General features: G+C 45.4%; 1 protein-coding gene and 1 pseudogene across 4 annotated transcripts; one reads left to right on the top strand and one right to left on the bottom strand.

Moving 5' to 3' along the window:
• The first annotated feature begins 76,111 nt into the window (after nt 1-76,111).
• On the top strand, nt 76,112-139,701 carry Cry1 (cryptochrome circadian regulator 1). 4 transcript variants are annotated; one of them, XM_021258364.2, is made up of 14 exons: nt 76,114-76,694; nt 121,984-122,148; nt 122,716-122,824; nt 126,834-126,976; nt 127,711-127,895; nt 128,467-128,555; nt 129,923-130,063; nt 130,244-130,555; nt 131,687-131,838; nt 132,066-132,268; nt 132,361-132,456; nt 138,215-138,286; nt 138,359-138,466; nt 139,073-139,701. In XM_021258364.2, exons 1-13 carry the CDS (start codon nt 76,537-76,539, stop codon nt 138,460-138,462), a joined length of 1,929 nt encoding a protein of 642 aa, XP_021114023.1. In that variant the 5' UTR covers nt 76,114-76,536; the 3' UTR covers nt 138,463-138,466; nt 139,073-139,701. The 4 variants fall into 4 exon arrangements, with proteins under 4 accessions (XP_021114022.1, XP_021114023.1, XP_004844852.1 ...); XM_021258363.2 differs by having other exon boundaries at nt 76,112-76,694; nt 138,215-138,466; XM_004844795.3 differs by lacking the exon at nt 121,984-122,148 and having other exon boundaries at nt 76,121-76,694.
• On the bottom strand, nt 114,843-117,679 carry LOC106009389 (cold shock domain-containing protein E1 pseudogene; annotated as a pseudogene).
• Nucleotides 139,702-144,179: the final 4,478 nt, after the last annotated feature.

Genomic DNA, 144,179 nt, shown 5'->3' with positions numbered 1-144,179 from the left:
AAAATAAAAATAAAAATAAAAAAGCCGAGCATGGCAGCACACACCAGTAATCCCACCACTTGGGAAGCTGAGGCAGGAAGATCACCATGAGTTTGAGACCAGCTTGGGCTACATAGTGAGACCTTGTCTCAAAAAACAAAGGGGGGGGGTGAAGGAGAAAAGAAATTAAGGAAGAAATAAAATAATAAAAAAGAAATTATATAGATTATAAAACATGACCCCAATAGAGAAGTGCAAATCAAAGTTGCAATGAAATACACTTCATATCCACCAGAAAAGTTGTAGAAAGGTTTAAAAAACAGAAAATAATAAGTTTTAGCAAAGATGTAGAGAGAAATTGGACTCCCTCATACACTGTTGGTAAGAATTCAAAATGATGCTGATGCTGATTCTATGTTAAGCATAGAATTACTATGGAACTTGAAAATTCATCTATGGGCTTTCTATTCAAAAGAAATAAAAATAAGTCTTCAAAGAGATACTTGTACACAAATGCTTCATAGCACAGTTTGTAGTAGTCAAAAGACAGGCATAGCCCAAATACACACCAATTTAAGAACAAACAAAATGTGATCAATACCTACTATGGTATATTATTCAGCCTTTAACAGGGTATAAAATACAGGTACATACTACAGCATGGATGAAACTCAAAAGCATACTAAGTGAAAGAAGTCAGATACAAGGGCACAGATTGTATGATTTCATTTATATGAAATATACAGAACAGGTAAATCCAAAGATACCTGAGACAAATTGCTGCAAGGGGCTGGGGGTTTTGAGGAGGAACAGAGGGTGACCACATCTTAGCCATCTTCTTGCCACTGTACACAAGTACCTGACACCTACAACTAAAGGAGGAGAGGTTTATTTGACTCAGTTTCCAGTGGATTCAGTCCAAGGTTGGCTGGTTCCAAAGCAGAGATTCACGGTGAAAGAGCTCGGTGGAAGAAAGCTGCTCATCCATGGCAGCCAAGAATGAGATGGGGTGGGGGAGGGACAAGGAAGAGAGAAAAAAGGAGGAGGAGGAAGAGGAGCAGAGGAGGAGCAGGGAGAGGAGAGGGAGAGGAAGGAGGAACAGGTGAGGGCAAGAACACACTTCCGTGCCACACCCCAGTGGCCACCTCCAGCCAGCCCCATCTGCTATCAGCACATTCAGCTATGAACTCATCCATGGACGAGTCCACTGATGAATGCAGAGCCCCATGATACCATTACCTTTCAAACACGTGAGACTTTGGGGGACATTTCAGATCTAGACCATAACATTCCATCTCTGGCCCCCAAAAGACACATGTCCATCTCATCATGCAAATTCATTTAGTTCATCTCCATGAGTCACCAGCTTTAACAGTCCTGGCCTTGCTGAACAGTGCAAGTCCAAAGTCTCCTCTGAGACTCAAGGCCAATTCTTGGCTGTGAGAACCCGTAAAACTTTAAAAAAACAGTTAAATACTTCAAACATACAATGACACAGGGCGAATAGTCTTATTCCAAAAGGGAGAAATAGTGCAATAGAAAGGAATCGGACCAAAGTAAGACCAAAACCCAGCAGGACACACATTAAATCTTGTAGTTCTATGTTGAGAACCCGGGTGAGGTGTGGTGAGATGTGAGATCCAAGGGCTTTGGGGGCCCCACCCTACAGCATTGCAGGTTGCCACTCACTGGGCCTCTCTCTTCGGCTGGCTCTGCCCAGTGCCTGTGGCTTTCATCAGCAGATATTCCACATTCCTCGCATCTCTAACTTTCTCGGGTTTCAACTGCACCCTTGGCTTTGCTGGCACAGCTTCACACACTGCCCTCTCAGGGCACACTGCCTGGCCTCCCAGACCTTCTTTGAAATTTGGGTGGAAGCCTTCATGACCCCACAACTCTTGCATTCTGCAAGCCTGTAAAGCCAGCACCACATGAATGGCACCAAGGTCTGCTGTCAGCCTGAGCAGTAGCTGGGCACCATTGGACCATGGCTCCAGTGGCCTCTGAATGCCTGGATGGGTGAGTATGGGGAAATGAATCCCCGGAAACCAATTCCCTAGGTGGCCCTTCTCAAGCTGGAGCCTAGCAGCTGTCTTCTCAAATGAAAGATTTACGCTTTTGCACCTTTGAGCCTGTGATAAGCAAGGTCTTACTGATTTCTGAGATGCCTTCAAGCCATCTTTCTTATTTGTCCTGATGCAAACTGCTTGCCTTCCTTTCAATGTAATCTTTTCAATGTCAATCTTGCTTTTCCTGGACCCAACTTTACAGGTGCTTCCTTTCTGATAAAACTTCAAACTTTTTTTTTTTTGATACAGGGCATCGAACTTGGATCCTTTCATTTGCAAGGCAAGCAGCGGAACCACTGAGCTAAATCCCTGGCCCAAAATTGCCAACTTTTGATATCATTTAGCTCTGCTTTTTTCTCCAGATTCTCACTATAGATCTGGCAAAAAGCAGCCAGCAGTATCCATGGCACAACCTGAACATTGGGCCACCTTAAAATTTGCTCTGCCGGATTAATTAATGCACTGCCCTTAATCTCAGTTTCATGCCAAAAAAAAAAAAAGGGCAAACATAGACAAATTATTTGCTACAATGAAACTAGTATGCCCTGTAGTTCATTTTCCAGTACAGTCCTCATTCCCATCTGAAACCACATGAGCCTAGCTTTCACTGTCCACATTCCTATCAACATTCTGGTCTTCTGAGCTCTGACCAGAATACCCTGAAGCTCTGTTTACAGCATTCTAGGGTTTCTCTAGCCTGCATCTCCAAAGCTTTCCAAAAGCTTCTAAACCACACCATCAGGCATAGACACAGCAATGATCCTACGTCTCCAGTACCAATTTTCAGTATTAGTCACTTTCCCATTTCTGGGACAAAATACCCAATGCCCACAGCTTAAAGAAGAAGAAGAGGTTTATTTTTGTTCATAGTTTTCAGAGCATTCAGTTTGCGGTTGGTTGGCTCCACAACAGAACAGCATGGCAAAGGACAGCAGCTTACCTCATGGCGCCCTGGTGACCACCTCTTATAACCAGGCCCCACCTCCTAACAACACATTCAGCTATGCTCACCAATGGATGAGTCAATCCACTGATGATTATAGCACCCCTATGACTCGATCATCTTCCAATATGTGAGGTTTGGGGAAACATTTTAAGTCTAAACCAAAGCAGAATACTTAATTAATATGAAGTTTCCCTTTAGATTGTTGTTTTGGAAGTAGATACAAATGATGGTTCCACAATAATATGAATGCATTGAATTGGTTAACTTTACATTATGTAACTTTCACCTTAATTAAAGAGAATTGAATATGATTGTACATGTTGAAAATACTAAGGAACCTACCAAAAAATGTAAACCCTAAGCGGTGGATTAAGTAATGGTCAACTTAAGTGGGAAGGCCCAGCTGAACTGAGTCAGCGCGGTTCTGGGAAAGGAAGACTCACCTGAGGATCGTTACCAACTGCATAAAAGGAGAACTGGAGGGGAAGATTGGATGCTGTTGGTTTTCCTGGGGAGGCTTTGCTGCAGCTGGTTTTCCTGATATGAATTTTGCTGTTCTCCTCTTCAGAGGAGCTTGGGTCCTCACTGTCACCTGGGATGGCTGCTGTTCTACTCAGGGGAGCTCTGGTCTTTGCCTGCGTCACTTCCGGGCTCCGGTACCATCCCTCAGCCTCTAGCACAGACCCTTCCCCCACTGGCGCAGGCTCTCTGGCTTCCACCGCTGGCCTTGGGCCTTCCTGGAGCAGATCCTCCATGAGGACTTGCACGAGACATTGCCGTGGGCTCTGGGCCTCCAGCTGGAGTTGTCCGGGACATGGCCATGGGATCCAGGTCCTCACGTGCATTCTTGCATCTCTATCATGTGGACAGATCAATGCACTCTTCTGCATTTAACTTTTGGTGTGAATATTATAAGATACCCTTATAAATTTACAGTTCCTGTATCAAATCTATTCCCTTACAAACCAGACTACAACACCCTACTAGAACTAATATGTGATTTTAGCAAGGATTTGGGAAACAGAATTAACATAAAAAATCAATTGTATTCCTTTAAACTAGCAACAATTTCAAAATAAAATTAAGAAAACAACTCCATTCACAGTAGCATCAAAAAGAAAATATTTGACTATGAAAAGAGAAGTTGTATCTTTAACATGTTTTAAATTGCTTATTTGATAAAAGACATAGAATATGTAAAGAACTCTTTAAAAACTCCAACTTTAAAAATGTCAAAATATTTGAGTAGACTTTTTGCCAAAGAAGATATACAAGTGGCTAATATTCATGTGAAAAACTGCTCAACAACATTAATCATTATGAAAACTCAAATTATGTACATTGGCAGGGATGCGGAGAAGCTGGCCCGCCCACACACTGCTGATGAGAGTGTAAAATGCTATAGTCATTTAGAAAACAGTGTACATATTCTTATGAAGTTAGAAATAAGCTTTCTGTACAGTAACCCAGCAATGTTAGGCATAAAAATGTAAAAGCGTAAGGTTCTCCGTTTGGAGTCCAAAAGCTCCAGACGTTGCAATACCTGTCTTCCCCTTGTGCTCCCTTTTAGGGACAAGGTTCGATAGATACACGTGACTGTGAGCAGCAGGGGAAGTAACAAAAAGCCAGTTGTTGATGAATCCAGTGTTGTTTTTACAGCTGTCAAACTCCTCTTAGTGAGTGCTTACTGTGTGCTGGGGCTTAGTACTTTGTATACAAGATCTTATGAAATCCTCTGTCCGAGGACCATTTTTGTCCCCTTCTTACAGATAAGGAAACTAAGGCCTATGGATCCAGCCATGGCCTCAGATCACAGGGCTAGCACTCGGCATGAACAGAATTCAAACTCAGATCTGCAGGACATCTATGCTGAACCATACCCTAGAGCAGACTCTCTGGACTGCGTTCCACCCACCCCACCCCAAGAATTGTGGTCATAGACATCTCTGCCTCTTTGAAGGCTTAACGACATCAACTAAGTATATTTTCACAATACTTTCAAAGACCTCTAATGTAATAAGAAAATCTACATCTGTGTATCATATTAGTCTTAATTAAAGTCTCTAAACATGATGGAAGCACCGGTTGCTGAAGGTGGAAGTTAACAGGAATCACAGGTGTTTAAGCCCATAAATTCATTCAACTCAGCTTTCTAGGTCATTACGGGGCTGCCAGGCCTTTTACTAAACCCCGGGACTCTGAATTCAACTGGACAAGCTCCCCACCTCAAGGAATTCATGATCTAATAGCAGAGACCACGCAGAAAATTAACTGTAACACAGTATCCCACGGGTTACAGAGACAGCAGGTGATGTTTAACAGTGTCAACTACAGCCTGGGCACTGACAAACCAAGCAGGGTGAGTGGGCCCGACTGTGAACTACTGGGGAGACTGGATTCCTGCTGGTGAGTGGCAGTTTGGAGAGCAATACTGGAAACAGAAGGAAAGCTTCAAGGCAGGATAGCGCCCGATGATTCAAATTCAAAAACTTCACTGGGTAGAGAAGTGCAAAAGAACAGCAAGGAGGCTGGAAGGTGCCTGATAAATGGACCTCCTTCCCCCAGGGACCAGGAAGTGGGAGCCTAATGTGGACCCCCAGGAAGCCAACCAGAGGACCGTTCTTAAGGGCTCTGGATATCACCAGAATATCATGACCTTCCTTCATACTATTGGTAGTTTGGAGCCTTCCTGGTAATGTTTATTAGCAGAAATACAGTGTGATTCCAAACTGGTAGAATCATCAGACAGTCGGTAGTCCATTCTCCTTAAAAGTGCAGGTTTTCATCCTAGACTTGGCTAGCCAGCTTTCCTTGGGTATGCTCAAGCACAAGTAGCTTATCCACCAAAGCTAGTCTAATTCTTCCTTAGAGGTCCTGCTTTCTTGGCGCCTTGAGGAAGATACATTTTGTTCATGGTTGGTCAAATGGACAAATGAATAAATTTCCACATATGAGCTCCACAGACTGACATAGAAGATAACTCCCTAGTTTGCGCATGGAGCGTCCCAAACCATGAAATTAGCTAACGTTCTTCAAAACCCTCTCTGTGACCTAATCCTCCACACACATTTTGATCTCTCTCCTGTTAGGCAAAGTGCTTTGACTTGTTGACATCCTTTTGTTGCTCACAGATAGACAGTAGATGCCCTGCAAGTTTATTCCTGCTCTTCATCTGAACACCCTCCTACAACTTCAGTTTTTGTTAATTACTACTTTTTAAAGTTTTTGAGTTTGCTTATTACCAGCTGAAGTGCTCATTGTAAAGTGAGTCATGTACTAAAGCATGCATAAAGTAAATAATCTTCTCTCCCACCTAGTTCCACTGCCCAGCAATGTGGCACTTCCATTAACAGTTTTGTGTGTCCTTCCAGACTCTGTCCCTATGCTGGCACAATGTGGCTGTGCTATGATTAGAACTTAATTGGGCTCTTAACCATCTGGCTGCCACGGTCACTGCAGAACCACATGGATATTGCAGTCAGCCAAACCCCCAGCCTGGCTCCAAGCTGTTAAAGGCTCTCTAGCTAGGAGCAGTGCTTCACTGTTTCTCATTGCTGGGTTCCATCTGGTGGGCTTGGTCACACTGACCCAACCGGTGATGGTCTCTCAGAGACATTGCTTCTATGAGCCATAGATTTGCTATGTGAATTCAATAGCAGAGGGCCGAGGATGGTTCTCTTGGGCCGTCCCTGTTTAAAATCCTTCAATGGCTTCCCATGAGCACCCTGAGCTTCCTTCTCCTCATCTGTAAAATTAAGGAGTATGATTGGATGGTCTTTGGGATCCCTTTCTGATTCAAAAGTCTCAAAAGCTACCAAGGTGGGACCTCTTTGAGCAGCAGCTAATGCTCCATAAGCTAAGACAGTTCACATTTCTCAGACACACTGCAGAAGACAGAGGTGATTATTCTGAAAAGCCCATCAAGAGCAAAGCAAACTGTTCTGATTAAATTTTCTAGGCTTTGCTTTAAAACGTGGGACCTGGTAAGGCCGATTGGATATGAAGATATTTGCAGCACTTCTAAAGACAGAAACCTCACTTAGGACTGTTTCCAAGGTCCAAGCCCAGGATGCCCTTTTCCCTGGAGGAGGAGTTTGATCTCAAACAAATGAACACCCACCCCAAAGTAATAGCCAAGGCTCCAGCTTCCGCTCAAGTCAGCTGAAAGTGAGGGACTTCAGAAGGTGACTTAATTGCTTGGCTGGGCCATTCTTTTGGATGGGAGTCAGGCTAACCAGCCTTGGGAGACTCCTAGAAGTGGAGCTCAGGCAACTTCGGTGAGCTGTCCTCACTTAACCCCGGCAAAGGAGAGCCCTGCTTCACAGAGCAGGGTGCGAAGCAGGGTGTGAAGTATGACTAGATGGGTGCACTTTGACTGTTTGGCGGAAATACATTATAGGACTCTTTCATTCTTAAAAGATTTAATTTTGTCCCTTTCCAGTGCAAAGGATATCTAGCAGTTCTGAGTGTTTTTCTCAAGGGCATATTTTCAGGCTTCAGTTTTGGCCAGAATCCCGGGCCTTCCGCTTCCCACACAGGGAACATGGCAGCACCCGGCTGGGACCGAGTTGAGGAATGGAAGCACAAAAGGACTTTTAGGGGCGGGGGAGGTGATGGGAAAATGCATGGGGAAACCAAGTGCCTGTTTTTCCTCTGCTGTCACACCACAGCCTGTGACTTCACAGGGTGTACGGATTTCTCCCTACCAGCAAGAAGCAGTTTTGCAGTGGAGGCTGACTGGACGTCCCGATATGATTCAGTTCTGACTCTGCCTCCCTGAGGGAAAGAGAGCCCAGCCCTGCAGGTTGAGACTGAAGTCCCCGAGCTTGTCCTAGAACTTCTGAATGACCAGCTACAAACTGGGTTCCCTGACCTCTTCCTCAGGTTTGATTAATTTTACACAGGAGCTCACAGAACTCAGAGAAACATACACATTTCCTGGTTTATTGTCAAGGTATTTTTAAAAATAAAAAAGCAACCAAATGAAGAGCTCCAGAAGGTGAGGTCTGGAAGGGTCCTGGGTTATCAGTTTTACAGAGCTGTGCAAAGTACCTGAGAAAACCAACTTCAAGGAGGAAGGGTTTATTTTGGCTTATGGTTTCAGACGGTTCAGTCCATGGTTGACTGGCTTCATTGTTTCTGGGTCTGAGTGAGACAGAACATCATGGCAGAAAGGTGTGGAGGGGCAAAGCTGCTCACCTCACAGCAGCCAGGAAGCAGAGTGAGAACCCAGAAGGAGTGAGAGACAGCACAGACCCTTCAAAGCCACGCTCAGTGACATGCTTCATCCAGTCAGATCTCCTAACAAGCTCATTAGGATTTGAACTTACCAGTAGATTAATCCATTGATAAAATTAGAGCCCTCATGGTCCAGTTACTTCCTAAAAACCCTTTGACTATAAACCAAGCCATTAGCGCATGGCTTTTGGGGACATTTTAGAAAAGAGGTCAGGAGAAAGAGAGAGAGAGAGAGGGAGAGGGAGAGAAACTGCTTCCTGGGGCCTAATATGCCCCAACATTATTCTAGTTTCTTAGGAAATGACAGAAGCCATCAGTAATGAGCTGTAAATGTGGATGAAAACAGGGGAGAAAAAGCAAAAAAGGAAAAATCCTGGGCATACACTCTCACCAAAATGGTGATAATTGGGTGATGTATTAGAACGGGGGACTTGAGCATCATTTGGTAAAAGGAAGGATTCTGGAACCAGAGTGGTGACTGAGATCAAACCATCCCCTACTGGAAGTGTGATCTCAGGCAAGAGTTACTGATGCTCTGGTGACAGTTTTCTCATTGGGAAGTTGGGGGCCACAGTGACGCCTGCTTTATGGGGCTATTGTGCGAATCATGAGTTAAGACTTCTAAAGAGCTTGGGGCAATGTCTGGCTCACAGAAAGTCTCACAAAAGCCTATGTACAGTATGTATATGTGATATATTTATGACACATTTGAATATTAATGAGAGAGATCGCCACACCCATTGGGATGGCTATTGGGTTGAGTGGGGTTCCCCAGAGAAATCGGACCTGTATCTAGCTATCATGGCCATCCATCCATCCATCCATCCACCCATCATCTATAGATCTACGAGGAAGGGAAAAAAACTTACAGAACATAGCTGTGTGAGGTGGGACAGTGAGGTGCCAAGGAGAGGGAGAGAGTGAGCGATTAGTTGGACCCAAATTTGGGAGCATTTTGCTAAGAGCAACTCCTGAAGCCTGTCAACCAGTATCTCACAGTGTGGCCAAGGGAGTCCTGGTTTCCAAGGTGAAGGATGTTTCAGAGGCCACAGACATTGTTATGGGAAGTCTCGGGTATTTGGATGCCACAGCAAGAGCACCCTGAGTTTCCCGGGGAGATGCAAGGCCTCTTGGGACATCATCCCCCTCGGGTCCTGTGGAGCCTGCTGTGGTTTGAGTGCCTCCTCCCAGGGTCATGTGCTGGCAGCTCCATCCCCATCCATGTGGCACTGGCTCTCTGAGGTGGGCACTTGGGAGTCGTGTGGGTCCCCATGACAGCATGGGGTCCCCATGTGACCTGTCCTGCTGATGTTGCCACCTCCGCAGGACACCCTCCCCACATGCCAGGGCCCTTGGGCTTCCCATTCTGCAGAAGCATGAGATAAAATAAACTTCCCTTCCTTATAAAGCACCAGTCTGTGGCATTTTGTTACAGGAACAGAAAAGGGCCTGAGACGGATCCACACACGAGGCCGACAGTCAATACACAGCTGCTGCTCACTGTGCAGCAGGCCCCTCAGGGGCCCCTTATCCTCTCCAAGAGGCCTGGCTGGCTTTGAAAGCAGGTGTTCAGGACTCCAGTTCATTCCTGAGAAAGCCTGAGCAAGCCCCAAGGGGTGACGTATGGGGACCACACTGCAGTACGGATGGAGAGCACCGTTTCTGTTCGCCGTGATGGTAGGGAATTTTCATTCTTGAGGCTTCAGCCCCAGGCATAACATGGGGCCCAAGTACCCACTTCAAAAGTCTGTGACCCAAAGACCTTGCTGTGATGTCCTGTGGTTCCTGACAGTGTCCACGGGAGACACCCCACTTTGCAGAGCAGTTTGCCAGAAAGAATCCAATAAGACATTGCTTTTCAGAAAATAAGATGGCCCCCAAACCATCTGTGCCCCAACCCTGCTCCCATTAGGAGCAGAGCAGCTGCCAGCCTTGGACTTGCAGGCCCTGTGCTGCACATAGTAACAGTAATAAGAACAGCTAACGCTTTTGCTAACCTGCCCAATTACTGTGTGACAGAAGCTTGCAGTTCTGTGTGACTCATATATATCAACTTGTCTTAATACCCACAAAAATCCTATGAAGTAGATACTATTCTACTGCTCCTTTTTATAGGTGCCAACAGTATAACACCAAAGACAATGGCAGCATCTGGGATTCCAACCCAGGCAGTCTGGGCCCCAGGTCTCAGCTCTTCAGTACTGTGCGTGCTTCCCTAAGGGGCTCTAGACAAGTGGTCCCAGCCATGGAATTGTGGCACAGTGCCTCTGCATCCCTATGGCAGGCACATGTAATCCACAAACAAATATGTAATGCCAGACATTTATGTGCAAATGTTTTCCAAATGTATACAGATGCTGTTGTGGAAAATAAAAGCATCAAATATTGAACACACTGTGGCTTTGACTCAGGGTTTCTTGGTCACAGATCCAGGGGAGAAATCAAAGCCCATGGTGATTTATCCAATTACTGTCCTCCTTTGCCTTCTGTTGAGACATTGATAGATTTTCTTCTTGCTAATATTTTAGAGAAACATAAATCAAAAGAGTGAACAAATCCTAAACAAAAGTGACTTTAAAAAAAAACCTTTTATTGAAGCATAACACACATATAGAAAAACACACATGCCCTAAGAGGATAGCTGGATCAATTCCATAAATTCAATTCCATAAATTGAAACAACAGCACAGTGACCATTTGGATGAAGAAACAGAGCATCAGCGGCATCTCAAGCCTCCTTGGGCGTCCTGCGATCGCTCAGCAACCACCCCAGGGCAGCCATTCCTAGTAAAGAGAATTGGGTCCCCAAGATCTGCGTTCATGTCTTAACTCCCGGTGCCTGTGAATGAATCCAAACGTCTCTGAATACATAGGATCTTTGCAAATGCAATGAAGTTAAAATGGGATGCTTACTGGGGAAGAGGAGCCCCAATCCAGTGACTTGCATCTTCATAAGGAGAGGAAAGACACAGACAGCACCTGGAAGGGAGAATGTCGAGTGAGGGAGGGACCCAGGGGGCCAGAGCAGAGGCTGGTGCGGTGCTGAGACCCCAAAGAGCACCCGGGACTCAGAAGCCACCAGGAGATGGGAGGGGCCAGGGAGGGGCCCACAGCCTTGAGAGGAGCCGGCCTGCTGACCCCTTGATTTGGGGCTTCTGAGTAAGTTTCTGTTGTTTTGAGTCCCCAGGATGTGGGCTGTGTCACAGCAGCCCCAGCAGGTGCAGGCCCTGTTGTTCTGCCTCTAGGGTGTCACACTTCCTCTAAAAGGAACCACACAGAGTGCGTTTGTTTCTGCTCCTCTCTGTGCAGTTAGCATCATAGTAAGGATTCACTCACATTGTTCGGAGTGTCCTGGTAAATCTCATTCTTTTGTTCTTAGTTTCTACCCAAACAGAAGGCTTTTAACAGGAGCTCTGCCAGCACCAGAGCTCTGCCCTCCTGCCTTGAACAGCTCACCTTTGCTTGCCCAGGCTGCAGGCCCTGGCATCCGCGTCTGAGGACCACAGCTGCAGCCTATGGTCCTTGACCCCGGTGGGAAGAGAACAACGGTGAGGAGGTCTTGAGTTCCAGGTATGAGGGCCTGTGAGGTCGCCCATCGAGACTCCAAATATTTCAAGGAGTCCTCCGGAGGCCATCGACTGTGCAGGCAATGGTATTTGGAACCGAGGAGGAAAATTCTGTACTGGAAAAACTGGCAAGAAAAAATTTAGTGAAAGACTCTCTGTCTGTCCAGGCCTTCTTTCTGGGGCTCCCTGATAAAATTCTTAAAGCATTAAATTTTCTGCACGTTCCTGTTGCTGATTCAAGAGGTAAATTTAAATGCAGTAATAAACTAAACAAAATTGAAGGTCTTATACTCAAAAGGGTAGGAAGTCATCAGAGATAGTGGCCATATTTGTTTGCCGGGGCCACAGAATGGGGCTGTTAACCACAGAAGCACATTGTCTGACCCTAGGCGGCGGGGCCCATCGGCAGGGCAGCAACGGCTGAGGGTCCTGGACGGCCGCCATCTTTCTGCGTCCTCACGTGGCCTTTCTTCTTGTGTGCGCTTGGTGTGTCCCAGTTTCCTCTTGAGGACACAGTCAGAGTGGATGGGGACCGACCTGAGTGGGCCCATTTTAACTTGAGCACCCAGTAAAGAAGCCATCTCTAAATGCAGTTGCCTTCTCAGTCCTGGGGCTGAGGGCTTCTGCCTAGCAGTTTGGGGAGGTGACAGGATTCGGCGCCTGGCAGTTAACAATGTTTTCACTCTAATTCGTGCGACAGTTGTCACCACAGTGGACTTTCAAATGAAAGCCTGAGCCCAGGAAGCTGAGGTCCGTGAGGATGTCACCTCCTGCTGGACTGCAGTTCTGTGGACTTGGAATGTGAAGACTCCGACTTTGGAAGGCGGAAGGAAACAGCAGACGGAGTGTTGCGTGTCTTCTGAGAGGAGACGAGCACGCTCACCCTGCTCTTCCCTGTGTGCAGCTGTCCCACCCGAGACCGACAGCGGCGGCTTCAGCAGGGACATCTCCGCTCCCAGTAACTTTCAGCAAGCTCTCCTCGGGTCTGTTTGGTTTGTTTTCTCCTTTCGGTGAGAGCATGCCCTTTCCAAGGCGATGCCTCAAGGCACTCGGGAGTTAGCTTTCTCTTCTCTTTTAGCTTTTATTTTTTATACATACCGTGCTTTGTTTTCTGGCTTGGTGGAGAGGTTTGTAAACACAGGTCTTCGCTCTCACTGAGTGTGAAGGCCTCAGACAAAGCTCGGTCCCCACCACGAGTCTGCTGAGTGTCCACACTGCCTGACCCCACAGAGGGTCCCAAGGACTCGGGACCCAGAGGACGAGATTGGTACCTGGCCAGTGACTTCCAGAAAGCCTGCTCGACACCATGGTGTGGGATGTTCAATCCGGGCCCTAAGAAGTTCCCCTCTGGCCGGGAGCAGGGCCTGGCCATGACGCGGGCTGTGGTGCTGCCATTGGGCACTACAGCCAGCCAGGAGGCAGCACTGCCGGCTCTGGAATCACTGCCCATCCTTTGCAGTCACACCCGGGCTGCATGCTGTTCTCTGCTCATCACTTGGTCTGCAGGACCCAGACTCCAGGGCAGCCTGGTCACCTGCAGACTGCTGGTCTGTACCCGGGGAAAATTGCACTCAGCCTGGGGTGGGGGCAAAAGCTCTGTCGCTGCAGCCCCAGAGAGGGCACCTGCTGGGGGCCGGACCCTTCTAGAAGACACCAAATGGAGAGAAGCTCGGCTGCTGCAGTCAGATGCTCCTAGAGGGAGACTAACACATCATGTGACAAGCATTCTCAGCATTTGCGGTATTAAAGGTGGCCATATCCTTTTATCTTCCTAAATTAAGTTTAAAGGAGCTGAAACCTTTATCTGCCACAGTAGCCGGGTTACCCATTCTTTCCAGCCCCCTTTTGACTCCATTACCTGAAATAAGCAAGCTCTGGGGCTTAGGGAGCCACACAGGGAGTCGGTTCTACTTTTAACCCCCAAAGAAGGAGAGCATTGCTTCTAAGGCAGGGATCTTGAAAGTTTAATGAGCATTAATTTCTATCAGTAAAATCTTTAGAGACTGTCTGCCCAATGTATGAATGTGCGCATTTACTTAGTTATAAACCACAGATGAGTACTTTTCTGCTAATATATTATATACTAACACAGGATGTCATAAAACACAAGAAAATCAACATTTTAAGTGATTAAAGGATGAATGAGTGAATAGACAAAACGTAGTACACCCAAATACAGAATATTACCTGGCTATAAAAAGGAGCAAGACATGGATATATTCTATATGTGTACATAGATATGTATATATATGGATGTGGATATATTCTGCGATGTGGAGGAGCCTGGAGAACAAGAATGCTAAATGAAAGAAACCAGTTAGCACATGCACGCCGCATGTGACTCTGCATACAAAACTCCCACCTGGGGCTCCAAAGAGACAGAAGGATTAGGGGTCCTTCAGGCTGCGTTGGGAACTCCTGGAAGATGGGAGGGCTGCAGCTGGGGTACAGGGCTGCTTTTAGAGGTGAAGAAAATGTTCTAAAATGGACGATGATAGTGGTTGTGTGATTTCCTAACCATACCAAAAGCCATTGAAATCTCACACAGTGAATGAGTAAATTATATAGCTTGTGGATTCTGCCTCAAGAAAGCTATTTAAAATATAAGTATAAATACACACATGTCTCTCCCCTCTCTTGTTTTGTGCTGGACCTCCCTGGGGAATGCCACCTCATTCAGAGGACCACAGAAGCAGTGGGCCAGCCGTCTTTGGCACTGCCATCCACGGCCACATCGAGGCACCATCAAAGGCTGTGCACCCCACTCCTGCCCGGCAGCTCCGCCAACAGGAAGTCTTGAACACCACGCATCTGCAATGATGTAAGTAGATGCCATGAAACCAATGCACTCGTGCACTCTTGGGGAGTGTAAATTGGCATAATCACTTTATATTAAAACTGAATCTGTGCATATGATAAATCCCAGCGATTTAATTTCTGGGTATTTGCCCAAGAGAAATGCAAACAGGCACAGGGAGGAGGGGAGACAAAGGGAAGGTGAATAACAGGGCACCAGCCCCGGCTGGGTAAAGGAAGGCGGCCTGGGGTCCCACCGCGGCACGGAGGGGACTGGAGCTCACGGCAACCCAGTACGTACTTCATGAAGGCCTGGGAGGAAGCACTCCAAGAATCCAAACACGAAGCGGGGATGAGAGAGAAAGGCTGATTTCCCTGGCTTAATCAGGGATGCTGCGTGTGTGTTGGAGCATCACTGAACCTTACTAATATGTACAATTAACACACATAACCCAAAACTGTCTTAATTTAAAATGCATATCTATGGACATCAAAAGACTGGCTTGAGAATGCTCAGAGCAGCCTTATTCCTAAGGACACTGCTTTCCCCAAACTGGAATGGCCCAAGCGTCCGACCACAGGAGAGCTGGCAGTTAAATTATGGTACAGTCCTATGGTGAAGTTGTACTCAGCAGAGTAGTAACGAGGTAATCCTACAGGCAGTAAATGAGCATCATGAAGATAACTGGAGCAAAAGCAGAGTGCGAATTCCATTTAGATGAGATAGAATGAAAACGCACAGTGAGAGGACAGGCTGCAGGGTGGGAGGGGCCTGGGGGACCCTTCTGGGTCACTGGTCTTGCTCCATTGCTGGACCTCAGTGGCAGTTGTGTGGACAGGATCACTTACAGATGCAGAGGGCATTACATTTTAATTTTTGTCCTTTCTTTTTTTAAACTTTTGTTCTTATCAGCACCTGCTTGCAGTCCGTGATGACCGCATTCCTGGTAGGGAGTTGCTCAGTCAGTGCACATCACACATCTTCACTCTTTTTATGTTCCCATCTCCCTCACCCCATCTCTCAGTCCCTTTCCCATTTGCAAAAGATCTGTCTGGGGCCTGGGGATTGACCTCAGTGGTTTCGACGCCCGCTGCGCAAGCACAGGACCCGAATTCAATCCCTGGTACCAAAAAAAAAAAAAAAAAGATCTGTCTGCCTGTGTCCTATTATCTGCTTTTATTTTACTCCTTAATTTATTTATATTTGGGTTTCTCATTTAAGAGAAACCGTGAGATGTTTAAGCTTGTGGGTCTGATTTATTTCACTTAACATTATGGTCTCGAGATGCATCCATTTTCCTACAAATGACTCCAGTTTATTTTTCTTTGTGGCAGAGCAGTACGCCATTGTGTGAAAACATTAAGTTGCCTCTATCCACTCATCTCTTGGTGGGCAGATAGCATACTGATGCATTTATTAAAATAAATCAAATGGAAACTACACACACAGAGTGGAGGAGGGAGTCTGTGTGCATCCTCACGCAAGCTAAGCTGGACCAAGGAGCCTCGGGCTCCAATCCCGGGCACGCAGCCCTCAGCCCTAGCCCCAAGCCCACTGCCCGAGGCCAAGGAGGGCTTAGGGGGACACTGGGGCTGCACCTCTCACACACAGATCCCCCTGTGCCCTCCCAGGAAGTGCAGGGGGCAGGCGAGGCCCTGGGCAGCCTCCGCAGAGGCTGTGTTCCCTGTGTCCAGGCCTCTTCCAGGCTGCTGTGCTGCGTCCGCTCCACCCACAGCATCTCCTCTGCCGTGGCAGCAAGGAGGGGCCTCGAGGCCCTCGCATCCACACAAGGAAGCAGGAGTGGCAGAGGATCTGCAGTGATCCGATCCTGCTCAACGTCATGTGGGGTCCACGGTCCCGGTGCAGCCAGGTGCGCTCCTGGACCGTGTGCCCAGAGATGGGGCAGGAGGGGCTGTCTCTCTACCCATGTCACTTCGACTGTAAACATAGTTGTGGCCATACTCGGAGTGTGTGCTGAATGCCCAGGAGAGCCCAGAGCAGAGGGGGACACAGGGGAGGAGAGAGGACCTCACCACAGCGACAGCAGGACACGCTGTGTCTCTGAGCTTCCCCAGGGACCCGGGGGACTTGGGCCTGCAAAGACAGTATGGGGACCCGTCTGGACCAGGGCAGGGAGACAGGAAGTGCTGACAGACGGCCTAGGCTGGCCAGGTGGAGCTCAACCCTGTCACCCCCCGAGACACCCACCACCGAGAGTGACATCTGGGGCCACGAGCAGAGCCTGTCTCCGGGAAGGAAGCCCACTCCGCTGCTGCCACCTGGCAAAGCCCTCCCTCCTTCCCCATGTTGACCAGGCTCGGGCTGGCTCCTCTCCTGCCTGGCTTAGGGTTAGGGTGTGCAGGGAGGCAGGAGAGGAGAGAGGGAGGAGGAGAGGAGAGGAGATGACAGATGCCATGGGTGGGCAGTGTGGGGTCAACCTCACATGTCTCCTTGGTCAGAGCAGGGAGTGCCCAGATACTGGCGAAATATTTCTTTGTTTTCTGTGAAGATCTTGCGGGTAATATTAACATTTCACCTGAAGGACTGGGTAAAGCAGGTTGCCTTAACATGGGTGGGCCTTGTCCAATCAGCTGAAGGTGAAAGAGAGAACTCTTTCCTGGCCGCCTTTCCCTGCCTTTGGATTTGAAATAAAACATCAGCCCCTCCTGGATCCCAAGCCCAATAGCCTTCCTTCCACCCAGACCCCGTCATCAGCTTTCCCGGCGGCCAGCCCTTTGGACTGGGAGTGGAAAGCCACCATCCACTCCTGTGAGTCTCCAGATGCTGACTCCCCCTGCAGGTTTGGGGACTCCGCCTCTGTGATCGCTCTCAGTGCCTTATAAGATCGGTTATCGTCTACCTGCCTGACCTGCCTGTCACCTGCCAGCCATCTCTCCCCTCTGCAGCTTACTGCTCACCTTCTCTGACCACCCCGGACTGACCCAAGCAGGAGGGAGCCGGCCCTGAGCCTGGTGAACAGGGGGCCAAAGGGCTTGACAGGCAGAAGCAGCAGAGTGGGCTTCCTTCCTGAATTGCTCAGCTGCTGACCCTGGGTGTTGCCCTCAGTGGCTGGGGGTTCTCGGGTAACAGGGGCACTCTGACACTGCTGTGGTCTCCTGGTACTACAGGAACTCTGTGCTCACATCGGGTCACGCACGCTGCCCACAGACGAGGGGCCCCGTCTGGTGGCTCACAGGAAGTGCACTAGAAAAGTCCCCTCCCCTTTATAACTCATCACTCACCACAGGCTTCTTCCCTCATCCATTCCTCCAAATATTTTGAGCACATACATGCATATCTCTTGCCTCACTTTTTTACAAACAGGTAGGACCACAGACATGCTATTTGAGACTTGTTTCATTTTAGCTGACAATATATGAAATCATTCCTCACCAGTATGTCAGGGTCATCTCCACCCTTTTCATGGCTGTATAATAGTCCCTGGCAAGGCAGTGCCATAGTTTTACTTAACCAGTTCCCTAGGGATAAGCATTTAGAAAGAATGTCTCCATTCTTCTGCTCTTACAAACAATGTTGCAATTAAAAACAACAACAACAGGGCCGGTGATGTAGCTCAGTGGCCCTGCACCTGCCTGGCAAGTACAAGGTCCTGAGTTCAATCCCCAGTACCAAAAATAAATAAATAAGATAAAAACAACAACCACGAAACGCTTGTACATGTCACTGAGCTCACATGCAAGGATTTAGGTGACAGAATTCAGGCTCCATCATGTCCCTGCTCATGACTCTACACAGCTTCCTGCCACACAGGATCCACACCTAAGTCCCCACAGCCTTCAGCGCTTCTCAGGAGCTGGCTTCGGGCCATGCAGTTCGCTCTCCCAGCCTCCCCTTCTCCGGACACCCTGTGGCCTCTGCTTTCCACACAGCACAGTCTCCTTCTCCCCAGGGCTTGTGCTTGCTGTTTGCGCAGCCTGAGAGATCCGCACAGCCGCTGCCTGGCTGGCCCAGGCCTCTGCTCAGAGGTCTCCCCAGAGAGGCCCACTCTCCCTGCCACAACCTGAAGCTGTGATTCTTTCCTTATTTTCTGTCTCCCCAGTAGCATAGACTGAAACACTCTCTCCACGAGAGCAGGGCCTCTGCTGTGCTCAAGAGCAGCAGCTGGTATTGAGCACACGGTAGATGCTCAGTAGATCGACCAGCATCTGCGGGAGGGAAGGACTTTCACCAGCTGCCTCCCCCGCCTCATGGGGCTCTGGCTCCGTGCGGGCCTGGCTCAGCGTCACACGGTCTCAGCCGAGTGGCCCAGGGAAGGAGCCCCCCGCCGCCCGCCCATGCCTGTGCCCTGGTTGTCTCCGTGATTGTTTCTTTTCCACTAGAGATGAGAAACTCCTCACCGCCTGTGCCCCTCCCACCCATCCCAGAGCACAGCCAGGTGCACGGCCAGCCAGGCATCTGTCCCAGGCTGCGTCCCCAGAGTGCTGGTGACTTCAGTGCACCGATGTAGTCACTACTGCACATCTCCACTTACACTTTCCATCGCCGGCCCTTCCGGGAGGGAGCTCACAGACTAAGCAGGAGAAGGACCACACGTGGAAGCTCTGACCCTCATTTTGATTCCCTGGAGGATTTTATGTCGGCAGCTTTAGCAACCTGCTATTTGACTGTGGCCACAATGATTCTGTTGAATACAGAATTAGATCGACTTAGAACATGATGGGGTTCTTTTCAAAGTTTCACTTTTGCCATTTTGATGAGCTGCATCTTTGAGGTAGCGTTTGGGGACATCTTGTTGCAGAAAGCTGCATCTTCAGTGAACCACAATAGCTGCGATGAAGCATTTTTTGGAATGAGCAAGTGAATGGGAGAAGACACATTTCCTTTTTGATCCAAGGGTCACAAGAGGATGAGATTGTCAAACACTTCTGCCCTCGGGAGAGGCAAAGGGTGGAGCGCAAGCCGCTCCTTTATGAAGGGAAGTGGAGAGTGGAGAGGAGGCACCAGGAGGGAGCAGCCTCTTTGTGCTTTGGTTAATTTCCCATGGAAAACTCCCAGCGAGCTGCTCCTGGGGCTTACTGGCCACGTCCAGGTGGAGCCAGGCTCCTTCCCATGGAATCGGGCCTCGCAGGGCATGATGTGGCCTCTCTTGCTCCACCCAGGCACTTGCCTGTTCTACACAAAGCTCTGGAGGATTTATATTCTTTCTGATTCTGGGGAAATCAAATTTAGAATCAGGACACAGAGAGAGAAATTTCTAGAATCTAATGATTCCCATTATATGCCAATGGCAAAATGTCAAGTCAGGGTGGCAGGATAATGAAGTTGGTCATTAGCAGCTGGGAAATACCATCCGCAGACCCTGCTCTGGTGAGCCCTGGGAACCTGACTGAGGATTACAGATGGTTGGTGTCTCCTGGACACGCTGGCTGGCCTGTGCCAGGGTAAAAGCTAGGTGGCGTCGTCCGCTGCCTGTTTGGATGAAAACAAAAGAAGCTGAACAAAGCCAAGCAGAATCCGTTATGTGGAAGGGTGAATGTTTTCAAAGGTGATTGGATTCTAAGGGGTGGAGAGGGTTTCCATCCAGGAGGAGTGTATGCACCCCTGCTAAAGGGGAAAACATTATGCCTAAACCGAAGGAGTCACTGATGACCAGAAACACGCGCCTTTCTGCTCAGTGATTGTGAATTGCAAATCATCATGCTCAAAGAGAAGTTTTGTCTTTGTAACTGATCTTTTTTAAGATTACCATGGAAAATAGGCACTGTATTTTAAAATTCCAGTAGAATATGCAATCCCAGTTTAAGGAATATGGTGTTGAAGAAGATCTGCCTTCTCTCATATGGTCACTGGCTTAAAACTGACATTTATGGAATAAGCCTAAAAGTATGTTAACTATTACTTAGAGGTAAACGAAGAAAATGCATATAAATTTGGTGCATTTCTTTAATATGACATTGCTTCTATTTCTGTGAGCCAGGATACATTAGGTTTTATAGAGGGGCATATTTTCCCAAAAAAATGGTTGTTGAGTTAGTTAGTTAATAACAGGTTAAAGCCCTCAATTAAGCAGAACACTTGAGGACTCGTGTCTTGCTAATTAGAGCTTCCATAGTCGGCCTTAAGGACCAAGAGCAAAGGCTACAAAAGTCCAAGGCACTGAAGCAGCTTGTACTGGAGTTAGGGTTACTGGTTCCTGAAAGCTAATGGTCACAATTTCAGGAATTTTGTGAGCTGGCCGATAGTGCAGTAGCAGCTTCAGATCTGCAGTGGTGGGAATAGTTGCGCACGGACACTGGCACACTCGACATAGCAGCCCCACACTCCCTCCGAGTCAGCTCACCACGGCGCAGAGGGTCTCCAGAGGCCTGCAAGCCAGTCCTCGGGAGCCACAGTGAGCCCAGAGTGAGTCCAGGCTAACTGAGAGGCATGCAGTGGCCAAGATCATGGGCCTCAGAGTGGGCGGACAAGGTTCCTGATCTCAGATTACCACTTAGTCTCGGGACCCTAGCGGTCGTTTAGGTGAGAATGAGGTGGCTCTTCTGTACCAGGAGTTGATGGCTACTTCACATGTTTGTGATGATCGGGTGAAACAGGGTGTGTGTAATCAGAACCTCACCTAACAACAACACGCGGAGGCTTGGGTGAGCTGAACACAGAGTGAGCCGGTTCCCAGCACCTGGACCTCTGGTCCCGCCCTGCCCAAGTCCTGAGGTCCTGAGGTCTCTAACCTGATGACTGCCCCTCCCTTAACTCCCCTCTGCCTGCTCACACTCCTGCAGAGCTTGACTCCCAGTCTTCCTCTCCCTTCCGCTCTCCCCCTCCTAACTCCCTCCCACCAGCCCTGTCTGCCTCTCTCTTCCCTCTGCAGACTCTGGGCCTGGCACAGAGGGAAGCCATCAGGCCAGGCACTTGTGTCCCTCTGGAACTCAGTGAACTCAGCTCGTGCATTGAACTTGTGATACAATAAAAACACAACTTTGTATTTGTCTCCTGTTATCCCGGTGAAGAGTCTGGTAGTTCCCCAAAAGGTTAAACACCCCTCCGAAGTACAGATCGGAAGGAAATGAAACTATGTGTGCAGACATAACTTTGTATAGCAATGCAGAGAGTACCATTCATAATGGCCACAAAGTATGGGCAGTCCAGAATATTACCTGGCTAGAAAACGGAATGGAGGCCTGATTCGTAATGTAACATGCATGAGCCCTGAAAACATCATTACCATTGTACTAAGCAAAACGCTGGTTACAAAGCACCACACAGTGAATGGTTCCGAGCACATGAAATGCCCCGAACAGGGCAACAGAAACAGGAAATCCATCTTGGTCACTCGGGGTGGTGAGACCGGAGGGAAGTGAGGGGACAGCTAATGGGTGTGGGGCTTCCCCTGAGGATGAGGAGGACGCGTGAACTGGCCTGTGACCTGCTGGGCTGGGCTGGTCCCACGCCGGCGCGGGCGGGTGAGTGCGGTACCACGCCTGGCACCTGCCAGCTTCCAGTAGCCGTGCTCTCAGACCTGGAGAGAGGTGGGAGAGGGCACTTTCCTGAAGGGCTGCTCCCCAGAGCCACAGGGAGACATAGAAGACACAGGGCAGCTGGTCAACGCCACCACCTTTGCTCGACTGTGAACGGCTGCCTTCAGAAGTTTAGGCAAAATCGAGTGCGAGTCCAGGAATGCAGCGTGTGTCGTGACCCTGTATTTCCCAAAGCCCAGTGTGATCTGCTCCCAGCCCTCCAGCTTCTCCTGGCTGGTGGAAGGCATTCAGTAACCGGGGGCACAAAAGGCTGCTCGCTGATTGGTGCAGTCTGGAACTGGGGAGGCCAGGGAACTGGGCTCGGCAGCCACTCACACACCCTGGTGGGCAGCAGCGGTCCTGCTGCCCCTGTCAGCCCCCAGCTGCCTCCCTGGGGCGCTCTGCCCACTCAGTCTCTAGCACCCCATCCTCACACTCCTCGCTGACCAAAAGCTCTTCCTGCAATGGCTCCCCGGCAGATCTTTGCGAATCTAGCCTTGGGCTCATTCCCTGAAGCATGCACCAGAAAAGCAGCAGTTAACTTAGCTGGTCTTTTGTGGTGTTTCTTTCGTGATTTTCCGTGTCATCCAATCTCAGCACACCATGAGCTCAGCACACATTTGTTCCAGACATGTGGACGCCTTCCAGGAGGTCCCCACTGTTGGATCTAGAGCACGGATACAGGGAAGCAGGTGAAGGGACACCGTGAGGTCCCTTGGAGCACCCAGCAGAGCTCCCTGGGCACCGAGGGCCTACACAGACAACAGCTGGCCTGGCTCTGTGGACACCTCTGCCCCTGCCCCGGCTGGCCCGGGGTGTTCGGAAGTCACCAGCCACTGGGAGGCAGGTGTCTTTTGCCTTCAAGCCACATCTGCCAAGACCCCTGACCTGGCTGGCTCTTTTCTGCAGTAAATTTCAGATTTGGGAGTCTGTGTGGAGAGAGAACAATGACTATTGATTTGTACTGGCTGAGAAAGAAACTAGACAGGCCCTTGCCCCACTTATATTTTATTAAAAACCCTCTGCGCCATCAAAGTCTCCGGTGCACTGACATCGGAAAGCCCACCCAATCCCGCCCGGACCTCGCAGTACTTCCTGCTGTCCACTCCTCTTCCAGCACCTCGGGAACGTCTCCGGTGAGCGCGAGGCTCTGCAGAGTGCTCTCCCCTGAACCCTGACCCTGCTGCTCTGGCAGCACCCTGGCATCCGTGAGCTCAGCTTTTCCCCCCTTAGTGATTTAATCGTTTCACCCCCTTGAAGTGGGGACAATGTCCCCGGCCTCGAGCCTCCCAGCCATCCCTGTCCTGTCCCTGCGCAATGCTATGGTGATCTTTATTGTTGCTACTCTTCTAATTAACTCTTGCCCCTTGTGTACTACGTGTCCAGTACGAGCTGAGCACTCACGTGCACGCCTGCGGGAACCCTCGTGGACAGGGTGATCACCACCGTGTTACGGGAGCACGAGGGCCTTAGCTCAGTCCATCAGACTCGCACATCCGCACTCAGTGTCCAGGAGCCGCCTCAGGAAGATCACAGAGCAGAGCGTGGATGGCAGGGCGGCCTCTGACACACTCCTGTCCAGAGCAGCAAGAATCCGGAAAGGCCTCATCCTGACGAGACGCCTGACCAGGACGCAGACGGTAAGAGCAGGATTCTTTCTTCCATGCCCTGGCTCTCTACTGTATGACAAAAATACTCCTTTTGAAAACTTAGTCTCTTTGTCCTTCTCCACTGCAGAACAAACCACCCTTTAGCAAAAACCAAAATAGTCATTTTCTGTGAAGTGGATAATCACTCACTCCAGGAAGCTAAGACAACACAGAGGTCAGAGCTGGAGATGTGAAGAGCCTTTGCCTTTGTTTCTGTCTGTACATAAAAATGTGCCCCATGGGTGTGTGTGCGTGTGCATGTGCGTGCGTGTGCATGTTCATGTGCGTGTGTCCCTACTTTCCAGGTCACCGGCTGATGAACAAGGGCTGCTTCCAGCCTGGCGCCCACTGCCATCATGCGCAATTCTCACCAGCTTGAGCGGCGAAGGCAGGGCCCTTTCGGAATGCTCCAGAGCAGCGTGGCACTGCTGAGATGGGGGAGGCTGACTGGGAGAAGGGGCGAGAGAGAGGCCTGAGGCCGCCAGGGCTGTGTTGGCCACTGCGCCCAGCTCGGGTGGGTTTTAGCGGAGGTCAGCGCAGCAGAATCACTGCAGGCTTCCTCCATGGCCCAGGGCAGAGGGGGCACAAAGCAGGATTCAGTGTGGCCTGGATGCAGAGCCAGTGAGGACTCTGACAAGGACTTCGTCTCCAGCTCCCAGGGCCTGGATGATGGGGTAAACAGGCGAGTCACAACGAGCACGCCGAGATAGGAAGATTAAAAGAAAATGTAAAAGCCTTCAAGGGGGCTGGGGATTTAGCTCAGTGGTTTCGCTGCCTGCTGCGCAAGCACAAGGACCCAAGTTCAATCCCCAGTACCAAAAAACAAAACAAAACAAAAGCCTTCAAGGACCAAAAGAGAATTTTCTGGGGATGGCGGAGCACAGAAAGCGGTCAGATATCAAACAGCTGGGGTTCACATCGCAGCTCCGTCACCAACCTGCTCTCCATCTTGATTTCTATATCTGAAAATCAGGGAGTCTATCCATGTTTCCATGCCGCAGTTGTTGTCAGGGCTAGAAAGACTCATTGCAGTTCTGGTGTGTAGTAGGTGCTCCGCAAATCCGAGTACCATGAGGCAGGACAAGAGGGGAGCGCAAAGTGCCCACAGCCTGATCAGTGTCATGAGTCAGCTGCACTCTTACACTCGCAAGACAAACGGACGAGACAATGATAGGTAGAGGATCGCTAGCTAGCTAGCTAGATAGCTGATAGACGGACAGATGCACTCACACACATACACATATGCACACATAGAGGCGTAGATCTCCATCCAAGAATCATAGCACACGGCCTTGAGAGGTCACCTAATGCAGACCCAGCCCTCCAGTGAGTACAGTCTTACTCCTTTTGACTTCTGAAGCCAACTGAGGACCAGAGAGCGAAGTGCCTTACCTAACGCAGTTACATGTGATGAGAATAATAAATTCACTCATTTTGCTTTTACTGTTGCAAAGTACTTTACAATTCTCATAGTTCTTCAAGTAGGAACTGTTGGTGTTCCCATTTTACAGGCAAGGAAAATGTGACCCCACAAGGCCAGCTGGCCAGGTGATAAAGGAGCCAGGACACAAATCCAGGTCTAGTTTGATGCTCATACCCCAGGCTCACACAGTTTCTGAAGTCACATAACTGATTGTGCAGTCAGCGGCCTCGGCAGATTCTCATGGACTTGGCGGTCCTCTGTCCTTTGAACTTGGCTCCTACTAAGCCAATCGAGGGTCCATCTAGTATCATTCTCTGCCCCTGGTTCTAATCTCCCAGACAGATCACCTTCAATGAAATGTGCAGCAGCTAAGTTTGAGATGTAATATTGTATGTTGTTGGAACAAATTGTAAGGACCTAAGGAATTGATTTCTAGTGCACATTCAAAAGATCCAGAAGCTTTTATAGTTTATCTTCCTTTTATGTTTAAATGGCCTAGAAATAGGGTGATCTTTCCATATACTGCATAGGTGGCTGGTTATCTTTTCAATGTTTCTATGCATTTTAATGACACATTATCGAAAGACTGTACTCAATTTCCAGTGCTTACATAGGAAATGTTTTCTGTATAGTCACTAGCTAAAAGTGAACCGCCAGCTCAGAAAAGGTATGCATCAGCTGGAGAGAAGTAAAAATTCCACACAGCTCCTGGCACCTAACAGTTGCAAAGGCTAACAAGTTGTTTGTGCTTCAACCTTACAAGAAAAAAAATATTAGAAATATTAGATCCTCTTAGGGCTGACTTGATACTTTTGAATAACAGAGCATATAAAAGAATCATAAAACCAAATGTCTCTGATTAAATTGTGTGTGTCCATGCATGTGTGTGTGTGTGTGCACGTGTGTGTGTGTGTATGATATCAGGAAAAGCAGGCAAAGATTTTTAATCTAATTTTAATCAATTTGATTGACTATGGACCTATTGTTTAAACCAAGCACTGGACAGAGTTATGAGATACAACAATAAGTTGCACATAGAAGACCAGGACAGAGACTTTCCATTTCCTAACATGGGAAGTTCACAAGGTCCAGTGCCACTTCTGCACTGAGTCATGATGGCTACTTAGGGCCACATTGTCTCAATGGAAAAAAGATATAATAAGGCAGGGGACCTCAAAACCACCACACCAGCAGCTAGCATGTGGGATGTTTATCCCCAGTGCTACTTTGAGCATTTAAGATGCATTAACTCAGTCCTCGCCACACTTTATGAAGCAGAAGATGTCACTATTGTCATTCTACAGATGAGGACATTGTGCAGTGTGAAACTGAATGACTTATACAAGAAATGTGACAAGTAATGACTGAACAGGGAATTTAAAAGCAGGCAGTCTGGCTCCAATATCCAGATTCTTAACCACCAGGCTTGTCGTAGTTACTGTTCTTGCTGCTGAGACAAAATACACAACATCCAAAGTTAAAGGAGAAAGGGTTTATTCCAGCTCACAGTTTATAAAGGTTTCAGTCCATAGCTGGCTGGCTCTAAGGCAGGGTGGCATGGCAGAGGGCATTGCAGAGGTGAAACAGTCCATGGCAGGGTAGGTAGGGAGGAGCAGCAAGCAGCAGCAGCAGCAAACAGCCTGTCTTTCCTCTTTCCTTTTCATTCCATTCAGGCTTCAAGCCTAATGATTGGTGCCACCCACACTCAGGGTGGGGCTTCCCACCCAGAACAAAACTAAACTACTCAGTAGACTAATCCAATTATCACACCCTTAACCCACACTCACACACCAGCCACCTCTAAAAAGCCCCACCCATGACCACATGAGGCTTTGAGGGAACATCTAGACATAAATCACAGTAGCACTCTAGTGCCTCTCAACAACCACATGGTAATACATTAAACAATGTCATTTTCAAGCTGTAAGAATGTGCTAACCTTATTGCTGAGCCATCTTACCTTTTATCTCATTGAATCCTTCCAACGACCCAATGAAAGAGAAGTGTCTAAAGCTTTAAAAAGCTTTATCTTACTTGTTTCTACTTTCTTCTCCCCATTGAAATATAGGTGCTAGGATGCAGAAATAAGATGAACACTTGAGAAAACAGACTCTCACAACTGGAGGGGAATTAAAACAACTAAGTCCACTGAAGTTTAACCTCTGCCTCCATTTTCTCTGCCTGAGTGTGAACCTCCACAAACTAGGGTGATACTTCCCAGTCTTCCCCTCTGGGATGGAAAAGCTGAATCCTGTTTCAGATTTAAAAAGGAAAACCTGTCCTTATTTCAAAGAGGCAAAGGTAAAACAAGATGAAACCATTTGTTAGAAGGAACCCATGGGAAATAGTTAAAAAGAATTCAAGACCACCTCCAAAGCTATTCCTTTTCTAAATCTTAACAAACTGGAGGAGAAAAAAGATGGAGATACTGTTTGACAATCCAAACTACAGGGAAAATGACTAATAGAGATGGCCCTAGTCCTCTGTCAAGACCATAAAAGGTTTTACAGCCAGAAAGAAATAGTGCACAGCTCTTCTGCCCACATTCCATTGGCCAGATCCTAGTCACATGGCTCAACCTAACTGCAAGGGAGGCTGGGAATTGTAGTCTTCCTATGTGACTAGGAAGAAGAAAATAAAACAGGCTTTGAGAAATATATGTTATTTGTCTCAGGTTATAATATTTTTAGAATTCTACCCCCAGATTTCCACTTCATGTTTGAGAGGGCAATTCCATAAATGAACCAAATGAACTTATCTCTAGACACCTAATACTATTCTTAATATATTGTCAGGAGGGCAGTAAATATTTGCTGAATGAGTAGATAAATTAACCTTACAAGTTTGGACGAGACAAGTGCACTACCCTGTAAGTTCAGGACATGAAAACAGGAAAAGAAATTCCCCTTGCCCTCCAGGCTCCCTAATTGACTTCTGTTTTTTCCCCAGAAATTTTATGGTTAGAATTTACTCTGAAGAGCATAGGATGGTGAGATAAATTCTAGAATATAAGACCAAGGACGTGGTGTGACTTTAACACTCTGTACATTTGTGGTCTTTAACAAAGCTCTTAACCTCCGTGGAGCTCAGACTCCTCCTCTCTGATGGTGGTGGGATATGTAACAGTCTGCCTGGCCTCCAACAGCAGGCTTTTTTCTTCTCGGATAACAGAACCCCAGTTGTTGGTAGGGAGCTGTGTGTTCAACCCAGGGGGATTAATTATGATGATTTAAGCCAACCCTGGCAGTTATTTTCTTTTTGACACTAATTAGTCTAAGTTAGGCTTGGTGAATAGGTTATGGTCAATGAGGGGAAAATCTCCTGGGGGCCTCTGAGGAAAGTTTGTCCTTCTTGACAATAAAGAAACCTGCGCAAGTGCAAGGACCTGAGTTCGATCCCCGGTACCAAAAAAAAAAAAAAAAAAAAGGAAAGAAAGCTGCAGGAGGTAAAGGCCCTTTCCATTTCCTTGTTCTTGGGCTGTTAGGGCTGATTCTTGGAGCAGTCTGCAACCTGCCTAGGGCTTGAGAGGAGATACTATAAGTGTACCCATGACCCAGCTCAAGAAGACATAGGAGCCTGGCTCCCCACCGCTGTTGCTGGGAGCCTGAAACAGTCCTAGCATGACCCCCTGCCAGTCTTGGGGTTCCATGGAAAATGTGCACCTTTACTGTTTATTTGCATATCCTATACCTTGCAGCCAAGAATATTCCAAACCAAAACAAAGCCAGTGTCTGTAGAGGTCTTTCCACTCCACAATGTTCAGTTTTAAATAATACCTCAAAAGAAAAGGAGAAAAAAGAGCCAGCTCTCCAGAATATATAATAAGATAGGGCAAGTTTAAATGGGGAAAGAGACAACTGAAGGTAGCTAATGCTAGATCTATCAAGCAAGTGACAGGCAAATGGAATGCCCACAGACACAGGAAACTGGGCCAGGTCCCTGTGGAGGAGGGAAGAGCACTACAATATGTGGGTACCAAATTAGAGAGTAAATATAATCTGAATGAATGTGCAGCCTTATCAGGAAACAAATGATCATAAAAAGGCCTTTTGAAATTACATTCATTCAAAGCAAGTGCTGCCTTTTGATAAGTTAAAAAAAAAAAAGCCAACCAACTATGGACTGAAACTTCTACAAACTGTGAGCTAAAATAAACCTTTCCTCCTTCAAAAAAAAAAAGTTGACTTAAAAATGATCCCTTCCCATCTAAATGTTATGTGTCTATTCTTCCTTTTCTGGTAGCTGTCATCTTTCCAGAAAAGGCCACTTATGGTCAGTGGATTAAAACAAATTGAAAGTCAAACTAGAATAGGGAAAAAAAGAGCTGAAGACTGTCTACAGCCCTTATGTGAAATAAAGCTATTCACTGCTTCACTGCTTGTGTCTGATTCCAGCATTGGTATTAACCTTTTTTCTTTGCAGGAAATCTTTGAACATCATTAGGCACTGTATCTGGTATTTATAAGGTACTCCATAAATACTAGCTGAATCCGATTTTCTCTACGTATTTTAAGAGTCTCCACTTACAGCAATAACCAAACAAAGGGGATCTGCTGGCAATGAATGAACGAGAAAATTCTGAGGTCTTTCAGAAGCGACATAAAGACCTCAGGTCCCACCGTAAACAAAAGATCAAATCTAGAACCCTGATATTTGGGTAAGGCTCTGCCTTAGTTATTTCCCCATCCCTGACACACAATTTCCAACACCCACAACTCAAAGGAGGAAAGGCTTGTTTTGGCTTACAGTTTGTAGAAGTCTCAGTCCATAGTTGGCTGACTCCAAGGCAGAGTGGCATGGCAGAGGGGCATCAAAGAGAAGAAACAGCTCATGACATGGAAACAGAAAGCAGAGAGTGATCAAGGGAGGAGGAGGGAGACAGACTCTTCCAGGCCACGCCCCTAGTGACCCCCTCCTCCCACCAGGCTTTGCCCCCAGCATCACATTTGGCTGTCAGCTCATCAGTGGACTCATCCCGTCATGAGTATCCTGCCCGGTGATCCAAGCTCCTCCCAAAAGCCCCACCTATGAGTGCATGAGACTGGGGTGGGGGGGTCTAGACATCAGCCATAACAAGTGCAGAGAGCGATATAATACACTGATCAGTGCTGACTACGTGCTCACGGTGTGCCCCACTTGGCACACTCGTCTCCTTGTGTACAGCAGTCTGAACTCAGAGCCTTTCCCTTCTCCATTGTACAAATGAAGGAGCTGAGAAGTTGGTTCTGTAACCTCACCAAGGTCGGTCTAGAAAACAGCAGAGCTGGGACTTGAGTCCAATTCAATCTAACTCAAAAACCCATTGTTTATCCCTGCTTTCCACTGCCTCTCAGGAGGGAAAAAGAAGAGGTAGATGAAAAGGAAGAGTGAGCTCCATAACCGGCAAGGTGAGAAAAAAGCTGCTTCTCAGATGGCCAGGATCAAAGTGTAGGCAGGAGAAGGGAGTGGAAATCGAACAGAATTTCCTTGGAGAGTCCAGAGAATTAAGGAAGAGGGATGACTCAGCATACAGCTGGAATAGAAACAGGTAAAACTAAGGAAATAAACTACAGACTTCTAGCATAATCAGGGAGGCAGAAAGTCAGGCAAAGAACAGTTGAATTGGGTATCAATGCATCTGGGTTTCTCTGGTAACAGAAAACCTCAAAACACGTTTTCACCTCCTGTATTGGATTCTTCCTAATTCAGCTTTTTTGATATCTGATGGAAGTCTCATTCGGCAAAAAGCAAAACATTTGATAAATCTTCCACTTGCCTTGTTAGCAATTTCCTCTTTTAGAAGATTCAGGAGTGGTGACGAGGGGCATGTGATGGCAGGCTGTGGTGATGAGATCAGATCCCCAAAGGGCCACAGAATCAAGGGCAAATGCACAGAGCCCAGCAAAGCCCTGGGAGAACAACCTGTGAGAGGCTAAAGCCCCAAATCTCAAAAGCTGGTAAAAAACGCTAAGAACGGTAAAGGATTCGTTTAGTTTATACAAAGAATAAACCTGCTGCTTAGGTTGAAAACAATGCTAACAGACTTTAAAAAAAAAAAGCAGTAAGTGGAAACAAGTGACAAAATCAAATTAGAATAAATTTTTTATACTAAGAAACTAAGCACAGACACGTGAATGGGACCCTAGACGGATTGTAGGAGACAGGGCCGAGACCTGGCTGGGCAACAGCAGAACCCTTTCCACCTGCACTGGTCCGCTTCCCCTTGCTGAGATAAAACAAAATAGCAACACCCACAATTTAAAGGAGGAGGAGAGGCTGATTTTGACTCATAGTTTTTAAAGGATTCAGTTCATAGTCAGCTGGCTCCAAGGCAGCAAAGGCAGGGCAGAAGGGCCTGGTGTAAGACAGCTACTCACCCCACAGCAGCCAGGATGGAGAAAGAGAGAGAGAGAGAGAGAGAGAGAGAGAGAGAGAGAGAGAGAGAGAGAGAGAGAGAGAGATTAATTCAGGGAAAGAATACACCTGTGCACCTCCAGGTCTCATCCCCAGGGACCACCTCCAACCAGGCCCCACCCCCAGCAGCACATGCAGCAGCTGAACTCATCAAGGATGAATCCGCTGGTAAGTACAGGGCCCCGTGTGTGATCCAATCACCTTCCAAACACATGAGACTTTGGGGGACATTTAAGACCTAAACCGTAACACCATCCCTTGGCTAAACAGGACCCAGGGAAAGGGAATCTAGAAGGATGGAAAGTTGTGCAAACCACAGAAGCTCAAAGGCAGCAGTCACCTCTCATAGAAGAACACAGCACACCAAAGGCTACCGTGCAAGAACAGAGCCAGGGCCACAAATCCTTGACCTTCTCGCTGCCCTTGTTCCCCTCTCACCAGGGCGCCCCTGGGGCTGCACTGCAATGCCGAAGGTTGGCAGCTTTTTCATTAGAGCAGACAGAGCAGCCTCCAGGGCAGAGAGCAGAGACCATGTGGTAAGAGTGAATCTAAGGGATCCACAGAAGACAGCTGGCAATGACCGTAACGCCCACCCCGAAAGTAGGCATGAATAACAAACAGGACATGCCTTGAAACAGTCTTCCCTGGCTCTAATCACTTCTGTTTCCTTTAGCTATACTTATATCTGAGCCAGCACTGAAGGCACAGCCCTTCTCCAGTTCTGTAAATATTCTTGGTACAAAATGCCTTCTTTCTAGATTCCTGCATTGGGACAAGTTTTGTAGGACTCTTTAGGTTTTGTGCAGTGAGAAGAACCACATGTCCAATTACTTTGAGACCTACAGCATAGATAGCTGATGTCAAAGGTTCATTCTTCCCTTCTATTATTTAGCCTTGATTCCAGGAAGCAGCTGCCCAGTGAAGGACCACATTTCCCAGCCTCCCTTTCTTCTAGATGAGGGTCAGGTGGTCAGCTCTGGCCAATGGGATGAGAGCAAGTGATGTGACCCTCCACGGTGCCAATGTGATGACTAAGCATGTGGCGTGACTTCATGCTGGCCGTCCCCTGCTTTGCAACGTGTCTTATGTAAAGATGGCAGTGTCACTAGGTGGAAAGACCCTTGTCCCTAGATTACCACTTGCACAGAAACCACTATGGAGGGCCGGGCATTTAGCTCAGGGATTCCTCCGCCTGCTTTGCAAGCGCAAGGTCCTGAGTTCCATCCCCAGTACCAAAAAATGATAAATAAATGAAGCAAGCCACTATGGAGAGACATCTGACAAGGAAAATTCACACTTTGAAAGTGAGAAAAAAGCTTTTTTGTGGGAAGAGTGGCAGGTTTTGTATCACAGCAGTCAGCCTGTCCTGACCAACATAAGGCCCTTAACTCTGTAGCTCCTCCCACCCTGAAATTCCCCACCCTTGCCTTCACATTACAGTAACTGGAATCAAAGTCCAGAAGAAAACTGTCCCCTGGCTGCCTCGCTGACCTTCTCCTGCTCCGCCATTTTGTGGAGGTCACATGTGCACAAGTGCTTCTGTTGTGGTGGGGCCTCCACACTATTTTCTTCTGGTGAAGGTACAGGTGGAGGTATTTCTAGAGTCAGAAAACACGTGGTATCTGTGATACTGGAATCCATGTTTATTTTTGAAAACTTACTTACGCTGCCCGACCTTGAGCAGATCCCTAGAGCTCTTCTCTGTCAGTCAAGGGTATAAACAAAGCTGCCCTGTCAGGCTACCGTGAGGGTCAGTGAAGGACATGGGAGCATCGTGCTCACTTAAAGCCTTCCACAGAACTCATTCTTGTCTCTGAGAAAGGGAATCGAGCTGCGCTCTCCTTGTGCAGTCGCTCTCCCTGTTGTCCAGTTGATTCCCAACCCTCCTTTTCTCTGAGAGTCAAGCTCACTCTTTTCCCTTTTCACCTCCGTGAACAGGACAGTGGTTCTCTTTATTGCTTAGAATTTTTGCAATTTGAGTTTTGCCCAAGGAAGAATGATTTTTTTGAAAATTTTTTTAAATAGTCGTAAAATTTATTTGAAAAAGTAAAAGTGAAGAGTGAGGGGAAAACTGGCCCTGCAGAGCAAACTTGGGCCGAGTAGAAGAGAAAAAAGCAAGATAAAAGGACACCTTGGAGGACACAGGGCAGGCCTATGGGGAGGAAAGCCGTGACAGCCAAGAATGTGTCTAAAAACGAACAGAAATGAGATCTCAACACTTTGGGGCCATTGTTTACAGTAAAGCTCGTTCTTGGCCCTGAGCTGTAGTTTCTCACTGAAATTTCTGAACTTCTCACAGGCACACAAACACACAAAAAATCATATGCTAATGCCCTGTTTTTAAAATTCCGAACAGAATATGCCTTTATAAGTAAGGTTTTTTTTCATTGCTGGTTTTTTTTAACTCAAGACATAAAGAGTGGGTCTAGTTCAATCTTCTCATTTTATAAATGAGAAAAAGAAGCACAGAGATATTTCACGACCTGACTGAAGCTTCACCTCCTCAATGGATTTTCTGTTTTCTCTTCCTCACTTCCTCCAGCATAGCACTTGCTGGTGACAGAGCCGGATCCTGAATTACTTATAGGCGGGAGGCAAGTGCCCCCTGCATCTAGGGACCACTGACCACTGTGTAAACCCCCAGCCTTGCTTCTGCCTCATTGGCCAAAACTGCATCACGTGGCCACATCTGGCTTGGAGGGAGAGTACAAAAGACACTTCCTTGGGATCTGGGGGTTGGTTCCAGGCCCACCTTTGAATATCAAAGTCTGCAAGTGACCAGGTCCCTTCTACAAAATGACCTAGTATTTGAATAACCTACATGCATCTCTCTGTGTGCCTTACATCATCACTGGATTGCTTTGATTGCTGATACCACAGAAGTGCTATATAAATCACGCTGCCATACAGCCCAGGGAAGAATGACAAGGAAAAGCCTGTACCTGTTCATCTCAGGCATAGCAACTGTGGGTCTCATTCATGGCACATGGATAAGACAGGAAGTGGATGGTCAAACACTGCATCCTGGGGTGAGCCTGGGAATCTGGGGAATGGTGAGGGCTACAGTAGGGACTCCACGTATCACAGCCTTTGTGTGGAGGCATGGTAGATTTCACTATACAGAAAGCCCAAGTTTTGGTTTTGAGAATGTTTGGGAATTTTTTTCAGATATTTTAAACCTGCAGTGGATTGAATCCCGTGGTAGGGAAACTATGGATACAGAGTGCTGCCTGCATGGAGCTGAGCACATTGTTCCCCCAAACAAATCAGGATCCTATGAGCAAGGGAGGGATACTGAGTTGGTTTCTTATCATGGATGCAGCCTGTGACATAGTAGGAATTCCATGAATTTTGTAGACTAAATTTCAAAGCTAGACATTCAAGGTTGGGCGAGTAAACTAAGTCTACCCATGAGGTAAACCAGGGCTAGGACTAGGTATCCAGCGATCTGACCTACAGCTCTTTCTTCTGCCTGGTCCACCCTCAGGACCCTAAGTCCACTTAACAAGAGTATCCGGGTCTGCGTCCTTTTCAAGAGCTGCCGTTCTCTCTCTGAGGCACACAAATCTCCCTGAGAAATATTGGGCCAGTGCTATGGGGCTCTGCCCTCCAGTCCACTGTAGCCACTTCCCAAATGCCTCAGTAATAGGAGTGACACTGATGGGAATCTAATAAATATAAATCTTTGGGGGTTTTGTGAGGCTTTCCCAGTTTTTGACTTTACTTATTTCCAGACTCAAATTTAGTATGACAGGTCACTCTCTCTCACCCAACACCACAAGAGTTATTAATAACTTGCCCTGCTGAATAAATCAGAGACCCTGAGAAGTGCGGAGTAAGCATTTGTATGCATATATGGGATTTACCCAGCTTCCTCATCTGAAGGTCTAATATTAGGATTCACATGTCGTGTGTAGCTTTGCAGAAATACATTCCCACGCCTCCTTGACTTTGAAAACAGGGTCCGCTGTGCATGCAAACAAGTCTGTGTGAGCACGGTGGTTTGGAGCAAATCACCAAGAAACACGGTTTCGGTAAACTATAGAAAGTATATTTCCAGGATAATTTAAAATGCAGGGGAAAAACTTCAGTGGCAGGGTTTCTACGCACTGTACCTAAGGACAGGCTCTGCTCGTGATTGGCAGTGTGGCCTTATGGGTCCCTTAACGTTTGGGGGCTGGAGTTGAGTCGCCCGGGAAGGGAGGCCACTGCACCCACCAAGCCCGTGCCTCACGCTCGCCTGCTCCAGGGTCGCTCTGGATTTAAAGCTGACCGTCTTAAATGTTTATTAGATGGCACTGTTGCTATTTTGGCATATTTTTGTTTGCAATCTATAGACTTGTGATCACCGGGGACATACTATTTTGCATTCTATTCTTCCCACTTCGTACTTCACGGTAAATGTTTCCCGGGATTTCCACGTGCTCGTCATTACGGCTTGGGGGGGGGCAGTGTTCCGGCTGAGTGGCGTAGGACTTGGGGCTGTCCTCTTCTCCCGCTCCATGCCCAGTGCCTCGGCCAACTCTGTCTGTGCTGTCCTCCGATGACATCCAGAGCCCAGAGTCTCACCACCACCGCCACCACTGTCCTCATCCGAGCCGCACTCCCTGCTGCCGGGGTCATCTCGCTCTCTTCCAGCTGGAATCTTCACTTCCATGCTTGCCTGCTGCAGCGCTGTGTCCCGCCAACATGGCATGGGGAGAGCTCTGTGAAAAACATGAAGTTCCATCTTGGTCCTCCTGCTCTCGAAGCTGCCCTGAAACTTTCCATGGCTGAGCGATGCTCGTCCTTCCCATGGCTGTCAGAGTCTCCGTGGCTGAGTTTCCCTTCTCTCCCCTCTCCAATCTTCCCTCCTCTTCCCAGCTGTTCTGGGTCTCTGCGGCTCTGACAGGCTCAGTCCTGTTCCCAAGCATTGCAATGTCTGCTTCCTCTGCTCCCAGGGCCATCCCACCCCACACTCTTTCCCATTATTTTCAGGTCTCTACTCAAAAGCCATCTCATTGGAGACCTTCTCTATCGCTCTATTTCAAATGGCAACTCCCCCTAGAATTCATTGTGCCTTTCAATATCTGTTCATCACCACCCGAAATAGTATTTGTTTATAGTATAGACTCCCCCTACACCACCCACATCTGCCAAATGGAAAATCCACGAGAACAAGGACTTTGTTTTGCTCACTGCAAGCCCCATGCCCAGGGCAGTAGTGGTCGGTCCACTTCGCTTAGTGGATTAATTAAACCATGTGACATGGGGTGTAAGTTTGGTGACAGGACACCCAGGAGACAGGCAGCAGAAGAGGGAAGGCTACGAAGGGTTTCTGTCACGAAGATCCCTGGGTGCTGAGCTACAGCTCTGACTTTCATCACCACCTAATCAGGAGCCATAGAATGGCTTTAATCACAGAAATGACAGAATCAGATTTGCATTTAAAAACTAAGTGTTGCCAACAGAGTAGAGAATACATTTGACACAAAAGAGATAGAAGGCAGCAAGGGAGCTGCTGCAAAAGTCCATGAGAGACAAAAATCAAAAAATAGAATGACCCCGCAGGGATGTGGTGCAGTGCTACAGCACGTGTGGAGCTCAGGGTTCAACTCCCAGCACCAAAACCAAGCAAACAAACCAAAAATAGAGTTCTCATGAGATCCAGTGCTGCTGAGGATGTAATCAAAAGTACTGTGAGCAGGGGAGGGGGAGATGTCTGCACACCGTGTTCACAGCAGCAATGCCTCAACAGCCACAGGCAGGACAGCCCATGTCCATCAGCGGGTGGCCGGACACACAAAGGTGGGGTGTACAGACCATGGGAGGTCACTTGGCCGGAAGAAGGAAGGAGATTCTGAGCAGTGCTACCACGAGGACAAACCTTGAAAACATCATGCCAAGGGCAATGAGCCTGCCACCAATGACACGTTCTGTGTGATTTCTCTCTTGGAAGGTCCTAGCGTAGATCCACAGTCAGTGGAATCGTGGTTGACAGGGACAAAGACAGGTGGGGAAAGGAGAGTATTTAATTGGTACAGAGATGGGTTTTGTGAGATTCCTGTACATTCTGTGGAGGGATGGTGGTGATGGCTGCACAACTATGGGCTTGTACTTAATCCCATCATGCTGTCCGCTTAAAAATGATACAAATAATAAGGTATATTTTACCACAACTGTGAAAGAAAATTCTCTGAGAAAGCCAATGCAAGCTAGAATTGAGTAGTGGAAGGGAAAGTAAGGAGAGATTCAAGAGCTATCGAGGAACTTGAGTCGGCAGGATTTGGAGATGAAATGGAAGGAAGAGATGGAAAAGGAAGATTTCCAAGTTTCCAATTGTGCACCCAGAATGGGTGGGCACGCTTCTGAAGAGAGAGGAGGAGGAGTTCAGTTTTGGACATGATTTGTGGGAGTCTTCCCAATGGAACTGCACCCCTGGCTTTTTAGAGCTAATGCTGGATCTCAAGGGAGAGGTGGGGACTGGAAGTGGAGAGGTGGTGTTCCTAGCACATGGTCATGGAGTGGCCAGTGTCCCTCTGAAAGGGTGTTGGGGAAAGAAGAGAAGAGGGCTTGGGGTAGAGGCCTGGGACTGGAAAAGGAAGAAGGGTACACCAAAAGAGACAAGAAGAAAGAGTTGAAAGAGAATCAGGGAAGAACAAGGGGTCCCTGGTTTTAAGATTGCAGGGGTGGGCACTGGTGTTCAAAGCTGCAGCAGGTTTGAGGGAGGCAGGCACTGAAGTGGTCCCTGGATTCTCACCATGGGAAGATCCCTGGAGACACGATAGGAGTCACTAGAGGAGTGTGGTAGGTTTTGCAAACAAATTGCAGTGAAACTATCAAGAAGGAAGAAGATAAGTCATGGATACGAATGAGGGGAAAATAACAAATATGTGTACTATGGAGTACACCCGTATGTAAGTGCGTGCGTGTACATATACACACATACGTACATAAAATCTGCTATCACGCAGACCCTCAATCTTGCTGAAGAAAAGAAGTAATCAGCTGATGGAAGCACCATTAATCCTTAGGTTGTGACTTAACTCCGCCAAGTGACTTAGCATATGTCCACTCACCTAGCCCTGAACAGAGCAGAACCCAACAAAGTACCTCACCGGACAGACGCACTCACATCTCTTGTGGACATGGCAGTGTTCTGCCCTCTCTGCTTGCACAGCAGTTACAGAACTCTGACTTCATCCAGGGCAGCGAAGGCTACCTTGCCTGCCTCCCTTGCAGCTAGGGAGACAGGAGCGGAAATCTTTTAGTAGGGGACTCAGAAGAGCTCTGCAAAGGAAACTAATGAAGCAGGGTGGTGACTCCTTTTTGTCTCAAGCCCTTTCTCTTCTCTCTTTCAGGAAAGAAAATGTGATGGCTGGACCTGCAGGAGCCAGACTGGGCCCACGGAGCGACTTCAAGGATGAAAGTCATGTGCTAAGATGGCAGAGGTTCCTGATGTGCCACCAGGTGCAGTGCTGACCAGCAAGGTTGCCACACATGAGGAAACAGACCCTGCTTGATTGGAGTTGGGTCTCTGCTGACCACAGCTGAGCACAAGGCCTAAAGGACTGTCATTGTATACACCTGACTTTGAGTTACTAACACTGCCCAGGCCCAGCCTTCTCCAAGACCAGCCACTGAATTACTGCAATATCAGCAGCTCTGAAAAGCCAGCTGGTTGCCAATGCCTGAAATTCCGAGGGTAGAGGCCTGAGCCTTTTTTATCACTCAAGAGAAGGCTTAAACTGCAAACATCCTGAAAGAGAGGTCCGGGGGACTGAGTTTGTCCTCAGAGTCTGTCCTGGGTTTTGATGGGGCTGAGGAGGAGCAGGGTATGGGTGGACACCTGGGGAGAACAGGATAGCAGACAGAGGGGCTGGTGGAGCCAGGAGGCCGGGCGTGAGGTGCAGTCACCGGGTCCAAAGTTTGCCTTAGGGTCACCCCAGGTGAGGGCCAATCTTGAAATAACTTCTTTCAGAGTGCTCCCCACAAAGCACCATGCGTTTGACTGGCATTGTTTCATTTAAGTTTTCTGACAGCCTCGTGAGGTTGGGTGATATTGTCCTCCTCTCGTTTTCCAGATGCATAAACTGAGGCACAGCAATGTTAAACAGGAGACTTGAGATACAAACCAAGATCCAAGGCGGAGCCTCGGCCCTCACTAGTGACGATTTTACTAGTAACAGTCAGCCCCAAGCAAGCGCTTTTCCTGTGGCAACGGATTCACACGTACTAGATTGGTCAACCAAACTCCTGGGGTTTGAGAAAAGAAACTGAGCCAAAGGGGGCTTAGGAAACTCACTCAATGGGAGACCTGGAATGCGAACCAGGCTTGTTGCACTGCAGAGCCAGTGAACACTGAGGGGAGACTTTCATCTTCTCTAAATGGTTTCAAGGCCCTTCACTTTTTTCCTTTTTTTTTTGAGACAGGGTCTCACTATGTAGCTCAGGCTGACCTTGAACATGCAGTGATCCTCCAGCCTCAGCCTTCCGAGTGCTGTGATTACAGATGTGTGCCAGTCCACCCGGCATAAGGCTTCTCAATTTTTAACCCATTAGAAAGGTAGAAGACAAAGGAGACTGTGCAGTGACCTTAGCTTTCCAGTGCTGTCCGCTGTTAAGTGGGACGCTTGCATAAATCCACCCGCATGGGCATTGGTGACACCCCAGAGGCCTGTCATTCTCCTTCCTTATTTCACAAATTTGGAAGCATGCCGGGCACGTGACTTGCTCAAATGTAATAAAGGATCCAAATAAGAGCCTGGGGGGAACAGACTGCCCCGGGTTTGGGTGGGCTTTCCCGGTGAGCGAGCGGCCAGCTCCTCTGCAGAGCCCAGAGCCTCGAAGGGCCGAGACCTTGGGCTTGGAGGCTCTCTGAGGATGAAGCCAGCTCCCCTCCTCCTGGTGGGTGGAGCAAAGGTTCATTTTCACCAGTGGGGAGCTCAGTCACTGCAGTGGAAAGCCAGACACAATGGCCATGCTTTACACTGCGGGAGCCAGGGCCCGGTCACCCTGTCCCTGGAATTGCATGGGCCGCCCGTGGACCGGCGGAGTCACAGCGCAGCTGCAGCACACAACACCAGCCAGGGCGGAAAGGCATCTGGGTGTGTGGGGACAGGCTCCCCGGACGTCCCGGCCTCTGCAGAGGCCTGAGGCAGATGGACAGAGTCTGCTTTCTGTGCTCACCCCCAGATCCTCCCAGCCGCTTGGACTCCAAGGCCGTGTCTGGAAACACCCCAGACAAGCTTTCCGGCGGGAGCAGGGCTACCCTGTGAGTGCCCCGTGGGAAATCAACCCAGGCCTGGGCTTCAACTGTGTCTGTTAACGTTAGTTTTCCCTTGGATTTGAGCTTGCTGTTCTTTAAAAAAAATTAAAACCACAATGAGAAACCATTTTCCTCTTATCAAACCCTTGAATTTTCTTATAGTAATAAATGCTCAGAAGGCATGCAATGATTTTTAATACTCAGTAGATGGAAATAAAGATTGGTGAGAGCCTTAAAAGTATTCCTATTACCTGGAATTACCCTAAGAAATGAGCAGAGATGCAAACCATGATTGGTGTAGCAGCAAACACCTCTTCTGAAGTCAGTCCAGAACACTCACTCACACACACACTCACACTCACACTCACCTTTGTAGGAATTTCCATCCCCCAGGGTTCAAACGATGTGTTCAGACCCATCAAAGACCCCGGGCACCGAGCAGGCTGGGCCTGTGTTGGTCCCACGCCTGCGTCCATCACTGTTTATCGGGACAGAAACACTTACTTTCCACGGCGGGTTTGCGCTGAGCAGTGCTCCTTGCAGCATCATTCACCACGCACACGTCTGAGGTGTCAGCTGGGTGAATAAACTCGCTGTCCCTGCCCGTGGGGTGTGCTGTCTCGCTCGGCATCACCAGCACCCGACGACAGCTTCCCTCACCTGCCCGGGGCTCCTCCCCATGCCCGCTTCTCTCCTTCCTTCTGAAAAACTGGGACGATTTCTCTAGACTCGCTGTGAGCACCACACCCCTCGCACCCCCAGCACAGTCCCCGAACCCATCCTCTTCCACCAGAATGGCCCTCGTCAAAGTCACGGGTGACCTTCAAGCGGCCGAGTCCATTAGCCGGTTGTCCTTCACCTGTCCAGACCTTGGCAGCAGCATTTGACGCTGCTGACGGCTCACGTGTTCTTGAAACCTTCTGCATTTTGCTGCCAAAACTCAACTCTTTCTTGCTCTCCTGTCCCCCTGCTTGCTGTTTCTTCTGGTTCCTCTTCATCTTCCCTCCTTCTGAACACTGTGGTGCCCCAGAACCAAGCCCTTGGGTTTCAGATCCTTAAATCTTATACATCTTTGGAGCCCTCGCCCTACGGACTTTCGTGGTTGTATCTCCAGCCTGGCTTTCTCTCCCCTGGACTTCAGATTCCTACATCAAACTGCTTACCCTACGTTTGCATTTGGATGTCCAATTGGCATCTCACAATTGTCCAAAAGTGAAATCTTAGTTTCCCCTACACTCCAACACCCATCCCTGGGACTTACTCTTCCCACAATCTCCCAGTCTAGGGCAGTGGCTCAGCCTTTTGCTCTGCAGCTTGAGCCTGTACATCGAAGCGTCTGCCCCAGATAGCAGAAGGATGGGAGGCTCCTGCCTGTCTTCGTATGCTGGATGAGCAGCGCTAATCAGAGGAAGAAGGAATTTCCACACTGCAGAAAGGAAAGAATTCGGGAATACGGGCTAAGCACACTCTGAGTGACTTTAAGCGATCAGTACAAGACACAAAGATCTTTTTCAAAAAGGCAAAACTAGGGAGTGGAAATTGGAAGCTGCAGATTGTTTGTGCCTGCTAGAGGCCTGAATCTGGGCCCCGACTGTCTGGATTCATTTGCTCACCTGTCATCGAGAATAGGAGAAAAGCCTATAAAAATGGAAAAATTAGTTTCCTCACAATTTGGCCAAATTGGGAGGCAGCTAGTGTGCCCCACCCAGAGCAGGTGGAAGAACTTCCACTCACAGAAGGAGTAGAAAAAAATCTGGGAAATGCACAGGTGTAGATCCAGACTGGGTTTGGGCCAACCTGGGCCTAGAAAAAAATGCTGCAAGTCCAGTTGTGTGGAATGCTCCTTGGTGCCAGGGCTGGGGAGGCCGTGTCTGCCCTTAGCTAAGGAAGCTGGAGAATGAGCTTATTTTTACAAATAAAAAATTCAAATGTTTAAAGGTCTGCTTTAACCTCTCAGTTACATCCTTCTAACCAGAAGGCCAAGTGGCCAAGAGCTCCAAGCTGACCCAATGGAGTGGCAGGTCTCTAGGTTAGGGTGGTCACCGCTGCTGCAGGCTAAATTATCACATTGCTTGGTCAGACCTTAAGTCTGGCCTGGGCTCCAGGCTGGTGACAATGACACAAATATCCCTGCTCTTCAGAGCAATGCCCCAAGGAGCACAGAGAGTACTGCAGGGCAGAGGACTGGGCCCCACTCTACGTACACATTAGCCGGCCTGAGGGACAGCAAAGGGGGAAAAGGGCTCAGAGTAGCATGCAGTGCCAGTTAGGTACAGAAACAAAGATGCCAGTGTGTGATATGATTATAATCACTTGTCAGTTCTCAGGCCTAGAGCAACCCCACAGACCACAAGGACATCTGAAGGTCACACGTCATGCATGGTCTTGATGTCAGGAAAAGAAATGTTCCATAAAGACCCTCTGGCCTTGGCTGGGACCTGGCTTAAATGAAGAACTTATCCTTTTTGAGTTTCTTACATGAAGAAAGCCCCTGAGAAAGCATTGACAGTCTAAAAGGGACAGGAAGACATTTTGCAATTCCTAAGTAACTTCCAAGTAAGACAGTGATATGCACCACAATTACCCCAGCTCCCCTGACCCCAAGAGATCTCTCGGGTCCCTAAAAAGGGATTAAACTCACACTCAGTGCAGACACCTTTGAGGCCCTGCCTGCCTTCTCGCTGGAAGGTGCAACTCTCTCTCCATCCCCTTTATAACATCTTCTGCCTAGAGTTCCGCACGGTCGCCTGTGAGTCTTGATTGAATCTTTTCATCAAGGGCACCGAGAACTGAGGACCAAGGAAGTAAGGACCAGCTCCTTGCTGCTTCAGGACCTGGCTTCCCGGTACCTGTCCTCTCCCATCTCAGAGAGAGGCAGCGGGACACGGCCCAGGAGCAGGAAGTGTCTGCCAGGTCAGAGGCGGCTGGAAGCAACTAATGTGACCACAGAAGGCAGCCGTCCACCTCAGCCAGCTGGGTCATCGGCACCGAGGTTCCAGTTCCCAGCCCGGAAGTCTGCATCAGATCCTCCCTCATCTGCAGGTGCACTTCACAGCCAGGCAAGGCTGGCCATGGAAACCTGTGTCCATCAAGGCTTCCCAGAGAATGAGACCCAGCAAGATCTGTTCACAGGGCAGGGCAGGAAGAGGAAACGGACTCAGCTGGCTGGCGTTTGGTCTTAAGCCACCAATTTAAATCCAAAAAACACCTTTCCGGAAGCATCCAGGAGAAGCCGTCACCGAACGTCTGGACACTGTGGCCCAGCCAGGTCCACAGATAAAACTGATCATCGCAGCCCTCCTGCTGGCTCCGAGGACACCCTCCACGCCTGGAGACCTGCAGGAGGGTCCACCCTGGGAGACTGGCCGCGGTCTGGGAAGCGCTTCTGTGGTGTGGGGGACACGTGGGAGTCACTGCAAGCGGCTGACATTGAGCCTGAGCCCTCAGAGCTTCTAGATCCCACGTGGTGTTCTCCTCTCCTGCGGACTTCAGATGGACCCCAGGAGATAATACATCGCGCAGCTGCCTAGTCGCGCTGTCCCACGGACACCACTGCCAAGAGGAAGCTTGGGGTAGAGCTAATGCCTGTCACCATTGCGGTGTAGACCTTGTCCCGGACCACAACAGCTGCAGCGACCTGCGGGTGAGATTGCTGTTGCCCAAGAGAGAAGAAAAAGCCTGAACGTGGCTAAGGGAGAATGAGAAAACAACGCACCGGTTGGTATAATATGGATTTCCTGCAAAGCAACATTTTGATAGAATAAAATGCTTCAAAATAACAAATATTTTAAAATACACTTGACAGAGAGGAGAAGGAAATCGGAGAAAACGGGTCAGGACACCGAGAAGAGCAGAGCCAGGAAAGACACAAAACCAATTTTCACCCTGTGCTTCCCCAGGACCCCGGCTGAACTTGACTCCTTTGTTCTTGAACTCGCGCCATTAGCCTGACCCCGAATCCCTTATTCCTGGCATTCCCCAGGATTTGGCTCTTGTCATCTATTTTTCTGAGCTCGACCTCAGAGACTGAATCTGATTAACTTTATAATAAATGTTTACAGAGAAAGTCTGAGCTTTTCCCCCCGATAGATGAGTGAGGTCACCCTGGGAATATTGATTTTTTTAAAGTTATTTTGCCATTTATTGTTCATAGTAGCATAAGTTATGGGGGTGGATGATATTTTGGGGTTCAACTCTTTGGGGATTCAGAAGCTGAGGTCCAAGGAGTTCGGGGGCTTCAGGTGTGTGTGGAGACCACGCGCCTCACCTGTGTTCCTGCCCTCTGCCACCTCCTGGGCAGGGGGGTTCACAGGTCACAGATCCGAGCTGGGGGCGGCTCTTCCCACGGCGCACATGTCTGTCTCCCTGGGAATTAATGACTCAGTTAGGAATTAAACAAAACGGCGCAGCAGGCCGATCTGGCCCAAGTGAAAGACTCGCGTCTCTGGATGGTCACCAGGGCCGGCCCGAAGGGCTCCGACGGGCTGTCGTGCCCTTCTGCAATCAGTTTGGGGCAGTGGTCTGATTGCTGGATCAATCACACCAGGAAGCTGAAATAGTGTGAGGAAGGCATGGGCGGGGTGCATTGCCGAGCAGAAAACAGCTCTCCGCGCCATGCAGAAAGCACCAGTCAGCGGCGACGAGGAATCCCACGGAGTCGGGAAATAAGGAGGGACCAGAAAGAAGACAGGGTCGTCTATGAGATGTGTGAATCAAAAGGCTAAGTTGATGGCAGAGGCAAAATTAGAAGAAAGTAAGAAACAGAAGCTGAAGACGGAGCTGAAGGAGACAGAACTTCAGGGAAGCAACCTGAGCGTGCATCCCTCTCAGTGTTCCTCAGCCTGGAGATTTACTCACTGTGCATCCTTCACACCAGGCGGCTGACGAGGCCCCAGCACAGAGCTCTGTCCTCCCTCCCTGCTGGCCTTGCTCAGAGGGAGGCGAGGGGCAACATATGCAGGAGGGCGGGCAAGTCCTCACTCTCGGGTATTTACTGACTTATTCCTGGTTCTAAGGCCGTTTCCTGGGTATCTAGATGGCACTGTGCTATGCTACAGCAATGCCGTCCTGGCTAAGCCAGCGCCTAACCGGGAAGCAGTGCTGCGCCACAAAGCCACAAAAGGCACGGAGGCCTTGACTGGCTAGGCTACAGCGTGGGTATCAGGTCTCTGCCCACAAGCCTGCACATGCGAGGTTTGAGTGAATAGAGGCCCATTTCACTCGTGTAATAAATACAAGCAAACAGAGGCCTGTTCTCATACATATAAGACACATACAGGCAGTGAAGTCGCAACTCCCCTGAAAGGAAACTGCCTAGGCAGGCAGTGTGGCTCAGTGGTCAAGCGTGGGGTTTCAGCACCAGGCTACCGGCAGCGGTGCCCTCACTAGCACTTATTCCATCTTAGCATTAAGCCTTGGCCCTGCTGCTTGTGAGTTGTGTGAAGTGGCAAAGGGCCTAACCTCTGCCCAGCTCCCAGCTTTCTCAGCTGCAGAGTGGAGGCACAAATGGCAGCCTGGCCCCTGGTCCCCCAGAGGCCGAGGCTGCAGTGGGCAGGGTGTGTTATTGCAGTTGGTGATGTTAGTGCCCTGCCAGCCTTATCAGGGCACTTTGGCCTCGTGCTGGGCCCCTCGCGGTCTGTCACAAGAAAGCTATGCAAAGTGTTCTGGACTGGAAGAAAGGGAAGGGGCTGAGTGGCAGGCCACGCAACCCTGGCCTTTCACCAGCTGAAACACAGAAGTTTCCAGACTGGGCCCTCCCAGCGCTGTCATCTCCTTGGACAAAGTGTGTCACGTGGCCACATCTGGCTAGAGGGGAAGACCGGGCGGTTGGTGAGGTGAAATCATGGCTGGGGGTTGGGGATCGGGATGTGGGCAGAGGATCAGCCAGTCAGTGTAGTCTGAGTGACTTCCACCGGGAGCCAGCCCCTGTCCACACTTGCTAGACTTCCATCTGGATGTGTCCTTCCTCCCCTTGTTGCAGGAATCAAGCTGGCTGAAAGCAGTGGTGCCTGCGTCTCATCCGCACTCACCCACTGGACCGCACTTCCTCCGCCCAAAGCTCTTCAGTGTCAAGCCGTCCAACGGATTCAACATCTTCCACGTTCCTTGGGCCAGTGGAGCTCTGCCCTGTGCTACAGAAAGCCCTGGAAATTGAGAGATGATGCCTGGCCTCATAGACCATGAACTCCTTTTGACAAGAGGTGGCTTGAAGGAAGGAATTTATGATCCTTGTAGAAAGAAAGCTGGCCTTGAGAATCAGGAGCCTTAGAAATGTTCATTTTTAGCCCAGCAATCTCATTCCAAGACTCTGCATAGAAAAAAGTTGGAAAGGCGAACAAAACTTACATTCATAAAGATGTTGGCCACGTGCTGTTTTCAACAGCCAAAAAGGTCACACAGCCGATTATTAAACAATCACAAAATCAGGTCTATAAGGGGTTTTTAGGGTTGTATGAAACATTATGAGGTAATTTTTGTTACACTTTTCTGTTTGTGTTTCTAGGGTTATGAGGCATTATGAGAAAATGTTCATCACATATTACTAAGTTAGGGTGTAGTTTACAGATGTGCTGAGCCACAGTGCAGTCTCGAGGTGAATGTACAGACTTTGGACTTAAACTAGTTCCAAGCTCCAACTCTGCACCTCACTGGTTACTTATTTTAGGTCAGTTTCCCTAACCTCTCTAAGCTTCTACATACAACATGGAAAGATGGAAGGAGAGAGGGAAAATTTTTGAGGAAAGAAATGCCTTAGCAAGGTGCCATGGGCGAAAAGAGGTAAAATTCTTTTTTCAGCACTGGGGATTGAACCCAGGGCTGTGCATCCCACACTGCTCTACCACTGAGCTACATCTCACTCCCACTCTACTTCCTTACATCAAAATCGCTCTCAACTCGCTGCAATAAGGCATCCACACCCACCCACCCTGGAGAGCGGAACAGAAACCCCACTTGTGGTCACCAGTGAGGTCTAGTTTGGATCTCAGATGTCCCCATGTGTTCATGGCTTGGTCCCCAGCTTGGTACTACTGGTAGGTGGCAGACACTTTAACAGGAGGGACTCCTGGGAGGTCTCCGGGCCACTGAGGGTGTTCCCTTAAAGAAATACTGGGGCTCAGCTCCCTCTTCACTCTGTCTTGCTTCCTGGCCACAAGATGAGCAGCTTTGCTCCACTTCTGACTCCTGCTGTGATGTGCTGCCCCTACAGGCCCAGAGCCATGGAGTCAATCTACAATGAACTGGACCATCCAAAACCGTGTGCCAAGATAAAGCTTTTCTCTTGATAGAGTAACTACCGTAGGTATTTGCTATAGTGACAGAAAGTTAAGGTCACTGCTGAATCCAAAAATGCCATGTTGCTATCTCTGACTACAACTTGACCTCTCTGAGGTATGGAACCATCCAACATCTCTTACCTCTTGAAACTCTCATCTTTCTTGTATCCTCCTGACTCTCTCCTGATTTTTCATTTTCCCTCACTGATCACTTCTCACTTCCCTCTGCTGGCTCCCACTCATATGCTCCATCCCTAACTGTTGAGGGTTCCAGATCTGGTTCCTGGGCCTTCACTTCTATCCAGATGCTGTGTTTTAGGATGACTCCTGAATGTTCATCTCTAGCCCTGACAACTCCAAGCAAATTCCAATTGCATTTACCCAACATCTCAGACATAGCAAATTCAGAGAAGAAACTTCTGATTTCCCCACTGAGAAATCTGTTATTTTCCTACTGTCTCACCTTTCTTGGTAAATAACACGTTCGTCCACTGAGTTGCTTAAGTCCTGAACCTAGACTCCACCCTTGATTCTCTCACTCTTTCAAGCCTCCCACTGCCCTGCCGTATTGGGTGCACAAGAGTCCTTGCCACTGGCAGCATACCCCTCATCTGGGTGTGTCACTCCCCCCATCTCCTGAGTGGCCCCAAAAGCTAATGATTCTGAGTGGACCCTGGACACAGAAAGACTCTGCAACAGGCCAAGGCTGCTGTGTGGGCTGCTCTGCCTCTTGGGCCATCCAATGTGGTAAATCCAATGGTGCCTGAAGCTCCCAGGCTGGTTGGAGGGTATGTGGCGCCTTGGTCAGGTCCCATGGGTGGACTGCGGTGTGTACCTCAGGCCCCCACACCTGTCGGTTCAACCTCTCTGGGGAACCCTGACTGAGACAGGCCGCTCCCTTGCTTCCTGTAGCTTCCGGAGACTCCAGACATTCCTCGGGTTAGGGCTGCATCACCCCAACATCTGCCTCACCTTCACAAGGCCTTCTCCTGGTGTGCCTACTCTTCTCACATTTTTATAAGGATACTTGTCCCTGATTTAGGGCCCATCAGTGAATCCAGAATGATCTCAGCTTGAGATCTTGAGCTCCTTAGTCATATCTTCAAAGAAGCCTTTCCGCAAAATCGGGTCACATTCATGGGACTTGGGTGTGGGCAGATCTTTTTAGGGCCATCATTCAACCCACTGCACTCCATCCTCCTTCCTTAGGGACAGTGACCTCTTATTACACAATCAGTCAGTGTCACTCTGCATCTTAGCATCTTCCTGTGGGCTTCCTTTGCACTTCGCAGCAGACTCCACTCAGGAGCCTGGGCTGCAGCACACTTTGACCCCACCCTACTCCCAGGCACGCTTCCTGCCTCTCTGAGCTTTGGCACACGTCTTCCACTCACATCAGGGCCCCCACTTGTTTCCCCGGGGTAGTTGTGTTCCCCGTGCTGTCTGCTCAGACACCATGCTGTCATTTGAGTGACAGCTCCACTTCTCCACCCCAGCAGTAGCTGCCCCCCAGCCCCCCACTAGACCAGCGCTCTCCCCGACTCCCTGCCTCCACATCCAGTTGATGTTTGCTGACTGGCCCCGTTTTCTAGGACTGCAGAGACCTCTCCTGTCTTCTTCACTGCCACGTTTCCAGAGCCTGGACACAGTAGACGTTTGAAACACGTGTAGGATACCTAGTGCATGGATTATAACACAGGCAGGGCTAAGACATGACTTCATTGTCCGATGCTATCTCATTGCAGTCAGGGGACCAAGTGGGCCTTGCTGTGGTGGTGGCGGCAGTGGCAGTTGCTGTTGCCGTCCTGGAGGTTGAGGTCCAAACCCGAGGACAAAAGGTGCTCACAACCCTGTATTCCAGGCTCAAGGATCTTTCCAGAAGCCACTGGGATCATGGGCCCCCTGCAGGGTTGGTACACACTCCATCTACTGCTGCTCTTCAGCCGCAGAGCTTAATTTCTGTTGCTTGACCCACCCAGACTAGCATGTTTTGTTACGGAATCCCAGACTGGCTACGACATCGGTGCCATTGCAAGAAAAGCTTCCCTCCCCTTGTCTGAGACTTGTTTGCAGGTCTCTGCTTCCTGCTGGGCCTACTATCAAGCTGTCCCCAAAGATTATGTGCTGAGAGGGTTCTTGGAGAATGTTCCAGAAGCCCAGGAATGCCCCTTTTCATTCCTCCTCCCCATGGAACTAAGAATGGCTGTTTGGTGGGTGCAGCCTTAGATTTGGGGGCCTTTGGGATCGGACTTGGGTCCTGTGACCATCGCTAAAGTTGTGTTCTGGTGGAGGGAAGGGCGGAGAGGAAGGATCATGGTACAGGGACAGGGAAGGCCTTGGACACTTCGGAGACTCAGCACTGCGTACAGGCTGGAGTCTGTAGTTAGCAGGCCAAGTAGTGAGTGCTAAGCAGGGCGGTGGTGCCTGGGCCAAAGGAAGACAGTGACCACCCGAGAGGTAACGAGCTATCACCTGCAGGGAGACCCCCACTCCCTCAAGGCCCCCCCGCACTGCATAGAATCAGGCAGAACCAAAGCAGGCCAGAGCCAAGTGCGTTACACGGCCCCCTTGTGGACAAACCCAGAGGACCTCTGCCCCGCCTTCCTGGCTCGGCTGTGCAAAACCAGAGAAGAGGGGCAGGTGGTCACTCAAGGCCATCTTGGCCTTCCATGCCAAGCTCCCAGGGCCAAAAAAGGCGTGATCTACCTGAGGCCAAGAAGAGAGCTTTTAATCAAGCTTGACATCGGGGTTCTGGAAATGAACAGAGCTGTGCCTTCAAGTCTAACCCAAGGCTGCTCGTATCACCTAGGCGAGTAGGAAGTTATTCAATCTGCCGAAGACATTCCCGAGGGAGACCTGCCCAGGGGCAAAGCAGGCTACAACACAGCACAGATGGGAGCAGCGAATGGGAAAAATCCAACTGCACCATGACTCCTACATTCAAAGAGACGGAAGACCTCCAAAGAACTGACTCGATATGCACGCTTACAAATTCGAGTCTCCAAAGTGGCCTATGAGGTTATTACTCTCCCATCTTACAGCTGAGAAAGGGGAGCTCCTGGAGCCTGCCAGATGATTTGTCCAAGATCACGAAGCTAATCAGTAGCAGAACCAAAAGCTCGGCGAGGAGTCCGATGGTCTTTCCATTAATGATGATCAGTGTTACCTTTCATGAAGTGGTTATAACGGAGCCAAACCCTGAATGAAGGACTTTGGGGACTGCCGTAGTCGACTCTGGAATGTTCCCAAGGATCCATGGTTAAAGCTGCCCCACGCCTTACAGGATCCCATGTCGTCCTTACAACTCTCCTCCCAGGCAGATCCCCTCTCACTCTGTGCATGAGGATGAGTCTGTCACGCCAGCCCCCAGCACAACCAGCTGCAAACCCTGAGCTCAGGAGGGTGCGACTCTAGCCGGGTGTGTGGCAGGGTGTGGCAGCTCACAGCCAGGACAAAGTTGAGGCAGAAACCACCTAGAGGGCTGCTAAACAGCCATGCAAGACATGGTCTGCAATGAGCCAGGACTCAAGGTCAGGAAGCTGGGCACATGGAGATGGGGCCTGGCCCGAGGTCTGGAGCGGGAAGTGGCCTTCTCAGCGGGTCTTTGAAGGTTGTCCAGGTGTAGAAGGTGAAGAACGGAAATGTGAGCTGGCACCCCAAGAGGTGGAGTAGGGAAATAATCGGAAAGGCTACAAACATGGATTGCTAGGACAGGAAGTCCTCTAGCTGGGCTCGAGATGAAACTTCAGGAACCACAGTCCTGCATGTGCTACAACCTTCTCCCTACCCCTTCTCCCTCCCACCTCCCTGTCCCCGGCTGACTCCGGGCGTCCTGTTCAGTTGAGCTTGGCCAACACTTCCGCCAGGAAGCCTTCCCTCGCTGCTCTCAGGGGTGCCCGCTGCATTCTCCTTCGTCTCGGTGCCTATTGCTTTCTGATTCAGTTGCTTGCCTTGCTGGAATCCCTTGCCCGTCTACAAGCTGGGGAAGGCGTGTCATTCTCCGCTCTGTGTTTGGCAGTGTCTGGGACACTTGATCCAAAATTCAAGATTCAAAATTCTCGGGCAGATAAATGACACATAAAAAAGTGAAATGTTAAGATCACACGTATTTTGGAACAGCTTTAAGTCTGTAAAAGTTGCAAGGGCAATTCGGTGAGCTCCTGGGCACGCCACACCCAGTGATCTCCATTGTTAACATCTCGCATTTCTCACGACCAAGAAATCAGCACTGCAATTATTATTAACTAAGCAGTGCACATCAGGTTTCAGCAGTGTTTTCCTAACGCCCTGTATCTTTCCCAAGATCCGAGGCAGGGAGCCACTGTGCATCTAGATGCTGTGTCTCCAGGGGAGCACTTCGACGCTGGAGATCTGATCAGGGTGAGCAGCTTGGGGATGAGGCCAGGTGGATGGAAATTGTTCCAGTCCAGGCCAAGACATCAGCCCAAGGAGAGGGCAACAGGAATGAGGGAGGGAGTGGGAGACATATTGATCCAGAAAAGAGCCTACCCTTGGTAAGAATCTCGAAATATTCTGTTTCTAGAATTCAAAGCCAGCACCTGATTAGGAGACTTTGTGGGCAAGGTTTTCTCTGAGCTGTCAGGTTTTCTCTCCCTGGTCCCTAACACTTTATCTGCTTCTTTCTTGGCTTTGCGCTTTTCTCCTTACCTGTCATCACTCACATGCTAAGTCATTGACTGACTTATTTTCTATTTCCTTCAAGAGAGCAGCGATTTTTTCTGCGTTGTTCATTTCGATGCCCCGCAGCCTAGAGCGCTGTCACGCACAGAGCAGCCATGCTGGGGGGCCTGGGTCCGGAGTCCAGGTGAGGGGCGAACGAACGGTGGTCCGGCTGGCGGGAGCCACAGCTGGCAAGGTGACCTTCGTCATCCCATCAGGCCAGGGTGGCAGTCGCAAAATAAGGAAAAGAAGATCCTAGATGTGCAACCCCCCCACAGGGCCAGCCCCAGGCTGGCCGGGTCCGGCCGCCGCCCGCGTCCCTCTCCTGGGTCGGGTCCTCCGCACAGCCACGAGCTGGGTCACAGATCTCAACTCCGGGGCTGCAGGCTGAGGCCTTCCTGGAGAGGCCGGCCTCGCCCACCCGTCCTGGGTCCGGGCGGCCCGGGCACCTGTGCAGGTCGCAGAGCTGCGGCTGCGGCGGGAAAGGGTCTCCGAGGCCGCACGGGGCTTCTCGTTCTTAGAGCGCCACCTCCTGGTGAAGAGCTTTCCGGCCACAAGTAGAACCCCGCAGGGACGGGGTCCCTCGCCTCACCTTGAGCTCTGCTCAGTGTGCACCGGGAAGGGAAGGGACAGCTCAGAACAAAACCTCTCCCACAGAGGGCTTTCTGTTGCGCTTTGCCCCTTAGAAAGGAAAAGGGCAGCATTTTGCACGCTCTAGTCAACGTTTAGGAGGCAGAACCGAAAGTGCTCTCCCTGAGCAGGGAACCCCGGCTCCGCAAAGCCAGCACTTTCCGGAAAGGTCCCACGCGCGAACCAGGTCTGAATGGGAGCTTGCGCTTGGATCGCAGTAAGGGACATCGCTGCTTTAAAGAGTCCCCGGGGCGATCCTTTTCCGGAGCAAAATAATGACCCCAGGACGTTAAACTAGGCCTCTCATTCAATTTGGCTGGAGTCTGGGCCCACCTGTCCGTGGGTCCTGGGCGACTCTCCTGGCAGGTCGCAGCTCTTGCGCTTTTGGAAACAAGCCAAGTGCCGTCGGCCTGCGAGGTGTGTGAGAGGTTATTGTGAGGCGTCCTGCCGCCGACCTGGGGGCAGCCCAGACGGGCACCGCGTCCGGTCCCTTCCAGGGGCCCCTGCCACCGTCGCCAGCTTGTCCGCTGTCCCCAACAGCCACCCCTCCAGGGGCTTGAAACCGTGGTTCAGAGGACTCTGGACTCTGCCGTCGCCCCACGGCTGGCCCACCCCAGAGAGAAGAATGCAGAGTAGGGCAGGCATAAGGAGGTCCTCGCAGCAAGACAGGGGCTCTCTCAAAGGCCTCTGTTCTGACTCTGAGGGCCAGGAAGGGACGGAGAGGCTATAGTGAGATCCGAAGGCCGCATGGCAGCACTTTCCTATGGAGTTGATCACTCAAGGTCAAGAGCCTTTAAAAGATGATTTTTTTTTTCCCTCCAAGAACAGAAAGTTTTGAGAAATCTAAAGATAATATTAAATAGTTAAAAGCTTGAATTCTGAGTTCAGAAAGAACTGGATTTAAATCTGCATCCTCTTGGTCACTGCCATTTAAAATGCTGGGTAAATTATGTCTCCTTTGTGTGACTTGATTTTCTCAGCTATAAAATGATATAAAAAGAGCACTCTTGCCATTAGGCTGTTGTCAAGACCCGGTGTAACTCATAGCTGTTGGGCTCCTGATAAAGGCTGAGTAAATGACAATGACCTTTACCAGTAATAAGGAGGTCAAAGCCACCGGTCCCTTGGGCAGCACTGGTGAGGGGATTTGAAGGCCGGAGGGAGGCGGTGGAAAGGAAAGGACACACCCAGACTGGAGACAGAAGACCTTAGGCTGCTTTGCAGTGGTCCATGTGGCTCTGGAGACTCCAGTTGGCTCCCTTTGGGCTCAGTGTACTCACCCTAGATAAAATCAGTAGTGTACCTGATCCTTTTCAGCTTCTAAATTAAAGCAATGACATCTGTTGCTTTAAAAATGGTTGTACAATCATGAGCACTAGAAATATGTTATTATTACAACAAGGATGATTATTCAGAGCCTACAAAACAGTTCGACCTGGTCTTTAGGTCGAGTGTTTTCCTCTACTTTAGACTGATCATAAATACGCATCTTGGAGCACAAAGACTTCGTTGTGGATTGTTAGCAAAGGTGTGACCAGAAATGAGGTCAGGGAAAGCAGCGTGTGGGAGTCCATCGGAGGCTGGACGTGGGAAGCCCAAACCAGCCGGGCCAGGGCCGGGAAGCTCCAAGGGTTTCACACGTCAGCTTCCCCAAGAGCAACTGCTCCTTGGACTGCGTTACGTCCGCTGGGGAGCTGCCCAGAAAATGAGCAAATATTCCCCAGGAGTCAGATTCTCAACCACACCCGGTCCCCTCCCAGTGCCGAGTGCAGCAACGCGGGGAGCAACCTTGTAACCGAGTCAGACGCCACAGTGTGGTCAGCCCGGAAGGGAAGTGCATTTGGATCTAGAAATCCAATTTATGATTTGTTCCATTCCAATAGCTGCTATTGATCCTCTGGGTAGACTGGGCATAGCCACAGTGAACATGGCCAATTTGAAGGCAAGTGGCCTTTGAGCAGAATTCTCCTTTCTAGGACATTTGATAAAATAATGAATCAATCCAAGAAGAAGATGCTTAAGAACCATAAAAAGCCAAATTCTAGACCCTGTAAATTAACCTTGAAAAGAAAACACACTGGAATAAAGGAATTTTCCAATAAAATCTGTATTTTCTTTATCAGCTAATTTGTGTGATTGGCTGTGTTTTAAGAAAATAAATGAATCCTATTCTAAAGGAATGCTTAAGCCTGAGAACTGTTTTCTTTTTTTTTTTTAATTCTTTTATTGGTACATTTTAGGTATTCAATACATTTACATTTATCATTGGGATCTTGTACCTGTACATGGTGTATCTCAGTTCTTATTTTTTCCCCATTCCCTGTTCTCCCTTCACCCCCCCCCACCTCTGTTTACAAAGACTTTGTTTCCATTTTTTCCTTTTCTCATAGTTTTTCCTTTCCCTTCTTTCCTTTCCCCTTCCCCTCCCGCTTCCCCTACTCCTTTAGACATTTTCTTCCTGTTTCACATTATCTATTATATATTGTGATCCTTATTTACACTTTCAGTTTCTCACACCAGAGAAACTATTCGGTATTTACACGTGTGTCCTATTTATTTCACTTAAGAGTATGGCCTCAATGTGCATGCATGTAGCTATAAATGCTGAGAACTATTTTCTAGCTCCACTTAGAAAATCAATAGCACACATTTTGAATATGAAACTAAAACTACACGTAGGAAAACCATATCAATGAAAACAAAGACTTCCTTCAATTTCAGAACCCAGAAAGAACCATGAGCAGTGTCTCACTGTATTCTTTGTATCTGTATGTTGATATGAGTAAAATCAGGGTAGAATCTCAACTGATTCTTTCCATGGCTGTGAAGAACCTTCTGACAGATTTTTGAAAACTAAAGAGAGTTCTGAGAAATGAAACTTACTCAGCCCCAGGTGGGCATTTGACTGTATTGGGGCTCTGAAAATACCACCCGGAGTCCTCGGGGCGGACAGGGAGCCTCCGAAGCATGATCACACTGCCCGGCCCTGCCTGGCTCGGTGACAGCTGAGTAAAGAGCCCAAGGGAACACCTTGAGCTATGGCGTCTGAAAGCCGGTCTGAGGGTCTCTTCCCACGGGGGCCTGCCTGTGCCGGGATGAAGGCCACTAGAATATGAGTCTGGATGGGCAGCCTTGCTGGCTCCTCAGTCAGTCCCTTACCCTTGATCCAACTCCTTTTCTCCAGTCACATTTCTGCACAGCCACCTGATTTTCTTCAGGCCTAAGCATAAGATACAGTAGACGCTTTCCCCTGGGTCATTAGATGTGCATTTCTGAAGCCTCCTGTGACACATGAAACTGTAAGTCAATTTATGGTGCTTTTTCCTTATTCACTTGTCTTTTTGACAGGAACATTGGCCATGGTCCTTATGGGCTCGAGGAAAAGGAAACATCTTTCCATCCCTAGAATATAATTCCAAAAGGCAAAAGTAATTTTTAATTTTTAAAGTATTATCTTCTTTCCAGAAGGTTTCTTTTTCCTGTCTGGCCTTTTTCTTTTTTTTTTCCTTTTTTTCTTTTTTTTTTTTTTGTACCGGGGTTGAACTCAGGACCTTGTGCTTTCGAGGCAGGCAGTGGAAGCACTGAGCTAAATCCCTGGCCCCTGGCCTATTTTTGTATTTGTCAGATTTTTAAAGAACTTCTAATCTCTGGAACAGCCTGAGACCATTTAATTCTGCCCTGCTCCCATTATTGGAAAGAGACTTCAAAGCACACACACCCTCAGGTAATCATAAAGGTGACCTCACTAAAGTCAAGGCAAGTTATGACTGAGGATGATGTGCAGCCCTGAGCTGGAAGGGATTGGATTTCCCAGTGAGAATATGAGACTGTAATTAAAACTGATTGAATAAGAAAAGGCACTACAAAGATCTTCTGTATGTCAACACATTAAAATAAGTCTTCTCTTTGCCTGCTTAATGTCCAAGAACCTGGTTTCTATCCAAGAGGCCATGTGGTCTGTGGGCACTCTTATGGGGCTGGGAGAACTCATGTCATTGTGTGGCGAGTAACCTGTTGTCCTCTGAGCTGTACATGTCACCCTGTTGTGTGAAACGTGGCCAGGTCCCCATGTACCATCTCACAGGATACACATGCAGCAATCCAAGCTGTATCCTTCAGCTTTCCCATTGCTGGGACACAATATCCAGCGTCCACAGCTTAAAGGTGGAGAGGTTTAATTTGTCTTACAGTTCGTGGGATTTGGTCCATGGTCAGCTGGCTCCAAGGCAGAAACATTGTGGTGAAAAGCTATGGCAGAAGAAAGCTGCTCACCCCAGGGGAAGCCAGGAAGCAGAGAGTGAAGACAGGAGCCAGGGAGGGAGGCACACGCTGTGGTCTCAGTACCAGGCCCAGGGCAGACATGTGAGAAATCTTTACTGCCTGGTAAGTAAAGATGCTCAACAGATCTGCCCTGGATCACCAGAGATGGAGAACACATGGCTGAATTGACAGGAAGCATGTTGCCATGTGGGAAAACATTGTGTTAGGGAAACAGTTAACCAAAACACAGACAGCAGGTCCACAGCAGAGATCAAACACGACACCTGCTGGTGGCTTCATGTACGGAGGAGAGGCTGGCGACAAACAGAAGAGGCATAGCGTGGCCACTTGCTCACAGCTAGCGTCCACCTACTCATTCTTCCAGGCTGCCGACTTTTACTGGGCTCTCACATGGAGCTGGTTTTGGGGGGCAGTGGATAGCACAAAGTAGAAACAGTCATCACCAGCCTGACAATGCCAGCTGTGAACACTGAAGGGAGGACGAAATGACCCCATTCTCTTACATCAACGTAGAACTCTGCTTAGTCCATCCAGGGCTCTTGTCATTCACAGGGCTGTACAACATGAAGGAGACAATCCCAAAGGCCTCGTTGGCTTCGTATGGCTCGGATCAATTTTATCATGGGCTTTCAAGGTGTATAATTTATCTTTACTCAGTTCACTGTGTTCCATTTGGAACCCTGACTTGTATTCTAATTCCAATTTAGTTTACTCACTTAACACATTTCTTTGAGATGGATCTGGCTATGTTTCCCAGGCTGGTCTCGACCTCCTGAGCTCAAGTGATCCCCTGCCTCAGCCTCCCGAGTAGCTGGGCTGCAGGTGCACCCCCACCAGACCCAGCCATTAAACACATTTCTACTGAAGGCTCATCATGCGTCAAACACTGTATTCATCCCTGGGTCACAAGGGTGAGCAAAGCAGTCTCAACTCCACTTCGCAGGGCAGGCCAGGGTCCCAGTGTTAATGGGCAACTGCAAAACCTCCAGGACTCCATGGCACTTGCATGAAATTCTGGAGTTTTTTAAATCCCTTATTTGCTAAGCAGAACTGGATTTACACTTACATGTGCAGGGTTCATTGTTTTCAGTAGATTCTTAATCACCCTTAATACATGCAAAAGTCATGACCCAAGCACGAACATGTCAGCCAACTGGGCTGTTTTGAGGTAGCTGCACCATGTAACTGCACCAGGTGGGGCAGCTATAACATAGTTCCCAAAATACCTGGTCTAGAAATCCTGCCTGGAGGCCGTTTGAAGAGAATAAAAGTCAGGTGTGATAGGTCATGGTCTTGGCCCTCATCCTTCGCTTCTCCCTCCCTGTGATATGATGATACTTCACACACACACTCACACTCACACACACCAGGCCTGGCCTCGTGACTTGTGCCTGATGAAATGTGCGTGGAAATGTTGGTGGCCTCATCCAAGCAGAATCTGTCAGAGGCTCCAGTGGCTCTGCTCTGATCTGTCGAGTGAGGAGTAGAGTGGACAAGGCTGGCGCAGAGCTGCCCGGTGAGTAACCACAGCGTGAACGACAGGCAAGCCCTTGGGCTTGTGCGGCACTAAAATCTGGGCGGTTGCTTTGTATTGCACACAACCTAGAAGAGTCCACCAGATCGCCTGGCTTCAACTCCAACCCACACATACGTGCAGGGCTGGCTGGGGTGGGGCCTCATATTTTCTTTACTTTTCAAATCTGTTCCCCTTTTTCCATCTTTTCCCCTGCTCACCTCGCCTCTGGCCTGCTGCATTTTCCCTGCTGATCGAGACCCCAGGAGTCAGGCCTTCACCCCAAGGCCAGTGACATCTCTGTTTGTAAACTATAAACCAGATCAGTCCCTGTCCTGTGTAAAAGCCTTACCAACCGCCTCTCCCCCAGGAGGCATCTGCAATCCTTGCCCCGATGTGAAGAAGTCTTCTGAGCCTGCTTCTGCCAACTTCCCTGTCCCTCTCCTGCACCCTGTGCTCTAGCCTCAGCGAGCCGACACCTCTCACTTCCTGTATTCTGAGAGAAAAAGGATTTAATGGCACTTGTAAGAACAGATGTCTTAGTCACTTCCTTGTTGCTGAGACACAATACCCAACACCCACAACCTAAAGGAGGACAGGTTTATTTTAGCTCTTTCTTCTTCTTTCCCAAGAAGAAACAGCATGGCAGAGGAGCACAGGAAGCAGAAAGCCAAGGGAGGGCCAGGAAGGGAGAGAGAATCTTCCAGGTCACGCCGCCAGCGACCCACCTCTTCCACGGCAGCTGTAATGCCCCACGTCCAGCCACCCTCAGAACCCTGCCTTCGAACACAGGGCTTTTGAGGGGACATCTCGATATAAACCATAGTGGCAGAGGAGGATGTCTTTCTTTAGGACCATTCCAACAGGGATGCAGTGCGGGAGAGAGACTGGGCTCGACTCCAAATACAGCATGGTCAAGTAGGACTTTACAGCTGAGGAGTAGGGGTGGGGGTTGTGGATGGAAAATCACTAAGAAAAATTCCCCCGAAACCCACCTGAAGATAGGCCGGGATAAGGAGACATCACCTGGAGGAGGCAGAGGGTGAGGGAGCCAGTCAGCTGTCAGAGGCAGGCGGGCTCCTTGCTGACCTGACCCGTCGGGGTTCTTCTTGCAGTAAATTTCACAAGGACAGCATAAGTGAGCCTAGGTTAAAGCCTGGCGGAGCAAAGACTCTTGGTGTGCATATGCTGTGCCCTCTGCCTCAACTGTCCCTCCTGCACTTTAACCGAAGTGCCTGATTTCCTATGCATTCTCCAAGCCCAAGCTCAAAGCCTTCCACCTCGGCACCGGTGGAATCTCTGCCCAGCCAGAGCACCCGCCACTCTCACAGGAAGGTAGGGAAACGGGGTAATGAGTGTACTGGCCACATTTTCCAGTAATGTGCTCAGTAAGTCTTTCTTACCCTCTGGACCCTTTCCAGACAGACTGCTGCCAAATTTCAAGCAGAGCTTGGTATTTAACCTATCACCACTGACTAAAAAAAATCTAAAAGAATAAGAAAAATATGCATTGTTTTCTGTCTGCCTGTCTTCTTTAACCAAGCCATGCACTCCTGGAAGAAATATATTTTATGCTTTCTTTTACAGCTGGTTGCTAACAGAAGTCTCAACACACAACAAGCAAGAGATGAATGCTTGAGAAAGGAATAAAACACTGTATAAGTTCAGAAAAATAAATAAGTAATACATTTTCTTTATAAATCATTAAGACATTCTTCTGTTATGGGTTGGAAATAAGAGTGTATAATAATAAACAATGCTTAAAGTAACGTGATTCGACTTTATTAAAAAGATCCAGAATTACTGATGCTGCCCTGCACAGTCACAGCACAATGCATGCTTGATAAGCTTTTAAAATCTGTGCATCATGGCCATGTGGATTGTGTGATACCCAGTCAGATGGGCTTCTGAACTTGGGTAAACAGTTACCTGTTTCTTTGTGTGAAATTTCTCCTACAGACTCTACCAATGTCCAAATCATACTTCATGTTCAAATACTTTTCTTCTGCAAATAAATTATTTCATATTTAGGTGAACTAATAAAAGAATAATAGGCATTCAACAAAATGTATTCAATTGACCAGAACACAGATAAACAATTAAAGGCATATCTAGTAAATAAAATCTAACTTTATCCAGGAAAAAGTATCTAGTCTCGAGTGTGCCTACTGGTACCTCCAGATTCAGGCCTTCTCTTGGTCCCCTGAGTCCTGCCAAGCTTAGGTTTTCCTGGTGGCTCTCAGGAATCTCCAGAGCCACCTCCCGGTGTTCATCTGGACCCCTGTCTAGAGCGAGGGCCCTGCCGTGCTGCACACCAGGCTCCTGGATTCCAGTCCTGGCTTCTCCAGGCACTGAGATCTCGTGAAGTCACTGAAAGCTCGTATTTCAGTCCTCTCCTCTTTAAAACGGAAAAAACAATGCTCACCAGAAAGATTATTGTGAGGGTAAAGCATGGTCAGGTGTTGCAGACTCTTCTGGACTATTTGTCACCCCAAACCCTCTGCCTTAGAATCTCATGGGGGCCTTGAGCATACAGATGCTTCCGTCTGCTCAGTGCACTAGACTGAAGCCTAGGGAAGGAAGGGAGGGGACCACTGAGAGGAAGCTGGGCCTTGCTGCGCTCACATCCTGACCCCCATGTGCGGTGGGCAGAATTCTAAGGACAACCCCAGGACAGCCCACACAGGGAAGGCTCAGGGGGCCTCGTCTAACTGGGGGCCATGGGTGTCTGTATGCGGTTTATTTCATGAGCCCTTTCAAAGCTCAGAGTTAGCCTGGCATAGTGGCCCATGCCTGTAATTCCAGCACTCTGGGAGGCTGAGGCAGGATCGCGCGTCTGAGCCAAGCTGGGCAACTTAGTGACTTAGGGGGACCCTGTCTCAAAGTTAAAAAATAAAAATGGGCTGGGGGTGTAACTCGGTGTGAAGGTCCTGAGTTCAATCCCTAGTACTGCTAAACAAACAAACAAACAAACAAACAAATATTGCTGGGAGTTTTCCCCACCTGGTACAGAAAAGAAAAAGCTCTGAGGAGAGAAGCCAGGAGCTGGCCTGGACTTCTGACGAGAGAACTGTGAGAGAACAGACTGGGGTAGAGTAGGTGCCGAGCCTGTGCCTGTCGGTGATGCAGCAACAGGCCTCCAGGGCACACATGCCAGCTCTGATCATCTCTGACTGATTTGTTGGTTTTTAAGCTGGAAAAAAGGTGGGAAGAGGTGTTTTCATAAGCGGAAGGCATCTTCATGTGGAAGGAAAGCAAAAACAGGTGTGAAGCAGCACCGTGTGTTCAGGAGGGAGCTGGGGAGCTGTGCCTACACTGACCACCTCAGGGGAGACCTGGAAGGAGTCCGGCCCGGCGCCTGCCCGGATCCTTGGGAAACAAACACCTCGGGCACTAGGGCCTGAATCCAAGACAGCGCCAGCCGGCACACTGGGCAGGTACCTGTGCTGGGTGGCTGCAGGATGGGTCTTCTCGGAGCAGCTGCGAAGACGCCGGACACCAAGAAGGAAGAGGTGAGTCACGCTCGGGGCCAGTAACCAACTGGGTGACTGAGGGGGCAGGTGGAGGCGCAGCTGCCCACAGCCAGCACCCGTCACAGGGGGCCCCTGGGCCTGTGGTCAGCGCTGCACGCTGGGGCTCTACTTAGCAGGCTTTTCCTAAGGGGCAGAGATCTGGCCTGAGCTTCCCACAACTGGGAAGAGAGTGCTTGCTGCAAGCCCATCACCAAGGGCTATTCCCACCCCATTGCCCGGTCCCTGCGGGTGGTGAGTCCTGTCTGCCTCTCACATCCACCTCCTGCCTCAGGGCCTCTACTCTCCCCAACACTGTCTCCTGGGAAAGAGGGCTACACCAAGGCTTGGCGTCAGCTACAGCATTTGGGCAGATCTGTTTGATTCGGCTTTGGCCTTGGCTTTGGACGGAGGAGCAGCAGGATGCCCGCTTTCATGCCATTCCCGGCCTCCCCGAACACGCATACGATCCATGACCAAGTGAGCTTGGGGCTGTTATCCACTCTAACTGCACGGCAGTGTCAAAAATAGAATAAGACAGGCCACTCAGAACCATTATCATTACCTGGATATGAGCTTTTAAATACGAGAAACATTTTAGATGTAACTCAGAGAAAAATAATCATTTGTGTACTTTGGACTTTGAATTCTTATCACTCAGCTGAAGTACAAATGTATATTTTTAATTTATGAGAGTAAAATGCCAGAATAGTTAATGATTGTGGAAACTGTGTTATACATTAAAGAAGAAATGGGCTGGGGATTTAGCTCAGTGGTTCTGCCGCCTGCCTCACAAGTAGAAGGACCTGAGTTCGATGCCCGGTACCAAAAAAAAGAGAAAGAAATCTGCAATATAGATAACATTAAATAGAAAACTTTAGGAAAAATACCACATCCTTTTCTGAACCAACAAAGCTTTATAAATTTAGCAACTTAGCAAGATCTTGTCTCAAAATTTAAAATGAAAATAAAAAAGAAATGGCCATCAACTGGAGACTGGATAAAGAAAATGTGGTTTTTTATAAAATGGAGTACTACTCAGCCATAAAAAATGAGAAATTAGAGACATTTATAGCTAAGTGGGTGCACATTGAGGCGATACTCTTAAGTGAAATAAATAGGACACATGTGTAAATACCGAATAGTTTCTCTGGTGTGAGAAACTGAAAGTGTAAATAAGGGCTAAATGTATAATAGGTAATGTGAAATAGGAAGAAAAGGGGCAAAGGGGAAGGAAGTGGGAGGGCTGGGGAAAGGATAGAAGGGAATGGGATTAATATGAGAAAATGGAAAAATAGGAACAAAATCTTTGTAAATAGGGAGGGCTGGAGGGCTTGAAGGAAGGGCTGGGCAAGGGTGAAAAATAAGAACCAAGAGAGACTATGCAAAGGTGCAAATTTCCAATGATGAATGTCATTATATTGTATACCTAAAATGTCACTCTAACAACATTTTTCTACGGAAAAGTTCCTCCCGGAATGTGGCCTCTGCTGGCCTGCTCCCTCTGGCTGGGATGCCTTCTTTCCTGCTTTTCACACCTTGGTGGTCTTTTCCTTTCTACTTTCTCTCCACGAGGGATCTTTATCTCATTTCTCCTGCCCAGAGCCTCCCCCCACCCACCCACCTTTAACCTTCAATTGCACTTCAGGCTCCCTGAGCCCATCCCGTTGCAAGCATGCATGTTCTAATGAACATCCTCTTGGCCCAGACCACATTCAGCTCCAGTACCTTTCCAACACTATCTCCTCTGCTGGGCTGCACCACAGTAAGAGCTATGACTGTGTTCATTGTGAGATTCCCCACGCTGACACGTATCTGGCCCATGATCACTCCACAAAAGCTATCATGCAGGGTGCAATTTAAATTGGAACTCTAATCTTCAAGATGAAAGAAGAAATAATGCGTCTGGAAATTTAGTGCCTGAGGTAAACAGGTTGAATAAGGAATTAAGTGAAGATTTCTGAAGATTCAAAATCAACATACATAGAGGAAATGTTTCATTGAAGTCTAAGGTAAGGGTGACAGGAATTTTCCCTCTGGAGGCTCAAGTCAGCTGAAACACACTGACAATCAAGGAACCAGAGAAAGGGAGCCTATTTGTTAACATGCACCTGTTCATACGCAAAGGTGCCACATAAAATGTGAAACTCAGAGAGGGCCCAGGTGGTTGAGGTGTCGATACTGTTTACGCAGGGGACAGGAAAGTCAGGGGAAGCGGCTGTAGGCAAGCTTAGAGGGGTAGTAAATGGTCTGTAGAGGAATGAGTGAGTCCGAAGTACAGGCAGTCCCGTTTGCAAATGATTCTCTTTGGAAAGTAACCAGAGCTCGTATCCGTGTCTAGGGGTGGTGGTATTCACTCTTTCTTGCTGCAGCGTGGGTTGAATCTTTCTGGTTTAAAAATGTCAGGGGTGGCATGGAAAGCAATTGCATGGTTAATCCAGTCTTGGGCGGATAAGATAACTTCAGGTGAAAGATGGCCTCTGCTTGGGTAAGTGGGTGGGAAGGGAAGATCAGAGAGACCTACTCCTGGGGCAGCTTCCAAGCCCTTCTAATTTCCTTTAGTGCAAGGTGCACAGAATGTCAAAGTGCCAGACTTCCGGGTATCATTTTCTGAGTCCTGACACTAACATAAAACACTGCCCAGATCCTTGTGTACAGCCCAGTGCATGTCCATAAAGGGAACACACCCATGGAAGCAGTGCAGTGATTGGTGCTTTAGGCACCCCAAACACCCCCCCTGTGTCCCCTGAGAGTGATGTCCATGTATTTTTGACTTTAGAAAAAGATTTTCTGGTAGCATTTCATTGCTTGTAGACATCGGTAGCAGTAAGAATGAATTATCCTTCCTGTGTTTCAGTTCTCTTAATCTGGGAAATGGATTTAGCTTCCCAATACAGTTCCTCCTGGAATAGACAATAAATGTTAGGGATTGAATTGATCAGGGGCCAGCCAGGAGATAGGAACCTCTGTAAGTCTTTCAAACACAGGAAAAAATAACACAGGGAGCTGGTGTCAGAAGAGCCAAGAAGCCCAACAGTCTAGTGAGACACGCAGAAGGTCACAGCAATAGCAAGCAAGAGGTGCCTAGGCCTGAGCAGCAGGAGGAAGAGATCATTGCCATGCTTGGGTGAGTGGGTGGGGACTCAGGAAAGTCAGGGAGACCTCGGCAGAGCCACTGTCTGTTCTGTGCATCACATGGCATCCCTGAGAGCAGCCGTGGAGGAGTCGCAACCGTGCCACAGAGGATATCCCAGAAATAGCAGTGGTGGAGAGGGGAGTGGGTGATGGGAAAAGAAACCCCAGCTCTCCCTTCCTCTAGATCTAAGGCCAGTGCCTCCCACCGGCCAAACCTATCTGGAAGCTACTTGGCAAGGAGGTGGGCAGGAGGCTTCCCTGGGGTTCAGAGCAAGACCGATGTTATTTAATTTCAAGATATGTACCTATTCATGTTTTTTATTTAAAAATGTTTCATTAGCATTAATCTTGCATTTATCAATTAATACCAGGATTTCTTTTAAGCTCACAGGTGGTGATCCCTTAGCCATTGCTGTATAACAAATCACTACAAAATTGAGTGGCTTAAAATAGCAACAATTCCCAATTGCTCATGAATATGCAATGTGGGCAGGTGTTGGGAGGACTGTCTCTTTACCATGTGGTAGCTCGACTGGGGGCCAGAGGACCCATTGCTCACCCCTGAACCCGCTCAGCACATGCCCTGGAGTACAGGAACATATTGCAAAGATTTTTTTTTTGATTGGCCAGATCAATCCCTGCCTGAAACAAGCTGTACTTCTAGATTTTTCAGCCATTTGAGTAAATACACTTTCTTTTTAGTGAGTTTGAGCTATATTTCTGTAGCTTACAACCAAAAGTTTCTTAACTTCAAGAGGAAGAGGAAGATGGGAAGACAGAAGAAGCAAGAAATGGGATTCAGATTATCATAGATTTAAAAAGCTGTCCCAGCAACAGAGAGGAACAGGTCCCCAAACTTCTTAGTGACATCAGACCAGGACATGCCAGGTCCCCAGAGAGGCAGAGCACTGGCCTTGGGAGGTGGCAATATGGCCAGGATTGGGGGAAATCTGAGCAGCAAAAAGCAATGAAGGCAAACTGTCATTGGGTGTTGTTTGGACACGAAATCGGTGGCTCTCACACAGCTCTGCAAGGACAGTTTGGCTGACACAACGGCTGTCTCTGCAGCGGCCAACAGGTTCACAAGGAGGGGCCCAAAGTAGTACTGCGGACGGCCACACCACCTTCAAGCGGGTCCTGGGGAGTGGGAGGGAAGCTCCAGGACGGCCAACCTGGAAGAATACAGGCATGGCTCAAGAAGTTAAATTGAAGCAGGTGGTGGAACCACTGAGCTAAATACCCAGTCCAAGAAGTTAAGTTGATTGGAGAAAATACTTTTCCTGCATGTCTGGTTTTGTGGCCTGAGATTCATATCGGCTAAGTAAGAATGATAAAGACTTGCCTGAGGTGGAATTATGTTGCAAAGCCTGGAGGAAACAGGGAGGGGTGTAGGTGGGGATCTCCTGAGTGCTGCCACAGAAGATAACTTACGGGCTCTGCCACTGTAGCAGGTGCTCCTGCACACATGTTAGCTTATTTAGGATTGGTCAATGCAATTTCTGACATGCAAATTAGCTTATCCATGATTGGTTAATTGAAATGACGTCAATGAAAGGTGAAAGCTGCAATGATTCACATACATGTTATGCAACACATTAATGTTCTGTTCCACAAAGCTTGTTCCTATTTGTTCCACTAATTACACCAGCTGAATTGCAAGGTAGACACACCCAGCTGAACATAGAAAGGTACAGAGGAGTACGGTACTGTTTAGAATGGTCATGGCATTTGTATCAAACTAACGTTGCTTTTTAAATGTAAATCCTTATGTTTAATTTCTTTTTTCTTTAGTGGGAACTAAACTTGTCTTTTTAAAAGTGCTATTATTGTAGTAGGATTATTTTTGTTAGTGTGTGGTTATATAGTTGCATGCATTTTAAGTAGCTTGTTCCAACTAATTTTTTTTTTTTATAATCCTCATTTTAATTGCATCTTTTTAGAAGGGAGATTTTTCTGAAGCTCTACATGGATTCTTACGGGATTTCTTGTACTTCGTTCGCCGGCCTCCAGGTGGCAGAAGCGGCACCTGGCAACTTCTTTGCTAATGAGTTTCTGAGAGGTTACAGGGGAAGGTGGCCAGTTAGGCAGTGCCGGTTCTCACAGTGTTATATACGTTGCTTCTCTCACTTGCTTCTTGGTTTTGCCCACCAACCATTCTTACTTAAAAATCTAGCTCTGAGGACAGAAGGGTCATTCTTTCCTGCTGTGCCTGAGCTCGTGACACCTGCTGGCTAGGTGTGTTTTCTCTCAGGAGCTCCTCCCTGCTCTTTCGTGGCTTTGGCCAACACAGGAAGCTGCTGCTAACCTGGCTCTGCACCCTGGCCCTCTCTGGGGCTCCCATCTGACACCACCGCCAAGAGCGGCTGGTTTATCCCTCCCTCGCCGAAGGCCCAAGTCCCGGGACCCGAGCACGTCCGCAGCGCCCGTGTTCCTGAGGACGCGCAGCGCCACTCAGAGCCTTCCTCGCGTTCCCTCCTTGCTTCCGACAGGCAGTGCCCATGCCACAGCTGTGACAAAGCGCGGCACCCAGGCTCTGTCACCCATCACTAGGTCTCCCACTTATCCTGGACGTTGCCATACACTTATATACACTGTCATAGGCATGTTGTCATGTGTTCCACAACCCTCTTTTCCTTTAGAATCCTTTCCTTTGTTCCTTTAAAATTTTTCCCCTTTGTCTACGGTAAACACAACTTTCTAAAAAAGCCTCCTGCGCTGTTGGGAGCCAGGATCGCTCCGCCTTCCCCTGAGCACTGGCCACCCCTGGCCTGCAGCTCTCTAACGAGCTCTAAAGCCTGGGGTGTGGAGGCAATTGAGTGGAGGTGGGAGACCTCAGCTTTGTTTACTGTCTCTCTACTTCAAGAAACTATGCAAACGTGACTACTCAGAGCCTTGGCTTTCTCATCTATTAAATAGGAATAATAATTTATAGCTCATGTAGCTATTGTGAAAATTAAAAACAACACATGTGAGCGTACGTTAGCAAAATGCCTAATAGTTTTGTGCCTGGCACATATTAAGGATTCAAATGACCTGGGGTATTATGAAGAGTATTCTGGGTATTCACTGAATTACTTAATAAGTAGTGAGGGCATATCCTAGCAGGGAGACACATGTGACCAAATATATGTGTGATATGACGTGTGGCACTAATCAGGGTGAGAAAGGGCTAAAGAATGAAGATGGCAGGGCTTCCGAGGAAGGGGTCCCTGGGCAGACGCCCAAAGGCAAGGCTGGAGGAGTACGAGAGCATCTTGGGAAAGCTCCCAAAATGGCCCATGCAAGCTGGCTGAGGCAGGGGCACTCCTGGCTTGCTTGGGGATGGTGAGGTGTAAGGAACAGCTGGACGAGCTGAAGGCAGAGAGATGGGCAGGTGGGGAGGGCTGGGAGGCCAGCCAGAGCGCAGGGCCCAGAGCTTGTGTAAGGTCTTTGAAGTTTTCACAATACTTGGCTGGACTTTGCAGCAAGCACAGAATTATTCAGTTCACAAATCAGAGTCCAAAAGGAGCTGCTGTCATTTTTCTACACCTAACTTTGGTTTCTATCGTCAGGCCAACGTTTCTTATTGGCTGAAAACCGGTCAATTCCAGGTCTTCTCCATCACTTTAGGAACTTTTCCTATCACCTTGGGTTTAGATTCAATGAAATCTGAGAGACAGCTCCTTTCCCCTGCTCTGCAGGGTAGTGGCTGTGTCCGAGACGCTAAGGGACAGCTGTTCACACTGCCAACTGCTCTATGGCCCTGCCCGCTCCTCATCTGCCATCTCTCCAGGCTGAGCCACAGGTCCCGTCTGGCCCCTGTCATGCCCTATTGTGACACTCTGCATCACGCTGTTGCCTTTGCATAACCCCTGGTTAGCAGAGTTGCGTGTTCAGCTCTCACAGCCTTCTACGGGACAGGACTAGAAAAACCACATTTGTTCTTTTATCATGCAGGGGGCTTGGCAGGGCTTCCCAGGCCCTCTGCCTGGTAGCAGCCACTGGCTTTTGTGCTGGGCCATAAAGGGGCAAAGGGGCAGGCGTTCCCTGTGACCCCGCCTTCTGGTTCCTGACAGGTTGGCCCACTCTGTTGTACCCTCAGACTCATCAAAGCTTGTCTCAGTATCTGGAGCCATCCCTCGATAAGGGAGGGAAGTTACCAGCTTCTTGCTTTGGAGAACACTCTCCAAACCTCTCCTTTAGCTTCAGATCCCAGCCCAGCGTGGAGATCTGTGTGGGTGCTGGCTGGCTGAAGGTGTGGGAAGCAACAGCTCTTTCCAGATTTACATCTGGACCAAGGAGGCTCTGGAATTTGGAAGAAGTCGCGGGACTGCCTTTGTCCTCCAGCTGCCCACTGAGGTAACGGGACTCACACCCAGTGACCTGCACAGGGATGGTCACAGGTCAAAAAAGACCCATGCGGACAAAATACTGGCTAATATTTCACAATACTGTATTACCACATTTGTGACTGTTTACACTTTCTAAATGCACTGAGCTAAGGAAAAGAATGAGAACAAGCAAGAAAACTGCCCACAAGTACACCCTTGTGGACTGGTTCGGTCATGGATTGCATCAGTCTCTCAACAGGAGACAGAAGTTATTCATTCAATCAACTATGGAATAGTTAATAAAAAGAATTAATTACTCGGTGGTGCATGCTAGCACTGATGGAGGCTGGGGCAAGAGGATTGCAAGTTTGAGCCCAGCCTAGACAATTGAAAGACTTAGTGAGACACTGAATTTTTTTTTAAAATCAATTAAAAACTAATAAAAATAAAAAGGGGTGGGTTCAGTATGAAGGCCCTGAGTTCAAGTCCCAGTGTTGCCAAAAATATGAATTATAGCGGGTGATTAAGAAGAGACAAAAGGAACTCTACAGAAAACCTCAAGATGGAGGGATCCCTAAGGAAGGACACTTGGGGGTGAGGGTGCCAGGGATCTCCTCTCAGGGCGGGACTTAGGTTCTCGGGAAGAGATGTGCCCCACAGGCCCTTGGAAGGAGGAAGCCAGCTGGGCTGCCCCGGGCCAGAGCTATTCTCGGGTCACGAGGCCATACCTGGTGAACAGAAAGCGATGGCTGGGGATGGCCACGGGAAACCTTCCCAGAAAGCAGTGGGCTGAGGCAGGTAATCAATGGCCCTGCTGCCTGAAGACCCACTGGGAACCGCCCACAGGAACACCCCTGAAACTCCATACAGGTGAGTTTGTCACATGTCCCTTCCCCAGCAGTGGAGTAGGACCCAAAAGAGGGAAATAGAGGCACCCCAGAACTAGAGAGAGAAACCTGCAGTTTCCCCCCAGTGCCCTCTACCGACAACATGTAACCCCATGCCCCTGGCAAAGGATAAATCCAGTTCCACTAGCACAGGACAAAGCAGAAGCTGGAGCTGGGGCAATACATGGGTAACTGGTGCGCAAATGAAATGTCATGTTAACTGTAGTAAGTCGGGGTTACCACAGTCTTTAGGGTTGATTGAACGTTGAGAATGTGGCACTATGGCGGTTGGTAATGATATAATAAAGAGCATGACAGACAAAAATCTCTGCCCTCCTGGACCTCACATTTGGGGTGAGATTGACTGACAACTCTCAAGTAAACAACAAAAAAGACACAGATATGAACGAGTGACACGATGAAAAGAAATGCGAATTATGGTAGAGAAAAAGGGACTCTTTTTTCAGAAATGGAAGATCTCTTTGAGATGGTGGCAAAAATTGTGAATGTTTTCAAAATGGACAAAATAAAAGTGGGGGGATACTGGATCTCTTATACAGTGTGTTCTTTAGACTATTTTCTGCTGATCACTGCCTGTGAGCTATTTTACAACTCTAAATGCAGACAACTGATAGCAATGCAACTGAATGTTTTCCTGTGAAAGTGGAATTGATTTCCCTTCCTTCACTCCTCCATGAAAGAAGCCAGCTCTGCATATATTAAGCAGATTGATTTTAACATTCCTGATGGCTGGTCCTAGTCCTAACCTGAGACTGGGTAATGTATAAAGAAAAGAGGTTTTTAGCTCATGGTTCTGGAGCAGGAAGTTCAAGATCAGGCAGCCATATCTGATGGGGGTCGTGCTGGGTGATAACCTCACAGACAGCATCACATAGTGCAGTGTGTGTGAAAACTGCAGGCATGGACACAGGTGGAGACAGAACATGAGAGCACCAACCCACTCTTGAGATAACTGACTCACTCTTGGGGGAACTGCATCAATCCCTTCCCAAGCACGCAGCCCTAATGACCTATTTACCCTCAAAGGCCAAGAACCTCTCAGCGCTGTTACACTGGGGACCAAATTTCAACAGGAGTTTCAACAGAGGATGGACCAGAGTAGCGTGGCCTTCATACACAGCTGCTCTTAGGGGTCTCCTTGTAACCCTCGTGACATCTCATGGGTTTCCTTGCTAATGAGCTAGGTGAAATCTTTGACATGTGTTCATTATATATTCAGACGAGCCACTGACTTAGCTTAAAAAATAATTATCCTTTGACATATTTAAATTCAGTCCCCCCAAAGACTCCAGTTTGAGAGCTACTCAGCCAACATTCATATCAAGACTGAATAAGCAAAGTGGGTCACCTGTTTCATGATCTGTGTGTTGATAACATGTGCCAAAAACACCTCTGTAAGACAGGATCCAGGGAAAACGGGGTTCCAGCTTAGAGGCTGACATACTTTTATCATGGGTGCAGATTAAATAAAAGTGATATTGATTTTTCTAACATGGATGGCAGTTAAAAGAACATTTTAACATTTTTAAAAGGATTCTAATGCTTAGATATTTTGAGCACAGGGCACAGCTGTGTGCTGAGAATTTTTAAATAGCATAGAAAATTTAGAAATGACCTAGTTTACTCCCTTCATCTTATCAATGAATCATGCCAAGAAAACTTAAGTCACTTGGTTGAGATCATTGTATTTGTCTGTTTTTCATTACTATAACAAAATTTTGAAGGTAGATAAACTTATAAAGAAGAGAGGTTTGAAATGTATCTCACAGCTTTGGAGGCTGAACGTCCAAGATCAGCAGCCCCATTCGTTTGGTGTGTGGTGAAGGCTGAACTCCAGACAGCAGATGTGTGGCGGGAGCAAAGGTAAGAAACCAGAGGTGGACGGGAGTCACATAGTCCCTTCCAAGGGCAGTGCCTCAGAAGTGATCTAAGAACTTCCACTAGAGCTTCCCTCAAAAGGTCCCATGGCCTCTCAGGTCACCACATTGAGGGACACACCTCCAACACATGAACCCTTGGAGGACAAACCACATCCAGGCTGTATTAGTTACCTCCCCATTGCTGGACACAACACCCAGCACCACAATTTAAAGGAGAGGTTTAACTTGGCTCACGGTTTTCAGAGGATTCAGTCCATGGTTTGTTGGCTCCAAGACAGACATGGTAAGGCAGAGGGCATGGCAGAGGAAAGCTGCTGTACCCATGTCAGCCAGGAAGCAGAGAGAGAAGGGAGCAGGCCAGGACAAGAATGCACCCTCCAGGTTATGTCCTAGTGATCCACCTCCTACTAGGCTCCACCTCCTGACTACATCCAGCCATGAATTCATCAAGGGACATTATGGTTTAGATCTACAATGTCCTCCGAATGTCTCGTGTGTTTGGAAGGTGATTGGATCATGGGCAGCTATAGCTGACTTGTTGTTAGGAGGTGGGGTCTGGTTGGAGATGAGTCATGGGCATGGCCCAGCAAGGGGTATTCTTGTGCTTGGCTCCTCCTCTCTTTCTTTGCTTCCTGGCTGACATGAGCAGCTTTCCTCCACCAGGCCCTTCTACCATGCCATCCTGCCTTGGAATCAACCAATCATAGACTGAATTCTCTGAAAACGGAACCTAAATAAACCTATCTGCCTGTGAGTTGGGTGTCCTGTCCAGGATGGGAAAGTGACTAATACAGTGAATTAATCCGTCAACGAGTATAGCGTCCCCATGACCCAGGCAGGTCCGCACACTCCACCTCTGAGTGCAGGACACTGCTAGGGGACATATTAGAGCTAATCCGTAACACAATCCATGACGATTGGCAGCTAATAATGGCCAGCTGAGACATAAGCCAGTTCCTTCCTCTTAGCTCCATAGTCTTCCTATTGCTCCCTGATATCAGAGCCAACCAGAATTTCACAGGTGATTCTCTACAACGCTCAAGAAAGAATCGGGGTGTTGGTGATGGACAGCAGACGTAAAGAAGTTTTGGATTAAGAAATAGTTTCAGTTTCTCATCTGGCTTTACTACCTATCTGTGTTCCTTAGTTTTAGTTTCTTATCAGTGAAGTGTGCATAGATTGTGAAATAACAAACTCCCCCATAAAAGAATTATAAAGAGCCTAACACAAAGTAAATGCTTAATATGCCATAGCCATTACCAAGTGGCACTCCTAACCTTAAAAAAATCCAGATATAGTAAAGTAACCATCTATGTGTCACGAAAACACTTTGGTAGCTGAGGAATACACAGCTGATGGAAGTGACACTTATAATAAATTAGTACTTTTATGTTTACATGAAATTTGCACAAACACTCCCACACAAATGTCAGTTTAAAAACTCCATCTCTGTTGAACGAACAATCCACAAATGCTCCAATCATTTCATCTGGATGCTTAAGAACAGCCCGCCTCTGTCCTTAGACACAATCTGCTTACGTTAAACTCTTTAGAATGAAACATAAACACAGTATTTTTGAAATCACAACCACAGGGCCTGGGTCTGATGCAATTCCAGAGAGGCGAGGCTGCACGAGTGGTGAGCGGGTCAGATGGTGACAGCCCCCAGTTTATCATCAACAGTAAAAAGAAACAGCGTTCCTTCAATACCTCAATTTGAACAAAGGGTCCTCAGATGTGAAGTTTTAAATGTTTTAACAGAAACTGAGGATGATATGCATTTCCCACGGCAACAGAAGCGGAAGTAGAAAAGACCATTATCAGCTCCCTAGCTTACTTGGTGTTAATTTGCTAGGGCTGCCACACAGAATGCACCCAGAACAGGAGAACAGGTGTTTATTGTCTCAGGGCTCTGGAGGCCGGAAGTCCTCCTCAGGGTCAGCAGGCCCCGCTCCCTCCGCGGTTCTTAGGAAGGATGCGTTCCGGGCCTCTCCAGCGCCTGCGATTGCTTGGCTTTGATCTTCACGTGGCTTCTCCTTGTGTGCACTTCTGGTGCGGTGTTCAAATTTCCCCCTTATCTAAGGACATCAAATTGGATGGGGCAACCTCAATGACCTCGTTTCCCAGTAAGGTCGCACTCGCAGGTGCTAGCGGTTACAGCATCTGGAGACTCTTCGGCCCACAGCAGCCACGCCTCCTCCTCCTCCTGACTCGGACACTTTCGTGGCCAGCGGCCCCCGCCATTCATTCAACTGCCATGTGACTGCACGTGTCAGGCTCTGTTCTGGGTACTGACCCCCAAACAAGCCACACTTTGGACGAAACCAGAGATACAATATTATGACAATAAATGCTATTACTGAGCAGGTATTGCTTTTATTTTTTTTGAGACAGGGTCTCACTATGTAGTTCGGGCGGGCCTTGAGCTCACTATGCAGCTCAGGCTGGCCACAGACCTGTGGCAGCCCTCCTGCCTCAGCCTCCGAGTGCTGGAATCACAGGCGTGCGCCCCCACGCCTGGCGGTATCGCTGTTTAATAGGTGCTTTTCTTCTTTTGAGTTGAGTCTCCCTGCGTAGCCCAGGCTGGCCTGGGAGTCGCTGCGATCCTCCGCAGCCTGACTATCCGTCCTTTCATTATTCTCGGAAAAGTGTGCATGAGCAGGCTCGCGAGGGGCCTGGAAGTGCTCGGAGGCCGCGCGGCGCGCAGAGACCCGCGGACTGGGGCGCAGGCACCCGCCTGGCTCTGGGGCGCGGGGAGGGCTGGACGGGGCCGCGGATCCCCGCCCCCTGCCGGCCCCGCCCCTCCTCTCTCCCCGCCCCTTCCCCGCCCCTCCCGGCTCGGCCGAGCTCGCGCCCGCCGCGAGCTCCCCGCAGCCCCGTGCTCATCCGGGTCTCTGCGCGCCTCAGCCAATCGAGGCCGCTCGCAGCCTCGGGGGCGGGGCTCAGCCTTCCCCTGCAGCAGGCCTGTGGCGGCCACGGCAGCCTGCTGGGGCCCGCGCCGGGTCACTGAGGAGAGGGCAGTGGCTGGGAGCCCCGCACCTGGGCGAGGGCCGACACCGTGGGGATGGCGCGGCCGCGGGCTCTCCGGGAGCGGCCGGAGCGCGTGCAGGCGGCCTGGCGTAGTAAACACACTTCAGAAACGTGAGGTGCCGGGGGTCACGTGGGCCGCGCGACGGCCAATGGGCGCGTGGGGGCGGGGCTGGTGCTGACGCGGCGGCGGCGGAGTCACCCGGGCAGCCTCGGGACCGACCCGCCGCGCCCGGTGCCTGCCGCGCTCCGTCCCGCCGCCGACCCCGCCTCGCGCTCCTGTCTCTGCGCTCGCGTCCCAGCGGCGACTCCGGGGGCGGCGAGGTCTCGGGGACGAGCGCCCCTGCTCCGTCGGTGCCCGCGCGGGCCGGGGTGGCGCCGGGAGCCCGGGCCGCGGAGTTATGCGAGTCCCGCGGGCGGGCGAGGGCTCCTGAGGGCGGTGCGCGGACCTCGGCTCGAGCGCCCGCCTCCGGCGCGGCCGGCCCTGCCTCGCCCCTCGCCCCTCGCCTCTCGCCCCTCGCCCCTCGCCTCTCTCCTCTCGCCGCGGCGGCGGCCATGAGCCGGGCCCCGAGCCCCTGACTCGGGCGGCAGGACGTCGCGGCCCGGCATGGCGGTGAACGCCGTGCACTGGTTCCGCAAGGGGCTGCGGCTCCACGACAACCCCGCGCTGAAGGAGTGCATCCGCGGCGCCGACACCATCCGCTGCGTCTACATCCTCGACCCCTGGTTCGCCGGCTCCTCCAACGTGGGCATCAACAGGTGGCGGTGAGTGTGGGCCGCGGGGCGGGGGCCTCACAGCTCCGGGGCGCAGAGCGCCGTGGCTTGCGCGCCAGCTCGGTGTCCTCGGAGCTCGTTCCCCTCTTCGCTTCGGAATTAAACCGCATCCCGGCCCTCAGTGGCCAGATTGACTCTTTGGCCCCTTTGTGGCCTTTGAAGGGATGGTGACTTTAACGTTTACGGTCCTGTGTGTCTCATAATCATAGTATGAAGGAAAATCATTGATTTAGTACAGTGAGTACAAACCCGGTTTCTCCCCCCTTGAGGCTGCTGTAGGAAAAGCCAGGGGGACGGCGTCTGCCGGGCTCTGTGCTCAGCTCTCCCTCTCCGCTCCCCCTTGTGGTTCGCTCGACAAAGTACAGCTTTTTCTTTCTAGGCAAAGTGTGATCAACCTAGGTACCGGCCCTGGAGGAATCCTAGGACTAGCTTTATGGTTTTTTCCTGGGGAAACCGGGAAAGAGGGTTGTTAGCCCCCCTGGTGGAAATGAAAGCGCTTGCTGAGGGATAGATTACTACTGATCGCTTCCTGGATGTCAGGCAGCGATTCCCATGCCAGGGACATAGCAACGGATGCAAGAGTAAGTCCCGTCCTCTTACAGACTTACGTTTCAGGAAGTGAGATATATGTTTAGTATTTTAGGTCGTGACAAATGCTGTGACGAAAAATAAGGCAGAAGAGATACGGAAAACGAGGGTGGGGATGGGACTTGCGGCGTTAAGTGCGATGGCCAAGGTAAAAGTCACAGAGAAGGTGACGCCTGATGCGGACCAGACCAAACCGAAGGAGGTGAAGTCTGGAGGGGAACTTTCTGGCTAAGGGAACCGTAAGGGAAAACGCCCTGCCGCGGAAACCGGGCTTGACCTTTGGAAGGAACAGCAGAGGGAGCCAGTGCGACTGGAGCACCGCGAGCGGAAAGTGGAGGCATGAGGTCAGAGTTCTGATCCGGCCAGACAGCAGAGCTTTATTAGCGATTCAAGATTTGTGCTTTCACTCAGAAGAAGTAGAAGTAATTGCAGGATTATGAACAGAGAAGTGATGTGAGTTGACTTCAGTTTGAAAAAAATGTCTCTGGTTGTGGTTTGAGAACAGAGTGAATTGGGGAGTGGAAGAGGACAAGAAGCAGGAAGACAACCATCACATCGGTCCAGGTGAAAGTGAGAGCGGCTTGGACCACAGTGAGGACGGGAGGCAGTGAGGAGCACTCTGACCCAGGCAGAACACACAGAGTTGGATGTGTGGCAAGAGAGAAAGAAAAGGAGTTAGGGATGATTTCTAAAGTGTTGTTAGGAGCACTTTGCTAAGAAGCTGAAGCCTTTGGGAGGGTGGTTGGCATTCGGTTTTGGAGTTTAAAGTTTGAGATGTTTTCTACACATCTCAGTAAAGACAGTGAACAGGCAGTTGGTTGTATCTGGAGCTCAGGACATGGATCCTGGCTGGGAGTATATCCTGGAGACTTACAGTTTATGGATAATACAAACAGCCATTGATTCATCTATCTGTTTATTGAATGAATATTTATCAAGCAGCCATCACATGACAGACTCTGTTTTAGGTGTAAGGGATTCCTCATAAAATCGCCCCAAATCCCCACCTTGTCTGGACCTGCATTCCAGAGGACCGGTGAGCCTGCATGAGAAGGTTAAGAAAGTGTAAAGCTGGGCCTCGAGGACCTGCCTGTGAAAGTTCAAGGCAAGGCATTGTCTCAAAATAAAAAAATTAAAAGGGCTATAAGGTATAGCTCAGCACTCTCCGTTCAACCTCCAGTATCACCAAAAAAAAGAAAAAGAAAACCATACTTTTTGGGGCGGGCAGAGAATCAAACTCAGGACCTTGCGCTTGCGAGGCAGCTGGCAGAACCACTGAGCTAAATCCCCGGCCCTAGAAAACCATACTTTCAAAGAGACAATTTGAGGCTTGAGCCTTGCATACTCTTAGCATTTCTCACTATAACTAGTTGGAGAGGAGATTCCAGGCTGGAAGATAGATCTTGGATTCCAGGCTAAGGAGTTTGGGCAGTATCTTATCAAGGCACTAAGGAAATTAATAAAGTTGTTTAAATACAAAATTACTGGCTGACAAAAACTAGTAATGGTCTACTGAAGAAAAGCACTGAATTTGGTGTTGTGAATCTTGATCACCCCAAAAAGACTTCCTTCTTTTATGATTTCAGTGAAATAGGTATTGCTGTCTACTCAAAACCACTCCTTTTGTCTCTGTTGTGTTTCAGCTACATGTGCTTCTTCATCATTGTCTTTTTCTTGCTTTTTGTTTGTTTTTTGTACTAAGGATTGAACTCAGGGCTTTTGGTCTGAGCTACATTCCCACCTCTTTATATTTTTAAAGTTTGAGAGAGGCCCTTGCTAAGTTGCCCAGGCAGAACTTGAATTTGTACTTCTGCTTGCCCTCCAAAGTGCCCTACCACACTCAGCATAACCATTCTTTTTTTAGATTGTTTCCAGTCAACATTTAAACAGGTTTAAAATTAAATTCTGTAAAAACAAAACCTATAACAACAGAGAAAATATAGCCTTCACTTTGTTGGCTCCTGTAACTATGTATCTTGGTTACCTTGTAGCTACACTCTTGAACAATGTGTCTACTGCTTGCTGACTTCATTCCCCCACCCACTTCTTAATTTTCTACTTATCCTTGGGCCCCAAACTAATCTCTAACTCCACCCCATCAACTCTACCAAAACTTTTCATCCAAAGGAGACTTTTAAACTTTTCGCTCCTTAACTTTTCCACAGCATCTGATACATTTGACCACACTTTTCTTCTCAAGGGGTTTAGTTACATCACCTTCATGGGTTTGGTTTTCTGCAGAGCTGTTAGGAGTTTTTCAGTTCAACCCTTAAGTGTCCCTTAAATCTGAGATCTCTACCTAGTTTTCACTTTACGTATTTCTAGGCAACTGCATCTCTTCTCATAAAATCAGTTGCCGCAAGTTCCCAAGCCATTGTCTTCAGCCCAGATCTGTCCTGATCCTGGTGTTATCTCCTGTATCTCTCCAGGCTGACTTCCCTCAAGCTCAGCCTGTTCAAAACAAAGTTCATCTTCTCCTGTATCTGTTGCTCAAAAACAAACAAAAAACCCAAACTAACTTTTTGTGTTTTCTATTTTCGTAAACAATGCTATCATTCACCCAGTTGCTCACCTTACAGATTAAATTAATTACATATCCATTTATTCAACAATATTTCAAGCCCTGCGAAATGTCAGTCACTTTGCTAATTTCTGCGGCTTAAGGAATAGTCAACAGATCATTTCTTTTCCCTCGGGGAGTTTACTGTAGGGAGGGATTTATTAGGAAGAAAACAGTTACAGAGATGCACTCTTCTCTCTCCATTGTGTTGTTAGCTGGTGTCACCGATTCTTTTTGGACTGTGTTAGTAGTCTACAATTCATTGTCTCTCTTCTAATTCATTTTCTACACAGCAGCCACAGTGACAACTTAAAATAGAAAACATGATCATATAATTTATGCTTTAAAATTCTTCAATGACATTTTTCCCTCCCTTAGGTTGGAGTTTAAAAAGCCACAGCATGGTTTTAAATCCAGTACAGTCCAGCCCTCTGTTTGTTTTATTTTGTTTTTTCCCCTATTTTGGGTAATTTTTGACAGAAGCATTTGAACTGAGCCTCTGTTTGAGGTGAATCTTAGCGAAGGAAGGAAGGAAAGGAATCCAAGCAGAGGGAAGGAGTTCCAGGGTGGAGGAACAGAAGTGTAAGGACAGGCACAGAACTCATCCTGTGGAGGAGGCTGGCAAAGCGGAATCCTGGGGAAGGGTTTAGTGCTCTTTGTTTGCTGCTTGGTTTCTGCAGTCAGACAGGCTTAAGCAGAAAGAGTTTATTGGAAGGTGGAGCAGAAGAATCCAAGAGAAACTGACTTTGACGTGCATTGAGGCCATGCTCAGAAGAGATCACAGGATCAAGTCTTCTTGCTGTCTCTGAGCTTCACTTTTTCTCCCTTGGGTTCCCAGACTAGCTGTCCTCTGGTGGCAAAATATAGCAGTGACAGTAGCAATTAACACAGTTAAAAACAAAACAACAACAAAAAATACCTCCGCCCCAAAAGTCTGAGCAAAAGCCTGTAGTTTTATATGAGTATTTTACCATTTTGAAAATTAAACTTAAGGCTTTGGTGAATTTGAGAGAGCGTGTCAGTGTAGTAATAAGGATGGAAGTCAGCTTGTAGGGTATTGCCAGAGTGTGAGTGACGGCTGGGGAGGTGGGAGTGGGTGACTCAGGTTGGAATGGGAGGGAGCATTCAGGTGGAGAAGTAAGAAGTGATCTGAAGGCATAGGTCCTGGGTAGGCTGAGGGCTAGAATACTGGGCAGGCCGCCATACTTACAGTCACGACTGAGCATAGTAGATCCCCAGGATGATAAATAGAAAATAAGCTGTAAAGATAAATCGAGTCCTGTGTTTGGGGTTCTTTGAGTACGTAGCGAAGCACTTTTGGGACATCTGACTGTCCTAGGACCTAGGTTGTAATCCCTGCTTTCCTGATAAGCAGTAGGACTGACCTTGAGTAGGTCATTTCTTTTCCATTCATTCAGGGAACATTTAGTGAGGAGCTCACCTGCTAGCACTATACAGGGAAATGGAGTTACAGAAATGAAGGTCAGAGTGGGGATGTGGCATGATGCTGGAGCACATGGTGAGAGTGAGCATGGCCCTGGGTTTGATCCCTAGTAACACACACAAACACACACACACAGTGAAAGTCATGGTTCTGACCTATAAGGAAACTTTCGCACCACTAAAAGATAATTGGATATCATAATTAGGTTACAGAGTGTTAAATAAGACCTCTGTTAGAAATATGCAAAGGCAATCATGGGTGCACAGAGGAGAAACAATCCAGGGAGATGTAAAGGAGGTAAAGGCAGCTCGTGTATGTGAGGAGGGAGATATGTGTGGGTAAGGAGGGAGATATGTGTGGGTGTGGGAGGGATTTGAGAGGGGGCTCGGGAGTGCTTCCTGATGAGGGAGGTTGATGAGTCCATGTCCACACAAAAAGGGGGTCTTAAGACAAACAGTATCAGAAAACAAGAAACCCTTTCCTACTTGACCCCACTGGATCTCCGGTTAGTTATTTTAAAAGGCAATTGTTAAAAACAAAGACAAGAAAACTCCTGTAAGAATGTACATTAATTGGACAGTCTTTGGTATAAGGCTTGATTCTAGGTCTCAGTCTCCTGTTCACTTCTTTATCTGCACTTCTTGGGTGATCCCATCTAGTTCCACGCTTGAATAACTAATTTCCTATAGTTCCTATGGTTCTATTTGGCATTCCAGATTCACACGTGAGTATTTTTTATGTGGATTCAAATGACCATCTTAAGCTTGATTTTTGTCCCCACCTGTCATGGTTCTCTGTATCACAAAAAGTGGCAGCATTCACTTACTTGCTCTGCAGAAACCTAGGAGCCATCCTCCCTTCATTTCTCATTATCCTCAGAATTAGTACCTCGTCTGTCAGCAGTTGTGAGTTTGCCTTCAAGTTAAGTCTCGTCTCCAGATACCACCTGTCTGCTGCTACCATCCTGTCCAGGCCACCAGCATTTCTTGCAGGACTAATGCAGTAGCTTCCTCAGTTACATTCTTGTGCCTGCCTGCCTTGTCTTGTCCACATGGAAGCCAGGGTAATAGTTTAGAAACGTAGAACAGCTCATTCACACGCTCATATTCCACTGGTGGCTTCCAGGGCCTTTCCGTTTGCTTTTCTTCTAATATGGAACATTACTCCCTCAGACTTTAGCATGGCTCATTCTTCTAATGCCCCTTCCTTGGGCAATCTTATGTAAAATAGTTACCCTGCTCCCTCTCTTCTTTTTTCCTCTCTCTTTATATATTTTGTTTTCATGGCATTTGTCAATACCCAAAATTATATAGTTACTGATTTCCTTCCTTATCATCTTGTTCCTTTCATTATATTACATGGGAGGAGTCGATATGTCTCTTTTTTGTTATTGGTTTCTATGACAGTGATTCTCAGTTGATGGTCCAAGCCCTTATGGGTCCCTGAGACTCTTGCGGGTATTTGTGAGGTCAAAAGTATTTTCCTAGTAGTACTGAGGTGCTGTTTGACTTCTCACTGTCGGTTTCTCCCCTGTACACAGTTGAGTTTTCCAGAAACTACACACGTAAGGACATAATTGCTGTGATGGTTGATGTATTGTATCCTAAAGTTTTTTCAGCTTTAATTTCTTACGTGGTAAATATTGATAGATACTACCTGTGAGATGAAGCTCTTTGGGGTCACTCAGTAATTCTTGAGAATAGAAAGCATTTGAGAACAGTGCCTGGCAGGGAAGGTGCTGAGTATGTCCTTGTGAATGGAATCGTAGATGAGTATGGCTCTGCTGATTTTGTTGATGGAGTTTCAAGTTGGCTTTTATGCATGAATTACATCCATAGTCTTGATATTGCCATCATTTTCTTCGCATCTGAAGGTCCTTGAGAAGCAAACTGGAAAACAGAATTACTCTAGTGCATTTTCTTTTTTCTTTTTTTAAAATATTATTTTATTGGTACATTTTAGGTATGTAATATAATGAGATTCATCATTGGAAATTTGCACCTTTACATAATCTCTCTTGGTTCTTATTTTTCCCCCTTCCCCTGCCCTCCCTTCATCTAGTGCCTTTTCTTCGAATCTCAGATAGCTGTCTTCTCACAGCAAACTGATTAGACAAATGCTTTTAGTAATACACCTGTTATTAGGCCTTTTTGGAAGAATTTAATGTAGTCTTCAATGAAACAACTTTCTTCGTACGGTTAAGCCATTTATATACAGCTTAATTAAATTAAGTGATTTCAGTAAGATGGTCAGCTGACATAAGCAGATTTTTGAAGCACAGCTGGTTCTTGGTATGCCTAGAACTTTAACTGGAACAAGAACTGGGCATAATAGAAACCAACAACCTAGCTGGGAAACATGCCTGTAATCCTAGCTACTCCAGAGGCTGAGGGAGGATGATCACAAGTTACAGTCTAGCCTAGGCAGCTTAGTGAGACCCTGGCTCAAAAATTAAGATTTAAGGGCTGGGGATTTAGCTCACTGGTGCCACCACCTGCCTCGCAAGCACAAGGTCTCTGAGTTCGATCTCCAGTACCAAAAAAAAAAAAAAAATTAAGATTTAAAAAGAGTTGAGGATGTAGCTCAGTGGTAGTTTGCTTACCTTACCATGCACAAGACCCCTCTTTCAACCCCCAGTACTAAAAAAAAGGCAAGCACTCGCCTGTTTTCCTTCTGTATTTTTCTCAAACTGAAGTTAGTCGTGGCCACCAGTCAGGATGGCTGCTGTGATTTCCTGATGGCACTAAGCCATTTGGTCAATCATGCTCCTGACAGTGTTACTGTTCATGATGTTAATTGCCAGGGTGCTAGCTCTAGAATCATGTGACTTCTGTGATGGTAATACCAAAATAAGTATTAGTACTCTAAGAGCTATTACTATAGTTTTTAAGTTACCACATTTAAAAACTCATTCTCACATATTTTTATTTCATTTGAATTGCAGTTGGTGCTGTGGTTGGAGGGAAGTCGTGTTGAGATTTGGTCTCCTGGTCTCCTGTGTAGCAGTGTCAGGAGGTGGGCTTTGGGGAGACATTAATGCCTTCTCCTGAGTCAAGATCACTCCTCACAAGAATGCCTTCATCCGGGCTTGGCCTCCCCTCAGTTTGTTTCTGGCCATGCTCCCCAACGCGCACTCGCCCCCTTTCTGCTTCTCTGTCAGGCTTTGACCCGGCAGAGGCTGATGCTGTCCCAGCCTCTTCTCTGTATGAATTACATAGCTTCTGATATTCTGTTACAGCAACAGAAAATGGAGCAATACCTGAACATTAGGGTTACCTAGAAATGAAAGAAAAAAAGAGCATTGAAAAGGAGATTCTATTAACTCTACTTACTTATGCCATTTTTCTCTTATTCTAGCCCCTCAATAGCAGCAACAAAACCAAACTAGATATAAAAGATTTCATTTTTAATTATTTATGTGTATTTATTTACTTATTTATTGTTACCAGGGATCAAAGTCAGGACCTTGCGCTTGCTAGGCAGGCGCTGTGCCACTGAACTACATCCCCAACCCTCATTTTTTTTTTTTTTTTTTTTTTTATGAGGAGGCAGCTTTTATTAGTGATTTCTTAATCAGGAGGGACAGTGATACAGCACAGCCACATATAACCTGCTGTTGGCTCCTTGGCCATTCTTTTAAAATAGCTGGGCCAAAGTTGATGTGATAAAATAAGAGTCAAAGCCTGCGTTTAAAACCAGACACCTGCATCCAGGCAGCGGCCCCCCAGTGCCAGCAGGGAAAGGACCAGGAGCCGCCCCGTGCTCCCCACTGGGGACGCAACAGGAAGCGCCACGCAGTGGGGAAGAAAAGGGGCCGAGTTTCAGACTCACAGAGTGAAAAAGTTCCAGAGCGGTTTCACTACTGTGCGGACATGAATATTTACACTTTTAAACTGTGCCCTTAAAAATGGTCAGCTTTTATGGTGTTTTCATAACCCCTAAAGATTATAATCTCAAGTCTTCAGGTAGAGTTCGGAGATACATAGGTCTGATACACAAAACACAAGTGACCAAAAAGTAAGAACCAAAATATCTCTCAAAGAATATTCTCCAATTCTGTATGTGTGTATATATATATAATTTTATTAATTTTTGGTGGTGATGTAGATTAAACCCAGGGCCTTTGGACAGTATGCAAGTGCTGTACCACTGAGCTGCCCTCTCATTCCCATGTTCAGTGTTCATAATTGAGTGTGGTGGCCCATGCCTGTAATTCCAATACTTCCCAGCCCTCATTTTTATTTAGTTTTGCTATAAGCTAGGAAGAGAAATTGGGACTAAATATATATTTAATTTGAAATAATATTGTGAGAGATAATGAAAATTAGGGAAATGAGTGAAAATATTTAAAAAGGGTATATAGGAAAACAAAAATAAGTGAGAATTTTCACTTACCTAAAAAAATAACTGTGTTAGGTGGGCACAGTGGCATATGTCTGTTGTCCCCATTACTAAGGAGGCTGAGGCAGGAGGATCACTTGAACCCAGGAGTTCAAGGTCAGCCTGGGCAACATAGCAATAGAAAGAGAAAGGTATATATTAAACTTTTTTGTCCTCAGAGTTTTATATCATTAGTGATAAACTTCAAAGAGCCTTTCCCACTTGGAGATGGTATACATTTTACCTATAATGTTTTTAAAGCATTTAGATTTTCATTTATACATAAAAATCTCTGTTCTGTCTGGGTTTTTTATATTGATTAAGCTGTACCTTTTTCTCCAAATGGTGATCATTTTCCCTAAAATGATGCTCACTTATTCCAGTACTATTTATTGATTAATTTCCCTACTGAAATATTATCTTAACTGTTACATTTTTTATCTATTTTGAGGTCTTTTCTCTAGGATTTTCAGTTTTCAAATGTGAATTTTTTCTGATGAGAAATACAATCATTGTAAAGAGTTTAAATGATGTGAAGTGTACTCTAAGAAGTACTGATGGACTGGGGATTTAGCTCAGTGGTTTTGCCGCCTGCCTCGAAAGTGCAAGGTCCCGGGTTCGATCCCTGGTACAAAAAAAAAAAAAAAAAAAGTACTGGCGATGGTTTTAAAATAAGAAAATGTGAATGCATTTATGTGCACGTATTTGTGAGTGTGTGTGCTTGTTATCCATAACTCTAACGCCTGTTAGCTTTCCATTACACCAGCACGCACCTGAGCAGTCGGTGTAGGGAGAAAAGAGGTCCGTTGTCGCTCAGGGTTTGAGAGTGTCAGTCCATGACAGAGCAACCCTGTCTTTTGGATCTGTGGGAGGTCTCACAGCGCAGTGGGGAACATGGGCAGAATGAAGCTGGGAATCTCAAGAGAGAGAGGCGAGCATCCCACGGGCCCCACAGCCAGCACGAGGCTTTGCACTTCTCTGCCCAAGGTGCGACTAATTCTCAAGGTTTTGATAATGGGACCATGTTGGCCCTATACATAAATTTGTCACTTTCTATCACTCTTACATTTTGACCAACGTAAGTAACATAGAATACAGTATTTGTGCCCCATAAAGGTCTGCTAGAATTCAACCATAAGGTCACTTGGGTCAGGGGGCTCTCGAGTGTGCCTGTCCAGTCAGACATTGGACTGCCCACCAGCCAAAACCTTACTGGAAGATGAATTTGGACTCTCATTTTAGTGCTTTTAACTCTGGAACTATCTTTCCTCTTTTTGTCTGGAGGGTTTATTGGGTCAAGAGTCAACATCTGATATATGCAATGTCAGTTTGGAATTTGAAAATTTGGGAAAGGGCTGTGGAGACTGGTTGGTAGGTGATTGGGCCTTGGCTCTGAGCAGTCATTTGAAAGGTAAATATTCACATAGAAAGGTGGTTGTAGAAACAGTGAGCACATGTGCAGAAAGGAGTAAAGAAGAGACAGTTCAGTCCTAAATAAAAACTAGTGCTCAGCCAGAAATAGATGATACCTGAGTATATATAAAGTCAGCTCAAAAGCCAGCATCCTTCGTAATGGATACATTTTAGAAGTTCTGTGAAGTCTGGAACAAGATAAAAATGCTGGCTCTTGTCACTCTTACCATCACTGTGCCAGAGACACAAACTTAATCCAGGATAAGAGGTGTAAAATTACTTCTATTTTTAGGTAACATGATTGTACCCGAAACATCCCGGAGAACTGAAAGGTGTTAGAATAGTAGGAGAGTTCAGTGATGTGGCTGGCTGGATAGTTTCCCTTAGCCTTAGTTGTACAGAACATTGATTTATGTAAGGTCTGTTGTTTTCTTTCCTTTTTTGGTCTTCTTTATACCTACCTGAATTTCTCTTCTATAAACAAATATATTTTTTGCTATATAATATGTATTTTGTTCTTTATACTTGTTAGCTTTCTGTTACTGTAACAAAAACCTGAGGTAATCAGCTTATAAAGAGCAAGGTTTATTTTGGCTCCAGTCTGGGACCAGGCAAAGGTTCAGACCATGACTGAGTGGACCCTTCATTTAGGGTTCTGATGTGGGTGCTGGGTGGCAGTGGTGAGGAATGAGAAGAAGCGATAAAGAGGAAGAAGAGGCAAGGGAGGGGCATTACCCCCTTCAAGGGCTTGCCTGCAGGGACCTGAATTTCTCTCCTGTCAGGATGGGCACTAAGCCTAACACATTGGCCTTTGGGGGTATTCCAGATCCAAACTACAGCAATGTTCTAATGTTTAACCTGTTATTTCATAAAAATATTTCCTTACAGAGTGGATAATACTGTTTTGTGCATTTATTTTTAATGTACATAAATGTTGTATATCTTACTATTTTGCCATAAGCACTGAAGTTTTAAGACCTAGTCATGTTTGTACTTCTAGTTTTCTACTAACAGCTGCAAAGCCCTCTGTGGGACATTCATCCCATGGATTTACCTCCTTGTCTTAGTGACGGTACCTGTGTTATTCCAGTTTCCTGACCCCATAAATTATGTTTCATTGATTATGTTGTCCTTGAACATAACTCTGTAATTACTTCTTTAGAACACATGTGCAGGTGACTAGAGTTGGTAGAGCATAGAATAGCCTGGCAGGGGTGCCACATCTTGGGGAAATGTGTGGCAGAGCATACTGCTTACATCATGGACCAGGAAGCAAAGAGGAAGAGACCAGGGCCCCACAGTACTGCTGGGGGGAAGGCTCCACATGACCTGGAACCTTAGGTCTCATAAGGTCTCTGCCTTCTGAAGGTCCACAGCATTGCCCAGCAGTACCTCCCTGGGACCAGGCCTTTAACACGTAGGCCTTTGTGGACATTCGACATCTAAACTGGGAGTGGCAGATTGCTGTTCAGAATAGCTGAACTGTCTAGATTCCTATTAGCAGGGCATCAGTGTTCTTATACCTTTATAGATCAACATTCTTAAATGATCTTATTTTCTGAATTTTATTAGCCTGACAAGTAGAGAATAATAACTTTTATTTGTACTTTGCTAGTTACTAATGGGTTCAAACATTTCTTCTCAAATATGTTAGCTTTGGAGGTTTTTTTTCCTTCTGTATATAAACAGTATTTTAATAGTCTTGCCTATTTTTCTGCTGATGTTGCTGTTCTGTTTTATTTTTAGGAATTTTAAAGTAAATACCTATTCAAATACAAATAATGGCCATAAGCACATGGAAATACGCTCAGTGTTATTACTAATCAGGGAGGTGCAAAATAAAGCCACAATGCAATATCTCTTCACACCCACTAGGACAACTATTATAAAATTTTTTTAAAAAGAAAATAACAAGTGGAGAAATTGGAACTCTCATAAAACAGTGCTGCTGGAGTGGAGAAGTTCGGTAGTTCCCTGAAAAGGTAAACGGAATTACCATATGACCTAGCAATACCACTTCTAGAATACCACAATTAGAAAAAGCAGCATTCAAACAAGAACTAATATGGGAATGTATATACCAGTACTATTCAAAATCACCAGAGGGTGAGAACAGCCCAGATGACTGCAGGTTGATGAATATATTTTTTAAATGTGGTGTGTCCCTTCAGTGGGATGTTAGCAACAAAAAGAATGATGTACAGTACTGTAACGTGGGTGAACTTCTAAAACATGATGCTAAGTAAAAGAAGCCAATCCCCAAAGGTCACATATTATATGATTTCATTTATAGGTAATATCCAGAACAGGCAAATCCGTAAGAACAGAAGACAGATTAGTAGTAGCTGTGGTAGGGAGAGAAATGGGGAGTGGTTGGTTACTTGGTACAGGATAATTGATCTATTAAGGGTGATGCACATGTTTTGGAATTAGATTGAGGTGATGGTTGCACAACATTGTGAATGTACTAGATGCCACTGAATTATACACTTTCAATGATTAATTTTGTATTATGTGAATTTCACTTCAAAAATTACAAACAGCTTTCCTGTATATCAAAGATTGGCCAAAATTTGATATAAAGGGCCAGGTGATAAATATGTAGACTTTGAGGGCTGTATAATCTGCCTCAGCTACCCAACTCCTCGTTACAGTATTAACGTATTAGCATATGTGTTTCTACAAACTACACAGTGAGCTGGACTGGCTCATGGACCATACTTTGCTGATCTCCCTGCTGTACATAAGCAACCAGGTATAAAATGGAACAGAAGAAAAATTCTGAGTAATGACAACAGAAAGAGGTACGACAACCCAGGCGTAACTTCAATTCAAATGCAGAGAGAATAATGATGGCATCTTATTCTCAATAATGCAGGATGAGGGAGGGGTTGAATAGTGGGCTTCATCAATTGAGAATGTCCTTTCCAGGATTCAACACAGAGTGCAATTTGAAGCACTCTAGTGAGGGAAGGAGAGTGGAGATTTTTAGCCTCATCTCCTGCTCCAGCCTGTCCTCTTCCTCTTCTCCCTTACACGTTTCCAACACTTTCCTCCCCCATTAGTCTACAGCCTGCCCTCTTGCTGTATAGATTCTTGTCATTTTTGCCTATGTCCTTTTTCTCCCTAGACACAGAAGTATCTCAGGTAATTTCCAGGTATCTCAGATATAATATAAACAACAAAACTAGAAAAAAACTAAGAGGAATTTTTAAAAAGCTTTTTTCCAAGATACATCCCTGAAACCAAAAAGAAAAGATTGATAAATTCAACTAGATAGTCATATAAAAGTTGTACATGCCAGTATCAACAGTGGCAACATGCTAAGGAATAAACAGCAGTAACGGTGGACCTTGGTTCACAAACGCTTTTATTTGCAAACTATTTGGTTCACAGACAGAAGGGTTTGGCAGATTTTTTTGTTTGCAGACTCCATGTCAGGTGAGAAACACCGGGTGAGAAACACAACTGTGGCCATCTTTCCCACACACAAACGTGACCATCTTTTCCAAAATCATAGAACAAACTAAGTTCGTGAACTAAGACACCACTTTTAAAGTCTGATTCCCTTCATATACAGAGAAAGGGCTCTTACACTCCAGTGCACCCTAAGTTACCGTAGATCTCCCTTTTGTCGGCGGGAGTCTTTGCCTTTGACAGATCGGCGCTGTTCTCGTGGGAGTGGGTTCTGAGGAAAGGAGGAAGTGACCCTTCTCCCTGTGGTGTGCTCTCTCGCTCACTTGCCACTCTGCTGTGGGCTGATGCAGTGTGGAGGTGCTTGCCTCCATCTTGAATTTTCTAGTCTCCAGAACTGTGAGCCAAATACATTTATGTTCATTATGAATTTTCTAGTCTCAGATATTCTGCTACACCCACACAGAACAGACTTAAGATAGCGACTTTTTCTTAAAGTTTAGACAGGAAATGTTTTAGGCTTTATGAGCCTCATGTAAGGTCTCTGTTTCATGGTCTTCCTATACAGCTGTTTAAAATGTAAAGGTCGCTAGGTGAGGACACATGCTGACAATCTCAGGACTCGAGGAGGATGGCAAGTTGGAGCCCAGCCTGGGTAGCTTAACGACTTAGTGAGACCCTGTCCCAAAATAAATTTTTCTGAGGGTCTGGGGATGTAGCTCAGTGCTGATGACCTGGGTTCAATCCCAAGTACCACAAAACAAACAAAATGTAAAAGTCATTATTAGTTTGTGGGGCTCACAAGAGCAGACCATGGGTCACAGTCATCCCATGGGCCATAGTTTGCAGACCAATTCATACACTATTCCTTATTCCTTTTATTGAGTACTTTTGCATTTAAAAAATGTTAATACTGCAACTTCTACTTTCTCTGTTTTTATTTATCTCATATAGCTTTGCTTTTGTTTTTGTTTTGTGTATCTCTTATAAACAGCATTCTGTGTTCCTGAATATTTTAATCTGATTTGAGCTTTTAATTCTTAAAATCAGAATATGATCCCTTCACATTTATTATCACTAATCTCTTAGATTTTCTTCTTGCCTTATTATTTGCGTTATTATTTTTCTTTTTATTTTTTTCTAAATATCTTTTGAATTTTACCCTTTTTATTCCCTTTGGCACATGGCAGTTTTATATTGTAGTTTTACTTTACCAGTGGTTACTTTAAAAAAAATTTTATATTGCTGGAGATTGAATCCAGGTCTCGCACATCTAAGCAGGCATTCTACCACGGGCTACATCCCCTGCCCAATTAAAATGTTTATCAAAATATTTGAAACTAATTTTATCAACAGTTAAAAATTAAATATTATCTGTGATCTTACCCCCAGTAAGTTAAATTCATTAACATTTTTCTCTTCTCTCTCTTGTCTCTAAATTTTAATTCTTTATTATTTTACCCTATTTATTTCTAGAAACCTTTTCCCTACATATTTTATTAGTGCATATTAATTTTACATATTGAGTTTCATTGTGGAATTTTCATATGTGCATACATATATTTTGATCATGTCCGTCGCTATTTCCCTTCCTTTCCCCAACCCTTACAGAATTTTTTAACAATGAACTTTTATAACCCCACTGATTATAATCATTTATAATTAACTATATATTTTTAACTGCCTGTATTTATATACTACATTTTGATGGTGTACACCTTTCTTGAGTTCCAGAAATTATCCATAGATGGTTTATTTTCCTGTCATCTAGATTTTCTGGTCTTTTTTTTTTTTTAACATATGAATAAGTGAGTAATACAGAAACTTTTAGATATGTTTTGGTTCATCCATATAACTTTAAATAATTTAATTGCCAACTCTTGAAGCTCCAAGAGATCTTCATATAAACATCTGTACTCTTGGCTTATTTCTTTCTTTTACAACCCAAAGCTCTAGCAGCCCTAAGTTGGCATCACCCCGTGGTTGAAGGTGGAGGAATGTATGAATTCCAACTTTACCATCTTTTTGAAAACATTTTCTTGGTTGTATTAATAATTGTTTAACATACCTATTATAAAACATTCACGTAAAGCCTTGAAGTATAAGAAAATAACCCCATTAGCTGGAGAGAACCACCAGTAACAGTTGAGCATTTTGTACCCTTTCAGTGTCTACAGTGACGCATAAATCCCTGTAGTATACCGCTGTGGATGGATTGTATAGCTCCTTGGGACACCCTTCCTCTGCTCTCCTCTTTCCCGCCCCTCCTTCATGATAAAAATTCATTAGGCCTTATTTTTTGTTGTTCCTAAGACATCTGGGCAGCATTATTTCTACTACAGAAATGTCAGACATGAACGACATTTAGAATTCATTGCCTTGAAATTTTTTTCTCCTTCTTACTCACTGATCTTCTGTTAACTAAAATTTGTTTTAGTTTTTGTCTGTGTGGTTTTACCTGTTTAGAATTTCATGTAAATGAAATATAGTAGTCGTTTGTGTTTGACTTCTTTCACTTAGCAAAACATTTTTGAGATTTATCCATATTGCTGTATTAACTCCTTTTTATTGCTAAGCAGTATTTTATGGTAGGAATATACCACAATTAGTTTACCAAGTGATTAGTTATATGACATTTGAGTTCTTTCCAGCTCGGCCATTGTGAATAAAGCGGTTGTGAACATTTGGTTACACATTCACTTATTCTTTTCTCTCTCCCTTTTTCCTTCTTCCTCCTGCCCTTTTTCTTCCCTGTTACTCATTTCTTTCTTACCCCTCTCCCCTCTCTGGTTTCCTTTGTACCTTCCCCGGTGCTGCAGTTTGGGGAGTTTGTCTGCTGAGGTTCACGTGCCCTGTCTTTAGAAGGGTGGTGTCGGGAGGTGGAACTTGGAACAGCAGGCGCAGTGGACATTAATTGGCTCTTCGGGGCTGCAGCTGCTGCGTGGATGAGGGTGCTGGCGTTTGTCCCAGGGTGCGCTGGTGTCCTAGGGTGTGCTGGGTATGGTAGGAGAGGACTCTGTGAGCAGGCAAGTGTAACCCCTCTTTGCCACCCATGTGCCTCTTCCGTGTGCAGCTAGTTCCCTTCCAGTTTCTCTGCTTTGGGATGCAGTCAGGGAGTCCTGGCTAGGACTACATTGCCAGGCCATGTGGACTTGCCAGCCACTGAAATTGTGAGCCAAACAAAACTCTTCCAAAGTACCCAGCCTCAAGTATTTTGTTATAGCAACACAAAATGGAGTGTAAGAGGACCTTGTTTGTGTTGCCTTGTGCTGCATATTAATTTTGTTTTGTAGTTAGGTTGTTCAGATCAGCAGCCAAAGTTTATATGCTGTCTCAGTTGGTATTTCTTGGACTGTATTTCATTGAATTTAAGATTCTGACAAATGGATCATATGTCAAATGCATAATGATTTCAGAGATGTTAATATGTTAAAAAAAAGAATCTTTGAAATAATGGAGATTGGTATAGTCTTAGATTTTCCCTTATGACTGTGGCCACTTTAAATATCACATCTTCAGGATCATTCACAAAAAAGCAGACTGGTGTGGGGTGGAGTTTTTCCTCACTTGTCACGATCTCATCAGGGAAAAAAATGTCTTCTGCGTGCACTCCCACCCCATGCACCCTGCCCTTTGGATCTGGTTGCTTGGAACTGGCTCACATTCTACCTCTAAACCAGAGGCCAGGGTAGTCAGCCTTTCCTGGGATCAGAAATCCATCTCGACTCCAACAGTTGGTTCTTTTAGCAAGCAAACAGGTAGGAAATAGCTTTTGAGTGGGGACACACATTGTCCACCATAGAGTACATGCATTTTACATTTTAATATTGTTGGAAACAACCAAAGTGTCCATCAGTGGATAAATCAATTTTAAAAGTGTGTTGCCAGGGATTTAGCTCAGTCATGCTGCTGCCTGCTTTGCAAGCGCAAGATCCCGAGTTCGAACCCTGGTACCAAAAAAAATAATGTGTCATATAGGGCTGGGAGTGTAGCTTAGTGAGAGTCCTTGCCTATCATGTGTGAAGTCCTGGGTTTGGTGCTGAATAATGCAAAAAATAAAATGAGTCATATATGACAGTGGAATACTGTTCAGCCTTTGCAAAGCAGGAGATTTCTGTCATTTGTGACAACACAGATCAACCTAGAGATGCAAAGTGAAAAAAACCAGGTACAGAGAGACAAATGCCATGTGACTTCACTTATATGTGGAATCTAAAAAATATTGAACTTACATATTTTTCTAGTAGAACAGTGGTTTTCAGAGGGGGAAGATAAATGGGAAGGGAGACATTGGTCAAAGGATACAAAGATGGGAAGAATAAATTCTGGTCATCTGCACAGCACAGTGACCATAGTTATAGTGTATTTCAGAGTAGCTAAGAGAAGATTGTAGACATTTTTACCACAAAGAAATGATAAATATTTGAGATGATGGATATGTTCATTTGAGATGATGGATGTGGATTTGAATCATTCCACAATATGTACATGTAATGAAATATTACATTTACCCCATAATATATACAGGTATTATTTGTCAGTTAAACGTTTGAGGAATTTTAATACCTTTAGTCAAATTGCTCTCAAAAAGGCCATAGCAATTTTAAAAGGCTGTAGTGTCAGTATTTTATAGCAAACGTTGCCCTCTGTCCACCTTTGTCTCCTTCTACATTTCATCACAAAGCTCAAGTGCTTTGGCGTTCGTACTTACTAATTTCCATATCAAGATGACAGTCCTATTCCTTGTAGATGAATCCAGCATTTTTGACCCTTTGTTCTCTATTCTCAGGTCCCCCGGTCTTTCTAAGGGAAGAAACATACTGGTAGTATGGCTTAAGCTAGGCTCTCATAACCATCTTTGAGTCAGTCCAGCTAAGGAAATTTTTTAAAAATTACACTGTTAGTTTCCACTCCATATCTATTAGACAAGAATTATTCAGGGTGCCTCATGGTATTTATTTTGTAGGCCTCTATCTTCCCCACCAAGGATTGTGATGAGCCCTGCTTAAGAACTATGACTTACCTAGCTGGTTATGGCTCTCGTTAGCTGTGATTACCTTCTGATTACCTCTGGATCACCCTCTGACTTGTATGAATGCCTTCTAACCTATTGTGTTTTCTTTTCTTTAGTCCCTGCTGCATGTTGAAAAATTTTATCCAATCTTAGCCTTAAGTAGTGAGGCAAGAAAGGAAAAGAACAACCCACAGATTAGAAATCCGTAATTCTTCTGAGTTCTAATTCTTTTTACTTGTTTGTTAAGTAATTGATACCTTACCTCAACAGAGCATACTTAACTGCTTCATACCACTTCCTCTCAGCTTGAAAGCTAGAAATTTCGCACTGTTCTTGAAGGTTCTCTCTTCCCCCTGCTCTGTCTATTTTAATATAAAATCCTATTGAATCCCCTTCCAAAATGACTTTAAATCTGTCCCCTGGCCTGCATTGTGTTTCTCTCTTTAACTGTTAATTTAGAGTCCCAGTTGGTCTCTTGATTCTTTATAATCCAAAATCGCCCTTATTACCGGCATGGTTTTGTTTCTAAAATTGGGGTTCTGTAATTGAGAAAGAATAAAAACACAAAAATTTGATATTTTAATTTAAAATGAATAAAAACTTATGTTAAATCAAATAGCACCATATATAATATATCCTAGAATAGCAGATGTCAAAGAAACAAATAATAGTCAAGTTTTAAATTGAAAAAAAATTAACCACTAGTAAGCTTCTTATGTATTAAGAAAATGTTGCCTAAAAGATTGAACCTGTGTGTGTGAAGCTGTTGACATGCACTCTTCCAGATGAATAGGCACATAAGCGTTTGACAGTGTTCTTTATCGTGTGATCCTGTTGAATATTCTCTGTTAATAATGCACAGTGAGGAAGAGCCGGTACTATTGAATACTGGCTTGAACATACATAGATCCTCAATTTACAGTGGTTCTGTTTACAGTTTTTCAACTTTTAAGACAGTGCAGAGGTGACATGCATTCAGGAAAAAGTACTTCGAGTTTGAATCTTTTCCAGTAGGAGAGTTCTCTGAGCAACGCTGGGCATGGCAACAAGCCTGCCTGCCAGTCAGCCACACAGGCTCGAGGGTAAAAGTGGTGCCCTAGCATGCTGCCAGCTGTGGTGTCCATAAATCAGATAGATTAAATGCGTTTTCAACTTCAGATGTTTTCAAATTTAGTGGATTTATTGGGATGTAAACCCACAGTAAACTGACAAGCATTTGTATGTCTCCTTTACATTTGAGTGAAACCACTGGTGTGTAGTGTGGCAGTCAGCTATTGGGACTTGTGTGTGTGAGCATGGGAGAGCTCTGCTGGAGGAGGACTGGAGAGAGGGCTCATTGTCCTCAAAATAAAAGCAATGAAATTTATAATTTCCTTGTTCTTTTTTTTAACCTATTTTAGACTGGAAAAAGGTTTGTCCTTACTGGCATACTAACTACTAGCTTTGAGCATCAAGGAACACTAAGTTGTGCTAGTAGAATAAAACAGTAAGTACTGTAGTGTAATTACTGGCAATTAAATTTTTCTGAGTTATTTTATTCAGAAAAAGCAGTTGTAGTCAACTTTTTATTTCTTAATATTTATTCATTGTTGAATGAAATAGTATAAATGAATATGATTAAAGTAAGCTAGTCAAATGAAGATCTTTTAGTTTGCTGCAAAGGTCTAGACCAGGAACGGTGAACCTTTTAGAGACTGAGTGACCAAACTGCAACACAAAACCCACTTACTAATCGCAAAGTGCCAACACTGCAATTAAACCTAAACACTGAGGTTTTAGTTTAGAAAAAAACAGCTCACATTAACATCTTTTATCTTAGAAGAAAAGCACAGTAACACGCATGCTGTAGTTTTGCCACCACTAGTCTAGACGCAGGCATGTCCAGTTCACACTTCTTGGGCTGCATGTGGCCCTGCACAGCTGGTCGTGCAGCCCCACAGGACTAAACTTTGGGCATTATGATGTGATTTTTTTTTTTTTTTTTGGTACCGGAGATCAAACTCCGGTCCTTGCGCTTGCGCAGCAGGGGGCGAAACCACTGAGCTAAATCCCCGGCCCATATGATGTGATTTTTAACCATGCCGCTCTTGACTCGAATGTCAAAGAATGCTACGTGGGGAAGAGCGCAGCACAGTGCTGATCCACACGTGTGCTGGGGTGGCCCTTTGGGGGAAGCGCAGGGATTCCAGTAAGAGTGGTTCTTCCTACCCCACAGTGCGTGCCTGTGCCTGTGAAGACGGCTTGCTTGTTGTTGCCAAGAAGACAAGTAGGTTTTAATTGTTAAACTTGGGCTTGTTGTGTTAATTTGTAACATAATGTTTTTAAAAAGGAAGCTACCTTCCTCACATACACTGATGGTATCATGATCTATGCGCGGCCTAAGGGGATTCCTCCTCACTGAGTGCTGAACGCCCAGGGTCAGAGCCAAGACCTCCCCCTTCCTATTCAGAATCATATCATAAAAACAAAAGGTGCTCGAGTGACTTTTTGAAATGAAGAATAAGATTAAAACATTTCTCACACGATGCTGTTTCTGTGACTGCTAGTGATTTGCTTAAGTGTTATATCTTAAGGATACTTAGTTTCTTGAATAGAGCCACAATGAATTTTAGCGTTGAAGATGACAGAATTTCTAAGCTAGAACTGATGGTTAAGTTTGACTGTTTCCAGCACTTGATAGTTATGATCATTTGTTTAAATAAAGAAAATAGTGACATGCTAGAATATATTAACAAAAATGTATATATTGGTGAATATACACCAAGAGAATTTGAAAAAGTATTTTCCGAGTCTAAATCCAACTAAAGAATATATGGTTCACTGAATTAGGCTTTGAGTGCTTAAAATAGTTACCTATCATGAAGTAAGGTGAAGAGATCTTGGCAAAATGTGGTCGGAAACTACCATTATAGTTATTACTAATTAAAATGCTTATCTTTCATTAAAATTATTATAGATTTTTCTATGCACCTGAATGTAATGGCCCATAACTTTGCTAATTAGTCATTAAAGTACAACTTTAATGAACTTTTTAATTAAAAGTTTAGTAAGATATAGAAAGCTTAGGGAACACATTTTTAAGAATGCTTGACTCTGTCCCAGATTGCGATTCTAATTAACCCCCAAATACGTGTAATTTTCTTTGTTCTTGGAAAAGAAAACAATAGTTTAGTAAGAACTGATAGAGTTTAAAGGTCATAGGTTGTTTCAGTCAGACTTGGGTCGAACACTTGGTTCCATCATTTACTCATTAACGTGTGCTATGAGTGGTATTATTTAATTTTTCGAAGATTGTTTTTTTAGTGGAGATGCTACTGCCTCTCTTCATTTCATGCTGCTGTGACAGAGTGGTACATACTGTGATTCACAGTGAATAGAGAAGTATTTGGCTCGTGCTTCTGGAGGCTAAAGTCCGGGGGGCTGGGGCCACACGTGACAGGAGCCTCTGTACTGCATTGCGCATGGCCGAAGGACAGATGACAGACATGGGCGGGCGCAGCTCGAGGGCGGGGTCCGGCCTGTCCTCCTGCAAGGAGGCACTGACCCCTCTGAGGGCGGGTTCCCTGTGGTGACCTCTTACAGCTCTCACCTCGTAGCACAGTGGGTGGCTCCGGGGAGCACGTTTCCAGCAGATGCCTCGGGGTGCGTTCAAACCAAGCACTGCATATACCATGGAGTTGTCTAAGGGTTAAGTAAGATAAAGGGAAATACCTAGCACCACATATGGGAGATGCCACTTGGTAAAAATCATTGTATTTGTTATATTATCAATGCATGTAAATTAATAGTATGTTGTTCTTTATGTTATATGAAATAAAAAATGATAAGGAATCGGGATCCCTGGTCCAGATTAAACTTGCTCTCCTCACATTATCTTTGATCTGCATATTACCAAAATATTTATTTATAAATATTTGTTTAAAACCTCCTATTATTTATAGACCAAGACTGGTTCACTGCCAGATCCTGCTGAGATCTTGTAACAGAATTGTAGTCAGCCAGTCCGCAGGTCCTTTTCTTTGGCTTGTTCCCAGGCTCTGTATAATAGTTGAGGGTATCTCTAAATCTAAATGCAGACTTTAACCTCTGTGAATTCACCTTTTTTCAACCCAGTTTTCAGCTATTTGGTATAATTCTGAATTTTATCATTGTGAAAACCTTATTACTATTTATGTCAGATATATATATCATTTGATTTGATATGTATATTTAAGATCTAAATTAGAGAAATTCACATTTTAGAGCTGTCTTTAAATGTCTATTTTATTTTTCAAAACACTGTTCATGTCCTACTTTTGGTTATCATTAATTTTGTGAAATTCAACCTACTGTCTTAGTTACTTTTCTCATTGCTGAGACAAAATACCTGTCACCCAAAGTTATAAAAGGAAGGTTTATTTTGGCTCACAGTTTGTGGAGGTTTTAGTCCATAGTCATCTGGCTCCAAGGCAGGGTGGCATTTCAAAGGGGTGTCACAGAGGAGAAACAGTTCATGGCAGGCAGAAGGCAGCAAGCAGTGAGGTAGCAAGCTACAAGTGACAAGCAGTGACAACATCAGTCCTCTTTCTGTCCCTCATGTCCTATCCAGGCTTCCCACCCTTAGAGTGGGTAGCACCCACACCTGACTGGGGCACCCTGAATCCTAGTTTTGCTCCACAGACCATTCTCAGTATCACATCTTTAATCCCAGCATCACACACTCCAGATCCAGCCACCTCTGAAAAGCTCCACCTATGACTGCAGGAGGCTTTGGGGGAACATCTAGACATCACAACACCTATCTTAAAAATAATGAAACACACTAGAAAAATGTCAGGGAATGTTAGGTTATAAAGGCAAGTTATTTTATGAAGCTTGTTTTATTTCCACAAAAATGTACATGATTGGTGGTACTGGATCATTATTCTTACCATGAATTACTGTCAAAAAGTTTGAAAGTCACTGATTTAGTCTACTTATCATATGGGGAAATAGGTCAAAATTAAACTCCTTCCCCCAGACCATGTCTGTACTTAATAGTGTTTTAATATAAAATATTGATTGCATTCCACATCCTAGCCTCTCTGTATAATTGAAGGTAATGATGAAGTTGTTAAGAGATATACAGGTACAGAAAGCCTCTTGGTATTTTTGTTTTTGTTTTTGTTTTTGTTTTGGTACCGGGGATTGAACTCTGGTCCTTGTGCTTGCACAGCAGGCAGCGAAACCACTGAGCTAAATCCCCGGCCCCCTCTTGGTATGTTTAATATTAGAGTCCTCATTCCAGGTAAACATTGATGACATGTACTCATTCAATAAAATACTTGTATACAACTTGTAGTTGAGAATATTCCTGGTTGAGAATATTCCATAGTCGAGAATGTTCCTGGTTTTCTGTCTTCTTCACCAAACACATCATCATTGCATTTGCCATATGTTTATCAGTCCAATGATCTTGTCAGAACATTAAATGAGATTATTTTGATATGAGTTTTTTAGTGCCTATCTTTTTGTTTCGTTTTGATGCTGGGGAATGAACCCAGAGCCTCATGCACACTGAGATGTGATCTACCCCTGAGCTCCACCCCAGCCTGGTGTACTCTGAAACAAGCTTTGTGTGTTCTGTATTTCTAAACTCTATGTCCAGTAGCTAGCCCCTGTGTTATTTCCCTGGGGTGAGGAAGCAGACTTACTAGCTTATGCCGTCTAAGAGCCATCCTACACATACCCCCTTACAATCAGACACATTGTCCTCCTCTCCAACCCTGTGTCTCTTCTCCATGAGCTCGTTCATTGTGTCAGTTTCTCTTGCCAAGATGTGTGTGTTCTGGGCTTCTGAGCTCTTTAGGTTTAGACATCCTGTTTAAAGTTTGTTGCTGGGGTGTGTGTGTTTACTGGGTGAATGGAAGAGGACATTCTGTGTTCTGTCATTTATTAATATTATTCTGAGTTACAGGCTTAAATTCTCTTTGATAATTTTCCTATCATGAGCATTATCTTTTAAAGGATTATATGTCATCTTTAGCATTTTTTAATAATTTCATTTTAACATTCCTGATAAGTAAATATTTTTGTTTGCTTTTGCAGTGTTACATGATTATGTACTAATCCTCTCATCTTCAAAATTTGGGCTTATGAGAAAACTAGTAGAGAGAGAGGCCTTCTTTCACTTCCCCATGCCTAAGCATGATTTTCTTTCTCATTCTCATTCATAATTGTATATGCAGCACTTTATCTTTTAAGATTCCATTATTAAACATTGTTTGCTGATGTGCCCACCCATCAGCCTTAGTCTATTTTGTATCACTACAAAATACCAGAGGCTTGGTACTTCATAAAAAGTTTTATTTTGGTTCATGATTCTGATGGCGAGGAAGTCCAAACAGCATGGCATCTTTGTCTGCTCCACACACACACACACCTTTGTCATAGTTTGATGGAAAAGTGGAAAAGGAAACGGCCAGATGTAGAAGCATCTGGGGTGGCCTTGCTGTCTGATGACCTGCTGCCCTGAGAACTCACTTGGTTCCCTTCCCAGGGTGTTGCCCACCCCACATCTGGTTGCCTTCCATTAGACCTCGCCCCTTAAGGACTTACTGCCTCTTAGTACCACTGGATTGGAGATTAGCCTCCAGCAGTGAAGCTCTGAGAGCACGCTCAGCCCACCCGAGCCGCAGTACTGTCATGATCGTGCCTACTGTGTGATAAGCACTTTCAGCATATTTCTACTGGGCATACGTTGGGCTTCATACCATTTTCCTTCTTGTCCAGTCAGTTCACATTTTACTGTCTTGTCTACAGAAGCATCACTATTGTGTAATACTTTTCTGCAATATGCTGTGGTGCTTATATAACTGTTTCCTGTGCCGTATTGTAAGCACTTGGGAGGACCTAATTCAGTGACTTTCTTTCCTCGTTATTTTTTTCTTACGTACCCGACAGTCCTCTGTAGTCATTGACTTCGGCCTGAAAGATGTACTTTTTATCTTTTATCAAAATGTGTCCGTGTATTTCTTTTAATTCTTGAAAGATATTTTGATGAGTATAGAAATGTAGATTTCTGGGTTGTTGGTTTCCAGCTTATTAAAAATATTCTGCTGTCTTGTAGTTTGCATTGTTACTGTTGAGAAGTGTCCTTTGAAGGTGATTTATCATCTGTCCTCCTGGACAGCTGCTTTAAACATTTTCCCATTGTCTTTGAGGAATTATTTCTGGGGACTTGCTGAGGCCAGGAAAAGGGTGCTTTTCTCCAAAGGGAATGTGAGTTTGCTTCTTAGTTGTATTAGAGTTAGTACTAGGCTAGGAAGCTTTAAATTTATAGCTTGCGGTTCCTTGCACCACACTGGTCATTTGAATTTGAGCTGCAAATCTACCCAAGGACTGGTCAGTGCTTTGTAGCCTATAGATTCTTTTCTTTTTAATTTTCCCCCTTTTCTGCTTAGTACCAAAGCAATCTCACCTCGAGGTGTAAGAATGTGTAGCTCTTTTCCTCTGGGCTTATTGTTTTAGGGTGTCTTCTTTTAGACTTTCTGTCATGAGCTGATCCTGAGCTTTACTCTGTCCCCCCTGTGTCACAAAGCCATCAGAACCACTGTTTGGGTTGTCTGGGGTTACCAGATACTCTTAGGGTGAAAGCCAATTAATATATGTTATACTTAGTGTTTGGTTTGGTAATTCCTTGTTGTGTCAGATGTTTTGTATATCTTAATCAGTATTTTTTATTTCTGGTTCAGTGGGAAGATTGGTCTAAATAACCTAGGTTATTATTTAAAATTGAAATCCATTTAACTTTGTAGGTGTCTGTGATTTAAATATATACAGCACCTGTGGTCATCTCCCTTTTTGTTTTTATTATTGGTTATATATGGCTTCTCCTTTTTGTTTTGATGAATCTCACTGGAGATTGGTTGTTTTTTTTTGGTTTGTTTGTTTTGGTTTTGGTTTTTTGGTACTGGGGATCGAACTCAGGACCTTGTGCTTGTGAGGCAGGCGGTGGCACCACAGAGCTAAATCTGCGCCCCCTCCCCGTTACTTATCTTTCCAGAAAACTAATCTTTAGATTTTTTTCCGATGGTAAATTTATTTTTTATCTCAGTATCTCCTGTTATTTTTATTCCTTTTCATTACTCTTAAGTTATTGAAATGTAGTTATGTAACCTCATAGCCTGTTAAACTTAATAGGCTAAACCTATTAATTTTTAACTCCTTCCAGTTTTCTAATATAATAATTTTGTCACTTTATTGGATGATACATACACTTCAAGTAGCTTCCTTTTGACATTTTATTTTCAGTCATTTTATTTTTGTTTTTAAATAGTGAAAATGCCCTGTTCTCCTTGTTTTAAAAGGCCAGTGTTTTATGCCCATTTTTTATGTTCTTTATCTCTCCTAGCATCTCAAACCTTTATCTCAAACATATCTTTTAGAATTTACTGCAGTGAAGGCCTGCTAATAGCCAACTGCCCGTGTTTTCTTTGAAGATACCGTCTTTGTTTACATGGATGTAGGAGTCAAGGGCGTCGTTTATTTTCTCCCAGCATATTGGAAGTCTGTAGTCAGCTGCCACTCCCACTGTTAAGTTTTTAAGGACAATATATTGTTTCTTTTTGTTTAATTTTAACCTTTTTTTCTACCGACATGTTTTGCACTCTTTTCACTGAAAAATCTAAGATTGTTTCTTTTTTTTAAGTGCATGCCTCAATTTTTTAAAATAAATTTTATCCTATCCCCCTCAGACCCCCTCCCCTCCCCATGTACAAAAGCTTTGTTTCCGTCTTTCCCTTCTGTGTTCATTTTTCTTGTCCCCTCCTTCCTTTCTCCCTCCCTCCTCCCTTGTTCCCTTCCCATTTGAGCACTTTCTTCCCATTTCTCAACATCCATTACTAGGTGTGTTTCTTTTATTCCTTGTGAATTTGTAAATTTCTTGAATCTATGTGTTGATGTCTTTTCAGTTCAGAAAAATTTTAGTTGTTACTTATTCAAATAATTTTCTGACTCATTCTCTTCCTTTGGAAGTGGCATTTGTACACGTGTCAGATGTTTTTACTGTACTCTTTTATGTCTTCATATTTTCCATCCCTGCATTCATTTTGTAAAATTTTGTAAAATTTCCTTGTGTCAGCTTGCTTTTTGAATTAAAAAAAAAATGTAAAGTGACCCAGAGTAGTCATATATATTGATGGGTCCAGTGTGATGTTCTGATACCTGTATAGTGTGCAGGGGTCAAGTCAGGTAATTAGCATATCCAGTTCCTTAAACATTTGTCATTTCCTTATGTTAGGAACCGTCAAACTCCTCTCTTCTGGTTCTTGTTAAAATACGTAATAACTTGTTGTGTTTAGTCAGTCACCCTGCTGTGTTAGCAAACGCTAGACTGTATCCCCCCAACTGTTCTCTTGGTATGCACTAGCCAACCTCCTGCTCATCCCTTGCCCCTTCCCTTCTTGCCTCTAGGAATCACTCTTCTGCTCCTGACTACTATGAAACCAGCTAGTTAGGTTCCACCTGAGAGTGAGAACGTGTCAGTATCGGGTCCGTTCATGTTGGCGACAATGGCAGGATTCACTTCTCTTTACGGCTCATACTCCACTGTGCATGTGTACCACATGTCCTTTCTCCTTCCTCCACGACAGGTGCCTCAGCTGGTTCTGTATCGTACCTGTTGGCAAGAGTGCTGCTGTGAGCATGGGAGTGCAAGTACCTCTCTCACATACCAATTTTATTTCCTTAGTATATACCCAGTAAGAAAATGGCTGGATCATTCATGTACTTCTGACTTCGGTTTTTTGAGGAACCTGTGCTAATTCTTACTTCCAGCAGAGATGTATGACTTCACCTTTCTCTGCATCTTTGCCAGCATTTCTTAATAATAGCCGTTCTGAGATAACATCTCATTGTAGTTTTGCTTTTAATTTCTCTGATGAAAAAATAAGTACAGTATTTTTATTACAACATTTTCCATCCATTTTGGATTGTTACAATTTTGTAATGTTCTTTTAGAGGTAACTAGAAATCACAACACATAATACTTGATTTCTTAAAGTCTCATATTAACTAGTAGTTTTACCACTTCTGCAGCACAGAGACTAGAATATGTTGACTCCATTTAACTCTTGCTGCTGTTTGTATCACTGTTGCTCCAGTTGGGATGTCCCCTCCAAAACTCTTGTTGAAATTTAACTGCCTTTGTAACAGTACTAAGAAGTGGGATCTTTAAGACATACTTAGAACACGAAGGCCCCTCTACTCATAAATGAAGTAAGGCTGTTAGGCCGGAAGGGAGTTATGTTGGGAGTGGCCTCCGCATGGAAGGACAGATTTCGGTCCCCTGTGTGCTCATTTGCCTGTTGGCCAAGTCAGGCAGCAGGGAGAGGCCCTCGCTGGGTGACTCCCAGCCTCCAGAACCACAAGCCAATGAACTTCAGCTCTTTGCAATTTACTCAGTCTGTAGTGTTTTGTAATAAAGTGGATGTGTTTTGAAGATAGAGCTAAAGACTTGCCATACTTCTGGGTGCAGGACTTGAAAGAAGAGGTCAAGGGTGCTGTGGAGGAGCTCCCCACCATCCACTTCATGTTTCCAAGTGAGCGCTGAGATACTTTGTATCTCTGCTCCTTTTCAGTCTCACAAGGCTGTGTGACTGGTTGTGGCCAATGAATTGTGTAAGGAAGTCCTTGGCTGAGGCCCTGTAAAGCGCTGGTCCCTCCCCCACTGTGGAGAAGCCTTGCATTGAAAATACAGAGCCACAAGATCAAAGCACCATTTAAGGATAACTTCTTGGAGCTGCAGTGAACTCAGCACGAGGAAGGTAAAGAGTTGTTTTGTCAGGCCAGTGATTTAGGGATGTTTTACTGCAGCATAAGCCTGTCTTCTTCTGACCAGACAGATAAAACCTTGGCCTGAGGAACTGAAGGGTGGAATCACCTTGACTGGAAGTGGGAAATGTGGGAGGATATGGTCTGAGGCAACCTTTAGAAAGGTGTTTGAATAAGCAGTAGGGTGACGGTAAGTCCTCCTGTGGCCAGGCTGGTTTGGATCTGGATACCCCAGTGGCTCATGTGGTAAGGGCTTTTTCTCCAGCCCACACTGCTGTTGAGAACTAAGGGCCTCATAGGACACCTTTGGTTGAGCGGAGTATGCACTAGAGGGGAGGGGGGCATGATGCCTAAGTCCCTCCCAGTCCCTTCCCCTCCCTCACTTCTGGTCCTGAGGTGAGCAGCTTTGTTCCAGCCATGAATTTCCATCATGATGTGCTGCCTACCGCACGGCCAATTGAGCATGGCCTGAGGACTGTAAAACTTTGAGCCAAAATAACCCTTTTCTTCTTAGAAGTTGACTTACCTCAGGGCTTTGTGATAGCAAGGGGATGCCGCCCAACATGCTGTGTAAGATTATACCCCCCATGTCCCTCTACACTGTCTATTTTCTCTGTGGAAATGATTACCATTGAAATACAGTATGGTGGTTGAGGAGCTCAGGGTTAAAGTCAGGCTCCCTGGTTGCAGTATCCTGGTTTGGCCACTTTACTTCTCATGTGTCCTTGGGAAAAATTTCCTAACCTTTATGTGCCTCAGTTTCCTCATTTGGAAATGGAAGTACCTATATCAAAGAGTCATTGAGAAGGTACGTGTAGAGTGCTTGGAGCAGTGTCCATACACACTTTGGAGATGTTTGCAGCTGTCATCATCATCGTTAGCTAACTTGCAAACTATTTGCTAAACCTCAGACAGACCCGAATGGTTACATATACTGAGTCATAGATTTTTAAAAAGTAGAGTAAAGCTGGGAGTGGTGGTCCACAGCTGTAATCCCTGCACTCTGAAAGACCGAGGCTGTAAGACTGCAAGTTTGGGCCCATCCTGGGCAATTTTCCAAGATCCTGTCTCAAAATAATAGAAAAGGCTGGGGAAATGGCTCAGAGGAGGGCCCTGGGTTCAGTCTCCAGTACCACAAAACACACACACACACACACATACACACACAAACAATAATTTTTCAGTATTTTTACTCTTTTTCTGAAAGGTAGAAATTTGAAATAAGTCTGTTAGACTACAGAGGAGCATTATATGTAGATCTGGGACAGCATGTTTTTGGATACATTTTAGACAAATGTTATTTAGCTGTATGTAAATCCCTTAAAGCTTATAACTGTATCTTATACTTGATTTGGACTAACCTGCTGGAGTCATAATCAGTGGTTTCTAAAATTAGACAGGAATAAGATTTCTAAACTATAAATAGCTCTGTGTGATTTTTGAGACGAGAGAGGCATAAATTACATAGATTATATTAGCATAAATTGATTTCAGAAGCTAAGTAATTTTAATCTTTTGAGACTCTTATTAAATCTAACCAGTTTTTTCTGTTTCTTTTTTACTATATTGAATTGATACACCTGTCTGTAAACAATCCAGTTTAGTCTCTTCCTTTACTGCCCCTTTACCTGTTACTTCCTGCTCTTCTGTTAACACACTTACTTGCTAGGTGCAGTAATATCAGGTGGGATGGAGATGTCAGGCTGACAGGTGTCCCTCTTCTTCCCCGTCCTGAAGGAACTGCTTTCAGCACCTCACCATAAATGTGTTCTGTGGGTAACTCCGTGGGTTCCATTTTTCAGATTGACGATGTTGCGTTTGCATCCCAGTTTGTTGAGGCCCAGCTACTAACTAATTTTTAAATATGAAACTAACCAGCTTTCTAAGGATAAGTTAATTTGATCAGCATGTGCCTTTTAGGTATAATGTTGGGTTTGGCTTGCTAATGTAACATGCTTGTGAATGAGATTGGTTGGTGGTTTTCCTGTTATATTGATTTGGTGTCAAGGTAAATCTAACCCTACGAGACAGACTGGGGAGTGTCTGTCTTTTCCTGTCCCCTGTAGGAGTTAAGAATTCTCTGTAAAGCAGGGTGGAGGGGTGCATAACCATAATCCCTGTACTCTGGAGGCTGAGGCAGGAGGATTAGAAGCTTGAGCTTGGCCTGGACAACTTGGACCCTGCCTCAGAAAGGGGTAAGGGGACCCTAGGGATGTAGCTCTGCGCAAAGCTCAGTGCCCAGGGCCATACTAAACATAAGAGAATTCTTTTTAATTAGAATTATCTATCTGTTCCTTAGATGTTTGCTGGAACTCCTCTGTAAAGCTGACTAGATTTTTAATTACTGATTCAGATTGAGACCATTGTGTTCTTTTGCTCTTGAGCCCAGTTTGGTAAATTTTAAATTTTCTCATGAATCAGTTTTAGCAAGGAATTTATTTCATCCAAGCTTTCAATTTATTTGTATAAAATTATTTGTACTGTCTTCTGTTTAATCCAAGAGATATCTAGATTGTGCCCCCTTTACTCTTTGGTCTTTTGAGATGGTTTCCCTTTGTGGTTCAGACTGACCTTGAACTCACTAGTGGCCCTGACTGGTCTCGAACTCATGATGATCCTTCTGTGTCAGCCTCCATGTGCTGGGATTACTGGCATGCGCCACCAATCCGGCACCCCCCTTTTTTGGTACTAGGGATCGAACTCAGGTCCTTGCTTTTTCGAGGCAGGCGGCGGAACCACTGAGCTAAATCCTCGGCCAGCATCCCGTTTTGACTTTTGTTTCTTATTTTGCCTTCTCTTCCTAGATTATAAACTAGTGTACTGTTTACGCTAATGTCTGATCTTTATCATTTTCTTTCTACTTTTTTAGGATTTTTCTGCTGCTTTTATAACTTGGTCCCAAGTCTTCTTTTTCAGTGAGTTTTTCAGTCAGTGTGTGTCCTTCTCAGGGCCTGCTGGCCCTCTCGCTCGGTGGGATCAGGTGGTGCTGTGGGAGCGGGCGAGCCCCGGGAGATGGGGCCTCGTTGGGGGTCCTCGGGTACTAAGGACAGCACCTGGAGGGTTGGTGGCCCCTCGCCCGGCCCCTCCCTCAGTCCTGGCCCGGTGGGCCTCCCCCCACCACCGTGAGGGCTGCACTGCCACCCAGAGCCCTCTGCGAGCCCCCCTAGGGGTGACCACTGGTCTTGCTGCTGAGGGGTGTTTGCTTCTGTCTGCAGTGCGCATGGCGGGTGCTGGGCGAGTCCTCCACCCGAGCTGCGCCAGTCCCAGGTCTGTCACTCCGCCCTCCGGAGCTGCGTACTACGCACTGCCCACGCCACTTGTCCTGTGGAGTCGGCCCCGCTGTCCCAGCGTGGTAGTTACTGTGCAGCTGACTCGTGCAGGTGGCGGTGCAGGACGCCAGCTCCAGCAGCGCACCGGGTGTGGCCCCCGGAGTGTCGATTCCCCTCCAGCTCTGCGTGTCTGTCTGTCTGCTCGTGTCTTCCCTCCACTCTCCACTCGACACCCCCTGCCCTGTGTTTCTCTTTCTCATCTTGCTTAGGCTTCATGAGCTTCTGGAGTTGGTTTCATTTCGAATTTCTGGGAAATTCTGTCATTTCACATCTCTCATTCGGCAGTAAGATCTAAGTTCTTTGTGACTGAGTTTTGGTGGGACTTTTCTGTAGTAAGTCCTTGAAGTATGGGTTGAAGTTAAGAATCCAGAGATTGTGTGTGTGTGTGATTTCTATTAGTAGTGAGGTCATAGCAAATGTGGGATTACTTAAAGTGCAATGTTATGCTTGAGGTGTTTGGGGCCACATAAGTTCCTGAATTAACATTGAGATTATGCCTTCATGAGATTTTTTAAAATAAAAATTATCTCTGAATAACTTTAGATTGATAGAAAATGTCCAAAGGTGGGCCGGGGATTTAGCTCAGTGATTCCGCTGCCTGCCTCACAAGCACCAGGTCCTGAGTTCAATCTCCGGTACCAAAAAAAAAAAAAGAAAGAAAGGAAGAAAATGTCCAAAGGTAACACAGAGAACTAACCCTTATCATAGCATCTTAGATTCCGTGGTGCTTTTATTAAAACCACACTAGGGCCAGGGATTTAGCTCAGTGGCACCACACCTGCCTTGCGAGAGCAAGGTCCCAAGTTCCATCCCCGTACCAAAAAAAAAAAAATACACTAAATGAGTTCCAGCCCATCATTCAGGTCTCTACCTACTAATGCCGTTCTCCTGTCCCAGACCCCCACCCAGGGCACCACATTGCACCTGCTTGTAGATTTTCTCTGTGACTGTTGTTTTTATGACCTTGTGGTTTTGAGTGCTGTTTATACCCTTAGAATGGCCTTGAATTGGGTTTTGTCTGATTTTCCTTTCATTGCATCTTTCACTGTGATTGACTTAGCACTGGTGATGTTTGCTCTGGTCATGGGATTTGCCATGACCATGCCAGGCTCCTCCACTGCGCAGGTACTAGCTTTCCCTTCTCACACAGGGGTAAACACTGTTTTCTTTAAACCCAGCCTGGTAGAGGCAGGCAGGTTTCCTTGTCTTACTCTGTGACCTAAGATTTATGCCTTATTTATATTGGAACTGTAGGGAGGCTTTTAGAAGCCAGGCTTTTTATCAAGGATCTATTGTTAGCTTCCTTACTTTTGACCAGCTATGGGCTTTATCTCCTGTCCTTATCAGCCTGGACTAGACTCCAGCTCCCCCAGACTCTGTAAAAGTCTGCAGGGCCAAAGGTGACTAGCATCCTACCCACCTGTTTGGCCCCCGTGAACCATTTTAAGTAGTGGTGTTGTTTGTCAGTCTGTTTGTTAGAGTATCTTAATCCAGTGTTCTGACAACAAAAGTTGATAACAGGTTTTGTTTGGCATTGATTTGAATATATTTTCAACTGTTAACCTCTTAACAGATTACCCTGAGCTGAGCATCACTGGGCAGCGTGTTTGTTTTGATACTGTCTATCCCAAGTGCTGCTCAGGCAGGTGTCATTTCAACTAGTCGATTCTTGTATTGAATAAATTTGATAGAATTGTGGGTTTTGTATTTCCTGTTATTTTATAAAAAATAACAAAAATATGCAATTTTAAATTATCCTGTTTTTAAATATTTGGACTAGTAAGTGGTTAAAACTGGGTTGAGAGTGATACACACATTTTATTTTAGAAAATATGTACTGATGGCCATTCTCCCAGTCTCATCTCCTCACCCCTGCCCACAGCTCTGAATGTTTCCTTGGTCTAAGCGTACTGTTTTCTGTGCTTTGGGTGCCCCTTCCTGCTTCATTCTCTTGATTATCTGTAAGTCCCAAGTGTCATTCAAATGCTTTCTTCCTGGCACCCCCCCCCATCCTTTCCTTCCATGCTCATGCATTGAGGTTCGTTCTGTGCTGCCTAGTACACTCTTCACAATATAATTCCCCATAGCCGGTCATGGTAGCACACACTTTTAATTCGAGCACTCTGAGAGGCAGAAGCAGGAGTGTCCCAAGTGTGAGCCCAGCCTGGGCAACTTAGCAAGACCCTATCTCAAAAATTAAAACAAGAGAAAAGGTCTGGGGACGTAGTCAGTGCCATATGTATGTATATATGTATGTATTGACTACATGGTATGAATATCAGTGGATGTTATTATGGTTCATCCTTCCACTGTTCTTTCTGTAGAAAGTTTCTGCTTTCCTGCCTTCTTGTAGTCTGATTGGCTACGTAACCTGCTGTGGCCAAGTAAATGTGAGGAGAAATGCCTTCGCTTGTCTATAATATAGTATGAGTGAGAAATAAGCTTTAGTTCTTCCAAAATGTGGAGATCTGGGACTAGTTTGTGACTGTGGTGTGACCTAAGCTCTTCTATACTCACTGACATACATGCCCCGCTCCCATCTTGAGGGTAAAAACTGTATTGTAGTCATCTTCATATCTTACAGCTGTCACAATAACTTTCCTAAAGCATTTTGGGTAATCACATATTCTGTGGGAAAGTGGCATTATACAGTCCAAGCAGCACAGGTTTGGAGTCAGACACATCCAGATCAATTTTTTACCAGATTGTGTAGCAGAGCCTGGAAAATGTGCGTAATGGGTTTTAAATTCCATCATTTAAAAAATTGAGATACTTGTGGGGTTGCTTAGGATATATAACATATGTAAAAGTACCCAGCAAAGTAGACATGCGGAGAATATCCTTTCTTTTTTGTTTTTTCTCCACTGATTATCGAATCAAGTTTTAAAATCCCTTTCTCTTGCCATCACTTGTTGATTTATTTGGTTGGATGCTCACTTAACTCCAACTGCAGATCAGGAATTGTCCGGCCCTGGAAAATGGTGAATAAGCCTTATCACAATGCAGTGGCCAGTCATCCTCCTCCTCTTATCTCCTGCTATCCAGATCATGATACCAGGCCCTGAAATTTCTCCCTCATTTCAGAAAAGGAAAAATCCAGAAGTGGTTTTCCATGGCATATAAATGCTATCCATTTGAATCTCACAGGGCCCAGGGCTGGGGGTTTAGCTCAGTGGTTCTGCCACCTCGCTCAAAAGTGCAAGGTCCTGATCTCCGGTACCAAAAAAAAAGCTAAAGTGTATGGTTATAATTATTGGGCCAGGGATTTAGCTCAGTGGTTTAGCCGCCTGATGACCAAGCGCAAGGACCCGAGTTCGATCTCTGGTACCAAAAAAAAGACATTTGAACCTCATACTATGACATTTTCTCTCAGCACACTAGGTTGTGTGTATGTCCAAGGGCCTCTTCTGGGTGTGAAGTGCACTGGAACTTCATCAAAAATCAGTAAATGAAGTTGCATAAGTAATGAGCAGCATCACTCTTTAGTGATTTAGTATTTTAGGAATTTCGTGGAGGCATTTTTGGTTGTCACAATGATTGGAAGAGAATAGTGGAATTAGTGTTGAGAGGCCAAAAATAGAACACTTCTCTGAATGCTCAAAGTAGTCTCCCCAAATAAATAATTATTCCTGATTCCTATGTAACTTTCCATATAAATCAAGGGGATACCATCCTTCATTTTCGTTAGAACTTTACGTAAGTCTTGCTGAGCATTTCGGGAAATCACATCACCAAAGACAATACCATTGAAGTTTGAGTCACCAGAAACAAAACTGGACTAGTCTGTCTGGATAGCTGTCAAATTAAAGATTATTCTGTAAAATCAGACTGATGAGTTGTCCTCTGTGATAGAAGTACGTGTTACTTTATGATCCTCTGATTTCTCCCATATGTTACATTAATGCCTTAAAGCTGTACGTAGGAATATGTTTTATCTGTAAATCCTATTTTAAGATTTTAAAAAAGTAATGCAAAATATTTGCTGTGAAAAGTAACTTCATATTGTGGTATAGGATAGGTCCAGTGCTTAAAATTAATCACAAACTGGAAAAAAGTAGCATATCCAAACTATTCAATTCATAGACACAAATTACTATTTTTTGTTGTTTTTTTGTTTTTTGTTTTTTGGTACTGGGGATCAAACTTGGGGACCTTGCACTTTCGAAGCAGGCAGCAGAACCACTGAGCTAAATCTCCAGCCCCACAAATTACTATTTTTAAAATCTTTAATAAACCATTGCAGACTTTCATTTATGACTTAGAATCTCCTTTTTTAATGATAATATACAGTATCTGAAACTCTGACTTTGTTCCTAAATTTAACTTTGTTGTTATTTCATGTGGAGGATAGAAGATAATCTCCATGTGGGTTTTAGTGATGCTAGTTTATGGTCTTTAAATCAGTTCACTAGGGTCAGCAGTAAATTGTTTTGGTTTAGATTATCTAAGAGCAGTTTTCATTGCTGAGCATATGATAAGATATATTTTTGAAACTAAAGTGCAGATCCAGATGGCTTTATTCCTGCATGGTACATGGTAATTCACAGTGCCTTGTTTTCACAAGCAGTAGAATTATGTTGTATCTTGCCATTGCCTTTTTTAGACTGTTTTATAGACAGAACTAGAAATACTAGTTATATAAGGCTGTTCTAGCACAGACCGGAAAGTAGGTCATTGTGATGGGAGTATACTAAACTGCCCAGCAGTTGCTATAGCAATGACCTACTTTAAGAAACTATTTCTGTTGATTCATGTTGAAATCATCTTCTGGAGGTGGTACAAGAAAACTTACTGCATGCAGTTAGTTTTATAATGGCAATAAGCAGTGATTTCTGGAGGAAAAAATGTTTTTGGTGTTTAAAGAAATGTATTTTCTCACCTAACACCTCTTCAATTTATTTTAAAGTGGTACGTATTCAGGGATGTAATTAAATAACATGATAACGTGTGTCAATGTATACAGTTACTTGAAGGATTATAATAATTTGTACTACTATCTGGCCTATTTAAAATCAGTCTGTAACAGATAGTTAGCATTACTAGCTAGCCTTTCAATGGATGTAGTTCAAGAAAACAGTATATATTACATGCCAAATGGGAGGTCTGAAAATGTCTCATTAAAGTTATACTATATATATATATATATATATATATTTTTTTTTTTTTTTTTTTGGTTTCTTAAATTTATTTATTTTTTTAAACATAACACAAGGAAGGTGTTAAAACTGGTGTAATAGATCAATAGAATAAGTTTTCCAGATTTTGGGAGGGATGAAGAGGGAGATATTCAGAACCCTTCACCAGAATCACCCCAGCTTGATCATAGTGGATTAAGGAGGTGCTTTGTGGATGTAGTTAGTCAATGACAACAGCTTGATGGATCTTTCTGCACCAAGTCCCATTGAGTTATCTGGTCCCCTTGGCTGACAAAGAACCATTAGGCGAGGAGCACTGGCATCATCCACAGTGATGTTCTTCAAGGGATTGACCAACCGATCAGCTCAAGGGGCTGCAGCAGCCTTGGGGCCCTCGCAGACTCGCCGAACATTACAGGCACTGCACTTGCCAGTGCTCTGGTTAAGAATCACCGAGAACTCCACCTCGTCTCCTACCTGTAGCTCAATGCCATCCTGAACTTCTTTCACATGGAAAAAGAGCTTCTTGCTATCTCCTACTTCATAGTTAATGAAGCCAAACTGATCTTTCACACACTCCACTGTGGCCCTATGCAGAGGTGTGATGTTATAGGCCATAGTCTGTGCATTTTGGCCCAGGACACACAACTGGAACTTAACACTCTCCCCTTTCTGCAGGCAATCCCCTTTGTTGGCCATTCCAACTATGCCAAATGGATACACCTCACCTTTCATATCCCCCTCTTCCACAATCGCAGTCATTCCTTGATACTCAGTCTGTGTTGGATCAACACTCCTCAGAGGACGAATGACTTTACCAGAGTAGATGGTGGGATCAGCTTCCTCAGTAATACCATTCACTGAGTGAGTTTTGTTTACTTTTCAGCACTGACTTTGTTGCCTTTGCCTTTGGACAAGCTGTACTCAAACATGTCCCCAGTTCCAGGCTATCAGCATCACCGGAGAATTCACTGTAATGGAGAAAGGTGTCCTTGTCAGGATTGGCTGTTTCACTGAATCCAAAGTTATCTTTCAGAGTTGCCACATAACCTAAGAGCCTCTTGGAATTGTAATTACGACCTAAAAGTTGCACTAAGGTTGCAATCTGCTGCCCAGGCCTCTCTTTGTCACTAATACTAAATTCAACCTTATCTCCTGAGGAGAAGTAGAACCTTCCACATCCTTGTCTTGAAAAGCAATAGTCAGTTTCACTCCACAATCATCATAAGCAATAATGCCATCCTCAGCCTCCTTCTCCTTGGCTTTGTTAGGGCTGGTGGTTTTAGGCTTGGAAAAAGTGGCTTCTTTTTCTACAGTGCCCAGAAAACAATGATCTGAATGAGAATGGAATGAAACCGTGCCCTTGGGAAGTTTTTTAATCCTAATAGCATGGTTTCTTTGGGCAGAGAGCATATCAGGAACCACAGTAAACTCTAGTTCATCTGCAGTATGAAGCTGATTCCCATCCAGAATTTCACTGAAGTGGAAGAACATATGAGCATCCCAATCCACACACTTGATGAAACCAAACCCATCTCTCATGGCAGTGATTAGACCCATTTCTCTGGCTTCATTAGTGAACTGAAATGTATTTGATAGAACTTCTATGTTGGTTGCTCGTTCTAATTTGTCACGTTGGTCTGTTGAAATATTAAACCTTATATGGTCACCTTCCAGCAGGGTCATCTTGGATTTTATATCTTTATCTCCAAAAAGAAGTTCTTTAGAAATCACAGAATCAGCTTTGATTCGTCCTGGCAGTGGGTCGTTCTGGTTTTTACTGGGTACTTTTGGGATAACTTTGGTTACAGTTCCCTCAAAATGTTCAGTGCTGATAACTTCAAAAATGACTGTTCCTTGAGGCAATAATCTGACATCTGTTGCAGCTTCTTTACCATTTCTGTCCTTGATTGTGAATTCCACATCATCTCCAGGTTGCAAGATTTCCAGGTCACCTTTAAACTCACTGTGTAGTAGAAGAATATCTCTTTTACCACATCGCCTCTTTCAATAAAGCCAAATGCTTCCTTCATGGCACAAACTACTCCCTGACAGCGGGCTTGTTTCTTTTTCAACAGCATAATGTTACAAGCACTTACAGCACCAGTATGTTTATTGTTATCAATTACAAAATTTATTTTATCTCCGGTTTCCAGCTGAACGTTCCCTTCAACATCTTCAGGGGTGTAAGTCAGGTAAAACACTTCCCCATTACGTTCGTAGCATACACTCCCTGTTGGACTCTGACCAGGAGCAGCTGGAGATTTACTCTAAGTTGTGAGGAACAGCGTACACAACTTATCCATTCATTCGTTCTTCAGGGTGGATTTCTGGTTTTATCTTCACTAGTTTAATAGCAATTGGTTTGCCAGTCCGCCAGTCAGATGAAACTTCAAATTCAACATCATCTCCTACTTTTAAGTCCTCCAGGTTGCCGTTATATTGTGAACAGTGGAAGAAAAGTCTACCTTGACGTTCTGAACACTGAATAAATCCGTAAGAGGTTAACAGTTTTTCAGTAACCCCAGTTTCACGAAGTGCTGCTGAAGTGCCACTGGGGAACCCATTATGTCCGTTGTTCTGGAGAAGGTTTGGATCAAAGCTCATCTCGCAGTGATAATCAAATATTGCACTTTCAGTAGTATTAGCTGATTCTTCTTTTTCAGCACAAGTTTCAAAGGGTGAAAGTTGCTAGTATTTAAAAAAAAAAAGCGAGAGAAAATGATCTACCAAGCTAATAAAGAATACAATTGCTGCTGCACCGAGCAATCTCACAGTACAGCACTGAAGAAGACAAAGACTACTAGCAGCATTGGGAAGTGCTCTTTCAAAGCTGTTGAGTAGGTACAAACTTCTTGTTTCAGGTCAAGTGTTGTGTCTTCAACTTAAGTGTACTCTTCTTTGGTCTTGTTGGTTGTTACGAAGTTTGTTCTTTCCCTGATCTGAACTTGAAGCTGCAGTTTCAGGTGGTAAGGTCTGTTCTGTTACACTTCATACCCAACAACTCAGCGCCCCCTCTCCAGCACGGCCGTAAGCAGCACGGCCCAGTACATAGCTACCCTATATATTTTAATGGGATATGTAAATCATTCATTTCAGTCATTTTGAGCGCCCCTTCTGTGGCTCATGCTGTATGTGAGAGTTGAAGGTGGTGTGTTCCCTGAAGCACACTGAACTTGAATGCAAAGAGACCTTACCCTTTTCCTAGCTGAGAGCAAAAGACAAAGGATTAAATTCTCCATAGTTTTCAAGTAGCATCCTTCATTTAGCACTAAAAAGAAATCACCTGTCCTTGGTTTGGTACTTTCATCCTAGCCCATTGGAGGTTTTATAGGGTACTTCCGAGGAAGAACTACAGAGGTTAGTTGATTCAGAGTCTTAATTGCACTGGACCTTTTTTGTAAGTTCATGTTCCGTTCATGTTAACGCTGGCCTTGTCACTGGGAGAGGACGAACCTTGGGTCAGAGTCAGTTCAGATGAAGTTGTGTGCTCACAGTGATTCTGTACAGGCGTAGGACTCCAACTCCTTGTTTTCGGTTGTCATGGCTACTTATTTACTTGTAGAAATATATGGGGTTTTTTCTTTTTTTTGGTACCAGGGATCGAACTCGCGTCCTTGCACTTACGCAGCAGGTGACGAAACCACTGAGCTAAATCCCCGGCCCTATATGGGTTTTTTTCAAAAATAGAAATTATTCTTTTGTTTGGTTGGTTGGTTGTTGTTGTGGTTTTTTTTTTTTTTTGGTGCCAGGGATTGAACTCTGGACCTTGAGCTTTCAAGATGGGTTGTGGAACCACTGAGCTAAATCCCCAGCCCTAGAAATTACTCTTAAGGAAAAATAACAATATCTTTTGTTTAATCAATATCTTCCAGATGCTAGTGATTCTACTAGATGATTTTGTGCTGTTTGTAATCCTTTAAACAGTCATGTAAGACAACCTTACTAGGCCATTTTATCCCATTTCTAATATTTTCAACGAGTTGTAGAAGGTATATGATGAAATTTGTTTGCCAAATAAAGAAACCAAGACAGGTTAAAAAATTATGTAACACAATTTTTGTAATACAGGATATGTATATGAAGTACAGTTTGAAAGTTTCTCTTGGATGAGGTACAGTATATTCTATGACGGTTTACAGGATGGATATACCTTCAGCTGTAAGGCAGAAGATTTAGCAAGGTAAGAAGAGGTGGGAATTGGCAGAGGGATTCCTGGCCCAGGAAGGAGCATAGAACAAATTCCAGGAGACTGAATGTTTAGGAACGAGAGAAGTACTTTGGCTTGGTGGGAAGTAAAGGGGCTTGGAACCCTAGGTTAATGGCCAAGAAAATAATTAGTTCTTTATTATGTAAAGAATGAGTGTTGGAGACCTTTGTACAGGAAAGCCTGCCTACCTCATGAAGACTTGGCATTGTGCGCTAAAATGGATCACATCGGACAGAGTTGTTGGTGGACAAGTTTATTCCAAGGCATTGCAGTAAATAATACAAGCAAAAGATAAGAATTAGAATTATTGTATCCACAATAGAAGTGGGAAGGGAGCAGGAGAATTACACTTACACAACAGTGCTTACTATGGGCAGACACTATCCAAGAGCTCCTTGTCAGTTTATTCAGTTCCCACACAATGTTGCTATGAGATGAGTCCTATTTCCCAGTGTTACAGATGAGGAAATCAGGACTGACTGAAAGACAGTACTCGTTGCTAGGCTTGTTAAATTATGAGAATCCCTACACAGTGGAATACCATGAAGCCGAAAATTTACACCACTGTGAAAAGATGTTCAGCGTATATTAGTCCAGATTTAGAGTAGAGACAGTATGTCTCATTTTTGTTCTACTTTGGAAGAATATGTGCTGATTATAAATTTTAAACTTCTTCTGAAGTTTGAAAAAAATTTGCCCCCCCCCCCGGGATAGATGTCATTAGTAGCTTGATAAGTACCCTTCTGGCTACCTTCTTATGCATATATAAACATAAGTAGCTGCAAAGGACAGTGTTACTGTTTCTTCTTCTTACTGATATTTTCTACTTAAAATATCTGAGTACAAAGTATATATATTTTTTGTTTGTTTTTGTTTTTGTTTTTTGTTTTGGGGGGTTTTTTTGGTACCAGGGATCAAACTCTGGACCTTGCGCTTGTGAGGCAGGCGGTGGCAACACTGGGCTAAATCCTTGGCCCCCAAAGTATATTATTTTTATTATCAGAGATCGAACTCGGGACCTTGCGCTTTCGAGGCAGGCGGCGGAACCACTGAGCTAAATCCCTGGCCCTAATTTTTATTTATTTATTTTATTTATTTTTTGATACCCAGGATTGAACTCAGGACTTGTGCTTGAAAGGCAGGCATGATGCCACTGAGCTAAATCCCTGGCCCTCAAAGCGTATTATTTTTAAGTGCCTGTATTTGAGTCCACTGTACCCTGTAATTTTGGGGTGAAATCAGAGATGTGAAATGTATCTGTGGAATAAAAAAATGGCACTATGGAAGAAAATTAATGACATCTGTGGAAGAAACACACCAAATTTAAATAGAGCTTTTATTCACTGTTTCATGAAGTGACAGAACAAAAATAATTCTTGGGCTGCAGAGCTTCCCATTGTGACACGTTGCTTCAGTGCATATCATCTGTGGGACATTTGTTTGGTTCACAGAGTAAAAATTTACTGAAAAGCATTAAGAATGTTTACTTAGCTTGTGAATAAGAAACAAAAAATAAAGGATCAACTGTTAATCCACACTCAGTTGTTCATTTTATGAATTAATCATGTCCTTTTGCTATGTTTGTTTTCCCATCTTCCCTCTCATACTACATAGAAATATTTCCACCAAAAAGTTAAATGTGAAGAACTCTTGTTGCTTACTGTCAGCTCTGGTAAATAAGGTAAAACTAATGGTGCACCAAAAATTTGGATTATCTTTGTCTTGGATCAAGGATTTTAGTTTTGTACTGTTTCAACTTAAGCAAATGTAAAATTCTATTTCATTCAACTTCTTAATTTTTGGTCTGTATTAAAAACTCTTTTGCTAAGCAAGTATATAAAATTAGATGCTTCCCAACAAACATCAGTGGATGTGATAAGTTATTCGTAGTTGTGGATAATTTTATGAAATCCAGATGCTTGTATGATAGCATGCATCTAACAACAACTGCCTTCTCGCCTGCAGTATTTGCACATTGGGAGTTGTGGTTGGGGTGGGGATCAGGTGTGAGAGAGGTAGCAGCAAACCAAGACAGAGAGAGGATGTGATGAAGTATAAATGTGCAAACAGAAAGGATTTTCTTCTGTCAGTTTGGCAATCCCATGAGGCATCCACCAGTGAAATGGGGGAGTGTCTCTTAGGCGCCTATGAGTACAGGACCGTGACTCTCCGAGCTGCAGAAATGGCGGCTTCAGTGGGGAAACGTGCCACGAGTAACTGCGTTCGGGAAAACCAGCAAGAATTTTGGCTAAGAGATGAGATCTGAGTGGGCAAAGAGAATAAGATTAGAACAGTCCTGTCCAGTAGGACTTTCTCTAGCAGTAGAAATGTCCTACATCTATGCTGTCCACATCCATGGCTGCTGAGGCCTTGAAATGTGGGTAGTGGAATGGAGGAACTGGATTTTACCTTCTGATCAGTATAAATGACCGTGCCTGGCTGGACAGTGCCTTTCCAGACTGCGTCTCCCCTTTCCTCTTACCCACTCCTCCTCCCAAGGGAGACACAGCCACTCTTTCAGTGAGCATTTGGCCTGTGGAAAAGGCAGGACACATTTAACCTTACATGTGAGAACATAATAGAAGCAGAGTAGAGAGGAAACAAGATGTATTTAGCTGAGCATCAGGACCTAGGTGAAAACCAATTCGAGGCGCAGAGTGAGCTTGTGCCTTCTGGAGCTGGAGAGTGTCAGCGTGGCAGAAGACGTGCAGAAAGCTGTCTCGGGACTGCCTGAGTCTCCAGGAGCCTGTCCTGAGTAGATGTCATCAGCTACAGCCCATAGGAAATCTGCTTTTAAAAACATTCATCTGGAATTCTCTGGAGTCAAGCAAATGACGCATAATGTGACGTCTGCTTGTTTCATTTTATGTAATTGGATTAGAAACATGAAAATGGGCATTATGATTTCTGTTCTAGAAAATTCCCAGTAAAGTGTTTATACTCTTAGATTATTCCCTCATCAGAGTCAGTAAGAGAACGTCTCTTTTCTGTTCTCTTCGCAGCAACAGCGAGAGAGCTCATGCTGTCCCAGCGCTGCCCGTGGGCCCTCTTGCCATTTTTTCCAGGTTTTTTTGTTTTTTGTTATTTTTGGTACCGGCGATCGAACCCCCGGGTCCTTGCACTTGCGGGTCAGGCAGCAGAACCGCTGAGCTAAACCCCGGCCCCAGGTGATCTTTTTATATGAAAAATCATTTTCATATAGGAAATATTTCAGTATGTTTAAACAATAGAATCAATTCACGTAATCGCTTTGCTATTTTAACATAATTTTTATTTTCACAAGTTAAATTTTTGCTAACATGTTTTTCTGTGTGTTTTGTTTGCCTTTTGTTTTTTTGTGCTAAAGTTTGAACCCAGAGCTTTTGTACTGAGCTGTATCTCCAGCTGTTTTTATTTTTTGTTTTGAGACAAAGTCTCGCTAAGTTGCCCAGACTAGGCTTGAACTTGAGACCTCCTGCCTCACCCTCCCAGAGTGCAGGGATTGTAGCCATCCACCGCCACGCCTAGCTTAACAGTCACTTCTATTCAATAAATATTAGTGATTTAATTCAGATCTCCACTAACACATTGGGAAATTTATTCTGTCATTTTTTTAAACTTTACTTTCTGGGAATAGAATTTATATATCAGTAAAGGGTAATAAGAAGAGAGGATTGGCAACTCAGGCTGTGGAAAAACCTGATTTTGCAGTAGTTTATATCTTTTTAAGAATTTTAATATTTTCTTCACCCTAGATTTTTGCTTCAGTGTCTTGAGGATCTCGATGCCAATCTACGAAAATTAAATTCTCGCCTGTTTGTGATCCGTGGACAGCCAGCAGATGTGTTTCCTCGGCTTTTCAAGGTAATTTGAAGAAGTAATAATCTTTGTTCAGTAAATGGACTGCTAGTTACTTCCCAGAAGCAACTGCTACTGCCAGTTTCTTTTGTGTCCAGTTGGAAATATTCTATGCATAAACAAGAATTTGTATGTGTGTATGTGTAGCCCATGTGTTGCCTCTGTTACCATGCCTCGCTTTCTGCATGTACCTGTGTATTTTGGAGGTTGTCCATTGCTTTCTCAGTCTTTTCAGTGGCTCCGTGGTATCCCATAGTATAGTCACACTGCAGTTTCTTTAACTAATTTTTTGCTGAACACGGCCTTCATGTGACTATAGATAATACCAGTGAACAGTCGGGCCTCCATGTTCTCATCTGTTCCCACATGTGCCAGTGTATTCGTGGGATAATTCTTAGAAAAGGACTTTCTAGGTGAAAGGGGTACAACTGTTGACATCTTACCAGTAATATAAAATTGTAGTGTGATAGTTATTTTTTTTTCAACCTGGCAGAGTCTTAGCAACCTGTTAGTCTTCTTGCCACCTCTTTCCAGATGAAGAAACGTTAGACCTGGACAGACAAACTGACTTACCCAGGAGCATGCAGTTGGCTCAGGAAGTGCTCAGACCAGAAACTGGTTTTCCTGGCTGCCCTTTTTATGTTTTCCCTTCCTATTTAGTACCGTTAGAATTGCTAAAAGTTTATCTGCTTTTTTTTATTCGGTTTTTTGCAGGTGTTTGAGTCATCATATTTTTGTAACGGAAGGGTTTCTAATTGCAATACAGAAGAGAAGCATTCATTTCCCTGAATAACATCTCAGTGTAGAAATCCAGTCACTATCCCCTGGCCTTTCTCTTCTGCTGGTCTCACAGAAGCATTGAGGTCTAGGGCCTGACTAATGTAATCGTGTTGGCCAGTGAAATGTGTTACTCGCTAAAGGTGGTTCACGACTGTGACCAAGGCCCTGATGTAACCTGGGAATATGGAGAGTTCTAAGAAGAAAGTATATCCAAAGTAATGATAATAGTTCATCAATAAGTCGTGAGTGTGAAAGTGTGTGTGCATAACTGCTTCAACCCTGTCTCTAAATCATTTGGTAAAAGTAAAAAGAATCCTAAGGAGGATTTTATTTGCTATAAAATACAAAAATTTTAATTACCTGTTTTTGAACAAACTTTCCAAGCCAGCTTGTCTTTTGTATTTTTTGTTTTGAAATTTCTCCTAACCAAAATAGGATCATTGGATCAAACTGCCGTATGCACTTAATATATGTCTTGTCTTGTCACTTTAGCAGAGAGGACTTGGTTTTAACACGGGCCATGAAGTACAGACACATGAACACACACACACATAGAACACTCATCTTTATTCTTCCTTCAGCTGCATACATTAGTCTGTATAAAATGCCTCTTAGAACATTTTCTTTCAGATTTATTTACTGTGTACAGAGCCATATAATTAATTTCTTTCTTACTACATTATTTTTTGTTTAGAGACACTAAATACCTGTGTTTTTTAAAAAGTCTGAGAAGTTGCAGAGTTAAATGCAGGTCTCCCTGACAAGGCTGACCCTCAGTGCTGCCCGCACCGCACCTGGGGCTTCTGAGGGAGAAAGAAGGTTCTTTGGTCAGGGCCTGGCAGACTCACTCAGTAGGTGTTGGTTTGACTGTGCCAGTCCAGGCGGAGGGAGGTTTCAGTGGGCGAGTGCTCCTATTGCCCGCAGCAGAGGTGCCCTGGTGGTAGCTTTATGTCCTGGTGGCTCCAGTGCTCCTGGCCCTCGTCCTCACGCCCCCTCTGCAGGCTCACCCACTTTGCTCTGCTTCTGTTGGTAGCTGGGCACCTTCACACGTGCGTGTCCACAGGCATGGCTAATACACTCAGGGTTTTTACCAGATTTTTCTCAGGTAAACTCGGACTTAATATAGGTGACAAGGTGGCCTTTTCTCTTAACTTCTTTCTGTGTTTTTCTGAAGAAATGATAACATTTAGGAAACGCTAACTGGGTAAACTTGGATGGCACTGTAATTATTGGTTTGTTACTTAAGTTATTATTATGCAGTTAAATCCAGCGTCTTCCACATTTGATGCCAGACTGGATCATGTCCATTCTAGGCCCTGCAGAAACCTTAAGAGTTTAAAGTATTCATTTTAGAGAACAAGTGCATAAATCTTTAAGACGTCTCATTATATCCAAGAAATGACATGTGCCTGAAATCTTTATAGATGAGCATAGTGAAGCATGGTATTTGCTTGAAAACCACATAATAAAAGAAGTGTGAGCCACTAACATTTCACCATTAAATTTATATTATGCTTGTTGAGTTGTTTGGATCTTGCTTTAGTACTGCACGATGCATACATGATAGAATTAATTCAGCAGAGAGTGACTGAGTCCCTGCGTTGTGTGAGGTAGTGTCTGAGGTGTGGCAGAGACAGCACTGAAGCAGATGGGAAGAGCTCCTGCCTTTGCAGAACCCACTGTACTGGGAAGTGGGTAGATCATAAACACATAGGCAAGCACGGAATGTGGGCTGTGATGGGTGCCAGAGAGAAAAATAAAACACATGCGATGGTGAGTGCCAGCCCGCGAAAGGCGGTTGCTTTGTATGAACTTGTAGGAGGCCGCCCTGGTGCTGTGATGTCAGAGCAAACAAGAAGGGCTCAGCCAGGCCGCTACCCTAGGTTGGCATGCTGAGTCCACAATATTTTGCTGGTTTGTCTCTGTAATTTGTTTTGAACAAATGTCAGAGAATACATTGTTCAAGTTCCAAATCCTAGGCCTCCCTCAAGTAACCTCACAACTTCTACCATTCCATGGAAGGTAGCGATACTCCTCTCACCGTGTTATTGATAGAAAGTGTCACAGCTCATAGAGGGAGAAGTGACATGAATGAGAGCATCAATCTGTTTGATATGTGTGGAAGAGCGAAGCCAAGAACTACAGCACACTCACTGATTTCTGGTGAAAGGAAGAATTCATCAAGAAAGACCACACTCAGTCAACTGCAAAAGACTGAAATCTCATACATGATATTATCTGACTTCAACAGAATTAAATTAAAAATGAGGGGCCGGGGATTTAGCTCAGTGGTTTCACCGCCTGCTGCGCAAGCGCAAGGACCCGAGTTCAATCCCCAGTACCAAAAAAAAAAAAAAAATGAGTAACAGTAGGAGAGCAAATGTTTAGAGCTGAATGATAAAAATGTGTTTTGGGGAACGGCCGATGTCTAATCTATAGGGTTGGAGAATTACATTGTGTTATTATATACTCAGTTAAGTAATGGTAGAGTTACAGGTTTGTTTTATTTCTGAAAGTAGCCTGAGTAGATTTTAGCATTTTAAAAACCTGTACTGTCTGCTTGAGAAAATCATTTAATTCCTTTAAGCCTTGGTCTCCTTATTTAAAATCACATGTTCAGGCCTTTATTAATATTACCCCTGACATTCAGTAAGTAGCTGCTATTATTATTACCATCTCCAGATCTTTCACAGATAACATCTTTTAATCAGAAACAAAATATTTACAGACACAGTACCTCAGCAAGGCAGGCAACACCATGTCCACAGTCAAAGGTGTGTAAGGAGGCTTCTCAGAATCAGCAGGCGTAAGCACGGGTGCTGTGGCTGACTGACTCTGAGCAAATCCCTACTTCTTGAAAAATAACCTTATCTTCAAAGTGAGGAGAGCAACCATAGTGCCAAATGCTGTCTGAGTTATGCTTTGAGGATGGGATGAGACAATGTAGTTTTAAGTAATTGAAAAAAAAAGTGCTACCCAAATGCACTTAGCATAAGAGCTGGTTTTAAGCATGTTTCTCGATTGGTTAGTACCCAGCTCAACACCTTGAATCTAGTAAATATACATTTGTTGTTTGCATTGTTAATGGATGCAGTGTACTGTTTTCTTCCTTCATACTTGACATTTGATGTATGTGTAACCCTTTGGTATGTGAATTTTGAGCTTTTCACTTATTGCTATCATAGAAAAAACAATTGTAAAGCTGGTATATACTTAGTCCTCTCTCTTGTTTTAGGAATGGAATATCACTAAACTTTCGATTGAGTATGATTCAGAGCCCTTTGGAAAGGAACGAGATGCAGCTATTAAGAAACTGGCTACTGAAGCTGGAGTAGAAGTCATTGTACGAATTTCACATACGTTATATGACCTAGACAAGTAAGGTTTGCTTTTGTCTTGCTTTGTTTTGTGTTTTGTTTTGTTTTGTTGTGTTATACTAGGGATTGAACCCAGGGCCTTCACACTAAGCTATATCTCTAGCCCATTTTTAAAATTATTTGTTTATTTACTTAAATTGTTATTACCCCATGTTTGTAGTACATAATGATTACATTCATTGTGGGGAATTGGTACATGTAATATGCATTTTTTTCTCCTTCTCCTCCCTTTTATTTTTTTGGCCAGCATCAGATTCATTTTATTGTTTTTTATTTTGAGACAGGGTTTCACTAAGTTGCAAAATTGCCTGTTCTAGGCTTAGACTTGATTTTTTTTTTGGTGTAATTATCAGCCTGGTTTAGTTTGTATCAGTGATTGAGAGATCCCTTGAGTTGGGTTTTAATGTGTTTTTTATATGTTCATATATATTAATTTCTTGTTATTGCCTTTAGACTAAGGTAGCCAGTTAGTTGGTTTTCATAAGTCCTTAATACTCTTTGTTTTAGTGGTTTTGGTACCTGCATACTGTCTATTTTTATACCTAACAAAAGTCTAGAAAATGAAGAGAATGATCTTAAACTATTAAGCGTAGTGAATACATTTTCTAGTCATGTAGAAGCTAACATTCTAAGTCTTAGGTGATAGATTTTATTTTCTGATTCTGAGCCTTTTCAGAGCTTATCAACCAAAATGTATCATCCTTCTTTGCCAACTGCATTTTACTCTCCTAATAGGATCATAGAACTCAATGGTGGACAGCCGCCTCTAACTTACAAAAGATTTCAGACACTAATCAGCAAAATGGAGCCACTGGAGATTCCAGTGGAGACCATTACGTCCGAAGTGATAGAAAAATGCGTGACTCCTCTGTCTGATGACCATGATGAGAAATACGGAGTTCCTTCCCTGGAAGAGCTGGGTATGTGTGAGTTGCTCTGCGTGTGGACTTCAGGAGCTAATCAGTCATGAATCACTCAGAAAATTCCACACCTGATTTTGCCAAGTAAAGTAGTTTGCAGTAAGAGAGAAAGAAAGAAAGAAAGAAAAAAACTCATAAAGTAAGTGATAAATCTTCTGAGGATGTAGCTCAGTGGCACTGCGCCTACCTGGCAAGCGCAGGTCCTGAGTTCGATTCCTAGTACCAAAAAAATAAAGAATCTGTGCATTATTTATGTATTTTATAAATATGTGATCTGTTGTCATCACATTAAGATGTACGTACATCCTACAGAGTAGAGACTGTCATAGCCTCTCTAAGTGAGGGCCTATCCAGGCCATCCATTATTATTCTGTTTTCATAATTTTTCTGTAAAGTAATTTGTCCTCTCAGATACTGTGCTTAAATAAGAACTGTGTTTCCGAAGAATAATGTATCTTTTTTTCCTTCCTTTTCTTTTTCCTCTTTATTCTTTCCTTACGCCGTTTCTTCCTTCTTTCCTTCCCCTCCCTCCCTTCCTTTCTTCCTTTCTACCTACCTTCCTTCTTTCTAGGTTTTGATACTGATGGCTTACCCTCTGCAGTGTGGCCAGGAGGAGAAACTGAAGCACTTACACGTTTGGAAAGGCATTTGGAAAGAAAAGTATGATAATACACCCACCCTCATACTTCTAAATTGGCATTTTAAAAATTATTTTACTTTCTTTTAAAAGTTAAAAATAGACTTGAAAAAAAGAAGGGTTTGCGAGTTAACAACTAGCTGATCGTTTAATGCCCTTTGTCCCCTCTTTTGCTGTTTCTCCTTGGCTACTACCATACTGTTCTCTTCTTTCTCTCTAAGCTTGTGTCAGAAGACCATAACTTTGAAGGAAGAACAGAATTCTTCTCCGGCTGTTCTCCCCTGGGGAGACATCCCAAGACCTGTGGGTGCCCTAAACTGTGGATAGTCTTGAACCTCATAGACACTGTTTTTTCCAGTACGAACTACTTGTAATAGAGTTTACTGTGTAAATTAGGCAAAATGAGAGATTGCCACAATAACCCATGATAGGTAGAATAATTATAACAATAAACTAATGAAATTTAAAACTGTATTTTCCATTTAATATTTTATGATCATGGTTGACCCTGAGTATCTGAAGCCTTGGAAAGTGAAACTGGACAAGGTGGGGCCAGCACTTTTCCCTTAGATTGGGGCTGCCCTCGGCCTTGGGCTGGGAGTCCGGTTTCTCACATGAGTGTTGCATGAGGGTGTCTAGAAGAAAAAATGTTCACTTTTTAGGCTTTTTTAAAATTGAAACATGAAATTTATGGCTAAGATAATAAGTTATTCCCTAAGAACTGGGTAACCTATTAAAAAATACAATTTTGAATATAGTGATACCTTGGTTGTTGAACTCAATTTGTTCCAAATTCATGTTGGAACATTGAAAAGTTTGAGAACTGAACATATTTTTCCTGTAAGAAATAATGGAACACCAAATAATTGGTTCTGAGGCCCAGAAGTTACACTTATAAATTTATTTTTCCGGGGCTGGGGTTTAGCTCAGTGGTTTCACCACCTGCCCCCAAAAGCACAAGGTCCTGAGTTCGATCCCCAGTACCAAAAAAAAAAAATTATTTTTCTAGGAATTTAATAAATTAACTCTATTGTGGTTCTCATGGTTTTCCTCTTAGCTTTACTGCCGGTATCACTAACTTTCTTTGGAGCCATATTTTACCCAAATAAAGCGAAAAATGTTTTAAAAGCCCAATGAGGAGTGTTTTAATGCCCCAACACAAGCGCTGTGCGCATCTGAGCGAGAGTGTTGCTCACACTGACACACTCAACCCGTGACTCACTCTTGGCCCCTGCAGGCTTGCTCAGGTCGGATTTTTCATTCAACTATAGAGCAAAGTTACCAACACCTAGCAGATTTTTTTCGAACTTTGCTCTTCAAGTACTATCACTGTTCTTTTATTTTTAGAAAAGAAGAGGCAGTTGGATGATGTGATTTTTTCTCTTCTCAGGCTTGGGTGGCAAACTTTGAAAGACCTCGGATGAACGCTAACTCCCTGCTCGCGAGCCCTACTGGGCTCAGCCCTTACCTCCGATTTGGTTGTTTGTCCTGTCGGCTGTTTTACTTCAAGCTAACAGATCTCTACAAAAAGGTATTATCTTGGGGCCGGGGATTTAGCTCAGAGGTTCCAGTGCCTGCCTCGCAAGTGCAAGGTCCCGAGTTGGATCCCTGGTACCAAAAAAAAAAAAAAGTATTATCTAAAGTGAGACCTTGTTTTTCAAAGTACTCTTTTAAAAATTGCTAAGAATATTTCCTTGCATTTCAATCATAGGTAAAGAAGAACAGTTCCCCTCCCCTTTCTCTTTATGGACAACTACTATGGCGTGAATTTTTCTACACAGCAGCAACAAATAATCCCCGCTTTGATAAGATGGAAGGAAACCCCATCTGTGTTCAGATTCCTTGGGATAAGAATCCCGAGGCTTTGGCCAAGTGGGCAGAGGGCCGGACGGGCTTTCCGTGGATCGATGCCATCATGACCCAGCTCCGCCAGGAGGGCTGGATCCACCACCTGGCCAGGCACGCGGTCGCGTGCTTCCTGACGCGCGGGGACCTGTGGGTGAGCTGGGAGGAAGGGATGAAGGTAGGCATCTGGCTAGTGGGGTGTGGTTGGGCTTCAAAGGGGCTCTTCCCACATCTTACTTTCAAAATCCTAGAGGTTACCCATTCATTCATAGACTAGTTTTTAATGATAAGCGTATAATCCCCATAATACAGACACACTTGGAGAGCAGAATGGCAAAATCATTGCCACTTTAGTGAAAACTGGTTAAATTGATTAACCTCATTTCAGTGGTTAAGTGAACTACTAAGCTTTAATATTCAGGTTTTATTGGAAGATATATTTGTAGGTGATCATTTCTGTCACAAAATAGATTCACCTAAGAGTTCTTAGAAATTCATATTATAAATTTTAAAATATAAAGCATTTCACCTTACTTAACCATCACAGCTTTATCGCGGTACTTATTTATGTAAAAGTAAATCATGCTGATTTTGGTGGCATCATCTGGTGATTATACTAAAAGGATTTACATATGTTTTACCTTTCTGGCTCTATCATATATTTTCCCTATCCAAGGACCATTTTTTTTTTGGTATCTGGGATTGAACTCAGGACCTTGCGCTTGAGGGGCAGGTGGCAGAACCACGCTGAGCTAAAGCCCCGGCCCAAGGACCATTTATGATCCTGGTGTTTTGTTTTGTTTTTTGTCTTTCATATTTCCTAGCACAGAGTTATATGTGAAAAAGATGTATAGCCCCTAATTCATAAATTTAAGAAAAATCATTTAATTCTATTTCCCTTTGGGTCAAGGAATTTGAGATTAAACCATGTACCACACATCAACATTTTTGTTGGTGATTTTGGGGTAGCATTTTTGCTTTCTTGTAAGCAGTTTACTGCTTTTTCTCTACTAATATCCTACTGTCCTTCAGAATCAGTAACTTAAACAATTTTTGCCCTCCCCACGCAGTAACACTGCAAAGGATGGAAAAGTAAATTCTATTCAGAAAGCTACGGATAGCACCCCTCTACTTCTCTCCCTTGAAGAGCACATTATAGAACACAGCATTTACAAGGAAGCGTTGGGGTGTTTAATTTCATAGGTCTGTGCTAGGTTCTCTTTGCCTGACTTCCTCTACAGTGACCTCAAAAATGCTTGCTTTGAGAATTGTGTGTGTGCAAACTAATCGGTTACTGTTACTTCTGAAGGTATTTGAAGAATTACTGCTTGATGCAGATTGGAGCATAAATGCTGGAAGTTGGATGTGGCTATCTTGTAGTTCCTTTTTCCAGCAGTTTTTTCACTGCTATTGCCCTGTTGGTTTTGGTAGGAGAACAGATCCCAATGGAGACTATATCAGGTAAATCAAGGGTGATTGTTACTGAGTTTTGAATAGCTAATCCAGGAAGAGCTTTTCATATTTAAGCAACGTTAAGTGTTCCTCACCCATGATGGGCAGCAGAGAGGAGACGGGGAAACAGATCATTTAAATGGTATTGATTTGACTTTGGTCACTGACAGCTAGTGATCTGCTATAGTTTGCCTATGGTGCATTTTATTAATAACTTTTCTTCCTTTTCCTAAAAGGCGCTATTTGCCTGTCCTAAGAGGCTTCCCTGCAAAATATATCTATGATCCCTGGAATGCACCAGAAGGCATCCAAAAAGTAGCCAAGTGTTTGATTGGAGTGAATTACCCCAAGCCGATGGTGAACCACGCTGAGGCCAGCCGCCTGAACATCGAGCGGATGAAGCAGATCTACCAGCAGCTCTCGCGATACCGAGGGCTAGGTGAGCAGCACTCTTGCGTGTGCCCCTGCGGCAGCTGCTGTGTGCCTGCCATTGATCCACACTAATCTCACAGGAGATTTTGTCCCCTGCAGGTCTTCTTGCATCAGTTCCTTCCAATCCTAATGGGAATGGAGGTCTCATGGGCTACGCTCCTGGAGAGAGCATCCCAGGCAGCAGCGGCAGCGGAAGTGAGTGATACCAGTGACAGGCGGAGACTTCTAATCATGTATATTTCTTACTGAACTGTGCTGTAATAGGTTCTGTTTAAAAATCTATGTTTAAAATTGGTGCAATAGGTTCCTTTACAAATGCATGTGTTGTGTGCACATCCACATGTCCCCTCTCCACGGGTGACATTTAAAAGCTGGAAAATGTCATTACATGACATAAATTGAAACCCAAATGCTGTATTTTTCAGAGTGCTCATTGTCTTTTACCATCTTGAGGGGCATGTCAGCTCTGCGGTAGTTAAGGAGGTCAGCAGTCCAGGGAGCAGGCCAGAGGCATCACCATGTACATGATAGGCCCGCTGGTCCTTGTGCGCCTCAGGCTTTCTTATAGTCTGTTCTGTGGGTGTCCTCTAAACGTGCACGATAGTCAGTATATATTGGAAATTTGAATCATTTTATCAGTTTTCTAAAGTTCTAACTATAGTATGAAGCTAAGTAATTTGATTAAAAACAAGACAGTGTTTGAGAAATGCTTATTTTTTAAATCATGTATTCTAAATTGATATTAAGAATAAAACCTTTTTTAAAATTGAACCATTTCAGAATTCCACATTATCCTTCATCCTTGTAGAAAGCAGCCTTTGTTTGGCCTCCAGGCATCAGTACCAAGAGAAAGGAACAAGGGTAGTCAGGTTCTGCCTGCCGCCCTGTGCCACAGTGGGGTTTTCACCTGCGCCCTCCAGAAGCCCTTAGGCCCGGGCTGGGGGTCGACCTGGAGAGGCTCAGTCGCTCACCGGGCCCTTGGCTCTGTTTCGTTCCTGGGTGTACTTCCCTCACAGCCAGTGAGGCCGTGTGCTTCACGCTTAGCTTACCCTTTCTCAGGTCTCCTGGAATTGAAGTCACCTCACAGAGTGCGCTTTCTAGTTCTCCCAGATCTCCTGCTCTGTTCTCAGCCACTGTCGGCCCCACACGTGTGCAAGGGGCAGAGCTCTGTGGAGCAGGAGGTGACAGCAGGGAGCAGGATGGGGGACAGTGGTGCACACTGTCTTGGCTCACACAGGTTGTAGTGACCTTCAGAGCAAGCGCAGGAGCAAGTTAGTTGGGATAATTTTACATAACACATTTGTAAACTTAAGGTGGTTATGGTATGGGAGGGTGACAGTAATCCTGTAGCTCACTTTGGAGCTGGGTTCAATCCCGCTTTCATAAGACATAAAAGTGTATAATGGGTGTTGGGAAATGGGAAGAAAATGCTCAAATGGGAAGGGAACAAGGGAGGAGGGAGGGAGAAAGGAAGGAGGGGACAAGAAAAATGAACACAGAAGGAAAATGGAAACAAAGCTTTTGTACATGGGGAGGGGAGGGGGCTTGAGGGGAATGGGATAAAATAAAATTTATTGATAAAAATGTATTTGACCAAAAAAAGACATAAAAGGTATAAAAATGACATAGACCTTAGGGTCTAAGTGGGATGTGGAGGAGAAAAAACAAATGAGGAAAGAAGAGATTACGGAGAGCCCAGGAGACCCAGGAGACCGGAGACGTTTTCTTGGAAGGTGGTGGGCGGGGCAGCCCTGGCTGATCCACTGGAGGAGAGGACCTGCTAGCCGAGCTCGCTGGGGGCTCTGCGCCTGCGCTTTCTCGGACTCCTGTGCAGGCAGAGTGCTGCACACGGCCTGGCCAGCAGAGTCTTTAGGACTTTTATGGTGGGGAGGATAAGGGACTGGAAAATTCTTATCTCTGCAGTACAAACTGCATGTTTCTTCTCTCCTTATAATTGGTGTGTGTGCACTCGGGAAAGGAGTAAGCAGTGCACAGCTGCCGCAGTAAGTCTCCAGTCCCCACCTGCCCAGTATACGATGCAGGCCTGAGAAAAAAATAGACTAAGAGACAGAATTAGGAGGGAAAGCGGGGTCCAGGACAACCAATGCCGGTGCAACTGACGAAGGCTCTGGCCAGTCTCAGGCACTGAGTTTTATTGGCAATCAAATGGGGTAAAGGCAACATGTGGTTTCTATGGAAATTAGTGTAAACGAGGCTCATAAAGAACAAGACAAAGCAGTCTTGAATTAAGAACAGACTAGACAAAATATATGATTGTAATTAGAATACTGTCCATCTAGGCAGAAGGTTTTAGTTGTGGGAACGGAATTTGGGTGCGAGTTACTCTGACCTCAGTACGTGGGCTTCAGCCAGACTCACTTCTTTAAACAAGCCAGCCTGCCTTGGACATGATCAGTATTATGATCCTCTGCATATAGCAGTCTTAAAGTACTTTTATTTTTATAATAAAACAGACCACAGGGCCAGGGAGCGCAAGGTCCTGAGTTTGATCCCTGGTACCAAAAACTAAAAAGTAAAACAGACTACAGTGTTTGCTGTAGCAGTGTGTTTTAGTTTTTACTTATTTTTTCTGTTATAAGCTATCTGTTTTTCACATTATTAGTCATTCAGCAGATTCAGAGTAGAAACTTTGTGAGGTAACACTGTACCCTGCCTGGCTGATGGGTGTTCTGGGACCCGGGACTGTCAAGGCTGTCGCCCGGAGAGGAGCAGCAGACTGGGGCAGGGCAGTCACTACCCGCTAGAACGGCTAAGGTGAACACAAGAGGTCCGGGTATTGTGATGGGTGTGAATCATGGCACCTGCCTGGGAGGCAGGTGTAAGATGGTACAGCTCCCTGGGAAAAGCGTGGCACTTAAAAAGCTTCCTGTACAATCCAGAAGTTCCCTTCCCAGTGTCTGCCCAAGTGAAATGAAAACATGTCCACACACAGGCTTATCGACAACTGCACGTAGCGCCCTCATTTAGCACAGTCAGAGCAAGGCAGCCGTGCAGCTGAGTGCTGTACATGAAGAGGGGGAGACACCAGGGTGTGCCGGGCCTTAGCCGGACACAGAGGCTGCACGTGCCCAGCACCCTCTGTGGGCGGCACAGCTGCAGAGGTGAGGTGGCCAAGCTCACCTGGGCAGGAGGAGGAGGGGAATGAACGCAGGGGGTCCGTGAGGGCTCTTTTTGGAGTGATGGAAAATGCTCTGAAGCTGGACTCTGGTGGTATTTGCAGAACTCTGTAAATTTCTAAAAATCACTGAATTATACACTTAAAATAGGTGAGTTTTATAGTCTGTGAATTATACCTCAAAGCTGCTAAAAACAAACAAGACTATTCACCAGACAGAAAATCTCAGAAAACTAGAAAAGAGGGAGAACAAACCCCACAATCCTAGCTAATAGGGACAGTCACTATTCAAATTTCAGTGTGGCCAGGTGTGGTGGTGATCACCTAAAGTCCCAGCACTCGGGTAGGCTGAGGCAGGAGGGTACAGTAAGTTCAAGCTTAGCAAGACCCTGTCTCAAAAGCAAAAGTCAAGAAAAAATGTAAAAAGGACTGGAGTATACCTCAGTGCAAAGGCCTGGGGTCTATCCCTAACACTACAAAGAATATTTTATTCAGTGTATTTCATTTCAGTCTCTTGTGCAGTTTTCTCTTCCACAGTAATTAAATCAGGATATTATTTAAATATCCTTTTGGTGCTATTGATGGTGTAACACGATGAGGAAAAGTGATCAGGTAAACTTTCTGTCCTTTTAAAACTGTAACTAAAAAGCAAATATCGTGTTAGGGGGTGGAGTTACTAGAGATTCAGCCCAAGGCCTTGCACAGGGCAAGCCCTCTGCCACTGAGATACATCTCCAGCACTTTTTAAAATTTTGAGGCAGGGTCTCACTAAGTTGCCTGGGCTGGCCTTGAACTTGTAATCTTCCTGCCTCATTCTCCTGAGTAGCTAAGGTTACAAGTATGTACCACCACATGAGAGAGACAGTTATCTTCACTTTACAACTCCCATCTTATATTCTCTCTGCTTTTTTGTTTGTTTTTTTGTGACAAGATCTTCTTATGTAGTCCAGGCTGGCCTTGAACTCACTATATAGTGTAGGCTGACCTTGAACTCACAGCAGTCCTCTTGCCTCAGCCTCCCAAATGCTGGGATTACAGGTGTGCACCACCATGCCTGGCTCTCTCAGCATTTTAGACTTGAACTGCAGTAGTGACCCTGAAGACCTGTGAGTACAAGGGTGTGTGGCTTTCGTGAGTGACTGCTGTTACATAGTAAGCTAATGGATCAGCAAAACTCCCATCTCCTACACTGCTGCTCCCTGAAGGCAGAATTGCCTGTGCTTTGTGGAGGAGTCACAAGCTATGGTGATTTTCGTGCATTTAGCTCTCCAAAGAAATATAATGCCATTTTAAGAAAATTCAATGTGTTTATCAAGTTTGTTAATTTTTCTTCTCCTTTGTGAAGGTAATCGTTTTCCTGATTTTTTTTTTTCGGTACCGGGGATGGAACTCAGGACCTTGCGCTTGTGAGGCAGGCTCGGCACCACTGAGCTACATCCCCAGCCCATTCTCCTGATTTTTTTTTTTGGTACCGGGGATCGAACTCAGGTTCTTGAGCTTTCGAGGCAGGCAGTGGAACCACTGAGCTAAATCCCCGGCCTCTCTCCTGATTTTTAATATTAGTTGTGTCTGTTGTAGAAACTGAGGCATCTAGCTTCTATTTTGTGTCTGAGGTTATTCTCACTCTCGCAGTCCTAGAAGAAGGCACAGAATTGACAAGCTCATGAAAATGCACCCCGAGGGACCTCGTGTCCAACCTGTCCTGGGACCACATCTCTGACCTTTCTTTCAGAGTCACCCTGCATCCACCTCTGCATCTGTGCCAGCACCTGACCACCCTCCTTGTCCTTGGCTGTTTTCCTCTCCTCACCGGCCTGCAAGCCCCTTGCAACAGACCCAAGTCCTGGTCACTTCTGTCCTTGAATAGGCAGATGCTCAGCCAGTGTGTGGCCTGATAACTGAGGGTAGGGGCTGGTTTTTATCACGGTGCAGCACAGGTGACGTGAAAGGCCATCTTGTCCACTCCTGAGTGTCCAGCTGCCCAATGGTGGCCTTGGCACATTCACAGCCGGTGAAGGTCTAAACGTGGTTGCGGCACTGGTGACCGCAGGTCGCTGCCGGGGGAGCTGGCTGAGGTCAGGAAGAGCAGGCATGGCACCCTCAGTGTCTGCTTCAGCCGGACGCCAGGGCAGGTGTCGGGATAGTAGAGGTGACCGCCCGCTCGGTGACAGCGGGCTGGGAGCTGTACAGTGAGGCATCAGCAGGTAGTCTGTTACCGCAGAGGACACCTTCCGTCTGCACAGTGCCTTGGTGATCAGTGTCAGGCCTCCAGTTTCCACCTGTGAACACCTGAAAAGCTGCATTCTCTATGCAGGAAGACTAAGGAGCATAAGATAAAAATAAGGCCATGGTCTGTGCAGGCCCAGGGTGCCTGTCCAGCCAGGTGCACCCTCCCCTTCTCTCAGGCGCCGTAGGATCAAGCTGTCACGCTTGCGTCCGGCAGCCCTGTTCCCTGTCTCTGAGGAACGCTGTCCAGGGAGGCTCTGAGGAGGACATGGAAGCAAGTGGGGAAGAAGCCAGGGAACGAGGTCTCAGTGTCACCCCTCTGCTACGTCATGGTAAAGGGTCTGATCGTCACCTGGTGAAGAAATGTTTCGTAGAAAACGATTATCCATGATTTGGTTTTGCCTTGAACTGTGAATATTTCTGCGAGCTGAAATTGAAGTTCCTGATTGGGCGTGTGATTTTGGGGTCATAGAGAGAATTGAAAAAAGTATAAGTATATCAATGAATTTAAGTACTCAAAATGGGACTTGTAGTCTTGATACATACATCTCAGATTTGATTCTAAGTCACTTTACTGTTTGACTACCGCAGGTTGTGCCCATGGGAGCGGCATCTTACCCTGTGCTCACACAGACGGTCAGCAGGCTCACCTGTTGAAGCCAGGTAAGGCAGAGGCCCTGGCGCCCGCGTTGCCCGCTGCCTTCCTGTCCTCAGCAAGCCATTTCCGGTGTGCAGGGCGGAACTGTGTGGGCCCGGTGCTCAGCAGTGGGAAGCGGCCCAGTCAGGAGGAGGACGCGCAGAGCATCGGCCCCAAGCTCCAGCGGCAGAGCACTGACTGACCCGGTAACTAATGCTGAGCCTCTTGCTGACAAGAGTGCATCACTGACTTAAATAACTTCCAAGGTGGAGCACGTAAATTCTTAGTGATTATTACAAAATCAGTTAATTATGGGACCCGAGAGGTGAATTGTCCTGCGCAAAGTGCTGCGATCAGTGACCTTTAAATCCAGAAAGCTTAGAGGAAGAACTTTTTCGTTTCCTTCCCATGTGTCTGACTAAGTGGCCTCCTCTGTGGATGCATTAACATAGTCCTTTTATGAGCTTTCCACCAAATTTTGCCTTTTAAATATACATTTCTTTTATCTTTGTGCTGCTTCTAAAATCTAAATTCATTCCAGTTAAATTTTTTAAATGCCCTTTCTGGAAATATTAGAAAAAACCATGCCTGCATGCAGTTTAATTGGGTTTGGGATGCTCTTTTGATTTGAATTATTATGAAAAGTATTTCTGAGGTGCATTTGCCAGTTTTAAAGACTTTGTCTCTTCAGTTATTTTAGACTGTTACATTTTTGTGATCTTCTCATGCCAACCTAGTTACAATTTAAATTTCTTGTTATCATTTAATTCTTTGTGCTTATACTTTCTTGTCTTTTTTCTCTTAAATCATAGAGAACACTCAGAAGGAATACTGTTGCAGCTGAAATTGATGGGAGAGCAGTACCTTTCAATTAAGTTATTTAAAAATATTCTTCATTGATGGAAAGCAGTTACATTTTGAATGCATTATTTCTAATGACATTTCTGTGGTTTGTAACTTTTTAACGAATTTCACATAGGACAAGTGGTAATTTGTATATAAAGAAGTTGGTAACAGAATTTGCTTAATGTAAATACAGTCAAAGTTAGTATAGACCCATCGATATATTTTTGATAATTTTTCATGTATGGTAAAAGTTTAAGTTGCAAACTGATATTCTGATATAAAACTCAAACATTTTGAGAGTTGATGTGGAAAAATAGGAGGTTTTTAGACTTTCTTAAAAGACTTTGTTAAGATTTTAGGACAAAACTTTCTTGACAACATGGTTTGACCTAACTTTGGACTCTTTCATAATAATGTTTCAGAAATATATATAATCAGAATTAGTAGGTGCTGCCTCTGTTAACACACAGTGTGCTTTAAAGTCTAATGTATGCCTAAGCTGTGGAAGGACCGTGTGTTAAAGCTCCTTGTCTCTCTGTTGTGATTCATTTACAGCTAAAGTGACTTTGTTATTAAAGTATATGCAAATAGGCAATCTGGTGTGCGTGGTTGCTTTTTGTTTCTGTAAGAGCGAGAGCATTGCTGTGCGAGATGTAGTTGCCATTACAGAGTCGGTCACCCTTCTGAATGAAGGAACAGTTACCATATATTCAGTGAGATAGCATTTTTCAAAATTGTCTGGAAGACTGAAAACCAAAAAGCTTTTGTCATTTAATGGGGTTTCTAACTTAAGTTAGCCTGCATGGGAGAGCAGTTACGAGTGTGGGTTCTGGGGTGAGATACCTGGGTTTGCTGCTTCATAACTTTGTGGTCTTAATTACGACCTTGCCTTAGTTGCTCTTCTCAATGCTGAGACAAAATATCCGACATGCAAAGTTAAAGGAGGGAGGTTTATTTGGCTCACAGTTTGTATGGTTTCTGTCCATAGTCCGGTGGCTCCAAGGCTGGGTGGCATGGAGAGGGGCATCGCAAAGGAGAAACAGTTCATGGCTGGCCAGGGCAGGCAAGCAGGCAGGGAAGCAGCACGTGGTGGCAGCAGCCTTCTGTCTGTCCCCGATATTCCATCCAGGCTACCCGCCCTGAGGGTGAGCAGCCCTCACACCCAGGGTGGGGCACCTTTAATGCCAGCATCACGCACTCTAGACCCAGACACCTCCAGGAATCCCACCTATGACTGCATGAGGCTTTTGGGGGGCATCGAGACACAGCCATAACACACCTTAACCTTCTGTGCCTTCTCTGTTTCATCCATCAAAGGGGGATGAGAATACCTGGTGAAAGCATTGAGCTGCTTCCTAGTTCAGTCCATGTAAAATGGTCCTGTCAGTGCCTGGCACATGGTCAGGTACTGAATAACTATTAGCTACTGGGCTGCCATGCTGTGTAGCTCCCTGGATTGTGCAGTGCACAGCCTCTACAGCTGTATGCCTCAGCCCTGGTTAGCTGCCTTTAGTGATACTGCTGTTACTACCCCTTTGTTCTCTAGTAGGCTGGTTCTTACCATTCTGACTTGTAACCAGTGGTTTTTCATTTTCCTGTCTTCAGTAGTGCTGAATACTCATTTGAGAATTGTATTAAAAGGTAATTAAAGATAAATTTGAGTTAAAAATACAGAAACATAACATTTTTAAATTATCACATTTTAATGTTTTCGTGATAGACATATTTCACATCTTACTCTGTGGACCTGATTTTACCGTATGTAATTGAGAAATTCATAGACATGGGTTTATCAGCACTTCACATCACCATCAGGGGAAAGACTAATCATGTGAGCGTTTTAGCAAAAGAACACTAGCTGACCATGGGCACTGGTGGATCACATACAAACATGGGTGACGTTATTTCTGTATTTCACAAGATTTTTTTCAACAGCTGCTTCCATTTGGTTTGCATTGTGGCCAAAACGAATCACTGAAAGGGAAGGGGGCATCCATCGGTGTGCTTGAGTCGTACTTACAGACACAGGGTGATTTGCAGTACAGGATGACTACATTCACCGTGGTTAGGGGACTGGTGCATGGTGAGTGCTTTTCTAAAGCATTTTCAGCTGCCCCTTCAGTGCAGAGGAGCCGAGGAGCTGAGCACCGCAGGCGCCAACGCAGGGCTGCCCCACCCCCCGCCTCTGGCCACTGGGCCATGGCCAGCACCTGGATCCACACTGCAGAGGGGCAGTGGGTCAGAAAGGCCATTGTCCTGAGCTCCAGAAGAGAGAGTAGACATGAACAAGAGAAAGAGGCCTCTCTCAGGCTCCCTGATGAAAACTGAAGCCCACTGGAAAAGTGAAGAGACTCTGCAATGAAGGCACAGCAGACCACCGTGCTTGGTAAGGTGGAGGGATTAGCACCTCCCTTCGGCACCTGGACTATCCAGGGGAAGGGCAGCTGGAACCTGCAATAGAGCCTTGCAGAGTTCAACCCTGCAGGAGGTCAGAGATCTCAACCTGGGCCTTGCAGGCAGAAATCTGCCTGAACCTCAGGGGACAGCTGCTCGCTTGCTGAAACTAATTGACTTAGATCTGCACACTGCTGCCCACACTGTCTGTACCTTCAGCAGAGACATACCCTGAAGGAGGCCCTTTACTTTTATTTTTATATTTATTTATTTTTTATGGTACCAGGGATCGAACTCAGATCCTTATGCTTTCAAGGCAGGTGGTGGAACCACTGAGCTAAATCCCTGGCCCTATTTTTTTTTTTTTTTGAAGTAATTTTTTCTCTTATTTTTCATAATTTTTCTAATTTTTATCTATTTTTTTTCTTTTCTCTTTCCACATTTTTAAACTTTTTTTTCTTTTCTCTTTCTCTCTCCCTCCCACCTTGTTCTTCATTTCTCTCCCTTTTTATTCCTGTTCCTGACCTAATTTGAATCTTTTTTTTCTTTCTTCTCTTTTTCCTTCTCTTGTCATTAATTTTAAAGGAAAGTGAATAGTTTCTAGCCTCCTTATTGCTGTTAGGTTGTTCTGTTTTTGTATTTGTTCTTTTGTTCTGTCTTCTCCTTTTCTCTTCAACAGTTTCCTAGAGTTTGCGTGATCTTCCTGTATCCTCTGGCCTCACTGCTAACCTTTCCCTATCCTTCTACCTATCCATCCCTCCCTCCCCAACTCCTTCTAACTCCCCATCCTGAGGGGTAAAGTTGCTATATTAAAGAGTTTATTCACTATAGACATATTTTGGGATGGTCCTCAATTTTTATTTAATTCATGTTTAAAAGTGATAGATTAATGACTACCACAAATTGTCATTTTCTAAACTGTGCTTGATGCTATTGTTGCTGATTGTATCACTTGGGCTAAACTGTTGTGATTGATCTAATCAGTTGTCCTTCCTGGTATACTGAAAAGGAGATTGCCTAAGAGTCATTAGAGACTCAAAACCTAAAGACCAGATATATTTGGAAGACACTTCTGAGAAACAATCATTCCATAAAAGCTCTAAAGACAAGCAACAAAGATACTTACAATAAGCAATTTTGAAGCATCAACCCAGGAACTGAACCAAAAACAGTACCAACAACAAAACCAGAAACGAGAAGACACCTAAGCAAGGCACAAGATCAGGCTGCCAGCTCACCAAAGGGAAATTCTGGGGGAAACGAGTGGAAAAGTCTGATAATCACCTGGACACCTTGCATTGATTGCACAGGACTTAACAAAACAGACGAATGAGGCTCTAGAAAAATTCAAAACAAATAATTTCCCAGATAACCACAGATGGTGTGCAGAATGAAAGATATGATTAGAGATTCTAGAACAGAAACATTTAAAAAAATAGATGAGCTCGGGACCATGATGGAAACCATGAATGCCCAGCATAGGAAAGAAATGGAACCCATGAGACAGATTTAAACAGATAATGCAGGAGATTAAAAACTATTGAAAGCATTCACAGCAGAATGAGCGAATGTGAAGACAGAATATCAGATATAGAAGACAGGATTACGGTCAGTGACCATGAAGAGAGAGAGCTCTTAAAAATAGTAAGGGACCATGAGAAATTGATCCAGCAGCTGCTAGATGATGCAAAGAAGAATAACATAAGACTGATAGGTGTCCACAAAAAAGCAGGAGAAAGTACAAATGACATTAAAAAAAAACTGCACAGAATTAATAACAGAAAACTTCCCAAACAGAGCAAAAGAATTTGACATACAGATGAGTGAGGCATATAGGACTCCAACTAGCCATGATCAAGAAAAATCTACACCTAGACATATAATAGTCAATATCCCGGAAACCCAACAGAACAAAATCCTACAAGCAATCAGAGAAAAGAAACGAATCACATACAAAGGAAAGCCCATCAGAATCACAGCAGACTTCTCAATGCAAACCCTCAAGGCAAGAAGAGCTTGGAGTGAAGTATTTCAATCCCTAAAAGAAAACAATCTCCAACCTAGACTAATATACCCTGCAAAACTATCTTTCAAAATTGACAACACCTGAGAAACTTCATGAATACCGAACCAGCACTCCACACAATTCTAAACAATATCCTAGAAAAAGACAAAGAGGGTCACAACTCCACGAGCACCAACAGAGCAAATGCACCAGGCAATGCAAGAAATTAAAGGGAGAGGGGGGAAATTAAAAGAGCCAGCAACAGGAAAATAACATGACAAGGATGAGTCAGTACCTATCAGTTATAACCATCAATGCTAATAGCCTCAACTCACCAATCAAAAGAAATGGACTGGCAGAATGGGTCAAGACGCAAACCTAACAATAGGCTGCATACAAGAAACGCACTTAGTTCACAAAGACATTCACAGACTGAAAGTAAAAGGACGGAAAACAGTTCTCCACGCGACAGGAACCTGAAAAAAAGCAGGGGTAGCGATCTTAGTTGCAGACAAAGTAGATTTCAAACCAAAACTAATTGAGAGACAAAGATGGTCACTACATCCTTGTGAAGGGAACAGTCCAAGAGGAAGAGATGCCAATCCTAAATATATATGCACCAAATACGAATGACCCCAACTATACAGATATTAAGCACTAATACAGTTTTAGTG

Source organism: Heterocephalus glaber, unplaced genomic scaffold (genome assembly GCF_053883595.1).
Source record: "Heterocephalus glaber isolate CG9 unplaced genomic scaffold, H.glaber_assembly_v1.0 deba00001572, whole genome shotgun sequence".
Lineage (NCBI taxonomy): Eukaryota > Metazoa > Chordata > Mammalia > Rodentia > Bathyergidae > Heterocephalus > Heterocephalus glaber.
Note: the sequence above shows the minus strand (reverse complement) of the source record. Positions and strands in the feature narration are given on the sequence as shown.

Excerpts from the sequence above, each read along its gene's own strand:
- Cry1 (XM_021258363.2), top strand. The coding sequence starts at position 76,537 with ATGGCGGTGAACGCCGTGCACTGGTTCCGCAAGGGGCTGCGGCTCCAC. Across the intron at positions 126,977-127,710 it reads ACGTTATATGACCTAGACAA|GATCATAGAACTCAATGGTG; the intron begins GTAAGGTTTGCT and ends CTCTCCTAATAG. Across the intron at positions 130,064-130,243 it reads TAACAGATCTCTACAAAAAG|GTAAAGAAGAACAGTTCCCC; the intron begins GTATTATCTTGG and ends TTTCAATCATAG.